Source organism: Crotalus tigris, unplaced genomic scaffold, assembly GCF_016545835.1.
Source record: "Crotalus tigris isolate CLP2741 ecotype Arizona unplaced genomic scaffold, ASM1654583v1 scf7180000017548.2638350, whole genome shotgun sequence".
Classification (NCBI taxonomy): domain Eukaryota; kingdom Metazoa; phylum Chordata; class Lepidosauria; order Squamata; family Viperidae; genus Crotalus; species Crotalus tigris.
Window position 1 is genome coordinate 1425214 of NW_024096466.1, and position 144179 is coordinate 1569392.

Here is a 144179-nt window from a genome sequence, read left to right on the forward strand (position 1 = left end):
GCTTCTAGTAACTATCTGATTACTAATTTAGATAACCTCTCTGCTTACATTAGCTAGAAAAGATCATGTGGATCAATGATGTGCACTTCTAATTAGTTATGCTGGAACTGGGAACCGTATTAAAAGGATAGCTGTATTCAAGCTTCGATTTAATAATTTATCTATTGTACATTATTGTTTTTGATCAAGTCAAGTCCCTGAAAGAAGAAAAAATAAGTTCTCTATCTCCCCTCCCCAGCCAAGAGATAGACCTACTGTATAATTTAACACATATGTAATAGTTTTCTGAAAGAGTGCTAGACCAACTTTAGTTCTGAAACTATAAAAGAACATTGGTTCTACCAATTGCTCATTGGTGGCTTTGTCCCAAATGTGTTCATTCCAGGTTTCATGCTACTTCTGGTAACCAAAGATTTTTCTATTGTTTTGATTTCTTTGGAGGTGGGGGAGTGTCATTTTCCCTATTTTATGGATTTTCTGGGAGCTGTTGGCCATAATCACTACTGCTAGCACTATTGTCTATGGCAGGGGTTCTCAACCTTGGCAACTTTAAGACTTGTGGACTTCAACTCCCAGAATTCAGGTTTGCTGGCTGAAGAATTCTGGGAGTTGAAGTCCACAAGTCTTAAAGTTGCCAAGGTTGAGAACCCCTGGTATGGACACTCTCAGTCATCCAAGTCATGATTATCCCAAAGATGCTTTTTCAAGAGGCAACTGGACTATCTTTGTTTTTCCTTGAAGACATTTTGCTTCTCATCCAAGAAGGTTCTTCAGTTCTGACTCAATGGTGGAGAATAGAAAGATTTATGTTTCTTGCAGTCATCTGATCATTACCCCTCTCTCTGAGAGTCACTGAGATTCCATGGAGGTTGATCTGTGCCCCCAGGGACACCTGAATTACCTGAGAGTAAAAATAAACCTCCATGTAGTCTCAAGAACTCTCAGAAAGATTGCTAACAACCAGGTGACTGCAAGGAAGATAAATCCTTCCATTCTTCACCATTGAGTCAGAACTGAAGAACCTTCTTGGATGAGAAGTGAAACATCTTCAAGAAAAAACAAAGAAAGTACAATTGTCCTTTGAAAAAGCAACTTTGAGATAGTATTCGATAGAGACAGATACTGCTGTGTCCTTATAGCAGATCTTTCTTGCTTCATGCTATACCTCTGGCTAAGGAATATGGAGTGAATGAAAGGTAAGGAGTTCTCTCAAAACAACAGCTCTGTCCTTCTTTAGCATGTGCCCATCCACTGCCAGGCAATTGGGCAGTTCTAAGATACAAGATTAATGCTTTTCCAGTAGAACACTAGAGGTGTGTTTAGTATTCTAGTGCTTTTTCAGAAGAATATTAGGTGTTTAGCAATAGCCCAGCTGACAAGTCTTGGTGTGTAGCATTTTTGTGAATTACACTTAAAAAGTCCATTCCTCCTACATTAGCTAATTCTACCATATCTCATGTTAAGAGTGATTGATGCTTGGTTGGGAAGAAACAAACAATTATTGCAAAAATGATCACTGTAGGAATATAGTATTTAAGGTGTTAGATGAGGAGACCCAGGTTCAAGTTATCCTAATGACTGAAAGCATACTGGGTTATTCTGTATATAATGTTTTTGTTTTATTTTTTCCCGATGCATTCCTAACTATGTGTCTTTGAAAGTATCTGTGTATTTTATATTTTTTGTCCCATAGGAATGCATGCCACCCTGCTTGCAAGTCATGTCCTTCTATTGTTGAAACTCTAGTATTTCTCCAATCCATCCAATCTTTTAACCAAGTTAAGCTCGATGCTTGGTAGTATATTTCCCACTCTGGTAACGCCCATACTGGGTTATTCTGAACTGGTTACCAGCTTTCTTGCCAATTATATCATAAAGCTCTTCTTAAGGAAAAATTGAGGACAGAGCACTACCTTGAACTCCTGGAAGACAGGTGGGATATAAATGTAATAAATTAATTAAAGCTGTAAGGACATATCATTTGCAACCTGTGTTACTGAGGGATGATAGACCTTGACTATTGGGGAAGTGTAGTTTATAATGCCGTGACTTCTTCCTGGCTTAAGAGCTCTTTGGGTTTAAGCAGCTGTTGAAGAATAAAAAGTAAGGACTTATCATGTTTGAGAATTTCCACTAAGTATCTTCAAAGGTTATAATACTGGTATGGTTATTACTCGAGAAAGGGAGAGAGATGGTAAGAAGCAATTGATAAATATATAGGAACTGGAAATCAGGTTAGTTTAGTCTTTTTACCTAGATTGGGAAATGGCATATTTATGTGCCAACCTGCAAGGCATATGCACTTACCTGATTTTTAAGGAGATGAAAGCTTTTTGAAAGGATCTAGATATTGGAATAGGCCAGAAGCTTGAGTGTGATGCTAACCATGATCCTCCCATTGCCCAACTACCTTTTGTTGGGGTCAACTTAGACAATTTAAAAATTAAGTGCACAAATATGTTTGTATCCTAACTAGGCGGCAACAATATTTTCTCCAAGGATTGCAAGAAGTCGTTCAAGCTCAGGAAAAAGGTGTTCTATTAGTGCTACATCTGTCTGTCTGTCTGTCTGTCTGTCTGTCTGTCTGTCTGTCTATCTATCTATCTCCATCTATATCTATCTATCATCTATCATATCTATCTATCCATCTATTTAACCATCCATCCATCCATCCATCCATCCATCCATCCATCCATCCATCCATCCATCCATCCATCCATCTATCTATCTATCTATCTATCTATCTATCTATCTATCTATCTATCTATCTATCTATCTATCTATCTATCTTCCAAACCACATTTTGCCCTTAAAAATTGGATCTCTATGACATATACATATTTATGCAGTCTCCAACTGTAGAAGGAAACTCCAGTGAGAAATGCTGTAAATAACAAGAATATATTTTATTTCACTTTTCTATTGAAAGTGCAAGGCACTATATACTGTGAGTTTCTTTGCACTTTTCTCCACAAATTTGAAGTTTGTTGTGGTGAACAATGACTGGCCTACAGTCGATCATCCAATGAATTTCATGATCCCAATCCAGCACTCCACTCTACTAATGAAATAAACTAGATAGTTTTAAATGGCAGCGACATTCCCATCCGTTTTATTGCAATTGCTTCTTAATTATATCCAACCAACATTAACATGATTTTTGTATCATGCGAGCAAATTTATCTCTCTGCTTGCAAAACAGCAAAAGTGGTGCCCTAATTGCCAACTCATTCTATTCAGGCTCTTGGTGTGATAGCTACTATCTCTTTTGGTAAAGAAACTCTTTTCTTGAATAAAGAGCAGTTATTGATCCCAAGGAAGCAATGTAGGGACAACCTACTAATATCCTTGGAGTTGGAATGAAATCTAATTCTACCAGCTATGGCACTATTAACCAAACCTTTTAAGTTCATTAGTCTGCCTTTTCAATTCCTTGCCAAATAGTAAATGTTCTGTAGACTTAATCAATGAAACAATAATCTTTCGACCAAGAATTTTAAAAATGATTGCATCCTTCATCTATTTCTTCCCCCTTGTGATAGTTTAGAATAATAGCCATGATGATTTTAGCCAACTGGGGGAATTTGTGCATCTTTTTTCAGCATTTCTCATTTATTGACAGAAGCTTGATAACAGCCACCATCACTGATGGAAAGAGGTTGTGTCAAGATAACTTATCCTAGGGGGCTATTAGTCTCTGATCTGAGATATGTTGTGAGGAAGGAGGGGAAAAATGAAAGCAGTCATAAGTGCTGGCAGTGGAACTATTTATCACCTACTGCTGTGTGTGGAATAAAAGGATTCACTTTGAAGACACTCTATAATCGGCTTCTCGCCAGCTTCATGCTGTCATCTACGTTTTTCCTCCCTTTTTCTTTTCTTTTCCTTTCAGAAGTCAATAAATTTAGGAAAGCCACATTTGGAGTGTAAATACCGTTATACTTCTAGTTTATATATTGCTCTTTTATGTACAGCTGCTTTGCTCATTTTTCAAGAACAAAATAATTCATTCAGTTAGGTGTTTAGAGGTACTTTTTCACATTGTTTTTCCCTTTCCTCCCCTCCCCAAACAATCCTTGAATTTTTATGCTATTGGAAAACTAAATCCTAAAGCCTCAATATTCTACAGAAACAAAACAGAAATGCTGAGTTTGTTATCCAGTAGTGATCCTAGAGATCTATTCATCTCTTTCGTATTTCTAAACTACCCATATCCCTCAAAGAGGGTCTCTGGACTGTATACAATATAATTGATAAATAAAACAAAGAATAAAAATTAACATTAAAATTAAATTTTGATTAAAAAATTAAAATTATACCTTAATGACATTGTAAATATGAAAAGGATAAAAATCCCAAGATGGTCATTTAAAGTTGGTTATTACGGGGGGGGACTCCCCTGAGGCTAGCCATTTGTGTGGTTGCCTGGTCCTCTGCGCTTTCCACACAAGGCTGCATAGCCAAGTTTTGACCCTTAGGCAGAAGGCCCAGAGACTTGGGGCCCTTTCTCACTTCTGGGACAGGATGATCCATAATATGGAGGCAGCAGCAGGGAAGGCTCTCTTCTTAAACCCTGCCAGATAAAATTATTTGACTAATAGGGTCTGCAGCATACCTTCCCTGTCTGAACTGAAGTGGGTTGATGTGATTGGGTGAAGCTGGTTCTGTAGATAACCTGGCCCTATATCATATAAAGCTTTGTATGTGATAACCAACACCTTCATTTGCAACTGGAAGCAAACTGGTACCCAATGTAAGGGTGTTATATGTGCCATTCTTCAGGCACCCGGTATGGCTCAGTCAAATTCTGCACTAGCTTGAGTTTCCAGATACTTTTTAAAGGTAGCCCCATGTAAAAAATGTTGTAATAATCCAATGGGAAGATGACCAAGGCATGAGTGACTGAGCGAAGAGCCTTCCTGTGCAGGAATATCATAATTGGTGTACAACCTGGAGTGAGCAGAAGCCATCCAGGCCACAGCTACCACTTGCTCTTTGAGAAGAAGGTCCCCAAATTACATATCAGGTCTGTCTTGCTACCTCATCCAAGACCAAAAATAATAAACTTCTGGGTACAAAGGGGCCTACACACAGTCATTCCATTTTACCAGGGTTCAGTTGAAATCTGTTGTTCAATTTCCAGGCATTGCAAAAGATGTCCACCGCATTGCTCACTTCACCCAGGATTGAGATACCCAGTGGTTTCATGAAGATGTTAAAAAGGAGAAGAGAGAACACTAAACCCTGTGCTATGAGCTGGATTTCTTGCTTCCTAATAACACCAAGGGGGACCAGCCTCACCAAAAGGAGGTGAAGTAGCACAAACTGTGATGCCAAACCTCAGTTCCCCAAGTTGGCGAAAAGGATACCATAGTTGATGGTATCAAAAGTGCTGAGAAGTCAAAGAGAGTAAAGACAGATGACCACCTGTATCCCACTTCTGCCAGAAATCATCCAAAGTCAATTCATGTAGTTCATGTATCTGGACCTGAAACTTGATTGAAATGAGTTCAGATTTTCTGCTAGGATTCTCCTGAGTTGCAACCCCATCACTTTCTTGACCACCTTTTCTAAAAAATATTGGATAAAAATTGTTCAACAGGGAGGGATCTGGCAATGGTTTCTTGAATAGGGGACACACCAGTTCCTCTTTAAAAGGAGTCAGAAAACCCCTTCTGAAAGGATGAATTCACCAACATATGTAGACCTACCACATGATAGCAGCCAGGAGGAGCATGGATCTAATAGCCAGCTGCTGGTGTTTGCATTTTTCAGGATCCTCTCCACTTCCTCAGGTCCAACAGAATTAAACTGTTCTAAAAGAAACTGGGTAAATCTGTTCCCTGGGCATCTCCATAGGACTTGCATCATGCTTGAAATCCAACTGTGAATGATTCAGAGCAATTTTATTCTTTAAACACCTCCAAAATTTCTCCATGTGGCTATGGAGATGGATATCAAGCTTCCCTAAGAGCAGTGGTTCTCAACCTGTGGGTCGGGACCCCATTTGGGGTCGAACGACCATTTCACAGGGGTCACCAAACGCTACTCCCTTTTATTCTATTGGCTCTCTTGAATACAGTCTAATTCTATTGGCTTTCAAAAGCCAATAGGAATTGTCCAGGCTGTCTCTGCCCTGCTGAGCCTTCCAAAAGTCCCATTCTGCAAACGGTGCTACAAGTTATCTGCAGCGAAGGCAAGCTGTCTGGAAGTTTCCACCCCTCCCTGCTGAGCAACTACTAAAAATGTAAGTAAAAGAGGGCTGGGGGTGGGAGGTGGGAGGCCGGTGGGCGCAGGGAGGGTTGCTGGCGCGCGTGGGGCTCAGCGGGTGCCTTACCTCCCTTGGGCTGGGCCAGCTGGTGGCCCACCTGGTGGTCGGCCTGCGCTGTCTCTGCCGCTTGCCAGCTATGCCTTGGCCGGCGCAGAGGGCGGCACCACGCATGCGTGGCACTCCCGGGCAGGGAAAGTCCTCGACTTACGACTGGTTGAGTAGTCCTCAACTTACGACTGGTCGGGTATCCTCGACTTACGACCGGTTGGGCGTCGCGGCATTAAAAAGGTTGATAACCACTGCCTAAGAGGGTCTGGTGGGACTTTAAACAGGGCTGCTGGGTGGTAATGAGGATGCAGTAAGAACAGAGAAGTACTGATATTTCATTACTCATATTGCCACGAGGTAAACCTTAAGAGCAGCTTTAGCTTGTGTTGAACCAAGTTTGTTCTTCATTTTCCCCCAGCAGCTCCCCAGGCATCTCTTTACCCTTTGCAGATCCCTCAACTCGTCCATGAACCACGAAGTGATCCTGCATAGGGCTCCAGCCAATTCCCAATTCCAGGCAGCAGCACTGAACTTTGTTCAGAAATTTCAGAAGTCAAATTTTGTACAAGAAAAATGATGCTTTGCCATTTTCCACCAAAACAGTTGTCCACCCTGTTTTATGTTTTGTATTACAGCTTGTGGCCAATATTTTAAAACTTACTAACTTATGAATATTAATTTTAACCTTGAAGAGGCTTCCTTGTTCCACCTAACCAAGAATCACAGAATAAAAATAAGAGTAGCAGCTCTACTTTTCATCCTTGGGTTTTTCTCTCTTCCTTTTCCTTATTCCAATTATCTCACCAGATGCCATACTATTCTCCCTATTTGCTCACTTTTATAATGTGAAAATTATATAAAAATATAAAAGCAATAGTGTAATTAGGACTTGATGAGAAATGACCTACCAAAACAGCACGCATACCAATGAATTAAAAATAATCCTTTAAGACAAGATCCTGTCCATCTTAGTAAAAATGAATGCTTATTTAAATAAGTTTATTGCACCACTCAGTTATAGTTCTGGTTTAAGGCTGTTTCAGAACAAGATTTCAAATACATGTCTAATTTGTTTCCTTTCCCCTTGTTCAGCTTGACACTTTATCTTAAATTAAAAAAATCCAATAATTGTCTTTTCAGTGACAGAGAATTGCACAGATGGACTTGAGGTCTAGAATTAGCTGGGTGCCAGGTAATTTAAGGATTCAACAAACCATAAATTTTGAGACTGAGAATGCTTGGAGGCATTTATCCCTTTGCTTTTGTTGGATGCAAGAATATATTGCATTAATTTAGGCAGGTTATTAAGTTCAAAATGCAGCTTTTTTCCCCATCCATTTCTGAGACCGTGCATCATTGGTAGTGCTTTGCCCTTCCTTTTTTTTCTTATTTTACCAACAGAGTTGCTTTTTTTGTTTTCATTTGATTTGCTGATAGACATAGTGCAATAGTATGAGATGGACACATGATAAACATCTATATATTAACAGCAACCTTGGCCAGCAAGTTCTGATTTTTAGAGGCCAAAATGAGAAAAATAAAGCTTTATCTTTAGTGCTTGCATTGTTTTGTGACAAAAAATGGCAGTGGAGTGAAGCTATGGGCTAGAATGTGCTATATACTAAGCATATAATATCTTTGTAACTAGTTTGTTTTCAATGCAATCTTCTCTGTCACAGAAAAATGAAAACATAGAAAACTAGTAAAAAGAAAATTCTTTAGGTGGTTGAGAGAGAGAACAGAAACAATAAGTACATTTGTAATAATTCCTGTATTCATTTATTAACAAATAAACTTATATTCAATTGGTTGAAAATTCTCATATTAAGATAATTAAATGCTGATTATCAGTTTGAGACTGAAAAGCAACATTTTTGAAAATGGGTTAGTGATGCTAATGGGTTAATGATGGTTAGTGAAGTTAATCTGGATTTTGCTTAGAGTGAGAACATTTTTCTTCTACCGCTTCAGACTCACTTAGAGAAAACAGAATTTATTTTTGAAACTCATTCTAGGGGGGTGAGTGTTATGGGCCATGTAGCATGCTTTTGCATGTATTTTAGCCTTAAAAGAGATAAGCAAAATGTGAGAAAATTCCATATTTCAACCTATATTATTTATGTTGTACATATTTTATTTGAAAATGTTTTTGTAGTTAATTGTTAATTATCTAATATCTGTAGATTTAATTATGTAATCATTTCTCCAAAAGTAAGCAGCTGTGAGTGATGGTGCTTTTAGAGGGGGAGGTGGTGTGATGGACTACAATGAAAACACAGGAAGGAGGGAGCACAGAAAGCAACACAGCCAAGAGCTGGATTAGAGACAGATGAAGAGATTTAGGATAGCCACTGCCTAGAATGTCTCAGGATGTATCCATTGGGTGCAAGTAGTTCAAATTTAGTTTGGCAAGATTCTGTCTGTGGGATATAAGCAAATAAAGAATTGAGGGGTCCTTGGTGCTTTTTGAGTTTGCTTGTTTTCTTGCATACATTTCATTATCCTAACTAGGTAACATCAACGGTGCTAGTAAGGAGTGCTGTTTGCTGTCAGTTTATATACTGGTGTCTTGCCTGTCTGGGTGGGTGGGGGCGGTCTTAGGGATTCTTCGGTTGGGCTGTTTACTAATGGCTCTGTGTCAGTTTCTTGATTGGGGTATTGCTCACTTGATTGTTGGTCTGAAGGTGACCTTGGAGTTAATCTATGCTGATCAGGGTGCTGATTACTGTGGGGAGGTGCTGGACTCTTTTTCTGTTTTGGGCTGGTTGATTGTCTCTTTTGCATAGTCTATAGATGTTGTTAATGTTTATGTGTCTATTGATGGCTGATTTGTCAGACTGCCAAGCTTCTAGAAATTCCCTGGCATTTTTTGATTTGGCCTGGTCTAGGATTTTCCCAATTGAAACTATGGTTAAATCTATCTATATGTTGTGAAATTAAAGAATTTTCATCATATCTTCTGACTGCTAGTTGGTGTTCATGGATGCGTTCTGCCAGTCTTCTGCCTGTTGTCCTACATAGTGGTTGTTGCAGTTCTTACACTGTATGTTGTGGATGACTCCTATTTTTTCTTCTGTGGTTGCTGGGTCTTTTGGTCTGCTTAGGATGTTTTGAAGGGCTTTCGTTGGCCTGTGTGCTATGCTGAATCCATGTTGCTGTTGTAGTCTGTTGGTGTTTTCTGAGATATTCTTGATGTATGTCAGTGTAATTCTTTTTTAGAGTTTGTGTTGGTTGTGCTGTATTGGGTTGAGTGGTCAGGGACTTTTTGATGAAGTTGTGTGAGTATCCATTTTGTATATATGTTCCATAAATAAAGAATTGTACTTTAGTTGCTTAATTCTATGTTGTTCTTTGGGTGGGTGAATGAAACTTTGTGTGCTCTCCTGCCGCTTCGGCGGCCTAGTTCCTAAGGTCTGTGGCCTGGATTTTGGGGATCCCTGCTCTCCCCCATCCAATACCCGTGGAGAAAATACAACTGTATTTTCTTGCACCACCTCTAACAATATAGTCAGATCAACTATACCACTAAAATAAATTTGAAAGGAATTCTCAACCTCCCTAGAAATGAAGATATCTCCATGGTAAAAGATATCCTATTCTCTATTACTTGCATCTTTCCCACATTTCTTAATTATCGAGTGATTGGTGGCAGGGAGTGGGAAGGAGGGTATGGGCCCCAGAGATATGGGAAGCAGGGCCAAGACCTAATGGGGCAGAAAAGCTGTGGGGAACCTGAAAGGGCAGAATAGGGGGAGAGATGGGTGGAGGGCACCAAATCATCTCTGTGATAGGTCATAAGAGTGAATTCACTGAATTTTGTTCACATGATCACAGGGGTGTTGCAGCAGCTGTAACTTTGAAACTGGGTCATAAGTAGCTTTTGGGATGGGTGTTGTAACTTTAGTCCTTAAGTGATAGGTTGTAAGCTGAGCACTACTTGTATTTTATCTGATAGACCAATTCCCTGTAGTTAGATGCAGCCTGAATAGTTGAATTAAGTATTGCAATAGCTCTGTTGTTAACTTGAAAGGACACAGACACTACATTTGGCCCAGTTTCTTAAATTGAGCAACTGACTGTTCTCAAGGAGATATTATTCAGATTCCAAAGGACTAATGGAATGAGTGGGTGAATATAAATTGCTGATACAATTGCTGCTTAATCCTTTTAATACTTTTCAGTTTCATTAATTTGAATATCCTGATCTTATCAGGACACTGTATATTTCTTCTTCTTGAAAACTGTGAGACAATAAGGCAAGCATCAAGCATTATTTTTATATATGGGGCTCCATTAGCTGTTCAGCTTAATATCAACAATCAATATGGTGTAATTGTCAACAAAACAAGTTATTCCTTCTCTTTCCCTGAACTTCCTATCTTAATTACCAAACTTTTTCCCCCTTTTTCTTTTTTGCCTTCACACTCTGCTTGCTCATTACTCATTCTCAGTTATGATACAGATTTCCCTTAGACTTTAATTACTTCTTGCACTTTAAAAAAAAATGAATTGATTTTCTTATTAACCCTCCTGACATCTAATTAAGGTCACAGAGTAGGGCAATAATGACTCTTAGATGGTGGATGGGACTGGGGAATCTCACTGTCTTTTGTACTGAGGGACAGACTTACTATAGTTTTCACATTCATGCATCAATGAAAAGACAAATCATGATTAACTTTTAGTCTTGGTTCTTATAATATGCCTCCATTGAGCTCTATTAAGGCTCAGGAATTTGAGTGCAAATAAGTAGTGAGAGTTTTTGATTCAAATTATCGTATGTCTTTTCCCCACATATGATATTTTCATTAGATATTGTTTTTAGGATTAGACAACTCACAGACTGATGTAAGCTTTGACTCAATTTTCTCTGTGGCCTCGCAAATTCTTTGAAATCACAGTCCTAAATGTTGGCAACATACTAGTGCCAAATACAGGCCCATCATTGCCTGATGATTTGGTGAAGACATTAAAATGATTTGAAAGGCTTAATGAACTGATAGAAATAAAAGGAGGTGATTGTCTAGGAACAGTATGTGACTCTTTGGGAAATACAGGTAATCTTCCGCTTATAACTACAATTGAGTCCCACATTTCCATTGCTAAGCAACACAATGTGTAAGTGAATTTTGCCATATTTCATGACCTTTCTTGCCACCGTTGTTAAGTGAATCACTGCAGTTGTTAAGTTAGTAGCACAGTTATTTAGGGAATCTGGCTTCCCAACTGACCTTGCTTATCAGAATGCCACAAAAGGGGATCACATGACTCTAGTTCACATGCTGTAATGATTGTAAGTATAAAAAAATGGTCATATGTCTGGTCACTAAACAAATGGTTGTAAGTCAAGGACTACCTGTATGGCACATCTAAGTATGTCAGTGCTTCGAGCCATTTAGAGGTCTCTTCTGATTTGTCACTTATTCATCATTTATCATTCATCCATCCATCAGATTTCCAGGCTACTCAATATCAGAATGACTTAATTAAAAACAGATAGAAAACAACAATATAAAAGAAGAGAATAGTAGTTGTCTAAAGGAAGCAAATCACAGCATTCACCCTCTTAGTTAAAGGAGCCTGACCATTTGATAATCCAAGACTTGGAGAAAGAGACAGATTTTTAAAACTGATTGAAAAATATATAGTGTGGGGTCTGTATCCTAGAGCAGGCATGTCAAACGTGCAATGTCATGTGACATCACGCGACGTATCATGACTTTTTCCCCATTGCCAACAATGGGGTGGGCACGGTTTTGGCGTGATACATCTGGCCTGCGGGCTGACAGTTTGACATTCCTGTCCTAGAGGAATGTTGTTTCAGAGGATAGATGTAGCAACAGAGAAGGCTAGTTCTAACATTGTTCTGTTCTGAAGGGTTTTATTTCTCTATTGACAAAGCATTTAACAAATAAAAGGACCAGCCTGCTCTTAGGCAGTTACTTCTCAAGATAGATAGTGATTGATACAGAGGAGATGCATGGCTTTACTCATTCAGCTGGAGCAAAAAATTATTTTCAGACAGCATGCACTTCAAATCCTTGCATTAAACAGTTGCTTTCCAGTGAGTTGAAGGACCTTGTTCTATTAACTGTATTGAAATATGATTCAGCAGTCAATCCAGTTGGCTTCAGTACATGGAACTAGAAGTGGATTAGCCTTATTTTTGGCTCTTCCAAAAATAATATCCTGGTCATAAACTTGGAAATTAATAAACTTAACTTTTGTGAAATTGATTAACTATAGTAATTAGTTCAATATTTTCAAGTTGCAATTTCAGACCATGGAATCTTTTTAGAAAATGGATCTCTTTCAATTCAGCAATTCAAATCAGTTTGGAAAATCAAGAATAATATTACTCAAATCCAATAATTTAATGTCATCAGAATTGAATGAAAATGTGCTATTAGTGTGTAGAAAGATATGAATTCTCTGAGTTTGGAGATACTAAATTCAATGAATCCATTCACTTTCCTGTTTCAATTTAGACAATCAATTTGGAAATTTGACTGAACTATCTTTGTATTGAGTCTCTGAATTGAATCCATATTTACCGGAGAGTTAATACTATTTTCCATTTTGGATCCTAATCAATATTTGGTATCTTGCCATATGGGGGTTTATGAAGGAAGACTTAGTGTATATCATATGTGGACTTAGTAACAGGATGACCCATTGCTTTTGTGCATCTGGAAGGATGACCAGGTTTCCTAATCTTGTTTCAATATTCTTTGTTGTTAATTCTCCTTGTTAAAAAACAATACAATACAAAGCTTCCTCATTTTTTTATTGTTCTATCGCTGTTCATTCACTGATCTGATTCTAAAGGATTGATATACTGATCAATCATCTTCCTTCTAAAACATTTGTAGGGAAGTAAAATTTCAGAAATGTGCTCAAAACATTTTATCAACCTAAGGGGGAAATATCTAACATCTGGGCTCTAGTGGTCGAAAAGAGCCCTATAGGGAAGCAAGAAAAAAAAGGAACAAATGTTAATTTTATTTATGAAAATTTATAAAACTGCCCAATTCATTCTCAGTGATTCCAGGAGTCTTACAAGGATAACATCCAAATATAAAAACAGTACAAAAAAAACAATAACTTCTCTGTCCTCCTGGCAACAACAATAAACTAAGTCACTTGATGGATTCCAGATCATTCTGGAATTCCCAGGCCTTCATAAACCCCCTCATGACAAGCTACCAAATATTGATTAGGATTCCCAGGCCTGTTGGCAAACTATGTCTTCAGGGCCTTGCAAAATGGATGATATTCCACAGAAGGGAGCCACCACAGAGAAGGACCTTTTTCTTGATCTTGCCAAATAGACTTCCTTAGACGAGGGAACGCACAGCTTTCCCTCCCTGCTCTGTTGACTCCGATGTTAATGATTTAAAAACAATGAAGCCAAAGACTCAGAAATAAAAACTAGCTTAAGACTCAGAAATAAAAACTAGTTAAGATAAAGCTTAGGCTCTGATTGATGGGAATCCAAATTTTATTTAGAGATATTAGATATGCCCAATAAAATTCTAAACCTGATTCTAGGAAATTTGAATTAAACATCTTCTAAGTATCTAAAATCTTTGAAGTTTAAAATCCACTTGAAGATCTTCAACTGAAACTAAACTTCAGCATAGAAGCTTCACTGCTCAAATCTAAATCTAAATCAATCATTCCTTAGGCAATGTAGACATAACATTCAAACATGTCATTTCTTTTCACTTCATCTTTGTATTTAACATTCCCTGAGCTTATAGTAGATCATTTTCATATAGTTGGAGGGGAAAATATTCCAAAATTCTTGATTGTGTGTTGCAGTAATATCAATGTGTCACATATTAGCAATCTGCTAATTTTTATGAGGCCAACTGTACTTATGCAACAACCTTACTAATTCAAAGGTAGAGTTTAAGGTAGTTCAAAGATAAATGCACATTATTAATTGGCTGTCAAGTCAAGAAGATATGATTTTTCTTAATTTCAATATTATTTCAACATTACAACATTACTTCAATATTAAGTCTCGTGCAATTGGATGGGCAGTTTGTTGGTAGTAGTTCCATCAATTCCAACTAGCTGTAAGTCTTTTGTCAAAATCTACATTTGACTGTATGTTGTATTAACACTGATGTGTGTGTGTGTGTGTGTGTGTGTGTGTGTCTGTTTGTGTGTGTATTATTCTATTAGGGCAGAGCACAATATTAAGGTAAAACTACTATAGCAAGGCATGAATTTGTACAGCAGAGTATTTTTGTTTAGCACATAAAAGATGTACTATATATAGTTTTCTTATTTAATTTGTTTTTTTATTATTCTGAAGGAATGAAGGAGGATCAAATTGCAAAAGCATGAATAGATCATGAAGAAATGAAAGAATGAGAAAACAGGATTTGGAGAGTATTCAAAAAATATTGAAAAAGAAAAAAGCAAATAAAAATGCATCACTTTGTCGGCATGATGGAGTTAAGGATGGGTTGCAAGAAAGAAAGATAGAGAGAGACAGAAAAATGTTATTGATATAAATTATATTTAGCCATATTTCCTTTTCTTATATCCTGCCTTTAAATTTTTTGGGTAGGTTGTTACTTATTGTTTCTTTTCTGTACTTTTTATTCTAATTATCCTAAAGACAAATTGACTCATGAACATATATGCATGTATATGTTATATTTCTGTGCTCACAATTTGTATATGCAGTACTTATGTATTAAAGACAGGTTTATCCTCACTAATTAGCTCCATTGGTAAGATATTCTTGCTTCCAATATTTTATTAAAATATGTCTCCAAATTCAGGAAAAGATCATAAGATTTAGGAAGTGAGCCATTCCTCAAGTAAGTCATCCCAACTCCACAGGTTGAAATCAAATCAAAATATCTCTCAGAGTAGTCCAAGGTTTGTATTTGAAGTTATGTGAGTCCTCTGCTAATGAATGAGGATTGCAGGTCTTGCATGTAGGTGTTCAATGAAAGTATTTATCCTAAATAATGCTTCTCCTCCTCTTCTTCCTCAACACACAAACATTTTTTGCAAATAAGATTTTTAAGAGAGTGATAGGTACCTTTTGATTAAGAAGAGAAAGATCATTTCAGGATGTTTATCATCATCTTTTTTCAAGTGTGACATCTTCGCTGATTACACACATTATGGTTAATTTGCAGCTGATAATCATCCCTAGTTTCTTAATAAACTTCTCATTAAGTGACTGGAGCTGTCACTTTGCCTCCATGTTACTGTTCCCAAGTATAATCTGTGACCATTATGCAAAAGAAAGGGCTGCTGGACGTCACAGGTGTCATATGCAATCATGTACAAAAGCTTCAGAAGGCGCTTGTTAAATAAATGCCCTTCACAATTAATTAGGGCAAAATGGACAAGTATAATTAGCCATCATATTGCCACTTTGCTATTTGGTTTGCTTTCAGTTTCACAAATGTGCATGTATGAATGTGTACACGTAACCATCATACTTTTTTAAATGACATGTGTAAACTAGTGCAATATGTAAGCAACTAGTAGAGTTTTTCCAACAGGTCTCACCAGTCTGGAAACAAAATGACCCGCAACAGAAATTACTTTAAAGAAATTATTTCAGAAAACATTCCAATCAGTCAAGTGCAATGATTCTTCCCCGGCCTCCATGATAAGTCCAAAATTTTATCTTGCCTTGTACCAATCTGTTTCAAGCAATCTGTAACTTCTTTGATTTATGTACTGCAACTCAGTCCTTTTTCTTTTAATAATGTTTTTAAAGCTTATATTGTATAGATTGCATTTCCTGCGTTGGATGAGGAGAGCACATCTCTGTCCTTCTGTCCTGACCACTTTTTACAGAGGCACCACTGAAAGCATTTTAACAAACTGCATCACTGTCTGGTTTGGTGGCAGCAGTGCCTCAGATAGAAGGTCCATACAGAGATTGGTAAGGACAGCTGAAAAGGTCATACAGTAGGAAGCTTGCTTCCTGGTATTCAGGATGCTGCTTTGTCCTTAGAGCTCAAAGCATTGTTACAGACCCTATACACCCACTTTATGGTCTGTTTCTGTTGCTCCCCTCTGGGAGGAGGTTTCAAAATATTTCTAGCAATTCTGTAATAACTTTGTTCCCTATGCCCCTGTTTCCCAAACTTGACAATTTTAAGGCATGTGGACTTCAACTCCCAGAATTCCACAGCCAGCGTTGCTGGCTGTCGAATTCTGGGAGTTGAAGTCCTCATGCCTTAAAATTGTCAAGTTTGGGAAACACTGCCCTATGCCATCCGTCTAGTAAACTCGCAAGATTTGTTTTTCTCGCTATGCACATGTATACATAATCCAAACTCTGTTTTATATCACACAATCTCTGTGTCATATAATGTATGTGGGTATGTGCATAATTTTGTATTTATTTATTTTTGTCATGTATATGTAGTGTATATTAGAGGTGGCAACCCATTGAAAACTGTATGCAATGAAACTTAATTTTAATGTATGCCGATTAGTATACATTCAAATTGACAATAAAGTTATTATTCTATTCTATTCTATTCTATTCTATTCTATTCTATTCTATTCTAAAACTAATACAAACTATAAAAAGTACACAGAAAAAAAAGATTTTTAGAAAGAGAGGAAAAAAGAAATAACTTTCCCCTTCATCCCAGCTAGTGGAAATAACTTTAGCAACTTATCATCTTTCAAAATACAACAAATAAAACCTTCATCCATATCTCACCACTTTCTCTATCAACAAATCTTTAAAATCTCATCATCCATCCTAACATCAAAAGTCCATTGTTTACCAGAAATAATAATGCATGTATTATAAATTTAATCTAATAAATCTACTTGCACTTTTTCCTTTTTTTATCTCATTTTCTATCATTTAACAAATTCCCCAAATCTAATCATTCAAATGGGTCAGTAAGAATGAGAAACATCATGTGCCATCATGTGGCAGTTCCAGCAGTCTCAGTGGCTATTATTAAGCGAATCATTTGCAATCATTAAATGAGATATCATGTGACTGTGACTTGTAACTGCCTGCCTCTGAATTGTCTTTGTGTCAAGCTATGAAGACTGCTTGTGTTAGAAGTGCTTCTAGCTTGCCTACATCTGTGATGGGGGAGGGGAAGATTTGGAATACATCGGTGTATTCAATCCAGATGGGAACCCAGGTCACCAGAGAGATGTTATGGTGGACACAATTGTTCTTCTCATAACAACTGCCTGAGGATTAATTGGATAGTGTGAATTGACCTATCAGAAAGCAGAGTGAAAGTTTTACTCTTTTAATTATTTTTTTTTCTGCCATATTGCCAGAGCTGGTTTTCCATTCTTTAGTGCCGGTATGCTATATCCAATAAAGTTTTGCATTAGAGATCAGAATGGGTCTGGTGTGCTTATTTCATTGGAATCCTTAGCTAGAACATTGACACTTTGCTTGTCAGAAGACAGCTGGGAAAATCACAAATGGTGACTACTAGACTGCAGATGCTGTGACCATCATAAATGCATGATGGTTGCCAAGCATCCAAATTGCAGATATCTTCAAAGTTACAACGGCACAGAACAAAAGTGACTTATGAACATTTTTCACACTTAATGACCATTGCAGCATCTGCATGGGCACATGATTTATGTTTGGATATTTGACAACTGATTCACATTTATGACAGTTGCAATGTCCCTGGGTCATGTGCAGTGGTGGGATTCAGCCAATTTGCACCACTTTGGCAGAACCGGTAGCTAATTTTTTGTTGCCCAGGCCCAGAATGGACTTCTGGAAGTGGCATCCACACAGAGAACTGGTTGTTCAGATATTTGAATACCATCACTGATCATGTGATCACCTTTTGCAACCTTCTGACAACAAGCAAGTCAGAAGGTTACTAGAGTGGTACTAATTTAACAACTGAAGTGATTCATTTAACAAATGTGACAAGTCATAAAATGGGGGCAAAACTCACTTAACAAATTTTTCACTTAACAATATAAATTTTGGTTGTAAATTGATGACTACCTGTACAAGCACATGAATGCAGGAATACTGCAACACTTGTAAGTGCAAAGACCGGCTGTAACAATCACTAAACAAAAAGTCGCTAACAAGCACTATGTACTGTATATTGAATTTCGACAGACAGAACCAATCTGCTTCAGAGGCATTTGGGGAAGAGGAAAAAGCTCAAGATAATGGGCATGACTGCACAATCAAAGTTTTGCTCCTTTATACACGAATGCAGCTTGACATACATACAAAGGGGCAAAGCTTTGATTGTATAGCAGTGTACAATCACAGTTTGTACATTTTGTCCTTTTGTGTCCCCCATCTCCCCAAGCCTGATTGTTGTGTGTCTAAATCTCCACTAAATACTTGGAAGAGTTCTCTTGAAGCCAAAACTCTAAAATTACTTTGCCAGCTGTTTGCAGGAGATATAAAAGCCAATATTTGAGGTTTAGTAACTTTTAATCCTACTTTTTCCTGGAATTTATGCAGACCTAAATATCTTGGAAATTTGTTTTAATATGTTCACTTAAATTAAACTTAGATTCATAGTATCTAACCTAAATTTCTTATCCCTTCTACATTTTGCTTTTTCAGAGATAAAATTTCTCAGCATCTCCTGTGATCCTCTGTGGTACTTTATTGAACAATTTATTTATTTTTTTCAAAAAATGAAAGGAAAGCAATTAAGGCTGGAAATGAACTATAGGAGATACTCTCCTACTCTATCTGGAAACTTTATGTGACATGAATTTGTTTATGTGCATGTGCCTGTATTTTTGTGACTGTGTTTCAGAGGTGTGAGCATATCAGATGGCAGATTTATAGCTCATATCTCCATATCAGTTGGAAATAAGGAAATATTTATATGGTTTCCATTCAAACCATCATATCCATCATTCCAAAGAGGGATTAGATGACCACCTCTCTGAGGCCTGTATCTATCGAGCAGTACCTGATCAGCTGCAAGAATGGTACCAGACAACAGTAAGGCTAGACATTTAGCTCACCCTCTATCTAGGTCATATCTAATTCACATTTCCAAAACTAGTATTGAATTACATTTGGGCTATTCAAAATTATTTTAATTTTGCTTTGCATATTTCTTTCTTTTTGTTTGTTTGTTTGTTTAAGAGTTTCAGAAAAGCACATATAGACTGCTGTCAGGTTTACCAGCATATTTCAATCATATATATATTAAGGCTGCTTAGTTGTTCAATTTTACCTGGGATTAAAGACCATTTGGACCCAATGGGATTTGGTGTTGAATAAATGTGTTTCCAGTGGTATGGAAAATGGATATTTGAGTAAAAGAAGCATCCCTTGCTAGCAGAGTTGACTTGCAATTTCAGGAATCCTTGGGGAAGCATAGCTATCAGCACAGCATAGGTAGAAGCTGTCATTTCAATTCATCATGAAGCCAGAAACAACACTCTGTTGGGAATGTTCAGGTGAATAAAAATGGAGAATCCAAGCTAAGTGGCTGGATGATGAAGAAAACACAGACTATGCAATAAAGTCACAGTTGCTATCCAGAAATGATTGTATCCATTTGCCCTAACTTACAAATTATAAATTACCACAAAAGTACTTTGGTAGAAAACAGAGATGCTGGTATTCCAGGATATTCATGAATATTTGTCAAGAGCACCTAGGCTTTTAGTTACTGTAGGATAGGAAGTACCTACTAGTCAGGTTGGTTGCCTTTTGAAACACATTTCAAGAGTAAATTTAACAAGAAATGGGGAAACCTTTTCTGCAATTATTATATACTACTGTATATTAGATTATAATACAGTAGTTATATAATAATTGCAGAAAAAGTTTCCTGCATTTTCTTGTTAAATTTATTCTTGAAATGTCTTTCAATGGACATCCAGAGATATGGACATGCACTTCCTGCATTTTGCTGTATAGAAATTAATCCAGAGGCATGCAACCTCCTTGGCTTTCCACAGCCCTATTTTGTGTAAGACTTAAAATTTTCTAACTAGCACTTGTAGGATCTCTGCATTTTGTCAGGAGGATTAAATGTGTATCATGATGTTGTGATGCAAGTTTATGGACTTGCATGTGACCTTGCAACACCCATATAAAAGGAGCAGAGTGCATTGAAAGGAATGGTTCCAACTTATTGGTTCCACCTCATTGACCCCTTTTCAGGTGTCCTTGTTTGCAAACAAAAAATCTTCAGACTATCTTAAAAATTTACCGTGTATAATGCAATGAAAGCATTCATGGACTACCATCTTCTTCATGGAAGCATCTGCTGCAACCATCAGTTGAATATACTGAGTAGAAGGCAGGGAAGAAGCAATTCATTTTTATTTTTGTGGGTTTATATGTTGCTCCAATCAATCAGAACTCTTACCATTGCTAACATAATTTGATAACCTTTATGTTCTATAGAATATTTTTCAATTTTCAATGAATCAAGCCATTAAGACCCCTCCCTCCTTCCCTCTCTCCCTCCCTCCAAGGCAAAAATGGCTTTTCAAAAATCCTGTTCAAAATTGTGAAGAGAGAGAAATGGAGTAGGTATTTGCTTTGCGTCCCTTCAGAGGAAAAAGGAGAAAGGAGAAAGTTTTTCAGAAGATAGGATACATATAAAAAAAAATCACATTACCGCAGACAAGACAACCCTTTATCTTTCTCATCCCTTGATCTTTTTGCCTTTTGTGAATGAAATGAAATGCAGAAATATTTATTTGCTCTTCATAAATGGAAACAGAGTATGTATGTGTGTATGTGTGTGTATGTAAGAATGTGTGTGATGTGTGTGTGTCTGTACGTGTGTGTATGCATGAATAAGTATGCATCTCTGTTTCTCTACCTTTCTTGGCAGAAGATTGGAGCTGAAGAACAATGAATATCTTCATTGTTTGGGGCTGAGGTACACAACCTACATTTATACATTCCCTCAGTGCCCCCCCCAAGAGTCAAGCACTATCCTCAAAACATGTATGATTTCTCAATAAAATTGAACCTCTTGCCAGTCCAGAATCTCTAGGTGTATCTAAGAGTACCTATGAAGCTTTTAATGAATTGTGACTACTCTAAAATTATAGCTGCATTCTATATTCATTGTCTTTTGAAGTGCAATTATTACACCCAAGGAAATATTACTTCTTGCTTTGAAACAAGCTGAAACAATGCTCCTGCTGGGCTTTATAATTTCTTAGATTGTTAGTAATTCAAAAAGCAAGTTATTTTTTTGAGAAACCAATTGTTTTTAATTAAGGAACAATGGCAAAGATTCAATTGCCTTGCGCGTTTTGCAAACATGTTTTCACCATATTAATTTTTATTATTTTCTGATTATTATTCCTTGTGTTCCATGCCATCATGAACTTGCTGTTATATTTAAGCATCGCTGATTGGAGGCAGAAAGTTTTTTTCTGTCACTTATTCTGCATATTGTATAATTATTCACTTCTTTTCATTTGTGCTTCTCCTATTTGTTTTAAACATCATTACTTGCTTCATTGGTTTTCCAGTTTAACAAATGCCATGATAAATATTTCTATCAATCGCCTTTTTTAAAAAAACAAATTAACTAAAGTTCTACCACTGCAGTTTAATATAATGTCAGAGAACGGAAAACATGTAGAAACAATTTAGAAACTTCATGTATCTAATTAATAGGTACTTTTAAAAGGAATGCTACTGCACTTGATAGAACCAGCCTTTTGTAAGTCATTGAAGACCTGAGTATGCTCCAGGACCTGGGGGCAGGTTAGATGGTCTTTGGGAAAATTTTGGAAAACCATTTTTCAACATATGGAATCAGTGATTATTGTAGAATTCTACTCTTATGAAGTAAGATAAAACCAGTATTGATGCTTTTGAATTATCATTGGAGCCAACTCTTAAGAATATTATGTAATTCCTAGAAACTGTTACACAATTATAATCCCATATATGTGGGACTCAGTTAACAACACGGTTCTGTCCCTTTCTGGAAATCTAACAGAATTGGAGTCATCTGGATCTCAGAAGAATACCATTCACTAAGGATACTATTCCCTTGGGGCAGACATTGTGACAAATAAGAGAGCTTCCTAGGTTTCACTAAAAAACATTGTTTCACAACAGGGTCTTGGAGCATGCCAACCTAACAGATCTAGTGAGACGGCAGAGGCTGCATTTCTAGGAAACCACTAACACTCCTTAGCTTGCTGTAGCCACAATTTAAATGCAATGCAAAATGTTGCCATTGCCACCTAATTAAAATCCAACTGTTAAATGATTAGAATTACAGTGTGATAACTCTGACCTTCTGCTTTCCTTTCTCCTAAAGGAAATACATGACTAGGAAAGACAGTGTTGCTCCACATATTGGCTGAATTTTTTCTTCTTCCCCCTCCCTCTCTCAACTTCCTATTGCATATTTTAATGCAATCAGAAGAGTTCACATCTGCACAGCAATCAAATTATGAAGTCAACATAATTCAATGAAATTCTGAAGAGCCAAATAATCACATGCAGGTTAATATTAATTGTAGTGTTTTTTTTCTGCACCTGGATTTATTCTTCTCATCCTTTAGAAAAACCCAGCAATGAAAGGATCAGTTTGCCCAATTAAGTGGTGTATTAATGATCTAACTTTTTCCTCCCCCACATTTTTACCTTCCCACCTATGCTTTCTGTTTTGTTTTCTAAAGTTTTTTCAACCCTCAAAAAAACCAACCCAATCCCCCTCAGAAAAAATATTATCTAAAATATGTACTGCTCACAATGGTCACATTTATTTACCCTTAGTACAGTCCCACAACAAAGTAAGATACCACAGTCTTGTATATCTGTCCTCAGAGCTCCACTATATCTGTTGACGGTTATCCAATTGCAATTTTATATCTTTATTTTACTCTCAAACCCACCATAGATATTGAAAGCATCTAACCTTCTGATAAAAAGATGTCACCCATTGTTGAATCACAATTTTTGTCAGAGTAAAAATTTGTTTTTCCTTTGTTCCTTATTCCCCATTCTTAAATCTTCTTTTTAAAGTTGGAGGAGTTTATTCTTTTGGGGAGAAAGTAGAAGAGAGGTTGCCCAGTGAGAATGAAAACAATTCAATAGCTGTCCTGCCCATGCAGATGAATGGTTGACTTTCCACGTGGAACAAGCAGATATTTACTCAATGAATATATCAAGAAAGATTGCTTTATTTCACAGGTATCCTCAATCAATAACTCATGGTTATAGCAGAGGTTTGTCCAAGAATGCAATGGTAATCTGAATCCATTTCACAGGTAAAAGGTTAATGGATTTCTCCATCCTTCGTAGAAGTCACATACTTTGGCATGGAGCTTCCAGCCATGCAGCTGGAACCCATGCAGAGAGATGATACAAAAGCACAAAGGCATGTAACAGGATGTCCTGCAATAACGTTTAACTCCTCCCACTGACTAGATAAACTATAGGATTAACTGACTGCTAAAACTGCATTAGCCATAAGCCATCTCTTAAGGAAACAGCATTTAACCCTTTAAATGCTAAACATTCTAACATACAGTTCTTAAGCTAACTGGCTGGTCTAGCACAATAGCTATGTTGACTTCCTTTACTATCATCTCTTCCTGGTTTGTTTCTATAGTCTGAGATGCTTCTGGTAAGGCTTTGATTTCTGGATATACCTTTGTAATTCTTCCAATTCTGCTTCTGAGAATTTTTTATTTTGTATAAAAATTAACATCGATCTTAGAATATAGAACATAAAGGAACTTGGAAGGGACCTTGGTGGTCATCTAGTCCAACCTCCTGCTCGAGCAGGAGACCCTATATCATTTCAGGCAAGTGACTGTCCAATCTCTTCTTAAAAGCCTCCAGTGTTGGAGCATCCCCAACTTCTGAAGAAAAAGTAGTTCCACTGGTTAATTGTTCTCGCCATTAGGAAATTTCTCTTTAGTTTTAGGTTGCTTCTCCCCTTGAATAGTTTCCATTGTTTCTTATCTTGCCCTCAGATGCTTGGGAGAAAATATTGACCCTCTCTTCTTTGTGATAGCCTCTCAAATATTGGATCAGCGGTAGCCTCAGTTCTGTTATGTCTGCTTTTGGATGTTTTTCATTCCAGAACTAGTGCATTCTCTTCAGATATCATCTTCTTTCTAGATTTGATTTATAATAACAGATCTTTCTTTGTATATTTACAACAGGAAACAACTTTTCTTTCAGTAGTCGTGCAACTTTGGCTCTAGCTGCTGAGTCAACAGTCCTGAGTTCCTCAGTCCTAGTAGCCTATTTGTAATTAGGTGGCCAGGAACTCCCTCACCTATCATGACTCTTCTGACTTGGGTGATGGACAATCATGTATGGGTTTCTGTAAATTACATCTCACCATATTGTTTATGAGTACAGCTTCAGAACACACAATTCTAACAACGACATCAAGGTAGTGCCTTCTTTTCTTACATTTGTGTAGTTCTTGAACTAGGAAAATGAATGACACAAACATATTTAAAAAGTGCATGTATGTGTTGAATCCATTTCTATCAGCAACACCCTCTTAAATTACTTGACCAACTTGCTTGAAATCAGATTAATTACAGTTCTATGGTGATGCATTATGTATTTTTATTCCATATGAAAAGTTAGTGTGTTACCAACTTTCTGCTTTAGTTCCTAATCATTTTGCTCTTGGTTAGACAACCTGGTGTCTCATATATTCTTATAGAAGAGAGGGGTATAAACATCAGTGAAGGAGGGAAGGAAAGAGGGACTTTTTTCCTATTCTTTCCTTCCCTTGATAACATATATAATATAAAAATTCAATATTGGAGATTTGATGCACTTCAACCTCTTGAATTACTTCAAGGACAGCCAGATTTGTTGCTAGGAAAGAAAAAGTGTGTTCTTTGCAACATAGCTTGGTTCTGGCTTCTAGCCTTCTGAATAATAGGAAAAAGGCAATAATCCAACCTTTTGTATAGCTTGTTTTATAAAGTTGAATTGTATCTTCCTGAACTTGTACACCTGACTTAGACATACACTGAATCAATTCAGTGTTTTAGCCTGTTTTGTTGACTATCCCTGGCATCAGTTCTCCAAGTTCTGCAATAATAATTTTCTAAGCATCCAAATATCATTCTATAGTCAGAGTTAGAGAGTTCATAGGCATTGCTTGGACCAGTTAATCCTTCAGTAACAAAGGAAAAAGGAAGCTGATTTGGGATCTAATAAAAATACTCCCTATGCATGTTTATTTTCTTATTATCTTTAATTTCTTGAATCAAATGTATACAATTAGTGAAACTGGTTTTATTAGGAACATGTTTATTGACAATTATTGAAACAAGCAAATACACACACACATAAGTGTATCTATGTTTATCTATGAACATATACATATACTTACCTTAATAATTATTATCTAACTTCAGCACAATTATAAACCAAACTGGCATTGGGTAATCCCAAAAGCTTCATAAAGAATCTGTAAAAGAACCTTTTAAAGTTCATGAATTCAGACTTCAGACATCATTTGTGGGGGATTTAATTTCAGAGTCCTTTCTTTAAATATATATATATATATATATATATATATATATATATATATATATATATATATATATGTAGGTCTTTGGTTGTTCGGTTTTCTCCCGCGTAAAATTGGAAGTGTCTTGGCGACGTTTCGACGAAGTCCCATTCGTCATCTTCAGGCTGGTGTTTTCAGCTTCATGCTTCGAGCAGCAATGTGTGGTCTTAGCTGTTTCTTCCTTTTAACTGCCAGTGGGGGTATGAACTGATTGGGTGGGAGCTTGGCTGTGTTCTGATTGGGTGGAGGTGTATTCTGAATGGTTAGGGGCTTGGCTGTGCTCTGATTGGCTGGGGGAGTGTTCTGTTTGGTTGTACTCAGGTTAGTCTGAGTTGCAGAGGGGTTTGAGATTTTGGGCTGCCGTGCTATATTTTGGCTTCGCGTTCGTGGTCGTGATTCCTCTTCATGGAGGGTGTCAGTTTGCTTCATGTATGGATTGGAGGGGTTTAAAGTGGCTAATGATGCAGCTGTGGTCTGGCTTCTGGTTTGTGGTCATGCCTCGTCATCGGTGTGGCTTTGGGGTTGTTTTTTGCGTGGTGTCTGGTGGTGACATCCTGTGTGTTTTTTGTGAGTGTGGGTCTGGTATCATTTTTTGTGTTAGGGAGTCGTTTGTCAATAAAGGGCGGGTTTCCAAATGGCTGGTAGGCGGGAGGTATCATCTCGCTTGTTCATGCTGTGTGGGCGTTTTTCTATCTCAATGGCTTCTCTGATTATTCTGTTATTAAAATGTTCACTTTTGGCAATGGTTCTGGTATTTTTAAAGTCAATTTCATGTCCTGTGGCTTTAAGGTGTTGGACCAGGGAAGATGTTGGTTCCTCTTTTTTGACTGAGTTCTTATGTTCTTCAATGCGTGCACTTATTCTTCTGTTGGTTTGTCCGATGTATGTGGTGGGACAAGTGGTGCATGGGATTTCGTATACTCCTTGATTTTCTAATTCAATTTTATCTTTGGGGTTTCTAAGGATGGTGGATATTTTTCTGTTTGTGCAGAATGCTGTTTTGATGTTGTGTTTATGGAGGATCTTACTGATTCTGTCTGTGGTGCCTTTTATGTATGGGAGGAGGGATTTGCCGTTTTCTTGTTCTTTGTCTTGGATTTTAGTGGAACAGACAGCACTACGTAACCTGAAAGAAGACACCAGCACAATAATCCTACCAGCAGACAAGGGCAACGCCACGGTGGTTATGAACACATCTGACTACCAAACCAAATTAACCAACCTACTCCAAGACTCCACATACAAACCCCTAAATACAGATCCCACCACCTACCTGGAAAAAACCACCAGATCCAAAATAAAAGCCTCCCCCATTAGCGAAGAGATCCAGCAAAGAATCATTCCCAGAGAAAAATCATCCAGATGCCCCAAACTCTATGGTCTCCCCAAGATACACAAAGAAGGAACCCCACTCAGACCTATAGTCAGCTCCATAGGCTCACCTCTGCAAAACCTAGCCAAATTTCTCGCCAAACAATTACAGCCCTATGCAGAATCCATCACCTCACACGTAAAAAAACTCATTCCAGTTTATAGAGATCATAAAGAAACAAAACTTACAGCCCAGCGACCTACTAGTGAGCTTCGATGTCATATCCCTCTTCACCCAAGTGCCTATCAAAGAAGCCTTGACAGCTATTCAAAACAAATATAACCCCCCCAAACACATCTTAGATCTGACCAACCACTGCCTATCCAACACATACTTCATCTATAATGGACAAAAATACAAACAAACAGAAGGAGCACCCATGGGATCACCCCTCTCACCTGTCATTGCCAACCTCTACATGGAACACTTTGAAACCCAAGCTCTAGAAAAATCGGATCACAAACCCAAACTCTGGCTCAGATACGTAGACGACACCTTCATAATCTGGCCACATGGGAAAGAAAAACTGGACAACTTCCTCACACACCTCAACAGCCTACACCCCAAAATACAGTTCACCATGGAAACAGAAGCTAACAACCAACTTCCCTTCCTGGATGTCTTAGTCTACAAGAAATCCAATGGCTCCCTAGGACACACCATCTACCAGAAGAAAACACACACAAACCGCTATCTGCACGCTCTCTCACACCACCACCCAGCACAGATCAACTCTGTAGCCAAGACACTCATCTCCAGAACAAAACGCTTAGCTGACGAACAACACCTAAAACCCGAACTACACACTCTCACCAATGTACTAACATCCAATGGATTCCATAGAAATAAGATTACAAACCTAATCCAAAAAGAAACCCCCACTAAAATCCAAGACAAAGAACAAGAAAACGGCAAAGCCCTCCTCCCATACATAAAAGGCACCACAGACAGAATCAGTAAGATCCTCCATAAACACAACATCAAAACAGCATTCTGCACAAACAGAAAAATATCCACCATCCTTAGAAACCCCAAAGATAAAATTGAATTAGAAAATCAAGGAGTATACGAAATCCCATGCACCACTTGTCCCACCACATACATCGGACAAACCAACAGAAGAATAAGTGCACGCATTGAAGAACATAAGAACTCAGTCAAAAAAGAGGAACCAACATCTTCCCTGGTCCAACACCTTAAAGCCACAGGACATGAAATTGACTTTAAAAATACCAGAACCATTGCCAAAAGTGAACATTTTAATAACAGAATAATCAGAGAAGCCATCGAGATAGAAAAACGCCCACACAGCATGAACAAGCGAGATGATACCTCCCGCCTACCAGCCATTTGGAAACCCGCCCTTATTGACAAACGACTCCCTAACACAAAAAATGATACCAGACCCACACTCACAAAAACCACACAGGATGTCACCACCACACATCCACGCAAAAAACAAACCCAAAGCCACACCGATGACGAGGCACGACCACAAACCAGAAGCCAGACCACAGCTGCATCATTAGCCACTTTAAACCCCTCCAATCCATACATGAAGCAAACTGACACCCTCCATGAAGAGAAGCACGACCACGAACGCGAAGCCAAAAAATAGCAAGGCAGCCCAAAATCTCAAACCCCTCTGCAACTCAGACTAACCTGAGTACAACCAAACAGAACACTCCCCCAGCCAATCAGAGCACAGCCAAGCCCCTAACCATTCAGAACACACCTCCACCCAATCAGAACACAGCCAAGCTCCCACCCAATCAGTTCATACCCCCACTGGCAGTTAAAAGGAAGAAACAGCTAAGACCACACATTGCTGCTCGAAAGCACGAAGCTGAAAACACCAGCCTGAAGATGACGAATGGGACTTCGTCGAAACGTCGCCAAGACACTTCCAATTTTACGCGGGAGAAAACCCGAACAACCAAAGACCTACATACAAATACCCGCGAAAACCTCAGAAAACATATATATATGTAGGTCTTTGGTTGTTCGGGTTTTCTCCCGCGTAAAATTGGAAGTGTCTTGGTGACGTTTCGACGAAGTCCCATTCGTCATCTTCAGGCTGGTGCTTTCAGCTTCGTGCTTCGAGGATCAATGTGTGGTCTTAGCTGTTTCTTCCTTTTAACTGCCAGTGGGGTATGAATTGATTGGGTGGGAGCTTGGCTGTGTTCTGATTGGGTGGAGGTGTGTTCTGATTGGTTAGCCATTTGGAAACCTGCCCTGATTGACAAACGACTCCCTAACACAAAAAATGATACCAGACCCACACTCACAAAAACCACACAGGAGGTCACCACCACACATCCACGCAAAAAACAAACCCAAAGCCACACCGATGACGAGGCACGACCACAAACCAGAAGCCAGACCACAGCTGCATCATTAGCCACTTTAAACCCCTCCAATCCATACATGAAGCAAACTGACACCCTCCATGAAGAGGAAGCACGACCACGAACGCGAAGCCAAAAAATAGCAAGGCAGCCCAAAATCTCAAACCCCTCTGCAACTCAGACTAACCTGAGCACAACCAAACAGAACACTCCCCCAGCCAATCAGAGCACAGCCAAGCCCCTAACCATTCAGAACACACCTCCACCCAATCAGAACACAGCCAAGCTCCCACCCAATCAGTTCATACCCCCACTGGCAGTTAAAAGGAAGAAACAGCTAAGACCACACATTGCTGCTCAAAGCACGAAGCTGAAAACACCAGCCTGAAGATGACGAATGGGACTTCGTCGAAACGTCGCCAAGACACTTCCAATTTTACGCGGGAGAAAACCCGAACAACCAAAGACCTACATACAAATACCCGCGAAAACCTCAGAAAACATATATATATGTAGGTCTTTGGTTGTTCGGGTTTTCTCCCGCGAAAATTGGAAGTGTCTTGGTGACGTTTCGACGAAGTCCCATTCGTCATCTTCAGGCTGGTGCTTTCAGCTTCGTGCTTCGAGGATCAATGTGTGGTCTTAGCTGTTTCTTCCTTTTAACTGCCAGTGGGGTATGAACTGATTGGGTGGGAGCTTGGCTGTGTTCTGATTGGGTGGAGGTGTGTTCTGATTGGTTAGCCATTTGGAAACCTGCCCTGATTGACAAACGACTCCCTAACACAAAAAATGATACCAGACCCACACTCACAAAAACCACACAGGAGGTCACCACCACACATCCACGCAAAAAACAAACCCAAAGCCACACCGATGACGAGGCACGACCACAAACCAGAAGCCAGACCACAGCTGCATCATTAGCCACTTTAAACCCCTCCAATCCATACATGAAGCAAACTGACACCCTCCATGAAGAGGAGGCACGACCACGAACGCGAAGCCAAAAAATAGCAAGGCAGCCCAAAATCTTAAACCCCTCTGCAACTCAGACTAACCTGAGCACAACCAAACAGAACACCCCCCCAGCCAATCAGAGCACAGCCAAGTCCCTAACCATTCAGAACACACCTCCACCCAATCAGAATACAGCCAAGCTGCCACCCAATCAGTTCATACCCCCACTGGCAGTTAAAAGGAATAATCCTTGCTTAACAATGATAAATGGGACCAGATATCACAGGATTGCAACATTTAGTGACTGCAATCCTGGCAGTCTCTGTTGCTGTCATTAAATGATGATTGTGGGTTGATAAGTGTGATCACAACTTGTGGCTTCCTGCCAGCTTACCATAAGTAAATTCAACTGGGAAACTGGCAGGATGTTACAGGTACCTGATAAGCAGGCTGGTGGTCAGGTGAGTACTACAGAATAAGATGGGGTTAGGATGTGTTCTATGGTAACTGTGTGTGGATTGTGGAGGGAATCCTGCTGTGATTTATGACAACATGTTGTCTGGAGAGGGACTATTGCAGTATTGCACGTGAATGCAGGTGGGAGAAGGCAAGGGGGTTCTGGGGTCTTATGTTTTGTTAACAAGCCCCCTTGAAAGAAAAAGTGACAAAAGAAATTTGCAGCATTCCCTGCTGGCTTGTGGGAAGCTAGCAGGGAAGGTCATGTGACTAAAACATTTTAAGTGTGAGCAGTCGCCAAAGAGTTGGATCACAATCATGGGCCCATGGGGGCACCGTGGCAGGCAGAACTTTGAGATGGTCTTAAGTACCTCTTGTTCAGTGCCCTTGCAATTTCAAACAGTTGTAAACAAGTGGTCATTAAACAATGACCCCCTGTAATAATTTAATAAAATGTAATTTTGCAACCATGGAGAAAAGTGAGTCAATATAGAGAGGAGCACTGAAGAAGAAGCATATTGGACAGTTACTTTCCCACAGTTAAAGGTATTGATGCAGGAATTCTAAAGTCTACAACTCAACTCAACCTAAGGAATGATGTCTATAGGTTATAATTTTTTTAAAAAGTCAAGATGGAACTACAATGCAAGAAGAAGTTGGACTCACACATTCTTATTTGGCCTTAATCAATCTTGTTTCAGTCCTGACAAACTGCAGGAAGCAAAAAGGGGATGTTTTTGTTTTACTAGACCACTAAGTAAGCACCTCTCTTTCACAAACACAAAGCTTGCCATCTGTGATCAGACAGCCTGGTTAACAAATTGGCCAATTAACCCATGAAGGGAAAAAAAATCTCCCTGTTAATTACTGGCACTATAGTAGTCCTCAATATCCTGCAGATGGGATGAAACGGTACCTCTAAAAGGGAGCAACAATTTCCCCTGGTCACATTAATCAGTACTTTATCCTAATTGGATTTTACTTGATTTTTATTTTATGTAGCCTTGATCTGCCACAGAGTCTCTGCATATTGCAGCAGATATGAAAGCCTGATCTACTGGCTCATAACGATGATAGAAACATAGAAGTACATGCATTCAGATTAAAGTAAGCATTTCTTTTGGTTAGCCCAGAGCATTGGAAGAGATAAAAGATAAACTACTGTTACCCCTCCCCTCTTTGCTTTATGATGATGAACTGAGAAGTAAGATTCCAATGTATTTATAGCACACATTCATCTCCTCTCCTTGACAAGTCTTAAAAAGGGAGTGTTTGACCTAAATACTTAAAACTAATGTATAATTTGTAAGGAAGAGGCAGTTTTATAGCAGTGGTCTAGATTGTGGCATGTTCAAACAGCATATTTTTCAAAAGCACAGCTTTGAAAAGGCTAACAGCCTTTTCATAAAATTACACACACCCTCTCCATGTAAATAACAAACTTTGCATTTGCTACAAAAAATACCAGGCTACCAATTACAAAATGCAACCAGTCAACCTATTTGCAAGTGTTTCATATCAGGTGGCCCAAACATTTTTGGGGTGCTCTTAATAAATACATGAATGCTAAATTGTATTGAGAGTACACCTATTGAGTGTTAAAAAGAATCTTGCCATGGCTCCTGTTGTGAGCGAATGTGGATCCATAGCTGAGTAAATGCTTGATTGAACAAAGTTCAATTAACATTCATTCTTCCCTGGAGGAACAAAACTAATGGGGTGAAGAAGGGTTGAATTTACTGAATAAAATGTACAAGGAGGCCAATAGGGTTCCCTCTCCCTTTCATTTTTAAAAAGCCAACTGCATCATTCCCCAGCCCTTTTTGATATGACGAGATGTTACATGGTCAATGGCCATTCCAGGGAATAATGTAAAAGAACCTTCTACTCTTCTAAGAGCTGGGCTTTTGAAAAAATAAGGGAGAAAAAAACCTCTTAGATGAAAAAGTAAAGAGTATCTATATCTATCTTGGTGTCTAATCTGGACAAATATTCTGTGCTCCAGATATCTAAATAAATATGATGGTTAAAAGAATTACCAGAGTGGACCATCAAATGTGCCTAATTCTTTCTGGTTTGCTGTGTCTTGGAACCTTATTTTCTAAGTGCTTGATCCAATCATTTTTCCAGACTGATTATAAGATCAGAGTGCAAAATATAACACTTCACTTGAACATCTTCTAAACTTCTGTCAAGCAGAATTCTGTGTCACACAAAGAAGTTAACATAGCATCTGATAATCAAACAGGGATGAAACAATACTCAAAGAACCTTCAAGAACCACATCCGAGCTAAGACTGGAACAGCAAATTAGTATACAGCTGTTCCCCAACTTACAACCCACAATTGAGCCCAACATTTCCATTGTTAAACTATGATTTAACATAGATTTTGTCCCATTTTACAACCTATCTTGCCACAGTTGTTAAATGAATCACTGCAGTTGTTAAGTTAGTAGCATGGTGTAAAGTGATCGCATGACCTTGGGACACTGCAATCATCAAAAATATGAGCCAGTTGTCAAGCGTCTAAATTTTGATCACATGACTACAGGGATATTGCGGTGACATAAGTGTGAAAAAAGGTCATAAGCCACTTTCTTTCAGTTCCATTGTAACTTTGAGCCTTCACTAAATGAATGATTGTTAAGTCAAGGACCACCTATATACAGTGATGGGATTCAAATACTTGAACAACCAGTTCTCTGCATGGACACCACTTCCAGAAGTCCATTCTGACCTGAGGAGGTCTCCCAGGCTCAGAATGACCACTGGAATTACATAGACACCACTCCCAGAAGTCAATTATGAGCTGGGAAGGTCTCCCAGGACCAGAATGGCCCACTGTTGGGGGGGGTGATCAAAAACATCCCAGTGAAACTGCTTCAGAAGTTCTTGGGTGCATCTAGTGGTGTAGGGGGGCATCATCACGAACCAACAACACACCGGATGTCAGCATGCCCCGAAGCTTGTTATTTATTTATTTATTTATTTATTTTCAAATATTTATATGCTGCCCAATCCCAAAGGACTCAGGGCGGCGTACAGAGTTAAAACAATCATAAAACAATAAAATAATACAGTCATACCGCGAGTCCGATCATATCCCGGCCCCGCCGGGGACATCAGCCCCAGGCCTGCCGGAACAGGAGAGTTTTAACGGCTTTCTTAAAGGCCGGCAGGGTGGAGTAGTTCGAACCTCGGGGGGAAGTTGATTCCACCAGGTCAGAGCCACCACAGAAAAGGCCCTTCCCCGAGGGCCCGCCAGCCGACATTGTCTGGCCGACGGGACCTGAAGGAGGCCCAATCTATGGGACCTCACCGGTCTCTGGGAGCTGTGCGGCAGAATGCGGTCCTGTAAGTAACCTGGCCCTATGCCATGAAGGGCTTTAAAGGTGATAACCAACACCTTGAATTGCGTCCGGAGACCCACAGGAAGCCAGTGCAGCTCGCGGAGGATAGGTGACACGTGGGCGTACCTTGGCGCGCCCACAATCGCTCTCGCGGCTGCGTTCTGAACCAACTGCAGCCTCCGAACGCCCTTCAAGGGTAGCCCCATGTAGAGCGCGTTACAGTAATCCAGTCTTGAGGTGACAAGGGCATGAGTGACTGTGAGTAAAGCCTCCCGGTCCAAATAAGGCCGCAACTGGTGCACTAGGCGAACCTGTGCAAAGGTCCCCCTGGCCACAGCCGATAGATGTTGTTCCAAATTTAGCTGTGAGTCCAGGAGGACACCCAAGTTGCGTGCCTGCACTGAGGGAGGTAAATTTGCCCCCCCCCAGGACTAATGATGGACCATCCAGTTGGCCTTTGGGAGGCAAGACCCAGAGCCACTCGGTCTTGTCAGGGTTGAGTCTAAGCCTGTTCACCCCCATCCAGACCCTCACATCTTCCAGGCACCGGCACATCATGTCGACTGCTTCACTGAAAGGACACGGGGTGGAGATATATAATTGGGTATCATCCGCGTACTGATGATACCTCACCCCGTGTCGCCGAATGATCTCACCCAGCGGTTTCATGTAGATGTTAAAAAGGAGGGGGGACAGGACTGAGCCCTGAGGCACCCCATGATCGAGGCGCCTAGGGGTCGATCTCTGTCCACCCGCCAACACCGACTGCGACCTGTCAGAGAGGTAGGAGGAGAACCACCGCAATATGGTGCCGCCCACCCCCACCTCTCCGAGACGACGTAGAAGGATACCATGGTCGATGGTATCGAAAGGTTATGGATGTCTCATCTGAGTTTTCATAACGTTTCACAGTAGACTTCTGAATTGATGGTCAAACCATGTTCCATGAACTTCACTAGCAGTGCTTCTTTGACATCTTCACATTTGGTGGGATTTTCTATGGCACCACTTCCGGTATGGTGTTGGTTCACAATAATGCTCACCCACACACCTCTAGACACACCCAAGAACTTTTGAAGAAGTTCTGTTGGGACGTTTTTGATCACCCTGCCCATAGGCCAGATTTGGCACTGAGCAACTACTACTAAGGAATTTCAAACCTTGTAAGATGTTATGGTTTGAAATTCCTTAGTAGTAGTTTCTTTTCCCAAAGAAAAAGAAATGTAAGAAAGCAAAATGGCTGTCTGAGGAAGCTTTGCAAATAGCTGAGGAAAGAAGGGAAGCAAAAGGCAAGGGAGAAAGAGAAAGATATACCCAATTGAATGCAGAATTCCAGAGAAGCTAGAAGAGATAAGAATGCCTTCTTAAATGAACAGTGCAAAGAAATAGAAAAAAACAACAGAATATGGAGGACCAGAGATCTCTTCAAGAAAATTGGAGATATGAAGGGAACGTTTCATGCAAAGATGGGCATGATAAAGGACCAAAATGGCAGAGACCTAAAAGAGGCAGAAGAGGTTAAGAAGAGATGGCAAAACTACACAGAAGAACTATACAAGAATGAGCTTAACATCCCAGATAACCACAATGAGATGGTCACTGACCTCGAACCAGACATCCTAGAATGTGAAGTGAAATGGGCCTTAGAAAATCTGAGCAACAACAAAGCTAGTGGAGGTGACAGTATTCCAGCTGAGCTATTCAAAATCTTAAAAGACGATGCAGTAAAAGTGCTACACTCAATTTGCCAGCAAATTTGGAAAACTCAACAGTGGCCACAGGATTAGAAAAGGTCAGTTTACATTCCAATTCCAAAGAAAGGCAATGCCAAAGAATGTTCAAACTATCGCACCATTGCACTCATTTCACATGCTAGTAAAGTTATGCTTAAAATCCTACAAGCTAGACTCCAGCAGTATGTGGATCGAGAACTACCAGAAGTACAGGCAGGATTTCGAAGAGGCAGAGGAACTAGAGATCAAATTGCCAACATACGCTGGATCATGGAGAAAGCTAGGGAGTTCCAGAAAAAATCTACTTCTGCTTCATTGACTATGCAAAAGCCTTTGATTGTGTGGATCACAACAAATTGTGGCAAGTTCTTAAAGAGATGGGAGTACCAGACCATCTCATTTGTCTCTTGAGAAACTTATATGCGGGTCAAGAAGCAACAGTGAGAACTGGACACGGAACCACTGATTGGTTCAAAATTGGAAAAGGAGTCCGGCAAGGCTGTATACTGTCGCCCTGCCTATTTAACTTATATGCAGAGCACATCATGAGAAAGGCAGGGCTAGATGAATCAAAAGTTGGAATTAAGATTGCCGGGAGAAATATGAACAACCTAAGATATGCAGATGATACCACTCTAATGGCAGAAAGTGAAGAGGAACTAAAGAGCCTCTTGATGCGGGTGAAGAAGGAGAGTGCAAAAGTTGGCTTGAAACTCAACATTAAGAAAACCAAAATCATGGCATCCGGCCCTCTCAATTCCTGGCAAATAGATGGGGAAGAAATGGAGGTAGTGACAGATTTTATTTTTCTGGGCTCCAAGATCACCTCAGATGGGGACTGCAGCCAAGAAATTAAAAGACGCTTGCTCCTGGGGAGGAAAGCTATGGCAAATCTAGACAGCATACTAAAAAGCAGAGACATCACCCTGCCAACAAAAGTGCGTATAGTCCAGGCCATGGTTTTCCCAGTTGCAATGTATGGCTGTGAAAGTTGGACCATAAGAAAGGCTGAGTGCAAAAGAATTGAGGCCTTTGAACTATGGTGCTGGAGAAGACTCCTGCGAGTCCCTTGGACTGCAAGGCGTTCAAACCAGTCAGTCCTAGAAGAGATCAACCCCGACTGCTCTTTAGAAGGCCAGATCCTGAAGTTGAAACTCAAATACTTTGGCCACCTAATGAGAAGGAAGGACTCACTGGAAAAGGGCCTAATGCTGGGAAAGTTTGAGAGCAATAGAAGAAGGGGACGACAAAGAATGAGATGGCTGGATGGAGTCACTGAAGCAGTAGGTGTGAACTTAAATGGACTCCAGAAGATGGTAGAGGACAGGAAGACCTGGAGGAACGTTGTCCATGGGGTCGCGATGGGTCGGACACGACTTCACAGTTAACAACAACAACAAGAACAAGATGTTATGCCAAGTGCCTCAGCTTGAATGGCGATTATGTCAAAAAGTAATGTAATGTTATAGTTTTCTAATGTGTATAATAAAAGTTCTGTATCTATGAGTGTCTGTCATTAATAACCAAACGGAGATTTATTTCTGAATTGCCCTCGTAAAAGAAGGACCTGATCAATTCAGAGAATAGTTACCAAAAGGGAATAAGATATCGTAACTGTATAATTCATACAATTAGCTAATTTTATCCAGAGTGAAGGTTTCTAATTGTTATTTATGCAATCAAACCTTAAGCTTAAACAGTAGAATTCATTCTTTAGTTATTATAGTAGGAAAATTAACAATTAAATAATAATTGCTCAACATTGGAAAATCTCAGATAGCCTAACAAATTATAAAGATCAGCAATGATAATTATCTAAGTTAAAAGAGACTACATGAATGAAAAAAATTGGCAAAGAAAAGGTATAAAGCAAGCATTCAATTGTCTTGTTAGAAAAGTTAACTCTGTAATTCTACTCAATCAGATGGGCTTTATATATATTGTTATGTCCCAGCCTACACGAGTATTGCTCAGCCACTTACTCACAAGGAAAACCCTTTTTCATTGAACAAGGAAGGATTTTGTAAGAAAAAAATCTTTTTATTTTAACACAGCTTTTATGCAATAAACTCCAACCAATCCTTTAGCTGTTGAAACGAACAAGATTCAGTCTCTGAGTTCTCAGCTGGAATGCTCAAGGTTCAAGTCACTCAAACACACAGAAATCCGACAACCTGGTTAAATATCCAAGAATCCTGAGGCAAGAAATCTAACAACAGAAGCACGAAGCCATACCATGAATGGTTGCCTTCAGCAACCAGCACCTCCCACACCTTTCCTCTTTATAGTCAGCCGGAGCGTGGCTTCTTAGTGACTCTTACTTTGCCTATGGAGCTGTCCCATTGCCCTCCATTGTCTTGCTCTCCTCTCCTCTCTACACATCTGTGCATCTAGGACTGGCCCCAGCTGTTCTTCCTTGTCGCTTAGTTCTGGCCTCCAAAAAGCTGTTTGAGTAGATGGGCCGGGCTCCTCATCTTCCTCCTCCTCATATCCTTCCTCAGACCCCAGTGTGAACCCAGGCATCTCCTCCTCTTCGTCCGATTCCTCAGATTTGGCTGCTGGATCTACTGGCAGGCAAGGAATCACAACATATATTACCTTTATTGTAACAGACAATATCAGATGTGAACAATCAGATCCAGATGAGAAGAGTTCAATTAGCTATTTTATTGCTCATACCTATACATATAAATCTTCTCAGACTGATAGTTTGAACTTGGGTAAAACTATGGAGCTGGTGAGTCATCAGATTTAGTTCTGTTGTGCCCACATAGGGATTCCAGACTAAGTCCACATTTGATTCCTCCACCTAACCTACCCAGTCTCTTTCTAACATGTACAATCATCAATACTAAAGATATATAGCAGAAGATGTAATTTTATGTGTTTCTAATTTTTAGTGGAATTTTTCTTTTTCTATGCATTACAGATTTATGTTATTCAGTTACATGATAATTAATTACAATTAATGATTAATTAATTACAATTCAGTACAAAGAAGATACATCTCTGTCCGCAGCATAGAGCAATCTTTAAACCTAGCAGCTGATCTCAAAAGCTAAGTTAAGTTGGACTTGCTTAGTGTTTGGATAATAGATACCAGGAAATTGAAGGACTTTTTACTAGACTAGGAAATTAAAAAAAAAATCCTTTAAGGAATAATTAGCTTTTTAAATCACATCTCTAATGATAAAATGTTTATTATTATCATCCCACGTGAAAAGCACATTTATATGTGTTTCATAAACACCAAGATGTTCATAACTATAGATGATTATGTAGTGGTTGGCTAAATTTTCATAGGATCATGAATGATAAACCAGTGAAAAAGGATTATATTTAGTGGAAGGAAAGAACTGAGGAATCATCTAATTTACCACTATGGATTGGAGTAAGAGAGCACCAAGAGCATTCTGTTCCTGAATAAAAACAAAACTCCCATTGGCTTTGCTCCCAGACTTTAAATATGCCAAATGATCATAATAGAGCTGATTAATTCAGACAATTTTCTCTGTAAGACAACTATGGAGATTCTCAGTCATCTGGGTTAGGTCAACAACCACTTCAGAAACATATGGCACAACATAGGGGAACAAACCATCAGGACAAGAGTCAGCAGTCCATCTGCATTTAAAAGATAAAGGCCACTCTTTCAAAGACAGCAAAGTCTCTTTGGACAGAGAGGAGTGATGGTTTGAAAGAGGGGTCAAAGATGTCAAAACTAAACAGCCCTCTCTCAACTGAAGGAGAGGGATATGACATCATCTATCTTCAGTCTACAATACAATCCTTTCAACAGTTCCTAGAAGGCTACACACCCATTTGCACCACTCATGTGACCCTGATGACAGAGATAAACCTCCAGGTGGCCTCAATGACTCTCTAAAAATACAAATGACCAGCTGCCTGCAAGAAGTATAAATCCTTCCATTCCCCACCATCTAATTAGAGCTGAAGAAGCTTCTTGAATGAGAAGTGAAACATCTTCAAAGAGAAAAAAGAAAGTCCAGTTGCCTCATGAAAAAGTACCTTTGGGATTCTTTGTAAGACCACTATAGGTCTTTTTCTTAGAGCAATTCGTCAGCTTCCTGTCTTCCTTTCCCCAAGATCACTTTAAAAGACTTTTCTATCAGTCATTTTTCAGTCGTTTTTCCCAACAACCCTACATACAACTGGAATGTATAATGAAAGGCTCACAAAAGACTGTTTGTTGGAAGTGGTGATCAGCTGAAACATAAGACATGTGCCGTAGGCTAGACAAATCAGCCTGCAGCAGTACAGGATTAATGCTGCTTTGAAAAGTCTCATCATTATTGCTAAAGCATCCTCGTTATGAGAGCAGAAACTTCAAAATGCAGCTGAACCAAGGCACAGAGGAATCTTTGGAGAGAAAAGAACAAAATGCTTATGCTTCAGAGTTGACGGTGTTTTCTACTTTATCATTGGTGGTGTGTGCATGGGAGCCAGATGTTTTACTGAGAATCCCTCCAAGTGCTGCTTGAATATTCCAGCCTTAACAGCTGTCTCTCTCCTTACATATTATGTCTGCTTTAATGTTCCTCTTTATATAAAGAGACACAGATAGTGTCTCTTTATATATAAAGATAGTTATTATCTTAAATTAGACTCTTAGATTAGACAGATTAGACTTATTATATAAAGAGACATATATTTAAATGAGTGATGCATATAAATAGGTCAAAATATAACTAGAGCAAGCAAGTTCTGCCCTATCTTTTCAGTTCCTATGGATTGGATATGCAGCCCTAACCTGCTGTATTTATTTTATGAACCTTAAAGCACAATAACAAGCCATTTTGGTATAGTGGCAAACATACTGGACTAAGAACCAAGAGATTCTAATCTGGGTTTAGGCAAATGGATGAGTCATGCCCTTATCTTAGGAAGAAGGCAACAGCAAACAACTTCCCCCACAATATTGCCAAGACTTCCCTATGTATTTGGTAGAAGGCAAAACCTACCATGGAATAGGCTTAAACTCGCGAAGGGGACAGAATAATAATAATAATAATAATAGCTTAATTCACAGTTGAAAACAAAGTTGGGTAGGTTTGATGGATCAAGCTAAAGCCATCTGAAAAATATAATATGATACTTATCAGATTTAAGAGTTAAGAGCCATTGTTTCCTTTCCAGGGAAATGAATGCTTTTTCATCCAGATTCCTCTTGTGGCTTAGATATCTTTTGTCTGACTATTGACTAGTCCAGGGGTAGGCAACCTTGGCTCTTTTATGACTCGTGGACTTCAACTCCAAGAATTCCTGAGCCAGCTGTGCTGAGGGAAAGGGACAGGTTTCTAAGCTGAGCCATGCTGGCTCAGGAATTCTGGGAGTTGAAGTCCACGAGTCATAAAAGAGCCAAGGTTGCCTACCCCTAGACTAGGCTGTATCTCTTCTCCTGCCGAGGGAGGGAGGGAGGAAGGAAGGAAGGAAGGAAGGAAGGAAGGAAGGAAGGAAGGAAGGAAGGAAGGAAGGTAGGTATGTATGTCAGGGAACCATGCAAAGCCTAAAGCAAGGACTGCTTCCAATGAAATAGCATAGCAGACCTGAAAAGACCAGAAGCAATGTTTTAGGTTGGGAGTTAAATGTCAGGAACATTCCAGGCTTATTTACGAGTTAGCTCCCCATATTCCAAGAATGGATCTGAAGGTTATTTAGATTAAAATAAAAATAATAAAATAATTTAATAAAATTGATATATAATGATAATAGATAATTAAATAGATAACTAAAAAGACAAAATTGCTTCTGATCTTTTAAATAAAATTATAAATACAAGTATACATTAACCCCTTTCTTTAAAAGTACAACATTTCTCTTTTCTTTTTATAATTAAGAGAATTATAGATTGTAAGTTCATATGAGAGATTTCCATCAGCAATTCAGGTAGATATTGTCTTTTCTCTAATCAAAGAAATCAATTTAGCTATATTATCAGGTTCCATTAGCCATTATTTTCACCAACCATTCCTTCATTGTAGGTTCAGCAAGGCCAAATCTTTCCATTTTTATGTATTTCAAGTCCTCAAGTTTCAACAGGTGTTTTCTTTGTAATATACAGTTTATTTGGTTTTTTTTCTTTTTAAAAAGCTCTAAAATGTCCAGTATTAAGTCAAGTGTGATGTAAACCTTGAAAATAGAGTACTGGGCTGCTCATTTTGAAGAGACAAAGTACATATGGATTTGAATGTAAGAGCATGCACCAAGCCCTCCTCTTTTCAAATCATTTATTAAGACATAAACAACCAGCATCTCCATAAAATATAATAAAACAACAGAAGCAAAGCTGCCTTTGATCATGCTAGCTTTGCAACTATGCCTGCAAAACCATGCAAACAGGTGTCTGTTGTGGTTATTTATTTATTTGTTTGTTTTTGTAGTTAGAATAAACTAGAGATAAGGTATTTTTTTTAATCTCCAGGAACATATATCCCCAGAATAATGCTAAAAAGTGTAGTTCAAAAGTGAGTTCTGGAAAATAAAATTGAAGCCTATCAGCTCATTATTGTCTCAGAAAGAAACAAAATGGCAAAATGAAAAAAAAAATAGAGGAGGTGGTGAACAGGAATATCCTGAGGTGTGTTAAAAAAATGGCAGCCACATGTACACAATCAAAGATCTACCTGTTTTTAACGTGTGTTGCAGATGCAATATGCACCACAAAAAGGCACTTGTTTTCAATCTCATAATGATAGCCACCCTCTTCACTTTTTGCACCCATTCACAGATGCCCCAGTAGTAAAGAAGATAAAAGATTAAAAGGTTTCAACCCTTCTCCTAAATATTTTTTTTTCTTTTAATAAAGAATACATTGATTCATCCTTAAGTCACTTTATATTTGACCATGAATAAAGGTCAGCATTCTCAGTATATGAATTAACATTGTGTGCACTGAAGAATTAATTTTATTTCCATGGAAAGAAAGGAAGACACGGTTAAAAATTAGTTAAACTCTGGAAGGGAAGCTAAAATTAGTCTACAGTGCCATGGGTAACACTGGGCCAATGAGGATATTTCATTTCTGATAGAAATATTAAATTAGATGAGCTGGAAGACTCCATAAACATATTGTTAGGCCTGTGTGCTATGAGAAAGATAATGGTAGTAATAACAAATAGAATGGAGAATCACATTTTAATTAGTCATAAGAACTGCTCACTGCAGAAAAGCCTGACAAGGCACAAGTTAACATTGTAATGAAGCTGGTTATGAGTATAAGATAGGAGGTCTTCCTTCCGGCAATATAAATGCATTGCTTAATAAGATTTTTTTTTAAATTATTCAGAATAACCATTTCACTAAAACACCATAACAAGAAGGCAGCCAAATGAGAAAGATGAAAGGCATAATTCCGTCAGCATTTCTCCAGTTTGTCCTCATTTGTTTATTTATTAAGCCCTTTGTCCTGTGTCAAACTGAACACCAGACATCTCTGGAGCAGAGGTGAATTGTCCTTAATGTATTATTGCTGGATGCAATTTGAGATAGCCAACTGTACAGTTTTAGAGCAAAAATGTGTGTATAGAAAAGATGGAATGTATTCCTAAAATAGGAAGCCTTTTAAATTCTCAGAATTGCTTGCAATAGGAAAGAAAGAAAGAAAGAGAGAGAGAGAGAGAGAGAGAGAGAGAGAGAAAGAAAGAAAGAAAGAAAGAAAGAAAGAAAGAAAGAAAGAAAGAAAGAAAGAAAGAAAGAAAGAAAGAACTGCTTGCTGTTTGTAAATAAATGTTTACTAAACCACAGCTGGTTATACTACCCTAACAGAATTTAACCTCATATTGAGTACCTGTTATAAACTAACTATTGTGGATAGCAGTGCCTATAAATCTTTGTCTGATATAGGAAAGGTTAAACAAACTTGGACCTTGATATTCCTTGGATGAGAAACCACCAGAAAATCCTAGGGATGTAACTAGTCTGAGACATTTATTTATTTGATTTTTTTTAAAAAAAATTGTATAGCTGCCCATCTCAGCAAGTGATTCTGGATGGTGTACAAAATAAAAACATGCAATAATAGAAAAATTAAAAAGCCAAAAGTAAATCATACACCATAACCACTAAAGTAACCAAGAAATGGGTCTTTAAACCCACCTGGGCATAGACTTATGAAAATCTAGACATGTTTATCCTGATCTCAGGAGGGGAATGTTCAAAAAACATGCACTATGGTAGAAAAGGCATATTTTCTAGGCCTATTTTGAAGTAGCCCCCCTTTTTTGCATCTCTGTTATTGTTCTGAGTTCTCTGGAACAAGTCAGCATTGCTGGGGGCAGTCTGAATGCTAAAAATGGTGACCTTGCAGAGGGACAGAGGCATCCTCTCTATCACCACTTTTGGCTATATCTGGTGGGGGGGAGAAGAAAAGGAGGGATCTGCTATCATCTGCTAGCCAATCTTACTGGGACAACATCATTACAGGAAGATTTGGAGGATCCACCAGCAGGACAAGAGCAAAATTACAATATCATGTATTATTTATTACATTTATTTGTTTGTTTCTGCAGATAGAATCCAGTTCATATTTGAAAAGGGTAAAAATGGAAGTAGTATAGTATTCTGGATTAGCATTAGGACTACAGTGTCTGCAGATAGCTTCTTCCTTTGGAAACATGAAAAAATGTTTCTGTTGTACTTGGGAAGGCCTTTAATGAAAATCAGACAAAACAGAGGATAGGACAGGACAGGACAGGATAACAGAGTTGGAAGGGACTTTGGAGGTTTTCTAGTCCAACCCCCTAGTTAGGCAGGAAACTTTATACCATTTCAGACAAATGGCTATCCAGTCTCTTCTTAAAAACTTCCAGTGTTGGAGCATTCACAGCTTCTGGAGGCAAATTATAATAATAACGATGATAAAGTTGGAAGGGACCTTGGAGGTCATCGAGTCCAACCCCCTGATCAGGCAGGAAACCCTACAACATTTTGGACTAAAGTCTTAAAAACTTCCAGTGTTGGAGCATTCACCACTTCTGGAGGCAGGTGGTTCCACTGGTTAATTGCTCTAACTGTCAGGAAGTTTCTTCTTAGTTCTAGGTTGCTTCTCTCCTTGCTTAGTTTCCATCCATTGCTTCTTGTCCTGCCTTCAGGTGCCTTGGAAAATAGCTTGACTCCCTCTTCTCTGTGGCAGCCCCTAGATATTGGAACACTGCTATCATGTCACCCCTCGTCCTTCTATTTGTTAAATTAGACATACCCAATTCCAGCAACTGTTCCTCATATGTTTTAGCCTCCAGTCCCCTAATCATCTTTGTTGTTCTTCTCTGTACTCTTTCTAGAGTCTCAACATCTTTTTTACATTGTGCTGACCAAAACTGGATGCAGTAAAATCCTCCTTAGTTCTAGGTTGCTTCTCTCCTTGGTTAGTTTCCATCCATTGCTTCTTGTCCTGCCCTCAGGTGCTTAGGGGAATAGCTTGACTCCCTCTTTTTTGTGGCAACCCCTGAGATATTGGGAAAATGCTATCATGTCACTCTAGTCCTTCTATTCATTGAACTAGATATATCCAATTCCAGCAATTGTTCCTGTTTTAGCCTACAATCCCCTAATCATCTTTGTTGCTCTTCTTTGCACTCTTTCTAGAGCAGGGGTGTCAAACTGCCGGCCCATGAGCCAGATGCATCATGGTGAAACCACAACCACCCCATTGCCAGTCATGATACGTCACAACATGTCATGAGACATTGCGAGTTTGACACCCTGTTCTAGAGTCTCAACATCTTTTGTACATCATGGTGACCAATATTCCAAGTGTGGCCTTACCAAGGCATTGTAAAATGGTATGAACACTTCATGTGATCTTGATTCTATCCCTCTGTTAATGCAGCCTAGCACTGTGTTGGAATGAAATATGGGCACACTATTGGCTCATATTTAAGTAATTGTCCACTAGGATTCCGAGATCCCTCTCACAGTTGCTACTATTGAGCAAGGTACCACTTATACCAGTGAGGGTGAACCTATGGTACGCGTGCCAGAGGCGGTATTCAGAGCCCTCTCTGTGGGCACACTTGCCACTGCCACCAGCTCGCACAGTCCATTAGTTCGCCACTGGCACTCGGAGTGGCAGCCCCATCCAGCACAAAGGAGGTGAAGCAGCTGGCTAGCAAGATCGAGTAGAGGTGGTAGAGCATGCCCCCATGTGCTCACTGGCCTCTGTGTGCAGGGGCTGATAGTGTCAGGCAGCAGCCACCCCTGCCTCACCTTGCCCCGCAGCAATGGCACCCCCGCGCTACCCTCTGCTTCACCCTACATGATGAGCCTCCTGCCCACTGCCCCACCCCCCAGAGACCCCCTGTATCTCCCCCAATCCTGCCCAGCCCCCACAGGCATCCCCATCACAAGCAACATCAAGGTGGCCACGCCCACCCCACTCAGTCTGCCATCACCACTGCAGGCACACACACCCCAGTGGGCCACACCTCCTGCTCACCCTGAAAGCACCACAATGCTGATGCGGCCCTGGCACTTTGTGATAAATAATTGGGTTTTGGGTTGCGGTTTGGGCACTCGGTCTCTAAAAGGTTCACCATCACTGATCTATACTATACCTGTGCACTTGGTTTTTCTTGCCTAAATGAAGAACCTTGTTTTTTTCACCATTGAATTTCATTTTGTTAGATGGATGGATGGATGGATGGATGGATGGATGGATGGATGGATGGATGGATGGATGGATAGACAGATGGATGGACAGATGGATGGACAGATGGACCGATGGACAGATAGACATACATGCCACAAATATTCTGTCTGATTAATCAGAATAGAGTTGGAAGGGATCTTGGAAGTCTTCTAGACCAATCCCCTGCTCAAGCAGTAGACCCTAAATCATTTCAGACAAGTGGCTGTCCAGTCTCTTCTTAAAAACCTCCATTGAGGAAGCACCTGCAATTTCCAAAAGCAAGCTGTTCCACTGGTTAATTGTCCTCACTGTTAGGAAGTTTCTCCTGAATTCCAGGTTGCTTCTCTCCTTGATTAGTTTTCATCCATTGTTTCTTGTCTTGCCCTCTGGTGCTTTTGAAAATAAGTTGACCCCTTCTTCTTTGTGACAGTCCCTCAAATACTGGAATACCGCTATCATGAGATTATTAACTAAACATTTTAAGAAGAATGGAGTTTTCTCTTAAATTACCAAACCTCAGTAATCATCAAGTAAGAGCTAAGGACTTTTATGACTAATAAGGATGTTGGTATTGTTGTTGTTCTTGTTATTATTATGGTATTTTTTTCCCTTCATACATGTCAGGCTCAAGCAACCAGATCCACATATGTAGAATTCAAGCTACATTGTATTCTATCTGTTATACAGGAATCGCACTGCTTGCCTTCCCTTGGGAACGAACAAGGTGTGATGGAGCTTGGGGGGGGGGGCTTGTCAGTCCAGGATCTCTTGCAGCTGCATCACAATTCAAGGCTAATTCCTATTTGAGCACTCCTTCCTGCCTGAACTTTTCCTACTATCCATTACTCAAGTAGCTGTCAAATGAACTGTAATGATAAGCTACTCCATTCCTATAAAATAGTTTTTACATATACACTTCTTTCCCCCTCTTTCTTAATAAAAATACAGGAATGGGGCGGTAGAAGACTCTTTCATATATATATTAGGAGGCTGAGCACAAAATCAATAGAACTCATCCCTCTCCAATATATATGCAGAGATCTTTTCTACAAGTAACCTACCTTTGTGTCCACAGTTCCATTCCAATAGGATTCAAGAACATAGTGAGACCTTGAACACCAATCAGCATGATCTGACCATTGCCAGCATGCATTGTTTACATATAACTGACAGAAGAGTGCTAAATATAAGGCAGTACTCTTTAAACTCAGAAGGGGATCCCTAGGACACCATTATAATATGAGGAGCATATAGCACTTTATAAATAATTCAGAAAAGATATATCTGAGGGTGTGAGATGCAAGCATAAAATTGTCAGTAACTCTTTAAACCAGCTGCCGTGGCTCTTTTGATATTACCTTCAATTTCTTCTGTGCAATAGAAATATTAATTTTGAGAATTTAATACTCCATCATTATATAGCACAAAGATGATTAGGGGACTGGAGGCTAAAACATATGAAGAACAGTTACAGGAACTGGGCATGGCTAGTTTAATGAAGAGATGGATGGGGGGGGGCATAATAGCAGCGTTCCAATATTTGAGGGGCTGCCACAGAGAGGAGGGGGTCAACCTATTTTCCAAAGCACCTGAAGGCCAGACAAGGCATAATGGATGGAAGCTGATCAAGGAGAGATTCAACCTGTATAAAATGTTTTATAGATGGCACTTACCCCCTGCTAGACTAGCAAAAATGTTTAAAAATATGTCTAGCAATTGTTGGAAATGTAGGCAAAAACCAGGCCGATATTATCATCTCTGGTGGATGTGCCCTAAAGCAAAAAAAAAAAAAAAAATCTGGACAAAAATTCATACTTTGTCAGAAAAAAATATTAAGAAAACATGTAGATTTTAAGCTGGAACTATTTCTATTAGGTATTAACAGCAGCAAGAACTGTTTTTGCACAGCACTGGAAAATGAAAAAACATCATCTGAATTAAGAAAATACTGGAATGTGCAAAAATGGATAAACTAACATTAAAAATAAAAAAAGAAGATACGTAATATTTTCAAATATGGGATGTATTTTACCAATAGCTGGAAAAACAGTAGAGATTAGGATTTTAATATATATTATTAAACTATGGCCCAGACAACACGTTGTTTATTAATCATACACACACACACACACACACACACACACACACATACACACACACATATATGTGTGTGTTTTCTGAGGTTTCTGTGGGTGTTTGTATGTAAGTCTTTGGTTATTCGGGTTTTCTCCCACGTAAAATTGGAAGTGTCTTGGTGACGTTTCGACGAAGTTCCATTCGTCATCTTCAGGCTGGTATTTTCAGCTTCGTGCTTCAAGGAGCTAAAAAAGCACGAGCACCAGGAAAATTACAAAACTATAAAAGTTTTAATTTGATAAAACACCAAGCTTTCGCTGCCAACATCGTCAGGGTACATTCTAATCGATGGGGGAGCTCATTTATAGGTGAGACGCTGTTTGCGCCAGACTCTTAGATCTCGTCATGGGTCCTAGCCAACCAATCAGTGTTTTGGTCGTAGTCTCCATGTCACTAACTGCTTTTTTCTTACTTTTCTTGCTTGTGTCTGTGTTACTACCCATTCCTCCCTCCTCGTATGTCCGTAGACCGGGGGGATTCTTCACCTTCGTACGTTCCGCATCCCTAAACTGTTTTCTCTTCTCGCCCTCCTCCCTGGGGTACTCCATCTCAGTGAACTTTCTCCCACCTTCCCCCCCTCCATGTCCGTCATTCACATGAACCATGTATGTGTGTATAAAAGGAGAGATTAAACCTAGAAATAAGGAGAAATTTTCTGACAATGAAAACAATCAACCAGTGGAACAGTCTACCTTCAGGTGTTGTGGGAGCTTCATCACTGGAAACTTTCAGGAAGAGACTGGATTACCATCTGTCAGAAATGGTGTAGGGTCTCCTGCTTGGGCAGGGATTGGAATAGATGACCTATAAGGTCCCTTCCAACTCTGTTATTCTAATTCTAATTATTTAGGACAGTGGTGGCAAACCTATGGCATGGGTGCCAAAGGCGGCACTCGGAGCCCTCTCTGTGGGCACGTGTGCCATTGCCCCAGCCTTGCCTCCCCCCTCCTCATCAGCACCTCCCTGGAGGAGAGTCACCCCTTAGCGTGGCCTATGAGAGTAGCGCAGCCAAGGACATGGCAGCCAGGCAGCATAGACAAGACTCTGCCCTCATGCCCCATCATGCACAGTTGATGCTGTGGGGCATGGGCAGAGGGAATGGCTGCCATAGTGCTGCTGGGCTGCCTGTGTGATCTGTGGTGGGCCCTGGAGCTGGTGAGTGGCCCTGTGGGCAGGCGAGGTGGGGGTGGGGCAGGAGCAGGGCAGGGGATGGAGCAGGGGCAGGGCCAGTTTTTGGGCACTCGGTCTCTAAAAGGTTCACCATCACTGATTTAGGACAACTGAAGGGAATAATTTCAAAAATGTATAGGTTATTACTGCAGTTAGAATTAGGAGATCCACCATACAGATAAAGGGAAAGTTGGAATACGGATTTTGGTAATCCCATACAGGAGACAAATTAGCAGCAGTATAGAAAACCAATAGATTCACTTCTGCCTCCATGCAAAATATGTTGTGAAAAAATTATATATTGATGGTATTTGACTCCTGTTAAACTGGCACACCTATATAAAAATTATTCTTCCAAACACTGCAGAAGTAATCCCCCCCCCCAAAAAAATCATTCCTTTATTTGTGGTAGTCAGGTGATAGAGATATACCCTTTTAGCAGAAAGATTTAGCGAGATAAGCATCATCACTAATGAAAGAATTGAATGCTCTCTGGAGTTAAGCTTATTGGACTTATTTACAGGATCAAAACATAACTTTAAAAATAATGTTTATTTAATTATAGCAGCCAAACAACACTGAAAACCTTTAGATAATATAACTGTGTTAGGGATTGGTAAAGCCTCTTCAATTGCCACAATAGCCAAAAAAAATAAAATAAAAATCACAAATAAAATAATGAGATTTCAGAAGCGGGACCCACAATTTTATTAAACTTGGATGGATTTTATGATTTATTTTAACAGCAATAGATTCAAATGTGGTATGCTCCTTATGTATGATAATTGTTCATATGTATGGTGATCAACTTTTTATTTACATTGTAATAGATTCTTTTTGTATTTTTTTCCTATTATATATCTTGGAATTATGTTAATGCAGCTACCTGAGATTGTAAAAGAAAAGTAAACAAACTACTCCTAAATAAATAAGGAAAAAAAACTTAAAAAAGAGTAAATATAAGAGGAAAAAAATCCGATGGCAATTCTATGAAAAAACATAGCTGCTTTACAGGGTTAAAAACAGAGGCTTTGTTCATGTCCTTAATGTGACAGAACATCCTTTACAAATTATTTCTGAAGCATTGTATAGCCTCAGTAACCATTATTTTACCTCACAAGAGGCAACAATATAATAAGACAATATAAAAACACTGCTTTCAGGAAGGAATGTGACAAAAGGATGTGGAATCAAACATAAATGATGAGTGTGCATCCATTTTTCTTTTTTCCTTGGTTCTCCTGAATGTAAATAATAGACTTCTTTGTCACACAAAATTAAGCTGTTTTCAAAATGTACATTTGGGGCTTTGTTAAATTATTTATTTAATCATTACTGATCTCAGATGAATTAGTAAACTGTGTGCTTTAGAACAGTTCTCCGTTATTCATCTCTGATTTTAATCTTGGAGAAGCCAAGTTACATGCTACTAAGGAAAGGAACAACCTGAATAAAATAGGCAATTTTTTATTTTTTTTTTTGCAAAATGTCCCACCACAGAAATTTCAGGTGTGTTCAAATTAATTCAATAGCCAGGGTTTGGCAAGTAGCTATGTATGGCATTAATGTATGAAATGAAGCAAAATCAATCTCTTACAGCAGAGGTCCCCAACCTTAGCAACTTTAAGACCTGTGGACTTCAAACTCCCAGAATTCCCCAGCCAACCATGCTGACTGAGGAATTATGGAAGTTGAAGTCCACAGGTCTTAAAGTTGCCAAGATTGGGGACCCCGGTCTTACAGGACTGGTCCTGTAGTCATACCTGATTACAGGTATGCATTTATAAAAAAATACATATATAGGTCTCTCATGATACAGGACCAAAACAAAAACAAAAACCTTGATAAGCTAAAACTGGTGAATTCATTTCTACATTTTCTCTTGCTCCTCCACAATTCACCTATTCCTCAAAAGGGCTCAGCAATTTCATGGAAAATCAGTTGAAGGAGTTGCACCTGCAGTTTGACCATGAGATCTGGCTTTAAAATCAGACAGATGTTCTTGTCTAGTCCTAGAGCAACTTATCTATTGAATGAGCCCTGTGGCACAGTGGTTAGAATTCAGTACTGCAGGTTAACTCACTGCTCATTGCCAGCAGTTTGATTCTGACCAGCTCAAGGTTGAGTCAGCTTTCCATCTTTCCGAGGTTGATAAACTGAGGACCCAGATTGTTGGGGAGGCAATATGCTGACTGTGTAAACTGCTTGTAGAGTGCTGTAAAGCACTATGAGGTGGTGTATAAGTCTAAGTACAATTGATATAATACTATTGCTATTCAATACTGTGGGGTTATGCAGATCCCAAGTATAGTATCTGTTGTACTGGCCATTACCTTGAAAATATTAGTCTTGACTCATTTGGCTGCACACCATCTGTCTCTCTTTTGGCAACGCACTCTCTGTCTCCTAGAGCAGACTGCCCTCAATGAAATAGAAGAAGATAATTAGCACTAAATGTTGTATACAGTGATTCCCCAATTATGTTCTTTTGGTAAAGTATTCAGAAGTAATAATAATAATAATGATGATGATGATGATGATGATAAAGTTGGAAGGGACCTTGGAGGTCATCTAGTCCAACTCCCTGCTCAAGCAGGAAACCCTATACAATTTCTGACAAATGGCTGTCTAGTTTCTTCTTAAAAACTTCCAGTGTTGGAGCATTCACCGCTTCTGGAGGCAGGTGGTTCCACTGGTTAATTGCTCTAACTGTCAGGAAGTTTCTTCTTAGTTCTAGGTTGCTTCTCTCCTTGATTAGTTTCCATCCATTGCTTCTTGTCCTGCTGTCAGGCACTTTGGAAAATAGCTTGACTCCCTCTTCTTTGTGGCAGCCCCTGAGATATTGGAACACTGCTATCATGTCCCCCCTCGTCCTTCTCTTTGTTAAACTAGACATACCCAATTCCAGCAACCGTTCCTTATATGTTTTAGCCTCCAGTCCCATAATCATCTTTGTTGCTCTTCTCTGTACTCTTTCTAGAGTCTCAACATCTTTTTTACATCGTGGTGACCAAAACTGGGTGCAGTATTCCAAGTGTGGCCTTACCAGGGCATTGAAGAGTGGTATTAATACTTCACGTGATCTATCCCTCTGTTAATGCAGCCTAGCACTGTGTTGGCTTTTTTGGCAGCTGCAGCACACTGCTAGCTCATATTTAAGTGATTGTCCAGTAGGACTCCGAGATCCCTCTCACAGTTACTATTATTGAGCAAGGTACCCCCTATACTATACTTGTACATTTGGTTTTTCTTGCCTAAATGTAGAACCTTGCTTTTTTCACCATTGAATTTCATTTTGTTAGATAATGCCCAGTGTTCAAGTCTGTCCAGATCCTCCTGTATCCTAAGCCTGTTTTCTGGAGTGTTGGCTATTCCTGCCAGCTTGGTATTTAAGGATTTCCCAGGTATTGAGGTCAGGCTGATAGGTCTGTAATTTCCTGGGTCCTTTTTTTTCTTTTTTGAAGATGGGAACTACATCAGCTCTTTTTCAGTCCTCTGGTAGTTCCCCAGTGTTTCAGGATCTTTGAAAAATATAGTTTAGTGGTTCTGAGATCACATCTGCCAGTTCCTTGAGAACCTTGGGGTGTAATCCATCTGGTCCTGGTGATTTGACCTCGTCTAGGCTGGACAGGTGTTCACTTACCATTTTCTTGTCTATCTTAACTTGTATTTCTATTTTGTTTTTTATGGTACTATTTTTGATAGATTGGTCTGTTTTTTTTTCCCTTTGTGTAAAGACAGATGCAAAAAACAAGTTAAATAGTTCTGCTTTTTCCCTGTTGCTTGTCACCTTCTTGCCACTTTCACCCACTAATGGACCAATCATTTCGTTCACTTTTATCAATGAATCATTGCTTTTCACATATTTGTGTATTTTACTGTATTTTACTACAAAAACCAGCATTTTAAGCAGATCAAATCAAATCTTTATTATGGTTATAGATCAGCATGTAGACCACAATAAACAGATGCAAATCCACATGTACTGAGATACTTCTAAAGTCATATATTTGTGACTTTAAAAATAAAAAATAAAAAGCAACTGAGAAATGGCTGTTATTCCACTGGAGTTTTAACTGAAATGAATGGGATCCACTTCTGAATTAATGTATTAAGGATCCAGAAGCAATTAATAATTAATCAGTACAGAAATCTTGATCTGAAGGACAACATAAAGTGTGAAATGTATGTGTGAAGCACCTTAAAGTAAATATCTTAAACTAAACGCATGTTTTCTTAGGATTGAATGCCAGTTATAGAAAGTGGAAGATAAATTCAGAAAAAGACACAGCTGATTTCAGATGTTTCCAACAGGTGTTACATCATACTCCAAATCACATCTTGCCCTTGGAATATGAATCTCTAGCCCTAATAATTATTATAGATACAATATACTATATAAATTGATTTTTCACTTCCCCAAAGCAGATTATAGGGAGACTTGAACAGAAGTGCAGCAATCCAACCAGATTAAAAAACAAAATCTATGTTATTTTATTTCAATACAGTCAAAGGTTTAGAAAAAAGTTCATTACTTATGGGATGTGCAGTATATATGTGTATCTGCATAAATACAATAGATAGACTAATTAGAGTTATTTACAAAAACATGTTTGCTAGAGATGAAACTCAATTTCAAATTAATAAAATAAATGAAGATAGCAAGATTTCTACATGAATACTGGAATTCATATGAACGTAAGGAGGTTCTGTGTCTGCCCCCATTGCATTTATTATTCAAAACACATTTTTTTCCATGTAATTTACTTCACAACGAATTACCACTATAAAACTACCATTGATCTTTGGATCATTGTTGTGAGATTTTAAGGTCATGCAAAATAATTTTGTACCTCTTTTGAGACAGAGTACAAATAATTTCACAGATGATAACTAGCCCCTAGTAATATTATAAGTTTCCCAGCTCAGATATATATCCACATTAGATATCCTAAAAAAATAGAAACTTAGTTCACTTTTACAGATTTCACTGGTTATCGTGAGCTCCTCAATCATCACAAGAAACAAGCTGTTGGAAAGCCTGACCCTTACTACATGTTGCTGATAATCTTAAACACAACTTTAAAGTTAATGAACAGCTTGTCACTGTCACTACTCATCTTACTCATCACCAAATGAAGTCAAGAGTTAAGGTCAAGGCCAAAGCACATGGCCTGTTCTCATCTTCTCCCTTCCTCTCCTCATCATCTTTCACACATAATGAAAGAACTCTTCCTAAGGAGTTTTTTTCAGCTTTGGAAGTTGGAGGGTGAAAGTGATGGAAAGATGCATAAGTGAAAAGTAACACTACCATCTGCCACTTCCAGAAATAAAGAAAGATCGAAACCAATACTAGGATAAATTAAACACTCTGAGTTTAACTTAAGAACTTCTTTCTGAAAGAAAGAAAGTCTTCTGAGAAATGGCAATGTTGGAGTAACCCAGTGATCCATGCCCCCTCTTATGCTAGTGAAGGTTTACAGATTGATTAATGCTTTGACCGAATTCACCACAAATCATTTGACATAAGGTGATCCCAAGTTCTATTCCTAAAAACACCTACATCTTAAAAAGATTTTGTCAAAAAAATCTCTTCTTCATAAAAAGACTTCCAGAGATCATCATTCTTCATTAGAAAAGCAATACAACATATAATGAATATGTTCCCATGATTGCTTTAACAGGTAACCTTACCGGTCTACAATGATATCTTAAATTTGGGAAATGGAAGGGCTACAAACACCTAATATTCTCAAAATAAATTTACATTGTGACTCCATATTTCAAACATCTCTGTAGTTGTGATTGTGCATTCAGAAGGGAGACAGGATATTTCAAATACAGTGGAAAAGTAAGATAACCCATGTTCACTGTGAAAATCCACAAGGATTCAGAGGCAAAATTCTAACCTAATCCCATTGTTTGATAGAAGTTACCCATCCTAGGGCTTTTTAGACATTTTGCAATGCAAATCCCACATATCACAGTCTCCTTAAATAAACAAGAAATGTAGATATTCCTGCAATTTTAAAAGAGTATATAATTGAGGACTTTGGCTATTGATTTAGTACTGCCAAATGAGTATTTTAACGCTCATGAATATTTTGTGGGGTCCGCCTTCCTTCCTTCCTTCCTTCCTTCCTTCCTTCCTTCCTTCCTTCCTTCCTTCCTTCCTTCCTTCCTTCTTTCCTTCCTTCCTTCCTTCCTTCCTTCCTTCCTTTCTTCCTTCCTTCTTCCCTCCCTCTCTCCTCTCTCCTCCCTCTTCCTTCCTTCCTTCCTTCCTTCCTTCCTTCCTTCCTTCCTTCCTTCCTTCCTTCCTTCCTTCCTTTCTTTCTTTCTTTCTTTCTTTCTTTCTTTCTTTCTTTCTTTCTTTCTTTCTTTCTTTCGCCTTGATATCTGAAGTGGAAGCAGATAAAAAACCATGACATTGATATTCATCTAGATCACTTCCAGAACAAGGTCAAGGCTGAGATTCATGCAAGTTTCAGCTTTCCTGGTTTCGCCCTGTTCCTTTTTTCTGAAGCTCTTGTTTGAACTTTGTGACTTGGTTAATCTGCCATATGAGAAATCGTGTACCACTTTTGGGTAGCTGTTGACAGCTAAAGTCTATTAAAGGCAATTCCACCATTTCCTGTGAAATGAGTCAGTTATGTTAGCTATTATTGCTTTCTTGGAGATAGATTAGTATCCCTGTCTTTGCCTCAAGTCCTTTGTTCAGAATTCACCAGATAGAATCTGATACCTAACATCTGGTCAGCATGAGGAGAATACTAAGTACCCTAAAGCACCCCTTGTACTTTAGAGTACTTCATAAATGACAAGTAGGATACCCAAGCCTTTGCCATCTGTGCCCAAAAGCCAAAGATAAATGAATCCCAAGTGATCTAAACCTAACAAAAGTAGTAAGTTGATAAAAGTTCCCAACAAAATCGATCAAGAGACAACTCCAAAATTCTTACTCAACTCCCAGTAATGACAATAGACGGCTGTTTATTATCACCAGTGGAGGGTGGGAAGAAAAACCTTACCCAGAGAAACCAGAACCCTGGACTGCTTATATAAATTATGAATAAAGATAATTATAAATAATGAATACCTGGGATCCTAGTGTTGTATGTGCATCTTAAGTCTCTTTGCTTTTAAGAATTATGTTGTGGTTCCGGTTAATGAAACATTCCAAAGAACTTCCAGGCATTTATTTTCCTAAAAGTCTTTTATTGTTACAAAATGTCGGCACATGCATAATGGAGGGATGCTAGGATCTAAGTTCTCTTCCTCTGAGCAGTTAAATTATCAGCATGTTCCCTCCCTAAATTAGCCATCATATCTCACATTATCCAATTAGTGTGAAGGTCAAATGTTTTCTTCCTCTTTCTTTCCTGGGCTTTACCCCCCAACCCCCCTTCTGCTCTGTATTAACCCCATAATTACCAGACAATTCCTCCATATTGTCAAAAGCAAGAATATACAATATTTGCAGCATTGACAAATTCACTACTGTTGAACCAGATAACACAATTTCTCATCACAATAAGATGGGAAATGTATGAAAACAATAGGTTTAATTTTGAAACAAACATAAAATAAAGAAAATCACTCACTCCTTCAGGAATTTCATTCCTTCTATACTTTCATTTATTATTTTACTTACTTAAAGTAAATAAATTATTTATATTCTGCCTTTATTATTTTTTACAAACAAATCAAGGCTGTAAACACACGAAATATTCCTTCTTCCTCCTATTTTCTTCACAACAACAACAACCCTGTGGATTGGAGTGAGAGAGAGTGACAGGCCCAAAGTCACCCAGCTGACTTCCATGGCTAAGGCAGGACTAGAACTCACAGTCTCCCACTTTCTAGCCTGGTGCCTTAAGCACCAGAACATATAAAGTGATCTTGTCCATTTTGCAACTCTAGGTTACCCCGAACAGGGTAACCTTAGACGACCAAAATATTGTAAATTCCTACTCTAAAAGGAATAACTATTGGGCTCCTACTTCATAAGCACACCCCTATATTCAAGCAGAAGAAGTTCTCTCTGAAAGTATGGATTGATGTTCTCCTCTAAGCTCATGCCTAAATCTATTTTTTGACATATGGAAAAAAAAATCTAGATAAGTGTCTATGGAAAACATGCTGGGAAAAAAGAGCTAGATAAGTGTCTATGGAAAACATGCTACCATGTTTAAATTAGGTTGTATTTCTGGTGAACTAGATGTCCTTGGAAGAACATGGACAATATTTCAGTCATATCGATGGCCAAACAGTAAATTCTGATCAGCACAGTCTATCCAGAAAAAGGAAAGATCATGAGATCACTCACTTGCACTCCAGGCAGCTGCTTCTTATGAGAAGACTGCAGGAACTGAGGTTTTTGTGATCAGTTTGTGAGTTGAGCAATTCAAAGTTGAGGGATTTCAATCAAACTCACAGCTATAATACAGTCTAATACAGTTTGCATGACCTCATTTCATTTGTATGCAATTACATGTAATTATATATAATTAATGTACAACTAAAGGGAGATTTTCTGAACAGCGAGATAAAAATTCCACTTGGTGAATTATTATTCTTTCTGGATTACAAAGAATGTTTCTAGTCGATAGACTTAAAATAATTTTACAAGAATTTATTTATGAGGATCATTTTGGGTTTTTACCTAAAAGACAGTTAAAAAACAATGTTAAAAATTGGACAATGTTGGGATATGTGGAACTACATAGTAAAAAACAAGAAGCTTGCCTTCTCTTGATGCAGAGACAATGTTTAACAATTTGAGCTGAACTTTCTTGTTCAAGATTTTGGAGGAAATAAATTATAGAAGGAACTTTATATAAAAGGTCAAGATTGATTGACACTTCACAGAAACCACAAATAATTTTTAATAGAGATCTAAGAAAACTGTGAGATACAGAAAGGAACAAGACAGGGATGCTTACTGTTTCCTCTCTTGTTCATTTAGGTTCTGAAAATACTGAATGGAGTTATAAGATGAGAGGCATATGAAAATGAAGATTAAAAAATAAGCACATAAATTAAAGGCTTTGGCACATAACGTTCTTAGTTTAAGAAGATCATTGATGCTTGGTGGATATGTAAAAAAAGATAGAACATTCTGGATTCAAATACATATACTCATTCCAAGGACTTTAAAGATCAATATACAATTGAGACAAGAGTTTCTTATTTGGGACTGATGAATAAACAGATGGGAAAATTCCATGGAAATTTATTTTTGTACATGATAACTTCAGCAAAATTGTACATGCAAAGATGAAAAAATTCAGCACTACCCACAATGGAGGAATGGTTGGTGAAGATGATGGGAAATTTTTTGAGATGGCTAAATTCACTTCTTTGATCAGAGGAAATATAATATTTATGTTTATGGCTTACTGGAAATCCCTTATGTACCTTTTTGCAAAATAGAAAAACAATATTTATGATTTTGTTCATTAGACAGGCTAGATTATAAAAATAAAAAATAAATATTTAACTTTACAGAAAGAGAAGGAAGTTTAGAGAAATAATTTCTTGCACTTTTAGCTTTCTCTTTGATTTCTTCCTCTTTTTCTTACTTTGTATTCGGCATAGTGTTTGTCTGTCTATCTATCCATCCATTATCTATTATCTCTCTCATCTATCTATCTATCTATCTATCTATCTATCTATCTATCTATCTTAGTTTGTAGAAAAATGCAGTAACCCTTTTCCAAATAAAATGTTGATCTTACTGATTATGTTAGCCCCAAATGAATTTAATTAAGAAACTGTTAGGCCCTCTGTAGTGTCTTCATGGACTTCTTATTTGCTAGATTTTTGAACACAAAGAACCTTTCTTTTTCTTTAGAAATATCAACCATTTGAGATGGCATATATGAAAGAAAGAGCTGTAGAAATGTGAAGAGGAATATATAGATTACAAATATAATTGCACTCTTCTGCCATTATTTCTGCCATATACAGAGAGAAGCAATTTGTTTTAAAAAATCAGAGCCATTATAAAAAGAGAATATCCAATGAATAGTAGATATAATTCCTGTCAATATGACATTGAAATTATGTCTGTGAGTTGACTGAACATTACAATTATGGTAGTTTTAAGAGGCATGGAAATCAAGAAGATAGGAAAACAGCAAGAAAAGCTTTGAAAGGGCAAAATTGCATCAATTTGACAATTGTACTTAGGTTGTAGGAGATCATTCAAAGACTCTAGAGTTTAGACCATTATAAGGTATAATCTATCTGATCATGAGCCTTAGTCCCTCAGGTAAACCTTGGTGAATGGATTTATATGGGAGTTCTAGCATGCCATTAAATTATTTTAGACTAAGAATTAAGGTATAGCAAGCACCTATAAAATTACTATATAACTCCCAGCAGCCACAATACTAAAGCCAATAATTAGAGATGTTAAAAGTACAGTACAGAGGAAGAAGACAATATTTGAACCTTTTAGTTTTGTAGAGGCCATAGATCATGCAAGAACGCTATGGCATCAGCTAAGATGTATCTCTACATACGGTTTCATCTCAGTTTGGGAGAGAGAGTTAAAATTTAGATGTAAACAGCCTCCATGAGACATACTACAAGTCATAATTTCCTCTTAAGATTGCCTAAATCAGCGGTTCTCAATCTGTGGGTCATGACCCCCTTGGGGGTCGAATGACCCTTTCACAGGGGTCGCCTAAGACCATTGGAAAAGACATATTTCCGATGGTCTTAGGAACCAAGACACCGCTCTGCATCCATCTCCGCATGGCCTCCTCTGCCATTTGCAGAGAGAGAGAGAGAGAGAGAGAAAGAGAGGCACTTTCGCTTCCCTTCTCTCTCTCTCAGGTGGACTTACCTCCTGCAGGGCTCCTGATTGGCCCTGCGCCCGGGTGCCTCAACCCCTGGGAGAAGCGCGGCCAGGGCCTCATGGCCTTGGAGCCGCCTGGAGAAGCCCTGGGATCCCTGCTGGGAGTGGCCTGCTGGAGGCTCCGCTGAGCGGGCCAGCCCTCTCACAAGCTGTGGCCTAAAGGAGACCAGTGCCTGCGATCCCCAGCCAGCCCGACCATTGGCCCACTGGCCGGGAAGGCGCACTGGAGTCCAGGCTACCGGGAAGGAAGAAGGAGATGCAGAAATGGTAGGAGAGGAGAGCCTCCTCTTTGGGCCCAGCACTGGCGGCAGCTTCCTTGCCCGCCTCTTCCTCCTCCCCTTCTTCCTCCTGCTGCCCCCAGGCGGCTAAGGTGGGTGCTGGGAAAAGAGGGATGCCTGGGGGGAGCAGCCGGGCTGGCGGAGGGGCTGGCAGGGGCTGCACAGCACTAGCCTCCACCGCGGCTCCATCGATGGCTGGAGGGCAAGGCTGGGCAGTGTGAAGTCCTGGCTGCAGTGGCTATTTCCTTGTCCTCCTCCTCTCCTTCCTCCTGCTACCCCCCAGGTGGCTCGGGTGGGTGCTGTCCCCACCATGGCTCCATTGATGGGCAGAGGGTGAGGCTGGGAAGCGTGGAGTCCCAGGGGGGGCAGCGGCCAGACCGGGGGCAGTGGGGATCCCCAACAATGCAGCCGTGCCACCGCTGCCACCACTGGAGCCGCTGCCTCCCGTCCTGCTCCCCCTCCCTGCCCGTTTGGCTAAGGATGTGGTGGAGGCCGGGCCAGGGGTGGCAGGGACCCCCGGCAATGCTGCCGTAAGAGAGAGAGAGAAAGAGAGAGGGGAGAGAGAAACAGAGGAAAAGAGTGGGGAAAGAGAGAGAGAAAGAGAGGAAAGAGAAAGAGGGAGGAAACAGAAAGAGAGAGAGAAAGAGAGAGGAAAGAAAAAGAGGATAGAGCGAAAGAGGAAAGAGAAAGAAATGGGGAGAGGAAAGAAAAAGGAAAGAAGGAAAGAGAGAGAGAAGAGAGAAAGAGAAGAGAGAGGAAAGAGGAAAGAGAAAGAAGAAAGAGAAAGAGAGGAAAGAGGGAGAGAGAGAAGAGAGGGAAGAGAGAAAGAGAGAGGAAAGAGAAAGAGAAAAAGGAAAGAGAGAGAGGAAAGAGGAAAGAGAAAGAGAGAGAAAAGAGAAACAGGAAAAGAGAGGAAAGAGAAAGGGAGGAAAGAAAGAAAGGAAAGAGAGAAAAGAGAGGAAAGAGAGAAAGAGAAAGGGAGGAAACAAAGAGAAAGAGAGAGGAAAGAGAGAAATGGGGAGAGGAAAGAGAAAAAGAGGGAAAAAGAGGAAAGAGGGAGAGAGAGAAGAGAGAGAGGAAAGAGAAAGAGGAAAGAGAAAGAGAAAGAAGGAGAAGAATGGTGCTTCTCCAACCAGGCTGGGTGGAGCCAGTGGAGCGGCCTTCCTGCCCCCCCCCAGCCAGCTGGATGGTGGGTTGGGGGTCACCACAACATGAGGAATTGTATTAAAGGATCGCGGCATTAGGAAGGTTGAGAACCACTGGCTTAAATGAATGAAAGTGCTTGCTTCAGATTTTAACTATAGAAGCCATCATATTTCTTTGTCCTGGAGAGGGACAAATGCATATCTGGAATATCTTTAACTAATACATAACTGTAAAATGTATCTGTAAATACAACATACTATATCTGGAAGGATATAGGTTTCCTATCCATTCTTTATAGTGAGATATCTAAATTTCAATCTAGTATAGTATCTATCTATCTATTTATTTATCTATCTATCTACAGGAATATTCTTAGCCAATCTCCTGTGGAATATGCAAATAAAAGCAGATTTTGAGTGAGTGTATTATTATTACTACAGTTCAAGAAACTGGAACTGATCCATAAACAAATGACATCAATAGACCTTAAAACATTCCAGTTTTCATTTCATTTAAAAAAATGACAAAAACTTTATCTTTTTGGAATATATCTTTGCTATAAAATGCCATAGTCCAGCTAATATAATGGCATGTGTACAACTAAAGCTGACAATACACTTCAAATAATCTGTATCTGACAAAAGTAGATTATACAATAGCCTTGATTGTCCAAAGCCAAGATGCGTAGTGAATGTCAGTATATATGGGCTTATCTATGAAAGATTCCAACTAAATCTAACTACATCGTTGAGAAAACCTTTACCAGTAAAAATATTTAGAATTTGGTGGGAGAAATAAACTAAAATAAGGACTGTAACAGGATTGATGATAAGGCAATCCAAATGAATGGAAAGAAAAGAAATGTATTACTATGATGATTATTTTTTAGGAATATTGGAGAAAAATATATACTAAATTGTCATTTATTAAAACAATAAGAATTGTATTAATGCAATGTTTGCAAAAAAAGGATGTTTCAGGGTAAGAGGAAAGTAAACAAAATTAATATATGGAATACAGACTATAGAAATTAATTGTTAAAGACTGTTTTACAAACGTAACCCAGACATCACACTGTTTACCAACTATTGAATGACTTATGCTTGTGCAAAAAATTAATAAAAAATATAATTAAAAAAAAGAAAGATTACAACTTGTATTATAAGAAATAAGTGGTAGCAAATTAAATAAAAGAAAAATAGATACATTGTGTGGTTATGAAACTAAGAGAAAGAAAAACTAAGAGACTTGAATGAAGGAGGTCTGATCGTGTAAAGTAGATGAATAAAGGCAAGGAAGTCAAGATTTACATTTAATGATGAATAGGGGGACTAAAATATACATCAGAATATATGAATTAGTGCCATCTAAATTCTTGTAGGTGATTTGAAAGTAGGAATTTGTAGGTTGGTGATAGCTGCATGTTACATTTTTAGTAAATGGTAGATATGGTTTTGGAAGAACATAAGGAAGATTCTCGAATGAAATCTATGAGGGAAAATTATTATATTTTTACTAGATTATATGGATGCCCGTGTGGAAGCAACAAAGATAGAACAGAAAAAATGGGGGGGGGCACTTAGATACCCAGCAATGGTGACATGGTGAGTATCTACATAAGAAAAAGTCAGTTTGTTTCAAATGTAGAATTTCAAATGTTCATTTTAGTCCTAGGTATATTATGTATGTTTGGCAAAAGAATGAAAAAAAATCTAAAAACATGAGTAATTTGATTGCTGATATGAAAGTTTGAGATAATGTATAAGGAATATAAGGATGATGATAGGTTCTGAATATGGGGCTGTGTTAAGAATAGACTGTGGGAAATAGTAGAAATGGAAGAAAATTGAAAAAAGAACTAGACTAGTACGATGACTGCAGGAAGAGAGATGACAAGTTTGTATAAAAAAGTTTTACAAGATACTGTAATCCCTTTCCCTCCCTCTCCCCAGATGAAAAATAGACACAAGGAAAGGAGGTGTGGAAGCTGTTTGAAACAGTGAAAAAAAATATGTTACAGACTGTGGAATTACATAAAATATGAGCATGAAAAGAATGTTTGTTGGAACATTGAAGCAACAAAGACCTCTGAATGGCAGAAAAAAGTGCTGATTCTTGATGGTTTTGACAGGTGAGGTGCTCGTGCCCACCTATGCTACAAAACATCTTTTAAGCTTTATATCCATAGAGCAACACATCCTCAATATAAGGGAAAAGTGAGTGTGTTGAGAGGAAGGGGAAAACTGACAACATCATTGTAAGATGCTGTAGGTAAGCTCTTGAAAAAAAAGTGAGTTCAAACAACAAAAGTGAACACATGAATTAATGCATGTAGGTGATAGAAGCAAGACTGGTTTGTGAGGACTAGCAAGTATGGAGCATCATAATGAATAATGTTCAAACTAGTTTTAGCTATTGCATTTTTCTTACTGTGTGCCTTTAATTCTTTTGACTCTCTATTTTCTACTCCTTTTTTCCCATTCTGTAAAATATTACTTATTGCAAAAGAAAAGGCATAGTGGTTATGTTTCCATGCATACAGTATCTATCATTTCCCACTGTCCCTCCTTTTAATTCTTCAAATCTTTTTTCAGGCATTTATGCAGGGACATTTATTCAAGAAGAGCCTCTGGCCATAATTTGTAGAATGTTGTCGCATATTTTAATACAGGTTGACCTCTGTTGATGCCCCTGGAAAATGTGATAGGGAAGGTCTGGAAGAAGAAAAAGAAGCAAGGAAGCCTCCTAATTCTGAGAGATGGCACTTGCTGAGAGGTAAAAGCAATATATATTCAAACCAAAGATATTTTGGAATTTACAATGCTATAAACTGTGGTGAAGTTTATTAGAATAACTGCACAGCTGCTTGCAATCTTATTTCTTTTCATTATGGAAAGTGGAATTCGGAACAGAAAGAACCACCTGGAAAATTATGTATGAAAGATATCCATCCACAGCATTATATCACCTGAAATGTTATGCTTTGGATGGTTTCTGAAAAAACAACAACAACAACAACAATAATCAGCTCCTCAATCCTGTAAAAATAAATTGGAAAAAGAAAAGGAAAGATAATATGAGAAAGAAGCATAGCTTCCTTATACATCATGGCCTATGAAGAAATAATGTTCCAGGTTCAAGTCCTGGTTTATTCAGCTAAAAAAATATATATTCCCAGTAGATTCAGCTGAATCCATTTTCAGAATGTGATTTTGGCATTAAAAAAAACTGCCTTGAGTTTCTGCAGAGATCATCTTTTGTGAAAGAAGAAATGAGATGTGTGACACTATTGATTTTCCTACACTTTTCTGCAGCTTTCATACTGTCAATCATACTATTTTCTTGAAGAGATCATATGATTGTATGAGAAAGCTACCCTTTAATTATGACTTTACTTCTATTGTATGGCTGTTTCCATACAAACAGAAATGATGCTAGGATAAAACTTAACTTCTCAGCAATGATGTTAGTGTTCCATTGTGCTGCCTTTTTTTTTTAACACATACTGTTTGTATATGACTGTTAGGAGAGGTTAACCAAGTTTTGGTCTAATTTGTCATCAGCCTGCAGACAATATTCAACTTTAGCTAATACTCTCTCTCTTAGGTTTTATCTAATTCAGTATAACCAATTATCTGCCAGGATTCAAGGCAACAAGATCCTTGACATATTGAATCATAGACTGTATTAGTTGTAGTCTGATAAACCTCAGATGTAAACAGAGGTTAATATGATAAAAAAGTCATGTTATTATATTGTACATTTTATATATATTGAAAAAAAACCTGATTAATTTTGTGATAATGTCAGAAATAAGCATCTGAAGGAAAGGATTGATATTTACATCACTTCTTCACTCAGTTGAGAAGATCTCTGCAATAAGTTGAACATCATATTATTTAATGTTGCCATCTTATATCTTCCTGCTTTTGACACACTTGCTTTTTCCTGAAAAGACTGCTGCACATTGATAGATCTAGCTTGCATTTATTTTATTTCATTATTTTACTTTATTTTATTTTTTAATTTAATGTTATGTTATTTTATTTGTATCCTATCATGATATTACTGATACAAATAAATCAAGGCAGCAAACATACCCAACACATCCTTCTCTATCTATTTTTCCACAACAACTTTGTGGCATTGGTTGAGCTGAGCTGAGAGAGAGTAACTGGCACAATCTTCCACCTATTTTACCCAGAACAAGCCCAGGTGATATGGGTTATGCTGAAAGAAAATGACTGGTGCAGCTGGCTTTCATAGTTAAGATGGTAATTGAACTCACAATCTTCTAACTTGAAGCCTGGTCCCTTAATCAATAGATGAAACTGGCTTTTATTAAGTCTAATCCTTGCATGGACTATTTTTAATTGGTCATCAACTTTTTGGCAACAACAACAATAATAATAAAGTTGGAAGGGATCTTGGAGGTCATCTAGTCCAACCCCCTGCTCAGGCAGGATACCCTATACCATTTCAGACAAATGGTCTCTTCTTAAAAACTTCCAGTGTTGGAGCATTCACCGCTTCTGAAGGCAGGTTGTTCCACTGGTTAATTGTTCTAACTGTCAGGAAGTTTCTCCTTAGTTCTAGGTTGCTTCTTTTCTTGATGATCCTTCTCATCCATTGCTTCTTGTCCTGCCTTCAGGCGCTTTGGAGAATAGCTTGACTCCCTCTTCTTTGTGGCAGCCCCTGAGATATTGGAACACCACTATCATGTCCCCGCTCATCCTTCTCTTCATTAAACTAGACATACCCAATTCCAGCAACCGTTCTTGATATGTTTTAGCCTCCAGTCCCCTAATCATCTTTGTTGCTCTTCTCTTTACTGTTTCTAGAGTTTCAACATCTTTTTTACATCATAGTGACCAGAACTGGATGCAGTATTCCAAGTGTGGCCTTACCAAGGTCTTGTAAAGTGGTATTAACACTTCACGTAATCTTGATTCTATCCCTCTGTTAATGCAGCCTAGCATGGTGTTGGCTTTTTTGACAGCTGCAGCACACTGCTGGCTCATATTTAAGTGATTGTCCACTAGGACTATGAGGTCCCTCTCACAGGGATAATCTCTATAAAATCAGAAATGGAACAGCTACAACCAGTGCTTTTTTTGTCATAGAATGCACAGAACGGCATTCCGGCATTTTTTTTTTTAAGGGAAGAACCGGCTCCTTCTAAGCTGCCAGCGCGAGTAAAGCTCTGGCTCGGTGAAAGGAAGCTACCCAGGAAAATCGGGGGCATCGAAAGTTGACCCGGAAACACTTCCACAGCCCTGAAAGCAGACCCTCTTCTCTGCCTTGGTTCATGGGGCTCTGTCCTCACCCCCGTGTTGGCTACCAGGGACCAGGACTGACTCCTGGAGCAAATCTTTTTGAGGGTCCAGGCGCGCTCCTAAAGCAGCAGTGCCACCCTGCCTTGATTACTCTGGCTCCAGAGGAAGCCTATGTCATCAGAGACGGAGGAGGATGAGGTGGTAGAAGACATGCTGGCTCCGAACAAGTGCCCTCTCAAAAGCTGTGGCAATGGCATCTGTCAGCTGATGCTGGTCACGTGATCTGCACCTTGGAAACTCCCTAAAGTGGTTTCCCCCCCTCCGTAAAGGGCTTTCGACTGAAGCTGGAACTGTGCGTGAAATCTGGCATTTTTTTTTTTTTTTACAAAAAATGCACTGGCTATAACCTTTCATCTATATTAAGTAGATGTTGCAATGAATGTTAACTTTGGATAAGTTTTATCTAGAGTAGCTCCCAGCAACACAATACAGAACAATATAAAAGGGGGGGGAAATGACATTGCCATAGGTGTATACTACAGACCACCCAACCAAACAGAGGAAATAGATGAACTTTTTGCTAGTCAGCTAACTAAGGTATGTAGGAAGTACATCACAATAGTAATGGGGGACTTTAACTACCCTGACATCAACTGGGAGACAAACTCCACACCAAGTGGAAGATCAAACAGGTTCCTGGCAAACCTAGCAGACAACTTTGTCTCCCAAAAAGTAGAGAAGGGAACTAGGGGATTAGCCATTTTGGATCTAATTCTCACTAACAGAGATGAAATGATAGAAGGTTTTGAAGCCATAGGAACCCTGGGAGGAAGTGATCATGCAATATTAGAATTCAACATTATAGAAGCACAAGCAATAGAACACAGTCAAACTAGAGTCTTGGACTTCAAGAGAGCTAATTTCAATAAACTTAGAGAGGGTTTGGGAAGGATTCCATGGATGAGAATCCTCAAGGGGAAAACAACTCAAGAAGCTTGGAAAATTTTGAAAAATGAGATAATAAAAGCACAGTCTAGCACAATACCAACAAAGAGGAAAAACAACAGCTCTCAAAAGAAACCAGCATGGCTGCATAAAGAACTCTCTGACAAATTGAAAGATAAAAAGGACAAGTATAGAAAGTGGAAAGAGGGGAACATAACTAAGTCAGAATATCAGCAAATAGCCCGAGCCTGCAAATATGAAGTGAAGAAAGCCAAGGCTCAAAATGAACTAAGGCTTGCGACCAAAGTCAAAAATAACAAAAAAAGCTTCTTTCAACATGTAAAAAACAAGAAAAAAGTGAAGGAAATGATTGGTCCATTAGTGGATGGAAGTGGCAAGAAGGTGACAAGCAACAGGGAGAAAGCAGAACTATTTAACTCATTTTTTGCATCTGTCTTTACACAAAGGGAAAAAACAGACCAACCTATCAAAAATAGTGCCATAAAAAACAAAATAGAAACACAAGTTAAAATAGGCAAGAAAATGGTAAGTGAGCACCTGTCCAGCCTAGATGAGTTCAAATCGCCAGGACCAGATGGATTACAGCCCAGAGTTCTCAAGGAACTAGGAGATGTGATATCGGAGCCACTGAACTATATTTTTCAAAGATCCTGGAACACAGGGGAACTACCAGAGGACTGGAAAAGAGCTGATGTAGTTCCCATCCTCAAAAAAGAAAAAAATGGATCCAGGAAATTACAGACCTATCAGCCTGACCTCAATACCTGGGAAGATCCTGGAAAAGATAATCAAACAATGAATACCTAGAGCAGTGATTCTCAACCTTTCTAATGCCGTGACCCCATAATACAGTTCCCCATGTTGTGGTGACCCCCAAGTGGGTGTGGCTACCAATAAGAGGGAGTAGGACAGCTAGGGAAAAGGGAAAAAAATGGCGGAAAGCATGGTTTGGTGACCCCCGTGAAATGGTCATTCGACCCCAAATGGGGTCCCGACCCACAGGTTGAGAACCACTGACCTAGAGGCAAACAAAGTCATTACTAAAAGCCAACATGGGTTTGTCAAAAATAGATCATGCCAGACAAATCTTATTGCATTCTTTGACCAAGTGACAAAATTAGTGGATCAGAGGAATGCTGTGCACATAATTTACTTGGACTTCAGTAAGGCATTTGATAAAGTAGATCACAACCTACTACTTGATAAGATAGAAAAATCATCACCAGATGGATCCGTAGCTGGCTGACTGGCCGTACTCAGCAAGTGGTCCTCAATGGAACTGCATCTATATGGAGGGAAGTGTGTAGTGGGGTGCCCCAGGGCTCTGTTCTGGGCCTAGTACTCTTCAATATCTTCATCAACGATTTGGATGAAGGGATAGATGGGGAACTCATCAAATTTGCAGATGACACCAAGCTGGCAAGAATAGCCAACAGGCTTAATAACCAACAGAAGACAGGCTTAAGATACTGAAGGATCTGGACAGACTTGAACACTGGGCACTAACTAACAAAATGAAATTCAATGGTGAAAAAAGCAAGGTTCTACATTTAGGCAAGAAAAACCAAATGCACAAGTACAGCATAGGTGGCACCATGCTCAATAGTAGTAACCGTGAGAGGGACCTCGGAGTCCTAGTAGATAATCACCTAAATATGAGTCAGCAGTGTGCTGCAGCTGCCAAAAAGGCCAACACAGTGCTAGGCTGCATTAACAGAGGGATAGACTCAAGATCACGTGAAATATTAATACCACTTTACAATGCCTTGGTAAGGCCATACTTGGAATACTGCATCCAGTTTTGGTCACCACAATGTAAAAAAGATGTTGAGACTCTAGAAAGAGTACAGAGAAGAGCAACACAGATGATTAGGGGACTGGAGGCTAAAACATATAAGGAACGGTTGCTAGAATTGGGTATGTCTAGTTTAACGAAGAGAAGGACAAGGGGGGACATGATAGCAGTATTCCAATATCTCAGGGACTGCCATAAAGAAGAGGGAATTAAGCTATTTCCCAAAGCACCTGAAGGCAGGACAAGAAGCAACGGGTGGAAACTAATCAAGGAGAGAAGCAACCTAGAACTAAGGAGAAACTTCCTGACAGTGAGAACAATTAATCAGTGGAACAGCTTGCCTCCAGAAGCAGTAAATGCTCCAACACGGGAAGTTTTTAAGAAGAGACTGGACAGCCATTTGTCCGAAATGGTGTAGGGTTTCCTGCCTGAGCAGGGGGTTGGACTAGATGACCTCCAAGGTCCCTTCCAACTTTACTACTATTACTATTACTAACAATCTGAATTTATTTCAGTGGAATCCCTGTATGTCCAGATGGACACAATTGTGCACCAAAATAAAGTGGCTTGGTGATGAGAGAACCAAAGACACTTGTTTGTTGAATTGCTTGATTGAGTTTCCTCTCTAATCTAGGTATAGATTTCTATATAACATAAGTTCCTGAATGACTGCTGATGGTAGTACAGTTTCATTTTCTTGCACAGGAAAAAAAACCTTTCTAATCAAAATAACTTGAAAACATTTATTCAATTGTTCTGTTTTACTTAATAAATGTTTGGTAATGTAGTACCTTATAACTGCTTGGGTCAAAAAGGTAACTGTAGGTTAACTTTCGTGTTCTAAGAGCAAACAATAAATGTTTTAATTTTGATCTTCCTACCAAAAATGCCTTTAGGTTCCTCACCTTTAATTACTTCAACTCTGAAGCTTTGTGGGTAATATCAGCATTTTGATCTTATGCCATTCCAGCTCATAAATTCTGCCTAGCAATATTGGACAGTAAAGTTCATAGATATTGACTTATTGACATCCAAAAGCCACTTAACCCATGTACAGCATAAGAGTTACCTTTAGTTCTTTGCTACATGTATTATTATTATTCTGGGGGGAAGGTTAAAGTTACAATTGGTCTTGTGGCTTCTCATTCAACATCCAGGGAAAACCTATCCTGTTTTTGATGATAATGTTGGGTACAGTACGAGTCTGAATATTACTATCTTCTAAACAGTCCCTGATATGGCAGAATTATTGATAAAGCAATTTAAAGCAAACTTACCTCAAAGTAAACTGCACTGAAAATAGTGGAACTTATTTCACAATTCATATATCCAGGATGACAGGACACAACTATGTGGGTAATACAATAATAAAATGTGTTACTCATGATGCTTACTTCATATGTGACAAACACTGCCATCTGTTAATGCTTCTTTAGTTTAGGATGTAATCCAAGATGTTAATGAATTTTATCCCTTCTTTTTGTTTATACAATTCATACATGACCTTTTTGGAACTCTCTTACTTTCCCCTAACACTTGTTCTACCAGCTGTGTGTGCTGGTGTTGAGGATGGAATCCCCCCCCCCCTTTTCTTCTCTATTGCCAAATAACTAGTCTAGTCTAGTGCAAATTACTCTAGAAATGTCATTTATATAAGATTAACTGATATCTACTGTAGCCCAGTGGAAACTATAATTCCCAGATCTAAAAAGTCATAAAGAGCATCCAATCTGATTAGGTGATGCCATAGTGATTAAGGCATCAGGCTAGAAACCATGAATTTTAATCCACCTTAGGCAAAAAATCAGGTGGGGGCCTTGGTGTAGTCACTTTTTCTTAGATCAAGGTCACTCAGGAAAGAGGTAATGGCAAACCATTTCCAAAATCATTGCCAAGTAAACTTGTCCAGGCAATTCCAGAAGTCAATACTGACTTCAAGGCACAAAATATGTTTCTGCCTGTCTGCCTACCTATCATCTATTGTCTGTCTGCTTGCCTGCCTGGCTGCTTCTCACTCTACCAGTCAGGTCAGTTTTAAATGGGAATTAAATCATGAAGGATAAGACAATGACTGCTCGACTTGATAGCTATATATTATCTGAAATATTACAGAAAACAATCAGTTGCTAAAAGAGAGAAGCAGAAAAATGCTGTTGCTTATTATCTACTTGTGAGCTTCTCAAAGGTGTGTATAATTTAGCATTACTGGTATAAGATAAGAACAAACTGGAGGGCCTATTTGGTGTAGTGAAGGCGTAGGCTGGCTCAGGAATTCTGGGAATTGAAGTCTGCGAGTCATAAAAGAACCAAGGTTGCCTACTCCTGGTGTAGTGGTTAAGGTGCTGACTAGGAAACTAGGAAACTGTGAATTCTAGTCCAACCTTAATCACAAAAGCTGGTTGGGTGTCCATGGGCAAGTCACCCTCTCTTAACTTATCTCATAGGGTTGCTATTGGGAAATAGGAGGAGAAAGGGGTATTAGGCGTGTTAAGCATTTTGAATCATTTATAAATAATAAAAAACCCTAATAAATGAAATAACCATTTGTTGTGATCTAATAAAACAATTCTTACTTTAGAGGCCAGCAATGAAATATGAAGTCTAAATGGATAATGGAAAAGTTGCAAATCTGTTTTCTAGTGCAGTGAGGGGCAATTGGTCAGGCTTCTCCCAGGAGACTGGACTGGAACCAGTTCAATTATATTAAGTAAAGCTAACTATAGAAAAAAAATTAAAACCTAGAATTCCATTGAATGTCAAATGAAAGTTCTACTTACTGTATAAAATCTAATAAAGTGAAACTTTGGAGTTGGGAAGTAAGATTCCATTTGTTCCTTGTGTTGGAATATTTTGCCATATGAGAACTAACTTACACATAATCTAAATTTTGCTGAACTGCAATTTACAAGGGTTTCCATAGCTACATTGAATGGAATTTTGAAAAGTTATTATTTATCACATCTGGAATATCATATAGACCAACTCTCCTTGGACATTGCTGATGAAACCACCTTCCACTGAAGAAATTCAGAATTGCCTATATTTTGTGGAGAAAAATTTAAGTCCTCTAAGCCCAGACATTAATCAAACAAGAAGAAAAACTTAATCAATATTACAATACAATATTTTATTTATTAGTTTAATATAATAAAATATTATAACATTAATCTTAATATTTCCCTTTTTGATTGAATAGCCTTTTATCTTTCTCCAATCAATCTCAGTATTATGAAAAATATTCTTGTTTCTCCTGTCTAGGATATTAGAGCCAAGATGGAAATTGGGATAATAATAATTATTCCCCAAGATTTCATGTGTCCCTTAATGTCTTTCTTTATTTTAATGCATCCTAGAAAACCTCTCTCTCTCTCAAAAAAGAAAGAGCTGAAAGTCTGTGACGTGGTTTTGAGACACATCAAGTATAATGTAAACCGAAAACAAACTTTAGTAATCAAAGAAAAAAGAAATGTCTGCAACTCACACCCAAGAAATTCCCCTTTCTGCCTACATAAGAGATTTCTCAGTTTATATCATTTCACGCCCCACAGCAACATCAGCTGTCCATGAAGGCATGAACATGTTGCCTGCTCTTTATTTTTTAATACCTGAAGACTAAATATAATTTCTGGTATAAATACGGAAGCATACTCAACCTTATAAAAATCTGCAATTTTTTTTCTGCAAGAAATAAATCAGTTGGTGATATTAGAAAGTTTTTTTTGTGTTCAGGTAGGAGGAAGGTCCATTAAAAATCTTGAACATCTCACTTGAATCCACTACATTCCCATTGTTGCTCCTAACATCCTTTTATCTTGAAAGCTCTCAGCCGTTCTGGCAGAACATTGAGAAAGACTAATTTTGCTTCTAGTGAGTATAAGGCAGGCAACCATGACACCATTTTATCAATACTTGTAAATCAAGCGGTGGAATATTCAAAGAATTTTTAAAAGAAGGATAAAATTTACTCCACAACTGTTCTTGTTGGGTATTGTTTCGGATTGTGATGATAAAGAGATTATTTTAATGTTAAATTTAATTACTGCGGCTAGGTTGTTAATAGGGCAATATTGGAAGAAGGAATCTTTGCCTACTTTGCAAGAATGGTTTTTTAAAGTTTCTTAGTGGAAATGGCAAAAATTTCGGCTTTCTTGAAAGATCAATCGCAAGAGAAGTATCTTTTGGTGTGGAAAAGATGGATAAATTTTATACAATATAAGTATGATATAAGAAAATATTATCTAGCTTTTGAATAATTTATATTTAAAGTTTAAGATATTATCTAGAAGTGTAATTCTTTAATTTTTTATTTTTTTATTTTTTTATCTTCTCTTTTTTTTTTCCTCTTTTTGTTTTTTATATATAATGGAGTTAAAGTACTTTACAATTTGTTTATTGAGTGTAATTATATTTGCTTAAGGTTTATTTGGGCTTAAAACTTTTTTTCTTTTAAGTTCTAGTTAAGCCTGTATTCAGCTCTGGGAAGAATGGGGGAGGGTTTTGGGGTGGGTTGGGAGGGATTGGGGAAGGGGCTTTTATTGTAAAATTTTAAAAAAAATTAATAATAAAAAAAAATACTTGTAAATCAAGCAACAGTTATGAACAACTTTACAAATGGGATGCTTCCCTCCAAGAGGCTAATAGCGGGGCCTGTGGTTCTTGTTTTGAAGAAGTTTTGTTACATCATTATTGGCGTGAATCTGCCAATCAGTCAAAGATGGGAAATGTGAAGAACCTAGAAACAAAGAATATTCAGAATTATGATTTCCTGGTACTTTGAAATCTCCTGCCCACGTCATTATTTTTATATTTGTTTAATTGAATTGATTTAGATAAGTGTTAACATTACCATGTAATTGGGCCCTAACTATATGCACTCAGGTATTATAATGGTGCTTTGTAATTGTATGATTTACACAGGTGAAAGGGATTTTTGGCTTTTTCATGTCCACCAAGCATGATGAAATATCTCCTCATGATATTTGTATTTACAACATGAATTTGAAGTGCCTTTATACCTTCTGGACAATTTCTATGGTGATATATACTGAGAGTACCTTATTTTATAAAAAAAATTATTTTGCACTACAACATGGTATAAATTTCAATGCTTTCAACCACACTGTTCCATCTGTTTATTATAACAAAACTTTATAATTCATTCTTTCATTTGTTCTTCTGTCTGAAACTTCAGTAGAATTTATACATTTTAACAACTGCATCTTCAGCATTTGTACATAATTCCATTTCAAACTCAGCCTTACAATCTTCAAAAAAGAATTGTCTACTAGAATTTTTTCTAATAACTGTAAATAAGAACATCATTGGCAATTATGTCCTCCTCTGTTCTTCTCTTGATTTTATTTTGTATTCCCTTTAGCAAAATTTTAGTATCTCACCATGAGACCTGTTGGCTTAGTGGTTAGAATGCAGTATTGCAGGCTAACTCTGCCCATAGTCAGGAGTTCGATCAAATTTGACAGAGCCTTCCATCATTCCGAGATCAGTAAAATGAGGACCTAGATGGTTGGGGGCAATAGGTTGATACTTGTAAATCACTTAGAGAGGGCTGTAAAGCACTACAAAGTGGTATATAAGTCGAAGTGCTAGTGCTAAGTGCTATAAGTTAGCCATTTGTGTTTACCTATTATTTCCTGTCTTACTAAGAGTCACAAAGGTTTGTATCTTTTCCATATTCTCAATGAAGCATGTCTAGCATAATGATTTTTAAAATCCATTTTAAACTTTGATGTATCATAGTTATCCATCCAAATTTCAGGTAATGTCCTTCTAACTCCAAAAGCCTTCTATTTCTCAGTAGCCTCCACTCTTTCCTCTAAACGAAACAGCAAGCTGCAAAATACAAGTTCGAATCAGGTAAACTGAATCCCCCTCTTTCCTTTGCATCTTATACCATCTTATATTTAATTCACCCATGCCACACAAATTTAGATGGATCTTTCTGCCATTGTTTAAATGGTGCATCACTTGTCAAAACAGGCATTGTCTGAAATAAAACATCATTCTAGACAAGACATTCATTTGTATCACAGAAATTCTCCCCAGCAATGACAATTGTAGTTTCTCCCATCTTAACATGTCATTTTTTAACTTCATTCATTGCCTTAACATTGTTATTTTGAAATATTTGTCACAGTGATAGCAGGTGTTTTACCTTCTTCTCTATCTTAAAACCCATTTTATTAAACAATTCCATTTGATCTTCTATTTTCATGTTTTTGTTAACTTCTTTGTCTTGTATTTGTTGATCTTAAAACCTGCTAATGAATCAATTTTTTTAAATTTGCTTGTTAATGTTTCAGTTCCCTTTAAAGATTTATTTTTCTTATAATAACTCTCAATACCTTTTTGTTGTGTCCTCCGTTCGCTTGTGAATGATGAAGAGACATGGTTGCAATAATCAATGCTTTATTCTCCTACTCCAACTCCAAGCAAAACACAAAAGACACACAGGCGTTTTTATAGGGCTTGAACCCCGGCCAGCGTAAACCAATAAGAGTTCTTCTTTCTTCGCGCCTTTTGCATGCGCACAAGGCTGGCGCCCCTCTGTCTGGTCCCAGGCAGCTTTTAGAATGCCCGGGACCATTTGCAACAATTCTGGGCCTGCTGAGTTTCCTCATCAGGCCCAGGACACAACACTTTTTAATCTGCTTCAAATAAGGTGCAAGCATGGCACCTAAACTCATACATCAGTCTCACAGTAATGTTCTCATAGCCAATCATCATATTCCCAACATCTAGAGCAATCTTTAACAAGCCTGAGTAAATTAACCAAAACTGAGTAAAAATGGATATTGACAAGCAAACCCATTATTGATGTCACAAAGCAAATGACTGACCTTAGGTCAAGCAGAGAGTGCAAAATGTTATCTGAAGGAAAGGAAGACTCTTTGGAGATTATCTACTTAACAATTCATGATGAATATCCTGTGGTAGCTGGGGAGACCGTGATGCAATTATTGCTATTTCCAAGGACCTACACATATGACATAAGATTTTCCACTCTTGTCTTCATAAGAGATGCAAAATGAAACTGAACCCCCCCAAAAATCTTGGGATTAAGGTTAGGTAAAGGTTTGTTAAGATTTCTCTAGAGATCTGAAAATGTAAGGCCTCCCTGTTCACATAGTGGAAATTAGGGAGCATAATAGTGGTGGCTTTTGAAGATATGATAGATAGATAGATAGATAGATAGATAGATAGATAGATAGATAGATAGACAGACAGATAGATAGATATGCCAAAGTAAATATCAAAGACTGACTTTTCATTCTCCTTCCTTCCTTCCTCCTCCTACTTCCTTTTTTCCTTCCTTCCTTCCTTCCTTCCTTCCTTCCTTCCTTCCTTCCTTCCTCCCTTCCTCCCTCCCTCTCTCCCTCCCTTCTCAAATATCAATTCTTCCTAAGTGTCTATTATTTAGACCAGGGGTCTTCAAATGTGGCCCTTTTATGACTTGTGGACTTCAACTCCCAGAATTTCTCAGTCCACAAGTCATAAAAGGGCCACGTTTGAAGACCCCTGATTTAGACACTGATCTTGCAAAAAAAAAAAAAAGGCATTGGTTGTACAATCCTTTGTATCCTTATATAAAAAGATGGTAAATATTAGAACCAAGAAGGAGATCACTTTATTCTTAGAGCATCTTCATAACCTACTTTAGCACTTTTTTAATGGTAGAATTCTAGACTGGAACTTGGAGTTCAACTTCAAGTCTTCAGTTGAAGCTACTGGATGATATTAGACTAAGAATTTTTTTTTCAACCATTTCAACCTTTTTCAAGCTTATTTACTTAACAGCATTGTTACTGAGGTCAAAATAAGAGATGATCTGCTTAGAAGACGCTCCTTACAGCTTTTAGAGGAAGGACAAAATAAAACTGCACTAAACAAGTTATCAAGGAAAAATGACATAAAAGTTACTTTCTGAAGCTTCAGACAAAGGGCTATTATATTATGATAATAATCTGCTATATTTCCAAATTCAGGAAATAAAGCACAGTCTATATTATTGAAAACTGATAAAATAAACTATATTGGGTGACCATTAAAAGGCTCCTTTTAGTAACACCTACTTTTATTCAGCAAAGATTTTGTTTACACAGCACATAAAACATAAAGCAAGTACAGGTAGTCCTTGACTTATAACCACAATTGAGCCCCAAAGGTTGAGCCCAAAAAGCCCATCTTACAACTTTTCTTGCCACAGTTGTTAAGTGAATCACTGCAGTTTTAAATTAGTAACATAGTTGGCTTCCCCATTGACTTTGCTTGTTAGAAGGCTGCAAAAGGTGATCAGATGACACACTGCAACTGTCCTAAAATATAAGTCAGCCTCCAAGCATCTCAATTTTGATCATGTGACCATGGGGATACTGCAACAGTCATAAGTGTGAAAAGGGTCATAAGTCACTTTTTTCAATGCCATGATAAATTTGAACAGTCATTAAATGAACTGTTGTAAATCTGAATTCTGATCTCTGCTGCTTTTTCCTTGATCTTTGTGATGTAAGTTATTAGAATAGCAAAGACCTTCAGTGGTCTTCCAAAACCAGCTGATACAGGGAAAGAGCATCATTAATTTTCACATGATAGCCATGTTCCAATATCTCAGGGGTGCCCTAAAGAAGAGGGAGTCAAGCTATTCTCCAAAGCACTTGAAGGCAGGACAAGAAGCAACCGATGTAAGCTAATCAAAGAGAGAAGCAACCTAGAACCAAGGATAAATTTCCTGACAGAACAAATAATCAGTGGAATAACTTTCCTCCAGAAGTTATGAGTGCTTCAACACTGGAAGTTTTTAAGAAGTGATTGTACAGCCATTTGTCTGAAATGGTTAAAGGTTGGGGATTGGACTAGAAGAACTTCAAGGTCCCCTCCAACACTGTTGGAACTAATAAAGCCGATGAAACTTATGGGATGAGAAATGAAATGTATTCTTCAAAGAAAAAATATAGTCCAGTTGCCTTTTGAAGATACACCTTTGGGACTACCATGATCTGGATGGCTGAGAAGACATCCAACTCTGTTATTTTGTTATTCTTCATGAATCCAGAAGGATTTTTTTTCCTTTAACAAACCTTTGAAACAATGAGGATTGATTGACTAAGTGCAATAAAGTTGGTGTTAATCCTTCACAGCCACATAGATAGATTTTCTCTCTGATCATTTGTCTCCTTAACTTGGTCCTTTAGGTGTTCCAATGGTGCACCACCGTATATGAACGCATCCGCCTTGTTGCTGATCCTCCTGTACTTCCCTTTTTTCCCATATTTCCCAAAGCTTTCTCTAGAGAGCTAGGTTTTCCCATAATGTGTCTGAACTAGGATAATTTGAGCACAAGGTGATTTGAATGAGAACTCTGCATTACCACACAGCCTACCAGAGACAGCACTGACCCTCAACCAACCCGACAACCCCCCCCACCAACTGTTCAATGATCCTGACCTGTTCTAACCTTCCCATCACAAGACCCAACACAAGTCTCTCGCTGATGACTCACACCTGACCCATCACAAGACCTTCACTTGACACATCCACACCTGAAGTCCTGATAAATGAAAAACTGACACTGACATCCCCCATTGAAGATGCTACCTAGTCTGGTAACAAAACATTCCAATACCAACCCACAAACATGGAGAACAAACCTTCACCCTCAGCTCTGCATTAATTCAATATTAATAAAAATAGGAACTGGAAACAGACTTAATAAATAGGTTATTCATACAAACTACTGGATCTAGTCTCTAGAACATATTCTTTATAGTCCAAGTGCATAAGATAAGGATAGCATATTTTTTTAAAAAAATCTGTCACATTAGCAACTTTTAAGAGGCTTATTATATTATTTAATTACATAATCTTACCTCCATTCTCTTTTCTTCAGATGACTTTTTAATTCATACTTTCAACATTTACAATTTTCTGTTCCTATATGCAGCTGATGTTTCTTGGATTTTCATATGTTCCACAGGAAATCTTCAACAAAAAATAGCCTTGAGAGCTTCCCAGAAGTGTAAATAGTTTTATTTATTCATCAAGCATGCATAAATGTAAGATATACCCAGAAATTACTTATTTCAGATTTTTTTTTACAAAGATGAAAGCAGAAATTTATTTTTTTGTTTAAATAGCAAGGTAGTAAGCCTTGTCAAATTTGGATCTTAACATGTTCAGGTTATAAATAAATCCGAAGAGATACCTAGAATGTTTCAATATTAATTGCCTGTATTTATTTTCAACAAGGCAAAGATCTATACTTTAGTTTAGAGGGCTTTATTTAAGCAACACTATAATCACATTTTTGCAAGTTATTAAAAAGAGAAAAGTGAGTTTCTTTACACAAAAACTAGGATTTTCAATGTTTGGACTATGGGATATAATGCTCAAAATTCCCTGTTTTGAGTTAACATGGGATGTCATGTGATGACAGTGATGTTGGGTGACTTTTACGTTGGATAACCTTGATACTGCATGACCTAAGGGGAGGAAAAATCATTACCCACATGTACTCACGTGTCTTGTTGTGTCAGCTTATGTCACAGTTTTTATCAAGTGCATTCTGACATTTTTACAAGAACTTTGGCATCAGTACCTTAAATCACCAGGTCTGTGTGAGGCAGCTTTGATTTGTCTTGAGCATTTTGTGCTGCAGAAGAAATACATTTTTTTTTTCTTGCCAAGATTTCAAATCTCATCACTTCAACTGGCACTTGCAGTAACCAGAAGAGGCTTATTCCAGATGCCAATCAAAGTATTTAGAGCAGATAAAGTGAAGCAACACAGCTGTCCCACTTTGCTCATGGAAGTGAGGGAGCCGCTTGCTTTATGAAGAAAGCTGAAGGACATGCTTTGCTTAAGCTTTACTGAAACTTCAGAGATATGCATAGTCCTACTACTTATGTTAAAATATTGTAATTGTTACGGCTTCATTTATGGTAAGTGAAATTTACAAGCTCCAGAAAGAAAGTATTTTTTCCTACTGTTCCGGTGGTAGAAGAACAAGGCAGGATTTGTAACTACTCCTCAAATATCTAAAAATCTGTCACAAAGGGGAAAGATTTGCCCTTTGCTGCCTCAGAGAACATCATAAAATGTAATGTTGCAAAGAACATTGAAAAGCATTTATAGATGCAGGAATCCATTGCTTCTGAATCCCTACAGCCATTCAACTTCTGTTAAAAAAGAGAAACCACAAGTAAGGAAGAATCCATTACTTGAGAAGGCAGACTTTCATTGTTGAAGACTCTTATTATTAGGATTTTTTTTCCCCTGATGAGCACCCAAAATCTACTTTCTTGTAGTTTAAACCAGTTGTTTCTCATCCTGCCTTCTGGTAACACAATAGAACTTATTCTTCTCCTTCAAACTCCCTGCAGTATCTCTTCTCCACTGCAAATATATCTAATGCCTCTAAACAGCTTCACAAGTCTTTCTTTCCAGGCATTTTTCACTTTGGTTACTGTCTCTGGACATGCTCTGGGTTGTCTGTATTCCTAAGAGGTGGAACCCAGTAGTGAATGTTCCAGATACAGTTTGACCAATCCTGAATAAAAAGGAGCAGTGATTTCCCTAATGGTAATATCCAGTTTTTTTTCAAAATATAAGATGTTAAGCTTTGAAAGAAAAGGATTTAAGCACAGATTGGACAGTGTTGAGCCAATGTCTCCAACATTGGCAGCTTTAAGAATATAGGCTAGATCCTCCTAAGTCTAAACAGGAGATCCCACAGAAAATAAGGGGACCAAGATCCTGTGGGATTTCCAGATTCAGACAGGCAGGCAGGCCTGGCCAATCAACCAGACATCAAGGTGGTAGACAAAGACAGAAGTCAGGAGTTGCGATAGATGTATCGATGCTGAGTGACAACAATCTCTGGAAAAAGGAGTATGAGAAACTGGAGAAGTACCAGAGCCTGAAGAAGGAACAATATACAAAATAAAGGCCAAAGTGATCCTAAGGGTACTAAGAGCACTCAGGGTTATGACTCCTAGGCAGAGAGAATGACTCCAACAGATCCTAGGAGCAACATCAGAGCTTTCTGTCCAGAAGAGTCCAGTGCTAGGAACAACTACTCAGAACCTTCAAAATCCTAGGATTTGGGGATTTAGAGGGCCCACGACTAAAGAAGACACAGACTCTCCATAAGAGTGACAGAGGATCACAGAGATATAAAAATTAACCTCATTTGGCAATTGTTCTCTCTTATCCATTCTACTCTACTCCCAAACTATTACCTACTATGTTTTCCTGATAACATCTTTTATGCTTTGAGAAGTTAAGCTCCTGACTCCTATGCCAATTGATTAATTTCTGCATGTATTCAAATGGATACAATTCTTTATTTTTCTTCCCTGAAATACTAGTGGTGAAATATGATGTGAAAATAAACAAAAGGAGACTTCATATTAACTTCTGAAATACCTCTGGCTACCAGCTATTAGAGTATCAATGATCTCCCGAGAAGCAGAGTCTCCTGAGAAATCACAAGTCTTTTGGAATAGTAGACTAAATTTCTTTCTAGGAGCTATTTGTGAACAGATAGCAAAAGAAGCCAGGTTGGGTGCATTACGGAACAAAAGTTCAAGTGAGACATAAAGAAAACCATGCAGATATGATTCGCCATAAGATTCAGAAGATACAGGCTAAAGTTAAAAGAAGTGTGAAAATAACATTATAGCCATGTTTTTTTCTAAAGAATAGTCTGGGAGAAATGCTTTGCCAGAAGGAGCCAAATGAGTTTTATGAGCTGCTATGTGTCTTTAGTATATGGAGCTGAGCAGGATAATTCTGACTTGGTCTGCTCAAAAACCAACCAACCAATGAAGTTATTTGTGAAGTTATGAAGTTATTCCTAACCTCATATTGTTAGGATTGCTTTAAATGTAAGAACATTTAAATATCATGTGAATAGGTCAGGTTATAATATACAGCAAATTACCCTGGCATACAGGTAGTCCTCGGCTTACAACAGTTGACTTAGTGACCATTTGAAGTAAAAGAGTACTGAAGAAAGTTGTTCTGTCCCAGCCTACATGAGTCTTTTTTAAGCTCACAAGGAGAAACCCCTCTTCCAACAAGCAGGCTGCAACCACAGGAAAAAAACAATCCCCTTTTATTATTCACAGACCTAAGTCAATGTCCAAGGCAAACAAACACAGTCAACAGAAATTCAATCCTCAACACGAATGGCTGCCTTCGGCAATCAGCACCTCCTACACCTTCCCTTTTATTATTCAGCCAAGGCGTGGCTTCCTAATGCCTTCTCCTTTGCCTTTAGAGCTGCCCCATTGCATTACTCTATCCTCTTTTCTTGCTGGCATTTTTGTGTATCCTGGATATCTCCCAGCTGTAATTCATCACTGTCCAACTCAGACTTCCAGCACAGCTGTGTCTCAGCCTGAGCGCGAGTAGAGGGGCCAGGCTCCTCGTCAGACTGTAAGTCTTGGAGCTCCTCAGAGCCTTCCTCCGACTCTGATGTTACTCAAGGCCCCTACTCCTCATCTGATTCCTCAGACTCAGCTGCCAGGTCCACACAACAAAATCACAACAAAAGTGACATGACTATTTTTCACACTTATGATCTTTATGTAGCATCCCTATGGTCATGTGATCAAAATTCAGACACTTGGCAACTGGCCAGTGGTGGGTTTCAGCCAGTTCACACCATTTTGGCAGAACCAGCAGCTAATTTTTGTTGCCCAGGTTCAGAATGGACTTCCGGAAGTGGCATCCACACAGAGAACCAGTTGTTCACATATTTGAATCCCACCTCTGCAACTGGTTCATATTTATGATGGTTGCAGTGTCCCGGGGTCATGTGATCACCTTTTGCGACTGACAAGCAAAATCAATGGGAAGCCAGATTCACTTAACAACCATGTTACTAATTTAACAACTGCAGTGATTCACTTAACAACTGTGGCAAGAAAGTTCATAAAATAAGATTAAAAAATCACTTAACAGGTGTCTCACTTGGCAACAGAAATTGGGGACTCAACTGCGGTCATAAGTTGATGACTACCTTTAACAATTCAAATCCTTCTCAAAAAGTAGAGATAATATTGAACAACTATTTGTCTGATATAGTGTAGGGTTTCTTGCTTGATCAGGGAGTTGGACTAGAAGACCTTCAAGGTCCCTTCTAACTTTGTTATTCCATTCTGTTCTGTTCAAATAGCTAATGTTTCCTAATCTGTACACTGCTGTATGATGCCTTCATGAGAAATCAGCATCTGGCAGATCCAGAGTGAATTTCTCCCCCCCCCTTTTTTTGGGGGGGGATTGTAGTCTAGGCTGGCAGAACCATCATGTGGCTCTCACATGCTCAATTGCAATTTCTATTCTCCCACATCCTTGCTCCATTTAGGTGCTACTACCGTGAACTGGAATTCAACCTCTGAAGGACAAAATGTTGCCCTCCTCACATCTAGACAAATGCACTAAGGTAGCCTATAAATATTAGCATCTAATTAATAAAATTGTTGAAACAAAGGACATAATGATTTTATCATCTGGGTAGAGCTACAGAGAACCCTACTCAGAAATCTGATAGCATCTTTTCAGAGTAACACCTTTGATTAAAAGCCATAAACTGACATGAAAGCATATGCCTTTTAATCAAATGTGTTATGCTGAAAAGATCATACTAGATGCTGAGTTTTGGCTATCATACAGCTCTCATCCTAAAGATATGCCTATTGTATGCAAGATATGGCAAGGTTTTTTTCATGGTTTTCTAATTTCTTTCCATTTGTATCTACTTGAAAAGTTATAATAATATATCAGTCCAATTTAAATAATTATTCCCATCCTGGTGCCCCCAAATAAGTTGGATGTCAACTCCCAGGAACTGATCCTGGGAGTTCAAATTCTCTATTCCTAAAGATTTTGAAAATTAGAAATATTTATTAAGTATAATAACTGATTCCCAAATAGATAAAGATTCAGGAAGACATTATGTAAATGACCAGCTTCAAATTCCTCTTTATCAGTGAAGAGACCAGCTATTTTTCTAATTCATAGGATGGCAGTATTAAAGCAAATAATGAAGGTTTTTTTTAAAAAAATGTTCTTTACGTCTGTACTGGTCTTAAAAGAGAAATAGTTCAATAATTACTAGGATTCTCATCACTCCATTTCTTCTCAATAAATCTTGCTAAAGAGATTTTGTGAGAATTGTGCTTCAAAAAAATTAGTTTTAGGCAGATGCCAAAACAATTTTTCATTGGGTATGTTATTGTAAAATTAAATCCTTTAGCTAATAAACAATATTACTTTCCTCTCTGTCCAGTTATTCTTTGAACCATTTTAAAATCCTTAAAATTTTCAGCACTAATCAATGAGAAATTTTATTATGGGTGAAGAGATTTCAGCAGATTGAATTTTTAAAAAGCATTTTGCTCATGTGTACAAACATGTTAGTTGGTAAGCTAAGATCTCATCCTGCCCATAACACATGCCAGATGACATTTAGAGAAATCCAATAATCCATCTGGAGTTTGATGTTAGAAGGTAGAGATGTACTCACCAATGAACAGAAGGAAAATATGTTTCAGCTAAGAAATTGGTTAAGGGATTGGGGGAGAAAAAGCACGTTAGAAATGACATTTTCATGAGCTCGAATTGATGTGATGAGTTTGGGTCAGAGGAAATGTGTCTCGCTGTATGTTTTTAGCATGAAGCTGACATTTCTCTGATGCTGCTGCAAATTTAAAGTGACAACCTCTTATTTTTCATAGGAAAGGCTGTGAGAGTTCCCAGGTAAGCAGTGGCCTCAGCTGGTGAATAGCAAATAGAAAGGCTTGCATCCTGCTAATGTTCTGAATTAGTGAACATGGTGGGCTGATTAGTTGGAAAACTGCTGATGACCTTTAGAAGCAGTGATGATTTCATGATTATTACTAATCCCCCCAATAATCAGATGCTTTTTCATTATTGAGGGCATTATCAGCAAGTTCTAAACAGTGGTAATAATAATAATAATAATAATAATAATAATAATAATAATAATAATAATAATAATAATAATAATAATAATAATGCGGTGTTACTGCTATATGATCCAGCATTGTTATTTCTTCACTGAGCATAGTAAGCAGGATATTGTTCAATGAATATTTAGTAATTTCTGTTATGGGCCCATATTGTTAATTGCTAGTATTCCAGATAAAGGGAAGAAATTTTTGCTTAAGTTTTCTAAAATTCTTAGGTGGCCTCATACAACTTTTTTTGCCAGTTTCTTTCATTGCAACAACAACAAAAAAATGCTCCTTGAAAGGAACTGTGGCAAACCTAGACAGCATATTAAAAAGCAGAGATATCACCTTGCCAGAAAAAAATTCATACAGTCAGAGCTATGATTTTCCCAGTAGTAATGAATGGCTGTGAGGGCTGGACCATGAGGGAGGCTGAGAGGTGAAGAATTTGTGCTTTTGAATTGTGGTCTTGTGGAAGACTCTTGACGCTCCCTTTGGCTGCAAGGAGATCAAATCAGCCAATCTCAAAGGAAATCAATCCTTTGGAAGGACAGATAGTGAAGCTGAAGCTCAAATACATTGGCTGCCAAATGAAAAGAGAAGACTCATTGGAAAAGACCCTGATGCTGGGAATGATTGAAGGTCAAAGGAGAAGGGGACGGCAGAGGATGAGATGGTTAGATAGTGCCATCAATGCAAACAAACATGACTTTGGGCAAACTCCAGGAGACAATGGAGGACAGAGGACCTAGCATGCTATAGTCCATGGGGCCACAAAGAGTCAGACATGACTTATCAATTTCTTGCAACTGTTATTTTTTTTTTCAGCACTATGCTATTGGCCTTTCAGAAATGCCTGAAGACCCAGCTCTGCCATGTTTCTTTGACTTCTTAGAGCAGCATGCAGCCATGAGCTGGATAGCCCCATAGAAACCCTTCCTTGGCCTCTTAATTAACTGTTAAGGTTGAATTTTTAATTTATCTTTGCCTTATACAAATTTTATGTCCAGTTTTTTTGTTTGTTTTAACGTTTTACTTGTACATTACCCAGAGTTCCTCTATAAGGGAGAGGATTCTAAATTTGATAAATAAATAAAGACAGGTGATATTCCACAGTTTTGAAAAAGAAACCAGAAAGCAGTTTCTTGCTTTGAGAAACTTGATATCTACTAGTTTGATTGCAGTGAGTTTTCTGATATTTCCCAGATCAATAATTCGGTTACACTGAAGCACTTCACCTGTAAGCTAAGACAGCATTCCTTGACTTCAGCAGGCCTCAAAAGATATTCAATTTGTCACTGAATCAGTGAAGCAGAAAGATAGAGAAAAAACTACCTGTGTGCTGATTTTAACCTGTGTGGTTTGTTTCTTTCATATGGTTAAAAAAAAAAAAAAATTGTAGCTCAGAAAATGGAATTTCACAAAAACAATTTCACAAAACAATCTATATGAGGCATTTATTTTATAGATACATTAAGCAGTTTGACAAAGAGGGTGAGCTGATTTATTTTTAGTTCCACTGAAGGGCAGATCTAAGGAGCAGATATTGTAGGGATTCTATTTTGGCTAAATACTAAGTTTTTTAAAAAATAAATAAATAAATACAGCTAAGTAATAGTATTTATGGCCATCTGCTATCCAAGATCACAATAGCCATCTGGAAAGTAATCTGATTAGTCCTGCCAGAGGTTGGGTTTTTTTGTTTTTATTTTGGTCTTCTGTGGCTTTTTTGCAGAAAATAGTAACAGTGCAACAGCTGACATTTTCTGCTACTATTGTATCTGTTTTCCTGGAAATATTTCATTTTTAAAGCATTTCTCTTGGTTACAAACATCCCTGAGAGGACACACAGCTCCCATGGGGATGCAGGCTGTTCTGAGTTTCTTTTTCATGCCTCTTAAAGGCCTCTTTGATCATGATTGCTGAAAAAAACAAAGACAGATTGTAACCATTTGAGGAGGGAAACAAATGCAAACTGTTATGTCTGCCCTAAAATGGGTATATTGCAATTTTAAAAAAACTGAGACATCTTTCAAGATTTTGTTTGTAGACAAGCTGTGATCCAAGTCACTTTATATCTCATAACCTCTAAAGTTGGGGAGTGCGAATTTTGACCTCTAAAAGGTTATCCACCCATGACGTAGGACAGGGGTAAGCAACTTGGCATTTTTATGACTCATGGACTTCAACTCCCAGAATTCCTGAGCCAACCAGGTGGGAGTTGACGTCCACAAGTCATAAAAGAGCCAAGGTTGCCTACCCCTGACTTAGGTTATATGAGCAGTACCAGAAAGAAAAACTAGGAACTAAATATGTAAAATGGTGATGAGTAGAAAGATCTCTGTATTTGTTTGAACAAAGTCAGGAGCTTTCAAACAATGGCTAACTTCAGAACTTGTGAGGAAATCAATGGGGTAGATTAAAATTAAAATAATGATAGGATTTTTTTTAAAAAAAATGGGATGATTTATTTAGATTGATGATGAAGTTACATTAAGAAGATATTTCAATATTCCCTTTGGAGATGTGATTCAAAGGCAAACATTTGAATCACACCTCCTTTCTGAACTGAATGGATAAAGCCAAATTGAAAAGTCAAATTCAGTGTCTCCAATTTAGATAATTTGAATGATTTCACATGTCAAATATGAGCTGCTTCTCCTCCTTCATATTCAGAAGTTGAAACTGAATTACCTCAGCACTGAACAGTAAAAAAGGAGGGAATTGAACCGACTGCCAAATTAAATCAGAGTGTAAACCTCAACTGAATCACCTATTCAAAAGGAATTCTGCCTAATTAACTCAGGTCTAGATGCTAGTAGTTGTATGGAACCATGAAGGATGCTGTTGGACTCCCACAAGTCAAAAATAGTCATCATTTTGGATTGTCCATGGAGATTCTCAGTCATCCAGGTCATGGTTGTCCCAAAGGTGCTGTTTCAAAAAGCAACTGACTTTGTTTTTCCTTGAAGATATTTCACTTCTTCATCCAAGAAGCTTCTTTAGATGAGAAGTGAAACATCTTCAAGGAAAAACAAAGTCCAGTTGCCTTTTGAAATCCACCTTTGGGATGTTATTTTGGATTGCTTTTTCATAGTGGATTGCAAGGAGGCTGATTGGTAGAGTTCCCCTTCATGAGATTCTTGACATGTTTGCATGATATCTCAGCAAATGAATCATATCGCTAGAGCTTCAGCATAAATATCTGCAAGACATAACTATCCCACATGAGCTAGGATAGTGATATTCAGGTTCCTGGCCCACAAGCAAGCCAGCCTATGTAGAAGGCTTAACTCATATTCATGCTCAGTCTCCAAGTGTCAGCAGGAGTCAATATCATTTGAAGTCTCTGAGCACATATGTTGACCCTTCCAGAAATGGGAATGTAAATGTTGATATGTTCCCAAACCAAAAGTGTTCTCTCCTTCTTTAGCTCTTCTGTTATAGCCCCAATGTAATCAAAATTACATTTCTAACTTTCCACATCCTAACAGGGAAGGAATTAAATAAATGCAGAGTAATGCTGTAGTACTGAATTTCTGTACTGGGCAGGTTAGAATAATAGTAGTAGTAGTAGTAGTAGTAGTAGTAGTAGTAGTAATAGTAATAGTAGTAATAGTAAAGTTGGAAGGGACCTTGGAGGTCATCTAGTCCAACCCCCTGCTCAGGCAGGAAACCCTACACCATTTCGGACAAATGGCTGTCCAGTCTCTTCTTTAAAACTTCTAGTGTTGGAGCATTTACTGCTTCTGGAGGCAGGTTGTTCTACTAGGACTCCGAGGTCTCTCTCACAGTTACTACTATTGAGCATAGTGCCACCTATGCTGTATGTGTGCATTTGGTTTTTCTTGCCTAAATGTAGAACCTTGCTTTTTTCACCATTGAATTTCATTTTGTTAGTTAGTGCCCAGTGTTCAAGTCTGTCCAGATCCTTCTGTATCTTAAGCCTGTCTTCTAGTTGACCTCTGAGATGTCCACTGAGATGTCCACTGAGATGTCCACTGCCTCTAATGTAATTCTAAATTAACTTAGTTAACGTAAGTGTTATGTCCCGAGCCTTGCAAACGGCTCGGGCGTTTGCAGGCAGTCCCGGGCAGGTGCAAAGCTGCCCGGGACCAGACAGGCTGTCGCCAGCGCCGTGCGCATGCGCGGCTGCTGGCGCGGGAAAAGTAACCCATTTACCCGGGAGTTGCCTATATAAGAGGCTGCGAGGCGTTTGGGCGAGGCTGAAGCCATCTTCCTGTAAGCTGAACGCTGAATAAAAGAAACTGAGAACTCCAGCTGCTTCTCGTGTCTATTTTCCCGCCACGGACTCAACACTGGCGACGAGGATGGGATGCCTTGCACTACCTGGAAAGGAAAAAGTGTAAGCTTACCCAAGGAGTCCTGAGCGGCGGAAGAGGAACGGTGTTGACTCAGCAGCGGCCCGCCAATCCAGTGCGCATTCGGGGGTAGGCTGGCTGATAGACCCGTCTCCTGAAGATCCGAAGATGGCGAAAATCGGAAGGCTTTCGGAATTCGACGTCTCACATCCAGAGCGGTGGGAGTCCTACGTATCCAGAATGGAGAACTACTTAAAGGCAAACCAAGTGACGGAAGATAGCTTGAAGGCTGCCACCCTGCTTTGCGTTTGCGGCCAAGACGCCTTCGAAATCGCAGAAAACCTTGCAGCACCTGTCCCAGTAGAGTCTGGAAGCTACGCAGACCTGAAGAAGCTGCTGAAGGAGCACTTCCACCCCAAGGTGTCCGTTATCTCATGGCGCCACACCTTCGAACAGAGGGATCAATGGTCCGGTGAGTCAGCCAAGGACTACATCGCCGCGTTACGGAAGGCCGCCAAGCCCTGCGAGTTCAAGGACCTCGAGGAACGACTGAGGGACCGATTCGTGTGCGGGTTAAGGCATCGAGAGTTACAACAGAGACTTTTCGCTAAGGAAGAATTATCCTTCCAAGATGCCTTAAGGGAAGTCACCGCAGAAGAAGAAGCAGGCGGCGCCGTCAAGAACATGCGGCCGATCAGAAGCAGTGCAGAGGGTGCGTCCGTACACCAGGAAGACGTCCAACGAAACTCCGAGGAGGATCCGGATGAGGAAGTCGACCGTCTACACCCCGTGAAGGAAGGAAACCAGAAGGGAAGCTCTTCGGCTCCGCTCAAGTGCATCGGCTGTGGAGGTCACCACAGGAGAACCGACTGCAACTTCCGCTCCGCTACCTGCCGGGCATGCGGCAAACTAGGGCACATTGCAGCTGTGTGTCTGGGCCGACGAAAGGCACAACCCCAAGAAGAACGCCTGAAGGGTACCAGACTCCCCAGCCCGAATAGGGTAGGTTTTTGCGCTTCGCGAAGAAGCATCTGTAGGACAGGCACACACAAGCCCATGAAGAAAAAGCTGTCACTCAACGTGAAGCTACAAGGGGTTCCATTATCTATGGAACTAGACACAGGGTCTGCCCTTTCAATCATTTCACTGCATACATTTAGGAAGATTTGTTCCAGTAGTGGGACTAAGGCCAAGTTAAGGCCTTCTGATATTGTATTAACAGATTTTCAGAACTCAAGAGTGTGTGTTAAGGGGGAGGCCACCCTTAACGTGCAATACAAGAGTTTTGAAGGTCCACTAGACTTATTAGTAGTAGGGGGTGAACGAACGAGTCTCATAGGACTCGATTGGTTTGAGGCCCTGGGGATACACGTCACAGGACTCAACAGCTTACAAACACTCGACCTACAGGAAGTCTGCAAAGAATTTGCAGATGTTTTCAGCCCCCAGCTGGGCACATTCAAAGGACCACCTGTGTCCTTAAAGCTAGACCCCACTGTCACTCCCATTAGGATTAAAGCAAGAAGGGTCCCTTTTGCTTTAAAAAGTAAGATTGACACTGAATTAGACAAACTAATCCAACAGGGAATCCTAGAACCTGTTGATTCCAGCCCGTGGGAGACCCCCATTGTCACGCCTCTAAAGGCAAATGGGGACATTCGCATTTGTGCTGATTACAAATGCACACTCAATAAGGCATTGCAGCAACATGCCTATCCTGTTCCTGTGGTCAGTCACATCCTGGCCTCTCTCAAGGGGGGGCGTGTTTTTGCAAAGCTTGACCTAGCTCAAGCATATCAACAGCTGCCTGTTGATGATGATGCTGCTATAGCTCAGACCATTGTGACCCACAGGGGAGCCTTTAAGGTAAAAAGGCTACAGTTTGGAGTGAATGTCGCTCCTGGGATTTTCCAAAGCGTAATGGAAAACACACTACGAGGTATACCAGGGGTCTGCCCCTACTTTGACGATGTCTTGATTGCAGGAGACTCCACACACATTCTAGCTGAAAGGCTTAGGGCTGTCCTGTTAAGATTCAGGAAATCAGGCCTCAAGCTCAGAAAAGACAAATGCAAGATTGGGGTGCCTTCTACTGAATTTCTGGGATTCAAAATTGATGCTGCTGGGATTCATCCTGCTGAATCCAAACTAACTGCTATTTTAGAAGCACCCAGGCCAAAGTCTAAGGCCGAACTTCAGGCCTTCTTAGGCCTCCTGAATTTCTACAATTCTTTTCTTCCACATAAAGCTAGTGTAGCTGAGCCTCTTCACAGGCTACTAGACAAACAAGCTGTGTGGCTGTGGTCACAAGCACATGAGGCTTGCTTTAAAGGCCCTTGCTCACTTCTAACAGTGTTCTTGCACATTTCAACGAGTCTCTTCCTGTTTGCATCGCTTGTGATGCGTCCCCCTACGGGGTTGGAGCTGTCCTGAGTCACCTCAGGTCTGATGGAACTCAGGTTCCTATTGCATACTACTCCAGAACACTGTCTTCTGCCGAGCGCAACTACGCTCAGATAGACAGGGAGGCTCTGGCTGTTGTTGCTGGAATTAAAAAATTCCACGATTTTCTATATGGCAGGCATTTCACGGTCTTCACTGACCATAAGCCTCTGCTGGGACTGTTTACCACACGTAAGCAGACTCCCCACATCATTTCCCCTAGAATGCTTAGGTGGTCTATTTTTTTGTCTGCATATGATTTTTCATTACTCCACAAGCCTGGGAAAGAAATGGGCCATGCTGATGGCCTCAGTAGGTTGCCTCTGCCAGTAGTAGAAGCTGACCCCGCGCCAGCTGTCAACATTCTATCAATCCAAGCCTTGCCCGAGCTCCCTCTTAGTGCCAGGGATGTTACCGCTGAAACAGGTACAGATCACACACTTTCACGTGTCCGCTCCTGGGTCCTGTCCGGGTGGCCTGAGCACTGCCCTAGTCCTGAGTTTCAGAGTTTCTGGTCCAAAAGGAACGAACTGTCCCTTTCTCAGGGTTGTCTGCTTTGGGGAAACAGAGTTGTCATTCCCACCTCAATGAGGACTAGGGTCTTAGAATCCCTCCACGAGGGTCATCCTGGCATTGTTCGTATGAAGGCTCTTGCACGAAGCCACTTGTGGTGGCCTGGTTTAGATAAAGGTATTGAGGCTAAGGTACACGCATGCCACCTGTGCCAACGATCTCGCCCAGAGATGCCCCAAGCTCCTGTGCATAGATGGGAGGAAACACAGTCCCCATGGTCTAGGGTGCACATTGACTACGCTGGGCCCTTTCAGGGCCAGTTCTTCTTGGTCCTTGTTGACAGCCATTCAAAATGGCTTGAGGTTGTGCCTGTCTCATCCACCACCACTGCAAAGACTATTCAGGTACTGAGGGGGATTTTTGCTGCACACGGGCTGCCAGATGTCATTGTGTCCGACAACGGCCCTCAATTCACCTCCTCCGAATTCCAAGCTTTCTTACAGGCAAACCTGATTCGTCATGCCACGTCTGCGCCTTTTCACCCGTCCACCAACGGTATGGCTGAACGCATGGTGCGCATCGCAAAGGACGCCTTGAAGAGACTCACCTACGGGGACTGGCATCACAGGTTGGCTGACTTTCTCCTTTCTTATCGCACCACACCGTCCACTTCTACAGGGAGAAGTCCAGCTGAACTTCGTTGGGGGCGCCAACTTACTACTAGACTTGACCGGTTGCATCCGGACAGACTGCCTTCATCTACCTCACATCCTAGGGCACCTAGACAACTACTTGTGGGTGCCCCGGTTTGGGCTCGCAATTACGGGCCTGGTCATACATGGGTCCCCGCTTCTGTGTCCAGGATCACAGGCCCTCTCTCCTACGAGGTTGCCCTGGACAACGGTCGTGTCCTGCGTCGGCACATCGACCAACTTCGCCCTAGGCGAGACTTTTCTGCTGAGACTCCTGGGTCTTTTCCAGGGGGGAGGGGGACCCTTTGGAGCAAAGGGAAGGGCAAGAGCTACTGCCCATCTCCACTGAGGGAGCCACAAACGGCCCATCCCAGGGTTCCGCAATTGCTCCGAAAAGGAAGTCATGGAGCTTACCCACACAACAGGCACTCACGCCTACTCCAGCCAGGGAGTCACCCCGGGGGCATACTCACTTTCCACACACATCACACAGCACTCCAGCAACGGAGGATACCCGGGGGCATCCCAACAAATCATTCCCTGCAAGAGAGCTGGCACACAATTCCCAAGGTTGGCCTGACCTTACCCCAAATCCTACAGGGGGTCAAACATACACAGAGCTAGTCGAGGAGCCAAGTCCCGACTACAACACCCCTAGCACAAATCAGGGAACACCTGAGTTTTGGGAAAGTACAGAAACCCACACGAGCCCGAGCACAGAATGGGGTTCAGGGAATGGACAGCCTCCTGACAGGTCTTGGACTGACCTAGGAGGTTCTACAGAGACGCCCAGCAGTGGCTATCACTTCAAGGGGCCTGAGGGTCTACAGCTAGGTAGGACAACCAGGTCACAAAGCAACAGAAGCCCTGGCCTGACGAGCCCGGTGGGCAAGCAAGCAGGCCAGGCATCGGGGCACAGTCCTTGGAAGACACCAGGGCACAATAGAGAGAACAGGCTCACGCCTCCCTCCAGTCAGGGAACTTATGCCAGTAACCCAGAGCTAAGAAGGTCACAGAGAGCAAAGAAATCTCCTAAGTACCTAGAAGATTACATAACATTGCTGGCAAGGCAAAAGCCAGTAAACAGTGGGAGCACTGGGGAGCAAATTGTCGTATAAAATAAATGTTGTATGTTGGTAGTAGTTTTAGCCCGGGGGAAAGGGGTGTTATGTCCCGAGCCTTGCAAACGGCTCGGGCGTTTGCAGGCAGTCCCGGGCAGGTGCAAAGCTGCCCGGGACCAGACAGGCTGTCGCCAGCGCCGTGCGCATGCGCGGGTGCTGGCGCGGGAAAAGTAACCCATTTACCCGGGAGTTGCCTATATAAGAGGCTGCGAGGCGTTTGGGCGAGGCTGAAGCCATCTTCCTGTAAGCTGAACGCTGAATAAAAGAAACTGAGAACTCCAGCTGCTTCTCGTGTCTATTTTCCCGCCACGGACTCAACAGTAAGTTAAATAGATCAAAATGCTTTTGTTGAGAAGTCTTGTGACTTTCCAGTTCAATCACATGCAGATGTTTCATGTTGATTTAAGGGTTGTCTACAGAAGGATTTTTCCAGATTGTCATGTTCTCCCAGAGCAGGATGTTAAGTGGTGCAGCTGGCAACCTCCAGCTCAACTGGGTATAAGAGAGAAAATTTTGGAATGTTTGGAGTTTTTTGGGTTGGGGAGTGGGAGGGGGGAGTAGCCTTGTAGAAAACCTTATTACTCCCTTCTTCCTCCTGCCTGAACTTGGAGCTTTCTTGTAGATTTCATGCAGTGGTGGGATTTAGCCAGTTTGTACCACTTCGGCAGAACCAATAGCTATTATTTTGTTGCCCAGGCCCAGAATGGACTTCCGGAAGCGGCATCCACACAGAGAACCGGTTGTTCACATATTTGAATCCCACCACTGATTTCATGGCAACATGATCAACTGACTAGATCTGAGTCAGTGGAACAATCTGCCTCCAGAAGTTGTGGGTGTTCCAGTATGGAGGTTCGTAAGAGATTGGACAACCATTTGTCTGAAATGGCATCAGATTTCCTGCCTGAGTAGAGGGTTGAAGTAGGAGACCTCCAAGGTCCCTTCTAATTCTGTTATTCTGTTAATTTAGCTGCCTTTTGTAGTTCCAGCATGGCAAAGTGTGGCCTTTAATTTGAAAAAAGTTCCCCTAACTTGTCTGAAGTATTTGAGCATTAACTAGTGAGGAAGGCCCATGGTAACTAAGGGCCTCTTCTGCCCTTTCCCCAATGGAAGAAATGATGAATAATCCTTTCATCTGTACATGTCTTTGTGCTGCAGCAGATCTGTGGTTCAGCTCTATCAAGCTGGAATCTTTGGGTCAAACCTATTGCCTTTGTCTTCCCTCGGAATATGTAGGTGGACAATTTGAGTCAGATATTTGCCATAAACATGATAAACATTTTTCTTTAAAAAAAGAAGTTGACCTCTCCCCTCCTACTCACTCCAATAAATTAGCTGGTTGTCAAAGAAAAAAAAGTTTCTTAACAGAATATTAAAGTTTGAGTCAACAGCATCATTTCAAAATGTGTTATCAAATGAATCATACTTTTAAAAAAAATCAAAAGAAAAAAACAGCAAATAGTGCTGTTTTTAAACATAGGGCTAACCAGCATGCTAACCAGCATACATAGCTATGAAAACCAGCTGGGTGACTTTCTCTTTCTCATCCCAACTTACAGAATTGTTTTGGTAGGGAAAATGGGAGGAGGAAGATATTCTGGATATGTGGTGCACCTAGGGCCTAGGAATATCGCAAAATCATAACCACAAAGTTGGAGAAGATCAATGGCCCAGGTATTAGATCAGCATCAGGAAAATCCATGCTGAAGTTCACTTTCAGCCATAGATACTCCATTGGGTGACTTAGAGCTAGTTACTTTCTCAGCCTTACTACCTCTCAAGAAGGTTGTTCTAGGAGAAAGTTGGAGGACAGACTGCACAATGCACTCTGCCTGGAGGCCCAAGAGGAAAGATGGGAAAGAAATAGACAGTCACTTGTCTGAGATGGTACAAGCTCTCCTGCTTGAGCAGGGGGCTGGACTAGAAGACCTCCAAGGTCCCTTCCAGCTCCTATTCTATTCTATTCTATTCTATTCTATTCTATTCTATTCTATTCTATTCTATTCATATGATTAGCTAACCATATAATTAAATGACTAAGGCAGGGGTCTCAAACTGCTGGCCCATGGACTGGATGCATCATGCCGAAACTGCACCCACCGCATTGCCGGCAATGGAGAAAAAGTTGTGATATGTCACGACACATCACATGACACTATGAATTTGATACCCCTAGACTAAAGTCTTCAGGGAATCTATCATCTATAGATGTGCAGATTGTTGGTGATCTGCTTCCCTTTGCATCCCTAAGATGCTTTATGAAACTTCGTGAAGGCAATTTTTCTACTTCAGCAAATAGTTGAGATACCCCCCTCCCTGCAACAGTCAGCCAATTGTCCAAATTGAAAAAAGTTTATTTGGTGAAAACCACAGCCCATCTTATTGACAGAAACAGCTGATTAGAAGCAAAAAGCCATTATGTAGGAAGAAATTACTCAGATCATTGGAAGTTCTATACAGCTCTGCTTCTAGCAATACAGGAATATAGGATCACCTTTTTACCCATACTGGTATTTCCCAAAAAACTAGGATGAAGGGTGTGAGATAAATAATTCCACTAACACAGAGATATTTCTAACAGTACTTGTATTGTTCCATCACTATTAAACTTTGAAAATGGTCTAAAAATATGCCTCTGGAGCAACATGACTTGGTGGAATGTGGAGAAGATATGAACAGCAGACACATTGTTAATATTTAAATAAGGAATCAAATTAATTTTTATTAAATACTTTAAGTGGTTTGCAATCAGACCACCTTAATATTATAAAGTGCCTCTAGGCTTTACATCTTCGATTTTCTAGCATTAAATTATGATGATGCAATCCACTCAGTTGTGTCCAGTTCTGACTGACTCTATGGGCTGGCTCTCTCCTTATTTTCTGGTTTTGTAGATTTCTTTTGTTTTATGTTCTGGCTGATATCAGCTTTGATGGTCTGTCGCCACAGTGGTTTTTGGCAGCCTCATTTCTTTTTACCACTGGCCATTGTGAGTATAATTGTCTTAAATACATATTCATAAATGTTACTTAAAGAGATGGAAATTTTCCTAGGCCTAGATTTTTAATTTCCCTCAGATCCACTCCAACTTTCTAGCCTCCATTCGCCTGTTCCTCAAGAACAGAGCCTGATTATCTGAGAGACCATCTATCCACCCACTCCTATAGTTTCTGTGGTCCCATCAATTAAACAATGTCATTGATGGGACTCAGGTTCTCCTCTATCAAGACCCCTGGCCTTTGGAACACTATTCTCTCTGAGATTTCTATGGTTCCCTTGGCTCTACTCTTCAAAACTAGTTCTATTTTCAGACTCTGGATTAGAGTGGCTGAGAGAATCCTTGTGTGAGTTTATAAATTTTCCTAAATGTTGGGGGTTTTTTTATGGACTTTTGAGTACATTTGATACTTTTATTGCATATTTTGTAAACCAGCTACAGCAGTGGTTCTCAACCTTTTTAATGCCACGACCCCCCAACCGGTCGTAAGTTGAGGACTACTCAACCGGTCATAAGTCGAAGACTATTCAACTGGTGCAGCACCGTTTGCAGAATGGGACTTTTGGTGGGCTCAGCAGGGCAGAGACAGCCTGGACAATTCCTATTGGCTTTTGAAAGCCAATAGAGTTAGACTCTATTCAAGAAAGTCTATTCTATTGGCTTTCAAAAGCCAATAGAATAAAAGGGAGTAGCACAGCTAAGGAAAAGGGGGAAAAATGGCCGCCTGCATTGTTTGGCGACCCCCCTGAAATGGTCGTTCAACCCCAAATAGGGTCCCGACCCACAGGTTGAGAACCGCTGAGCTACAGTGATAAATAAATAGGGAGGCAATGCCTTAAATAACCAAGCTTTGATTGACAGTTCAAAAACCCAACCATCATAAAGAGGCACACAATCCTATGACCTTACATGTAGTCCTCATTTAAGAATGGTAATTGGGACAGGAATTTCCACTGTTAATCAATGCAGTCATAAAGCATGATGCCACATGACTGTGCCACTAGCAGTTCCAGCAGACCAATGGTTATTGTCATTAAACAAGAATAGCCTGGGTCATTAAACAAGATCCACATGTGATCAGGACTTCTGACTTCATGCCAGCTTCCCCACTGACTTTGCTTCTGGAAAGCTAGCAGGGAAGGTCACAAACTGCTCCCGTTACTGTGGGATACTGTGATGGTTGAAAATTTGGGCTGATTGCCGAGCACCCAGATCGTCATCAAATGACCATGGGGATTCTGCAACAGCCAGAAGTTTGAGGGCCTCTTTTAAATACCTCTTGTTCAGTGCTGTTGCAACCTTAAAAAGTCCATGAATGAGTGATCATTAAACAAAGACCCATATTCATCAAATTCTTTCTTTTAAACTTCTTTTGGATCCCCCAAACTCACCAGAATAAATGTTAATCCCTACAAAGTGGGATACAAAATGAGATAAAGTTTGCAGGTTCTGCCTGTGTACTCTTTCTGCCTTTCTTCCATTCACTTATCTACTCCACTTAGTGTGTGAGGATTATTTCCAGGTTTCCATATCTGTTGTCTACCAGCTTTTATTATTACTAAGTCATATATGTAAAATAATGTGTAAAGAAGCCGTTTACTATGTGTGCACTGTTGTGTATTTGTCTGAGGTTGAAATTTTCTGGTTAGTTGATTCATGGCTCAAAGGGACAATTCTTTTTTAACTTTGCTGCAAATATGGCTAATAGACCTTTAGAAATTAACACAAAGCTTTAAAAAGGATGGTTAAAAATCCTTACAGTAATACACACAAGCTATCGGTAACTCACCTCTCAAACAGAACATTATTTTCATTGCAAAGTGTAACACAAGCTTACTATTTAATATGAGGTCCATAAACATTCTTTTAAAAATGTTAAGCAGGTATGAATATTTTTAAAAACTCAAGCATATCTGAAAATGAATTGTGTTTTTTTAGAATAAAACACAGTTCTCAAAGAAAGAAAAATAATCTTTTTATTATAGAAATCACGAGAGCTGATTATAAATTAAATGAAATAATTTTGGATATAAAAATATTTTTATTCTAACATATATTGCAGAATAAAGTAATCTTTAAAACAATTACTTTCAACAAGTAAAGGACTTAAGTTCTAAGTTAAGAACACTCAGTATTTTTTTTAAAAAAAATAAACTGTAAATCAGAACCATATTCATGAAGTTGTCAAAGTGGTAGAATTGATATATCTTATAAAAACATCAATAAATATTTCTAGCAAATTCACCAAGTGGCTTCCTTGGTTAAGTATGATTATTATTTTATTTAGCTAAAAGAAACAGAAGTTTTCCTTAAAAATGGTATTTGAGAATCTGGAGCTTCATTTGTTTGTATGCCTGTGAAAAGAGAATACTTTGAGCTACAGTAAGTTTATGCAAGTAACTGGTTTAGTTTCATGGTGGCTAGAAAGATTTCTACTGATTTGTCAAAAAATTCTGAAATAAAGATGAATGAAAAATTTATTTAATTTAATTTCACATAGGAACTTACCCAGTTCACACCTTGGAAAACTAAAGTATACCTGAATCAAAATACATTTATATTTCACAATTCACACTTTTCAGAATAATGCAGCATGCTACACAATTCAAAAACTAATATGCATACATTAAAAGGAGTTATATAGCAACATATTTATTAGAAAAATTAGCACATTAGCAAAAAGGAAAAACAATGCATTAATTTATAGGAAATATTCATTTACAAAAAAAATCACATTTTATTTATTTATTAGTATCCCACCTTTATTATTTTTACAAATAACTCAAAGCAGCAAACATATCCAACATTTCTTCTTCCTTCTATTTTCCCATCAACAACAACCCTGTTAGGTGGGTTGAACTCTGAGTGACTGGCCCAAGATCACCCAGCAATCTTTCATGCTTAAAGTGGGATTAGAACTTATTGTCTCCTGGTTTCAGGCTCGGTGCCTTAACCATGAGATCAAGTGGATCTCATATTAAAGAGCATTTGTATGTATAACAAATATTAAAATGAGGTGTATAGAAATTTGCATTTTATTTGAGAAAGGCAACTTCAAATAGTGTATATTCTAGACTAGGGGTCCTCAATTTTGGCATCTTTAAGACTTGTGGACTTCAACTCCCAGCAAAGCTGGCTGAGGAATTCTGGGAGTTCAAGTTCTGGACAGACTTGAACACTGGGCACTAACTAACAAAATGAAATTCAATGGTGAAAAAAGCAAGGTTCTACATTTAGGCAAGAAAAACCAAATGCACAAGTACAGTATAGGTGGCACCATGCTCAATAGTAGTAACTGTGAGAGGGACCTAGTAGAGTCCTAGTAGACAATCACCTAAATATGAGCCAGCAGTGTGCAGCAGCTGCCAAAAAGGCCAACACAGTGCTAGACTGCATTAACAGAGGGATAGAATCAAGATCACGTGAAGTATTAATACCACTCTTCAATGCCTTGGTAAGGCCACACTTGGAATACTGCATCCAGTTTTGGTCATCACAATGTAAAAAAGATGTTGAGACTCTAGAAAGAGTACAGAGAAGAGCAACAAAGATGATTAGGGGACTGGAGGCTAAAACATATAAGGAACGGTTGCTAGAATTGGGTATGTCTAGTTTAACGAAGAGAAGGACAAGGGGGGACATGATAGCAGTATTCCAATATCTCAGGGGCTGCCATAAAGAAGAGGGAATTAAGCTATTTTCCAAAGCACCTGAAGGCAGGACAAGAAGCAACGGGTGGAAACTAATCAAGGAGAGAAGCAACCTAGAACTAAGGAGAAACTTCCTGACAGTGAGAACAATTAATCAGTGGAACAGCCTGCCTCCAGAAGCAGTAAATCTCCAACACTGGAAGTTTTTAAGAAGAGACTGGACAGCCATTTGTCCGAAATGGTGTAGGGTTTCCTGCCCAAGCAGGGGGTTGGACTAGATGACCTCCAAGGTCCCTTCCAACTTTACTACTATTACTATTACTAAGTCCAAAAGTCTTAAAGTTGCCAAGGTTGAGGACCCCTAGGTCCAAAACCAAGGCTTGGAAACTTTAAGATGTATAGACTTCAATTCCAGTAGTCCCCTGACACAGGAGAGGAGGAGTTGAACTCTACCCATCTTAACGTTGCCAAGGATTAGTAACATTTGTCTAGAGCAGTGGTTCTCAATTGTGGGTCGGGATCCCATTTGGGGTCAAACAACCATTTCACGGGGGTCGCCAAACAATGCAGTCCGTCATTTTTTCCCCCTTTTCCTTAGTTGTGCTACTCTCTTTTATTCTATTGGCTTTTGAAAGCCAATAGAATAGACTCTCTTGAGTAGAGTCTAATTCTATTGGCTTTCAAAAGCCAATAGGAATTGTCCAGGCTGTCTCTGCCTTGCTGAGCCCGCCAAAAGTCCCATTCTGCAAACGGTGCTGCACCAGTTGAGTAGTCTTTGACTTATGACCGGTTGAGTAGTCCTCGACTTACAACCAGTTTATTTATTTATTTATTTATGAGACTTATATACCGCTTTAAGTGCAAGCACTCTCTAAGCGGTGTACACCAGTAAGCAATGTATATATATATTTACATTGCCCCCAACAATCTGGGTTCTCATTTTACCTACCTCGGAAGGATGGAAGGCTGAGTCAACCTTGAGCCGGTGAGATTTGAACCGCTGACCTGCTGAACACAGTCAGCTAAAGTGGCCTGCAGTACTGCACTCTAACTGCTGCGCCACCTCGGCTCTTGGGGGTTGCGGCATTAAAAAGGTTGAGAACCACTGGTCTAGATAATACATATCTATAGTGGACATAGCTCTCCTTTATCAACATCACTTTCAGTTAGCTTTTCTAAAAAATAAGTTTGAATTTCTAAATTGGTCCTTAAAAGGCTAAACAAAGTCAGACCTACATGGGAGACATCTTGGAAATACCAAGACTGTAGACTGGGTTGGGGAATAGGCATGGCAAACCCATTCTATATTATTGTCAAGATGGATGCATACATGATGTTACCTGGAGTTGAACTCCACTTGAAATATTATATCTTTTATCCTTTCCTTCCCTGCCTGGAGGTAATGAGTAGACCTCTCCCTGACTCAAACATATCTGTAAAAAGCTAATTCTTTGGATTTTCTATAAAAACTTATTGCAAAAAAAAAAAAATAGTAGAATAGTTATAGGGAAAGCAAAACTCGAATGCTTATCTTAGTTGCTAAAACAACAGCATCTTTATTTGTATATAAAGATATGCAAGGCTTGCTGCAGTTTACTTAACTTAGCAGGCATTTTATTTGCTACTTTCAAAAGGTTCAGTTAACAGCAAGAAACTAGGGAAAACAACACAAATAAGAATTTTTAAAAATCCTGAAGGCTTTCTTCGGACTATATTAACCTGAACATTTCTCAACCCACAACAGATGTTTCAAAGCCTCAAATGCTATTTACAAATTACAGAAGACATTAGGGAGTCATTTTCCTAAAGAAATCTCAAGCCCCATCTGCAGTGGAAACCAATAACTCTCTCTCTCCCCCCCCCACAGGCCTCTTGGGACTCCACAGCTTTGATTGGGAAGCGTAATGTGTGTCCACCTTTACAAGAAATTGATGAGAGTGCTGTTGTCACCCTTAAGTGACTATCAGCTGGTGCCAGCAGATCAAAAATTGAGAGGGACACAGGGAAGTAATCCTTTCAAATTGCTGCAATATTTACTGGAAGAAGAGGCTTTCAGGAGAAATCAGGCATGTAATCCAGTAAGGCTTTGCCCATTCCTACTCTGAGCACACAGGAGGAGCTATTGAAATATGGTAATCGTGGCTCTGCTGAAACTCAGGAACGGAATAGAAATGCTCAGAACGGTTGACAGAGCCGAAATGAGCAAAACGCAGGTTAGCTCTTTTTCCTTCCTCACCTCTGAGGATTTTCCAGTGGGGGGTAGACTCAACTGAGCTATGGAGTTATCTATTCCCCCAGTCACACAATAGTTGTGGTTATTTGTACAGCTCCAACATGTATAATGTATACAGCACCGAGCCTGTCTTACCTTCTGGAAGAACCAAATGTGTAAAGAAAGTCATGGTGTGTGTGTGTGCGTGTGTGTGTGTGTGTGTGTCTATGTGGCATTTTTTAGCCCACCTGCGATGACACTTAGCTGCTTGTTCATTTACCTCAGTGTTTCCCAAACTTGACAATTTTAAGGCATGTGGACTTCAACTCCCAGAATTCCACAGCCAGCGTTGCTGGCTGTGGAATTCTGGGAGTTGAAGTCCTCATGCCTTAAAATTGTCAAGTTTGGGAAACACTGATTTACCTCAACCCTATTCATATAGTCAAGGAAGATCTAAATTTGAGACAGAGTATAATGATGATGGTGTTATCCAGTCAGTCATATCTGACTCTTGGCGACTCTATGGGCCAGGTCTCTCCACATCTTCAGATTTTGTTCTCTGGCTGGTGTCATCTTTGATGGTATCCAGTCACTGTGTTCTTTTGATAGCCTAGTTTCCTTTAACGCTAACTTGTCCAAGCATGACTGCTTTCTCCAGTGAATTCTCCCACATGACATGGCCAAAATAAGTGATAGGTAGTTGTGATTTCGCTTTTCAGTGACCTTTCTGGTGTTATGCCCTGCAGTACCTGCTTGTTAGTCACCTTTACTGTCCAAGGTGGGAGAGAGTAGAGATTTGCTAAATCCAAACAAGTTTTCCCCATAATTGAAATTTTGAGTATGCGGGGTTCTGTCCACACAATGTGTGCTTGACTGTCCTTATTTGGGGGTTTCCTCCCAGAGTTAATGCCAGAGCATAGCTAGATGTAGGAAATAGGAGTAAAGGTATGATGAACATTTGTGACTCTTCTATCTCCGTGAAGTTGTAAAAGAACATTTCTCCCAAGACTTGTTCAGTAATGGAACTCAGACATACCCTTAGCTATATGAGAAGATTCCTGTGCATAGGCTTCTGGCAATAAATAAGCTAAATTGAACCTTCACATATGGATCTGATCTCTTGCAGCTGACACTCTTTCATTAAAAAACAAATTGTTTATTAACTGTAGTGAAGACCGCTGAACCAAACCTGAAAATGTGGTGATGCAACCATCTTACATGGATTTACTCAACTTAAGATATATACGATTGGTACAGAATTAGCAGCATAGTGACCTACGGGTGAAGATGCTCTCCTCCCACTCGAAAGGTTGAGACTTCAATCTTAGACAGTTTCTCTATCAGGCCACAAAGAGAAAATATCTGCTGCAAACTCTGTGTAGGTATCAGGAAGGGCATCTGGTCAGTAAATACTCAGATCCATTCAGTCACCCCGACCCCACCCCAAAGCAAGGGATTACAGAGTTGTAAAGAGAAAAAAAGAAAATTAGTTCAGAATAATTAGTAACCGATTATGATAGCATATTTGATTGAACAGCGTATCATAGGTTTATGAGGCAGACCCATCATGTACTGGGACAAACTGCCTTGAAGTTAACCAAGGCCACAGTTTTTCACAGACTTAGTAATAGTAATAGTAGTAAAGTTGGAAGGGACCTTGGAGGTCATCTAGTCCAACCCGCTGCTCAGGCAGGAAACCCTACACCATTTCGGACAAATGGCTGTCCAGTCTCTTCTTAAAAACTTCCAGTGTTGGAGCATTTACTGCTTCTGGAGGCAGGCTGTTCCACTGATTAATTGTTCTCACTGTCAGGAAGTTTCTCCTTAGTTCTAGGTTGCTTCTCTCCTTGATTAGTTTCCACCCGTTGCTTCTTGTCCTGCCTTCAGGTGCTTTGGGAAATAGCTTAATTCCCTCTTCCTTATGGCAGCACCTGAGATATTGGAATACTGCTATCATTTCCCCCCTTGTCCTTCTCTTCGTTAAACTAGACATACTCAATTCTAGCAACCGTTCCTTATATGTTTTAGCCTCCAGTCCCCTAATCATCTGTGTTGCTCTTCTCTGTACTCTTTCTAGAGTCTCAACATCTTTTTTACATCGTGGTGACCAAAACTGGATGCAGTATTCCAAGTGTGGCCTTACCAAGGCATTGAAGAGTGGTATTAATACTTCACGTGATCTTGATTCTATCCCTCTGTTAATGCAGCCTAGCACTGTGTTGGCCTTTTTGGCAGCTGCAGCACACTGCTGGCTCATATTTAGGTGATTGTCTACTAGGACTCCGAGGTCCCTCTCACAGTTACTACTATTGAGCATGGTGCCACCTATGCTGTACTTGTGCATTTGGTTTTTCTTGCCTAAATGTAGAACCTTGCTTTTTTCACCATTGAATTTCATTTTGTTAGTTAGTGCCCAGTGTTCAAGTCTGTCCAGATCCTCCTGTATCTTAAGCCTGTCTTCTGGAGTGTTGGCTATTCCTGCCAGTTTGGTGTCGTCTGCAAATTTGATGAGTTCTCCATCTATCCCTTCATCCACATCATTGATGAAGATGTTGAAGAGTACTGGGCCCAGAACAGAGCCCTGGGGCACCCGCTTTTGATTGGTTACTGTGACCATTCCCTAGTAATATTCTTGTCTCTTTATTGTCTTAATCTACATTGCTATGTTGCTAGTTTCAAATGTTTCTATAGCTAAACTGTCCTTATATTTTTCATTGGAAAGAAAATAGGGAGTGGGGCTAGTTTTTTGTTTGTCTGTTTGTTTTTGGCTAAACTAATGCCATATTTTTCTACTACACAATTAACATTCTTTAAGGAAATGGTATGCAAAAGAAACATCATCTGGTTGATAGAAAAATTGAACAAGCCATACCTGTCTATTTATTACTCCCCCCCCCCCAAAAAAATTTGCTTCTTGAAAATACCATCTGCAACTTTCTCATCAATAATTTTTAAAACACTGCAGGAACAGAGCTATAGAGAAGAATTTTTTTCTTCTTTTCCTTTCTCCAGAATGATTCTCTTTCTAGAATTCACTACCAGCCAGACTATATTTGTTTGAATCTCAGTGTATTGTTGGGTATAGTCTTCCCTTTAATAGTGTGGAATAAAATGGGATTAAATGTGATGAGAACACATTATAATGATCTAAATTGGGATTTGGAAGAAAAAAAAACACTACCCACAGTATAGCTGTCTTTTGGAGAATTCAGAAAAGTCCTCATGCAATTATACTACTGGATGTTGTAAGTAAGACACATGGGGGGATGTTCTTGGATTAAAACTCTAAGAGGAGGGACAGATAAAGTAACACTTTTGTTTCAAAAAGTGATGTAGTAAACATAAATACCAGTTTTCAACACCAGAGGGCAAAGTGAATGAACAGTTTTCCATAGTTAATTGATTTAGGAAGTATTCTGGTGTTTTTAAGATATTTAAGAGGAAGCGAGAAAGGAGATTTGTTTGACATATAATGAGTAATAGCCATTGAAGACTTTGCAGTAACTAAGTTTCCAAACATGACACAAATCCCTTTCCTTTAGCAAGTGGAGATAATGATTTGTTGTGATTTTTGTTCTCTGTCATTGACTGTCTGTTTAAGTTTGAACGCTTAAATGGTGGTCGTGGATTCCGTGCTAAAAACTATAGCTGATACCTTCATAGTGTAGACATTTTCTCTTTCTTGCTTCTGAAAATATGTGTCAGAGATTGTGGAAACATTGAAGGAATCATCTGCAGCGAAATTGAATCTGAAATTCAACAAAAACAGCCATTTTGCTTAGGATCCAAAGTCAAGTAGTACAATTTTGTTTCCGTTTTGGCCACAGACCTTTTTGATTTAATATAAAATTGTGTTCAATCAATGCAGAAAGAGATGTGAGGGCTCAGTGGCTTAAAGATGGTCTTTGCTCCAGGGGTTCAAATCCTAGCACTGTGTGGTGGAGTGAGTTCCTGTCACTTGTGCTCCTAGCAGTTTGAAAGCATGCTAAATGCAAGTAGATAAAAAGGTACCACTTCAGTGGGACAATAATGGTGTTTCGTAGGGTAGTATGAATCCAGCCAGCGCCAGACTTTTCCCCAGTGCTATGCCTGAGCAGGATGCAACATTGCTGGAAGGAGAAGCTTGAACCCTTATGAATGTGTAGCCAGTCTGCCCCGTATGATGCGTTCCAGGTAATGCGCAATTATGAACTGAACTAACAAGAAATTGTTGGCAGCCAAACAACTACTTTATACTAATATTGTAATTTCCTGGGTAATGTAACCTCACCATGCACCAAATAAATGAATGCAGTAATATGATTATACCTAATTTATTTCTTTATTCTTTAAGAAACTTATATAGCTGTCTAACTTACTCATAAATGACTCCGGGCATTTAAAAATCATCCACAAAAAATTGTAACATCCACCCCACCTAATGGCAGCAACAAAGGAATCAAATCAACCACTTGATTGACTCCATCTTCATTTGTGCTCCTCAGGCACACTGACAAAATCCCATTTTAGAGCCTTTCAGAAAAGCAAAAGGATGGGGGCTAATCATACCTGGGGGGGATTATGGTCTAAGACCATCATGACACTTTGGGCAGCTGCTGGACACGCATTCTGATACAGTTTAATTCCCTCCTTTATTTCCTATTTACACATTTGTACATTTCCAGTCTTCTTCTATTCAGAAGTAGCTCTGTTAATCTAAGCATTACTCATAAACTTATCTTGGCTCAGATCAGTAGGAGTGCTAACAATATTTGTAGTGATGACAGATGTCATTCTTTTAACTGCCAATCTTATTTTTTTTTTAACATGGCTGTGGGGGTTTCTATTGGTGTTAAGTTTATTTTCTTTAAAAGCTACAATTATTTAATTATGTTACACTGACATTTATCATGTTATTTGAAATTTTGATTTTGACAAAGCATTAAGTTGCATGAACAGTTGTTCCCGTATAACAAATCATTAATGAGTAATATAAGGCCTAGCTGAAATCCACAGCTATATTATGTGATCCTTATTCAATGAGTAAAGTTGAATTTATTTAATAATAAATTAAGCATCAATGAAAAAAAAATCTTTTCCCAAAAGTTAATTATATTTTCTGACCACTCTTGTCTGCCCAGAAGGCTCATCTCTGGAACAATTATTGATTGGGCCTTTGTAATCTCAAGGAATTAATTGTCCCCCATGCTGTGTAGCCACTGTGTGAATCGGGGACAGAGGCTTATGGTTTTAAGGAGTTGTAAAAGCTGCTGTAGTTTTGGAGGTAAAATCTGAAGTATTCCACTGACCTAATACATTTTTAACTGTAACATTGATGTTGACTCTTTAATTATTGTCTTGCTGTTGTAACATTTGATTATTTTTGCAGTGTCAACCATCAGCCTAATCCAGGGGTCCGCAACCTGGGCAACTTTAAGACCTGTGGACTTCAACTCCCAGAATTCCCCAGCCAGCGTGGCTGGCTGGGGAATTCTGGGAGTTGAAGTCCACAGGTCTTAAAGTTGCCAAGGTTATGGATCCCTGGCCTAATCTTTATTGGGTGCAATCCTTGAAACACAGCTAACGCGGCTGATGTTTCTCTCCATACTTCCACTTTTTAAGAATAGACTTCTTAGATAAGTGAATTGTTGTATTTCCTCAACAGATTGTAATCCAACATCAACCACGTCAGACTTTGAGCATTTTCAACCTACATGACTTTTGTTATTATTTCTCCTCAGTCTGACTTTACCATTCTCTATTTTCAAAATAGTAATCGTGTCCTATAAATATTTCTTGGTTTCTGCTAGAAAGTATGCAGTTTCACCCATAGACTCCAAATCTTTACATCTGAAGTGGTCCTTCATACCTAATTTGACCTACGTACAGTTTTTTCTCATAATGAAGTTCATTATTAGCAGAAATAAAAATAGAGAGATGATGCTTCTTTGCTGATCTACAGTACTCGTGGTGGGGAAAAAATCAGTTATGACATTATAAATCAGGAGCCTTCAAACTTTTATGACTTGTGGACTTCAACACCCAGAATTCCTCAGCCAGCATGCCTGGCTAAGGAATTCTGGGAGTTGAAGTCCACAAGTCATAAAAGGGCCAAGTTTGAAGGCTCCTGTTATAAATCATCACACAACAAGTGGAGTTCAAACTGAGAACCTGAAATATGTTGAGGAAAGTTTGGGGGACATGTGTTCTTACAATATTCCATAGTTCAGGGGTCCCTAACCCCCTGGCCAAGGCACATTCAGAACCAGCCCACACAAGTGATGGGCAAGAGCGAATGCACAGGTCCATTTGAACAAGCAGCGATGCTCATGCTCACATGCAAAGTTCCTTGTATGTGAGTGGAAGGTGCACACTCACACATGAAGCTCCATTTGTGAGCATTTGTTGGTGCATGTGCTTATGCATGAAAATGCATTTGCATGAGTGTGCACAGATATGGAATAGGTGGTGCCTGACCTCAAAAGTGGTAACTCAAGAGGGATCTAGGAGTCCTAGTGGACAACCACTTAAATATGAGCCAGCAGTGTGCTGCAGCTGCCAAAAAAGTCAATGTAATCCTAGTGTGCATCAAGAGAGGGATAGTCTCAGGATGATTCAAAGTGTTAGTAGCGTTTTATACTTTCTTGGTAAGACTCCCACTTGGAAAACTGTGTTCAGTTTTGGTCACCATGATACAAAAACGATGTTGCGGTTCTAGAAAGAATGCAGAGAAAAACAACAAAAAGTATTAGAGGACTACAGACTGAAATATATGAGGAACAGTTACAGGAACTGAATAGATCTAATCTAACAAAGTGAAGTACTAAGATAACATGACAGCAGTTTTCCAATATTTGAGGGGCTGTCATAAAGAAGGAGTCAACCTATTGTCCAAAGGCAGGACAGAAATAACAGATGGAAGCTTAACAAGGAGAGAAGCAACCTAGAACTAAGGAGAAATTTCCTAATAGTGAGAACAATTAATCAATGGAACAACTTCCCTCCAGAAATTGTGGATGCTCCATCACTGGAGGTTTTTAAGAAGAGATTTGACAGCCAATTATCTGAAATGTTATGCAGTTTCCTGCTTGAGCAAGCGGTTGGATTAGAAGGCCTTCCAAGGTCCCTTCTGACTCTGTTATTCTGTTCTCTTCTATTTTTAAAGAAAACTGAATGAAGGGTTCAAAAGATTATATAATAGGGTAGAGAGGCAAATAGCACAAAATGTATCATCAACTCAGTGCATAGATTTACTGCACTACCAACAAGGCAGTGACATGTTAGAGGATACAATATATTATCTGTGCTATGTTTCTTGTGTTTAGCGTCCTACCCCATCTTACTTGCATTTGTTTTAATATGAAAAAAGAGGAAAAAAGCTCCTATGATATGAAAAACTGGTACTCTAGAACAGTGGTTCTCAACCTTTTTAATGCCGCGACCCCCAATCGGTCATAAGTCAAGGACTACTCAACCAGTCGTAAATCGAGGACTACTCAACTGGTGCAGCACCGTTTGCAGAATGGGACTTTTGGCGGGGTCAGCAGGGCAGAGACAGCCTGGACAATTCTTATTGGCTTTTGAAAGCCAATAGAACTAGACTCTATTCAAGAGAGTCTATTTTATTGGCTTTCAAAAGCCAATAGAATAAAAGGGAGTGGCATAGCTAAGGAAAAGGGGAAAAAATGGTGGACTGCATTGTTTGGCGACCCCCGTGAAATGGTTGTTCGACCCCAAATGGGGTCCCGACCCACAGGTTGAGAACCACTGCTCTAGAATCATTTGTATCTTCAATAAAGCCTCTGTATCTTTCACGTCTGCCACAAGAACTGTTAGATGTTAGAAGAGAGTGATTTCAATGCACTGCTTACTTAATTTGGAAGCTGAACCTCTGTCCTGGAAAAAAAAACAAGAAAAGTAAATTGGGTCATAGTGGAGAGCCTTCTGGGTGGAGGACAGCTAGAAGGAATCCTAAGTTGCAACCTCAAAAGATTGCTTTCTAAAAAGGCTGACACTTTTGACTGACCTTGCTCATTGCCTTGCATTTATGTTGGAAGCACCAAGGCACCTCTGAATTGAAAGGATTGGCCAGTGATATCCCTGTTGCCTGGTGGACACCCTGTTTGGAGCTCCTTTCATGTCCTCATTAATGTGCCCTATTTATGTACTTGCGATTGCACGCTTTCAAACTGCTAGGTTGAGCTGGAGTGAATGACAGGAGCTCACCCTATCTCACAGCAACACTTGGGTCTCAAACATGGGCTTGCTGATCATCATCCTAACCACATGAGCTCCATCCTGCTCATTACAATGATGAATTGCACATTTATGTAGGGACCTTTCATAATGATCACTAAAACCTTTCATATTGCACACAAATGTGAGTCCTATCAGTGATAAAATTACCTAGCCTAGGAATAGACAGTGGGGAGGGGGGTCCTCATCTCTAGAGCTTGAAATCTTCTTTGAGCAATGTAAATTTATTTGCTCATTTCTGCTACATACAATTCTCATCTGATAATGTTTAGTTAAAAAGAAATGTTTCCTTCTGGTGAAATTGAAGCAAACTGGAAGAGAAAATGAGTTTGCAAAAGAGAGAAGAAGAAGAAGAAGAAGAAGAAGAAGAAGAAGAAGAAGAAGAAGAAGAAGAAGAAGAAGAAGAAGAAGAAGAAGAAGAAGAAGAAGAAGAAGAAGAAGAAGAAGAAGAAGAAGAAGAAGAAGAAGAAGAAGAAGAAGAAGAAGAAGAAGAAGAAGAAGAAGAAGAAGAAGAAGAAGAAGAAGAAGAAATCATTTGCCCTTAATTTGTAGTAAAAGCTTATGCAAAGTTCATGGTGAACTCCATTTGAGTGCCTGCTGCAAATAATTTTGATTTAAGCAAGCAGGCAAAGGGAAAACCACCAATGCAAAATGCAAAATTGAACTAAGCACTTTTTTTCTTGCTCATTACATTGTGTCTTGCATGCATCATTAATTCTTGGTGTATTATCTGAATGTTATTGTTCATATTCAGAAATAGACTATAGTGCTAAATCACAGTCTAAATAGAAGGGAAAAATAAGCTTGTTATCTAGATTCTTCATTCGCTGGAAGATTTACAAAAAAAAAAGGTGCATCTTGGATATAAGACATTACAGTGTGCTATCGATGAATGGGGCTCGATTTACTGCTAGTAATTATTTTAGACTTCCAATTAACTTTTCTATTCTGGCCATTATTCTGAACAGGGACCTAGATTTTCTCCTTGAGAAAGCTTGACATGGTAGGACTTTGCAAGTATATGAAGAGATATCACAAAGAAGAAAGTAAGACCTGTTCTGTCTAGTCTTAGAAAGAATAATGATCTTAAATTATTGAAATGCAGATTCTGATTGTTAGGGGAAAGGACAATGTCAATAGTAGTTCAACAGTAGATCCATTGTTAAACATAATTAAGAAGAAGTTAGGTAGGCATTTGTCTTAGAAATATTTTAATTTGCATTAATTTACAGCAAGCAGGGGGCTGTGGTGAATCTTAGCTCTAGAATGTTATGATTTTAATCATAATTTAATTTCTCACAACTTCTAATATAGGGCTCCTTCACACCATTGTGGGAAATTAAAAGGGCAGCTAGATCAGCCACTAGTCACTATTACTTCTATTGTAGTGTAGGTGCATTCAGTTGGCAGTTAAAAGGAAGAAACAGCTAAGACCACACATTGCTGCTCAAAGCACGAAGCTGAAAGCACCAGCCTGAAGATGACGAATGGGACTTCGTCGAAACGTCGCCAAGACACTTCCAATTTTACGCGGGAGAAAACCCGAACAACCAAAGACCTACATACAAAACCTCAGAAAACATATATATATCATAGACACTTTAATCCATGATGCTCTTTGACTAAAGGCTCATAAGAAGTTAAAAAAAGGGAAAAATGAATTGTACATTCTGTCATTTCAGTGCAATAGAAACCATTTAACAACACTGTTATTTAGAAGCATAGGGCGGTGCAACATTTATTATCTGTCAATTCCGAGATGGTATTACCTAGCCACATGCTCACTCCAACCCTTCAGGACAATCAAACATGGAAAGAGGAAACTTATACCATCTAGACATTAAATAAATCAATAAAGCACTGACATATATATATGCTTTATTAGCATCTTTTGCCAGTTATTCTTCTGAGATAAAAAGAAAAGTTGTGTATTAAGAAGGATGTGTTGGACTCGATTCCAGAGGCCTAGGTTCAAATGTTATAACAGTGTTGTAGAAATTTAAGTTTGACAGAGTAACAGAGCTGGAAAGGACCTTAGAGGTCTTCTAGCCCAACCCACTACACAAACAGGAGACCCTATACTATTTCAGACAAGTGACTATCCAGTCTCTTTTTAAAATCCTCCTGTGACAGAGCATCCACAACCTCTGAAGGCAAGCCAATCCACTGGTTAATTGTTCTCACTGTTAAGAAATTTCTCATTAGTTCTAAGTTGCTTCTTTCCTTGATTAGTTTCCATCCATTGTTTCTTGTCTTGACTTCTGGTGCTTTGGAAAACACATTGATCCCCCCTCTTCTTTGTGGCAGCCCCTCAAATATTGGAACACCGCTATCTTGTCTCCCCTAGTCTTTTATTCACTAGAGTAGACAAACCCAATTCTTGCAATCATTCTTCATATGTTTTAGCCTCCAGCCCTCTAATCATCTAATCATTTTCTGCAAAAAAATTGTATATCTTTTATTTTAGCCATCCAGAGATACAATGGAATGGTGTCGGAGGAGGAGGAGGAGGAGGAGGAGGAAGTGGTGGTGGTGGTGGTGGAGGAGGAGGAGGAGGAGGAGGAAGAAGAAGAAGAAGAAGAAGAAGAAGAAGAGGAAGAGGAAGAGGAGGAGGAGGAGGAGAAGAAGAAGAAGAAGAAGAAGAAGAGGAGGAGGAGGAGGAGGAAGTTAGGGTATGTAATGGCCTTACTCTGTTATTTTTTTTTCCTTTTCTTTTAAAAATAACCTTTTCTTTTTAAAAGTTCCTAATCTACTTTCTCTTTTTTCCTTTCTTTTCTAGCCCACAACCCTGGATTTTGACAGTAATCTCTTATCCAACTGTAAATTGGATTTCCCTCTACTTAGCTTCCTTAAATTATTCAAGTTCAGCTGGGTGCTGTTACTTACTATGACCTATCTATAAAGGGACACTGGAAATGAGAGGGGAAGAAGTTATTTTAAAATATACAGGGGGGAAGCACCTTTGAGACAATTATGACTGGATGACTGAGAATCTCCATAGATATTCACTTATATAGACAACTTGCACTAAATGCTTTCCAATGCCTAATTATATCTGTTGGGAAGAACGCATGATTGCTGAATTTTACTGTCATAGCAATAACCCTGCCTACTAGGGGAAGGAGAAATCCTTTCTATGATGAACAGCTTTCTTATAGGGGAAAGGAATTATTTAACTTACTGACAGAGGTTTTTGTTTCAAAAGTGCTCTCCTAATAGTCATCTGGAGAGAATACTGATTGGCTCATAGTGTTTTCTGCTTGTTTTCATTTCTGCTATTGGCAAGAATTTACACAGTTTCATAGTTGACCTCCAAGGGAGATTGGGGAAGTAACATTACATGTGTTGTCAAAACATACTCTAAACCACCATAGAAAGAGGCTAATTTGGGATGTTTAGCTATCAGCCTTCTCAATTCAAGTACCTTGTTTATCTTATCTCTGCAAACTCCTTCTATTTCTCATGTGTAAGATTCAGTGTTGTGGGATATATAACCAAATAAACTTGTTACTGGTTTCATACTCTAGGAATATCTATTGTTCTGGGTTCAGCTTCAGGACATGTAAAGATACAAAAGTAGGAGCTATCTGCAACTCATTAAAGCAGATGAGTCTGCATTCAATATGCAGTAATTGGAATACTGTTGTGGCTGATTTATAAAATTGGAGCTAAATGCTGCATTCTGTTCCCTACCCTTTCCAAGTATCTCTTCCAAATAAAAAATGAAGTATTACTTAGGCATAGTTTGAAACTTTGCACGGTATAAAATGAAATTATTTAAAGAATGCCCAGCTATTCAGTGGGATACCTATCTGTCCATAAAAACTCACTGTTTTTGAAAGCTTTATTCCTAAACAAACAGTAGAACAGTACTTGTGGTGCTTTATCAACACCCAACAAGACAATTGGACCGATCTGTTACCGTTTGCTTTGACCCTAATCCCAGATAAACCACCTTTGCTGGATAATCATTTTATTGAGAAGTCCTACTGCAGGAGGGTGCCTCATGAATCTTCTCAGCACTCATAACCTTAAGGAAACACCAGAACTTTCTAGATATCGCCTGAAAACCTCTCTTTTCACTGAGACCATCCTTACATAACTGTAGGCTGAATGGATTTTATTTCTGTTATGTATCCTTTCTCCTTTCCTTTGCTGTGTTTGTGTGTGTTTTCATTTATATATGTTCATCATAAATTCATGCAAGTTCCCAAGTGTCCAAATTTTGATCACATGACCAGAGGGATGCTGTAATAGTCGTAAGTGTGGAAAAAGAATCATAAACCTTTTTTTCTGGGTCATTGCAACTTTGAAAGGTCACTAAATTGGATAAATGGCCTAAATATTATTACATAGAATCCTTACTCTATTCTTATGAATCCATGTATTTTAAAATGTAGCCTATAATTTACATTTAATTTACATATAATTTTTTGAATTCCTCAAACCTTACAAAATTGACTACATACTTCTGTCGTACACATTTCATATATTAAGTGCTCCTTCTATATAATTTTATCCATTTTCTCTATGCCATATGCTAAATAAATAAATATATAAAAATGAGCATGATTTTAACTATTAAACAATAGTTTCCCAAATCTGGGCAACTGCTAGATGGACTTCAGCACCCAGAATTCCCAACAATTCAGACCAGATTAGATCCCAAATTCTTTCTACATTAAGAAAATCACCATAACCTGATATTTTCCTAGTTGAAAATACAAGTTCTAATGGGCATATAAGACGACAATGTCAAGTCATTCCTTTTCTCTAATCTTTCTCTCAGTAAGGCATATGGTCTAATCTGCCTTATGAAAACTTCCATTTATTTTCAAAATCATAGACCTTTATGACTAATTTCCTGTGCTAAACTATAATTACTTTAATTCTCCTTTGCTGAAGAGAATTTGAAAACAGGACTCCTTTAGAACAAAATTAACTTGTATAATGAGAGAGGAGATAAATCACATTAGCGTAATTAAAGTATATTAACATTTTTGTTGCATATGAATAAAAAAGTCAGACACAATGAAAGCAGGTTTCTCATAAAAAGACAATTTATGGAGATTTATGAAGATTTTAGGAACTTGCAAAATTTCATTATTTAACATCTCTATTAAGATCTTTACAAGCATGCATAATGAAAGGCCTAATAAAAAGCCTTAATAAATGGACTTGTATTTAAAGTCACATTGATTTCAAAGCAGGGAAAAGATCACAAGGTTAATTTAGAAGAAGCGGATAATCAGCAATTAATGACAAATATTTTGGAAAGTTCTGCCAAGTTTGCAAAAAACAAACAATCATAGGACACAATCATGTTGCTCTGGAGATAATCATACAATTACAGCGAAGTGTTTCAAATATTTTTTGAAAATTGTTTTGAGAAAAAATAGTGTTCTCAAATAATTTTTAATTGATTGCCTTTGTTTCTTCTATATAAATTATATATCATCACTTTAAAAGGGAGATACTTAAAATGCCAATGGAATATCCCAATTTATAATTAAGAAGTGTTTGCTTTTCTTTTTTAATTTAATTCAATTCATTTTCTTTGCGCAATAATACGATGCAGAAACTAACAAAAACATGGTAATGTTTTGTAATTATGAATATCAATTATGAATATTTGTCCCTATCAATTTGCTAAAGAAAAGCAAATTTACTTATTTTGATTTTTTTTCCTAAATGTTGTTTCCCCAACCCTTAAGTTTGGCTTCTGTCAATTGAACATCTGGTTGTATTTTTTAATGCAATCAGCAAAAATCCCTGTATGTTTTGATGGGTTTATTTTCTCAACGTGTACATTTTTCTGTGTGGTTTCCTTATCACATATGGTTACTTTCCAAGAAATATCCTCAAACATACTGTATCTGCTTATCTTTCTTATAACATACAAATTTTGGGGGCACATTTCTTACTTTGTCTTAATTCTTTATAAAGTAGCAAATTGCATCAGTCTATAGGTATTGTTGAAAAATTACACACTCCCACCCTCTCTCTGCATTCAGATCAAAGCAAGCACATATACCACTCACTTCAGCTAGCAAAAAATATTGCTTGATGCTTATTTATTAAAATTCAACTATAAAATAATTATTTGAAAATTGGAATGAAAGGCAAGCAAAAATAGGCACAGCAATATAGGAAGCAAGAGATAAATAGTGCAGATAAGTTAATATCTATAATTTACATTATCTACCTCTCTATATCTGTTTATTAAAAGTCACAGAACATTTCCAAACCAATGTAAACAATGCTATGGGAAATCAGCATAAGCAGTCCCAAAGGGGCTTCCCTTTTAAGCAGACAGTAGTGGAATGAAGGAAAGTAGACCATGAAGTGATCCTTCCTCATTCCATACTCTTAAAAAATAATTGATGGAGAGGGATGGATATCAGGACACATGCTGATTCTTGCATTGGTGATAATGATGCCTAGTTGGGTAGTGGAATATCTACAATCAAACAATCAAACACAGAGAGCACCAAGGAATCCACAATTCAACCTGAGCTACAGATATAGGCTGTAGTAAATTTGCAACCACAAATGAGCCCAAAATTTAGGTTGCTAAGTGAGAAATTTGTTAAATGAGTTTTGTTCCATTTTACAACTTTTCTTGCCCTAGTTGTTAATTAAATTACTGAGTTAGTAATATGGTTGTTAAGTGACTATGGCTTCCCCATTGATTTGCTTGTCAGAAGTTCACAAAAGGTAATCACATGACCCTGGGACACTGCAACCATCATCAATGTGAGTCAGTTGTCAAGGATCCAAATGTAAATCATGTGATCATCGGAATGCTACAATGGTCATAAGGATGAAAAATGTTCATAAGTCACTTTTTCAGGACCATTGTAACTTACAATAGTTACTAAGAGAACTGTTGTAAGTCAAGACTATGTTTAGTTTCTTCTGCTGGAGTTTCTTACTGTAACTGTTGTAGATGGAATACCTTTCTAATAACAGAAAACAGCAGGTTCCCTGTCTCCAAACCATTTAAACATACACTGAGTTTCACATACATATTGCATGTCCATTTTATTTCCCCAAGGCTGCTTTGTTGTGAAAAGAGAGTGAGCTTGCTAATGGCTTCCTCTACCTTTTGTGGGGAAGACTTTTTGACAGATGGATGTGGCTCAGAGAGCTGCTAATAAAAGAAACGGTGCTATACCTTTAGGTTACCATTTCAGAACTTGAGTGGTATTAATTAAAGGCACCAAACACTCTGTTATTTTTGTTTTTCTGGTCTATAAACTTCTTGAGGTCTCCTAGTTAATGACTTGGATTAAATTATTTTGAAAAAGAGAAGCCTGTCCTTGAACAACTTCACCAAAGACTGAGAGAATACTTTCCAGGAAAGAATGGATTCATTTGCACTTGGTGATGTCTGACTTGATCCCACATCCATTCTTAGGATGTAATACTGTGCACCGATATTCTGTATCTTGAGCCTAAGAGTGCAAAACTAACTTTGCTTTCATTATGGGAAGGATCTGCCATGGTTCTGAAGAGGATCTGTATTTACAAAAGAGATTTTGGCAGTTCTTTTTCCCACAGAAGAGGCTATGAAATTAGGAAAAGAGCAAAAAACAATGTCATAGTTACAGATAGTCCTCTAGTTACAATTGTAATTAAATCCAGAAATATGGTTATAACTCATGGTGATTGTTAAATGGGTCACCATGTGATTACAACTGATTTTATGACTTTTCCTGCAGCAGTTATTAAGTGAATACCATGGTTGTTAAGCGAACCCATTTTTCCCCGGTGACTATTCTTTCGCTGGAAACTGGAAGTAAATGCCAGAAACTGGCAAAAACTCCCAAAAACTCCCACAGGATGCTGCAATTAACCATAAATGTAAGGTGTTTGCCAAGCACCCAAAATGCAATCATGTTGACCATGAAGGGAGAAGGTGATTCAAAATGGTCTTGCATGTCAGACCCCTATTTCTTCAAGGTAGCTATTTGGTTTCTGTCTAATCGACATGGAGTTAATAGAAAAGGAGTTCCATGGGTATACAAAATAACCAAAACAAGGACAAAAGAATTGCATTCATTCAATGCAATTCTGAGAATAGAAAGTTTGATACTGATCCCATGCTGTAGAAGTATGCCTATATGAAACTTAACAAAGGTGATATTTATTGATAGGATTGGATGCCATATGATAGCAGAATAAAAGAGATGGATGGGGCTTTGGAGATCTTCTAATCCAACCCCCTGCTCAAGCAGGAAATCCTATACTTCTTCTTGTTGTTGTTAATTGTGAAGTCGTGTCCGATCCATCGCGACCCCATGGACAACATTCCTCCAGGTCTTCCTGTCCTCTACCATCTATCCTATACTATACAATACTATACTATACTATACAATACTATACAATACTATACTATTTCAGACAAATGGTTCTCCAATCTCTTTCAGTGCTGGAGCTTCTGGGGCCAAATTGTTCCATTGATTACAGTAATTGTTCTCATTCTCAGGAAATTTCTCCTTAGTTCTCCTTAATTTTGATAAATCCATCCAGAAGAAGCTTCTCAACGGCTACTCATTAGGATTGCTGTGTTATAAGGCAACATGCCTAACCCTAACCCTAACCCTTTGTCTTGGAGATCAAGTTGCCTTAAGGCCATAAAATTAGAATAGTAAGACTGGAAGCAGCAGGCTTTGTCCAGCTTGACAGATTCACTATCTTATGTTCTTAGGACTTAATTTTCAAGAAGAACATTTTAACCTGTTCTTCAACTGTCCTTTCAGGGACAAAAACCAGTGTCCTGAAGGTAGGGCCATCTAAGGAGAAGTCAAAAAAGTCAGGATGGTGCTGATAGCAGCATGAGTGCTCTATGCACGAAAACGGAAAGATGCTTAATTTTCACAATGGATGATTTGCTGCAAAGATGATGGAGTTAGCAGACATGGTAAATTGACTGCTTTGATTAAGGAAAAGAATGTGATTAATTTTGTTCTTGCTTGGAAACCACTTTTGGACTTTGTGCTTGAAGTGGGAAAAAAAATGAAACTTTAATTCTGGGTTTTGCTGTAGCCAGCAATCAAAGTGCCAAACTTTGTTTACATCCATTGTCTTGCAGCTGACAAAATGATGAACTATTTAGAGCATGATTTGGATCCCTGTACTCCAAATTATGCTAATAAATACTGAAAATTCTCTATTTTATAACATAACTACTTCTCTATGGTATTTAGTGGCAGTTGGGACTTTATTTTCACTCCTGAGTAGGGTTCTTATAACATCTGTAAAGGCATAAGGACACCAGGTTGTTTACATAAAAAGAGAGAATCTTAACTACCACCGTTGTGAATAGTCCTGTAGCCTTGTGTGTTTGAAACATATTAATCCCCCATATGTTTTCTTGATTTTCATTCTTTGGAACAAATTTGAACAACATTTTTGTATGTGAACCATGAAAGAATGATAGGCAAAGCTTTATTTGGAATCTCATTTGGTTGAGGTATGTCACATTTCAAAATTAGAGTAATTTATCTTTCCTTTAATCCATCTGGGACAAAGTTCATCATTTTGTCAGGGGGTATCTTCCAATCATGATTCTACAGAGCTGCTCTGCTTTATTATTTTGGGTGTCTTTGGGGTCTTTTTTTTTTTTGGAAAACCAAAGCTATGACAGGTCCCAGTATTTAACAAACCCTTGTTAGCTTGGCACAAGGGTGCCCTCTAGTGATGACCATCTTACTATTTTCTTGCTGCCTAGTGGAGTGATTTTTAAAGGATACAAAATGGCTGCCGTCTTTTGCTAGAACTTTTTGGTTCTAAATTGATGCTTTGTCCTTTTTCTAAAAAAAAAAAATGTTCCAAAAAAACAAACACAAGCAGTACAATTAGAAACACATTTGACTGTGGCATTTATTTTACTTTTTAAAAAAAATTCTACACCACCCAACAATTGAAAATTCTGGCTAGTTTTCAATAAAAACAGATGTAAAGAGATTGTACTGGCCTCTTATTTGTCTCAAATTGATCTGTAGCTACTAAGCTGAGGGAAAATCCTTATGCACAGAAGAGGATTACAGTACAAATTGAAAGCATCCTTTATGTGTATATAACTAATTATAGATTTTGAGAACTGTTATTAGTAAGAGCAAATAGTAAAAATTAATATATTACAAGGTTGAGTTCAGGAATTTAACAGAAATGGGTCAAGTGAAAATTTTAGCTTCCAAGGGGTTAGCTTTTGGCTTGCCAAGATTGTTCGGCAGCAGAGAATCTAATTTCTAATATAACAAAGAGAATAAATATTTTAGCCAGCTGGAAAGAAAGGGATTTATTTAGACCTTGTGAATGACACTGTTTGGGATGGTTAATCTGGGAAAGGACATTACTTAATTAAAAGAAATATCTATACTTTGCCTTTTAATGATTTGTAATACTAAAAAAGTATTCAACACAAGTATTATCCACTGAATAAAGCCTTAAAATCAAGTGGCTTTTGTATTTGTTTGCACATCTGATATACTTGATTTTTTTTTTTAATTTGTGGAATAAACTAAGCCATTTAAGGCAGCAGGGGTGAAATCTATCCACTCACCCTGATCCAAAACTGATAAAATGTCTCAGAGAAGAGGAATGTTGTAATCTGAAATAATGGGCTGCAAATCTCCATTCTGAGCTGAAAGAGCTTTGCAGAAACACAATAAATTCACCTGAGGGAGCACCCAAGGTTATCATGACCTCAGTCTGGGTATGATCATTTTAACCTTTTGTCATGAACATTTTATATTCCTATATCTTTTCTTTGTTACTTTGCTACTTTTGCACTATTGCAGCCTCTAGGTAGAAAAGCCCCTTCTTATTTCCTTTTGTTTTATTCATCATCACCTTAGTTTTAAAAAGGACAAGGCTAACTCTATATTTTCCTCCTAAATTTCTTTTCTTGCTTTTCCCATTATTCCCATGCATCTTCAGCACTATAGACCTTTTCCCAATGTTAAATTAGCCTTTACCTGTCCTCAAGCATGACTTGGAGAACCAGATTTGGTGTTGTGGTTAAGAAAACAAGAGACTATGAATTTTAATCCTGACTGGATGACCTTGTGCCAATCTATTTCTCTCAGCCCTAGGAAGGAGGCAATGGCAACCTATTTCTGAAAACACTTGCTAAGAAAACTGAAGGAACTTTTCCAGGCAGTTTCCAAGGACTGGACATGATTGAACAGAAAAGGGGTATTGTGCAGGGGGGAAGGCTGCCTTGTATACAATTCTTCCTGTGCACATTCAGGACTTTGCTAAGTGCCTAGACCTCAGAAAGTACTGTGCTTCTCTGCATTTAGTACTCTTTTTAATCCATCTTAATAATTCAGCCTCTTGACCACTAAATCTCATCATTAGGAAGATCCTTTTCTCCTTGTTTCTAAGATCTCTATTCCTTTATTTCTAGTATCCTAATGCTTTCAAGCTTACTTAGGTACCAAAGATGTATAACAATGTGTAGCAGGGTGCTTTAAAGAGAGGGGTATAGCAAAGTAAAAAGGGAGGGATATCAGTGATATATTTCTCCAATTCCAGAATTTAAAATAAAGTGCCTTTCCCTTTTCTCATTTTCAGATTTCCTTAGCAGTTCCCCCATTGTTTGTATCATACCATTAATGTTTTTTTCCCAGTCTCCTGCTTCCACATTAAATAAAATAGAAAATATTTACATAGACTTATCATCTATAAATTGGTCTATTTTTTATAACCTTTTAAGCCACCACATCCATCACCAATTACCCCTCTCCAATTCCTCCTTCCTTCCTTCCTTCCTTCCTTCCTTCCTTCCTTCCTTCCTTCCTTCCTTCCTTCCTTCCTTCCTTCCTTCCTTCCTCCATCTCTCTTTTGTTTTACAGGTGACTGGTTAGTTGACTGATGGGAAAAATTTTTGAGAAAATAAAATGGATCCGCAAAATCCTTAAATCAAGGAATTTATTATCCTATTTAAATGTCTAGCTTAATAAATAATGAGGTTAGAAATATGCTTCCCGATGTATGGGACTTTCCCACCTACTGCATTAATGTGTGTAGGAGGAGGGAAAAAAATAACAATCAGGAACTCATCTCAGATACCCAGGTGATGAGTACGTCCTTGCAATCTTGTTTCTGCTTATCCTTGCAGACTCTTAAATTGCTCTGAAGTCACCAGCATTTTTGAAAGCAGGGCACACTGATTCCCTCATTATATTAGCAAATGGCAAGTTAAGCAAATTTCTGAACTCCTTTCAAACTCCAGAGCCTGCTCAGAAGTGATAAGCGGAGACAACATATTTGACTCTTCAGGCTTTTGTATTAAGATGGTCTTTGGCAAATGCATCTCTCTCTCTCTCCCCCCCCCTCTCTCTTTCTCTTTCTCTCTCTCTCTCTCCCCTCCACCCCCTCCCCATGTGGTGTGTATGTAAGAGAGTTCTGTCCTTCGCCCCACACACTTCTATTTGTAAGAAGAAAAGAGGAAGAGAAAATCTATAATTTTGATTCATCCTCCAAGTGTGTTTACTCTTTTCTTTTTCCATTTTCCATCCAGTCTGCTCAACAGACTTTTACAATGTGAACTACCATCTAAAAATCTCCTAACGTCAGATGTTCTTATCTAAGGGACCCCAGAGAAAATTTGAAAAGGGGGTTTTCAAATTCCAAAGGAATATGATTGCTGATTAGAAATAAAACCACTCATCAAAGCTCCAGAAGGGGGGGTGAGGAGAACATAAATCATATTTCCAAGCAAGCTCCACAGTGATATGGCTATCTGATTAGCCAGAATTTCTTGTTAAACCTATTTTTTAGATGAATAAATGTTATTTGCATATAGTTTACATATTAACCTTGACAAAAAAAGAAGCATTACCCACTCTCAATTTTAGTGGCTTCCATTCTAGCTGGGATTCCATGTTAATCATTTGCAAAGGGATGACACTGATATTGAATAAGGGAAAAAAATCACAGAATGAGTTGGTCTTTCTTCACATTTGGAACTTGGAGAGATGAGATTGGAAACCACAAGGCTGGAAAGAAGTATGGGAAGGATAGTCAAAATAATTAAAGCTGATAGAGAGGATTGTTGGCTTGAAAGAGGGGTAAAAGAGCCCATCTACATTAGAATTGAACAGCCCTTTCTCAACAAATGGGGAAGAATATAACACCACCTATCTTCTGTCTATAACACAGTCCTTTCAGCAGTTCCAAGAAGATTCCATAACCTTTGATTCAGATAACCCTGAGGACACTGATAAACCCCAAGTGGCCTCAACAACTCTCTCAGAGAGAATGATAATGACCAGATGACTGCAAAGATATATGATCCTTCCATCTCTTTACCACCACCACCATCCTATCAGAATCTTTCATTCCTCCACCATCCAGGCACACATGAAACTTCTTGGATGGGAAGCAAAATGTATTAGTTCTATTCTTCATTGAGAAAAAAACAGGTTGCCTTTTGAAAATCATCTTTGAGACAAATAGAACAGAATAGATAACTTTATTGTCACTTTAAATGTATACTAATCAGCATACATTAAAATGAAATTCTGTTGTATTCAGCTCTCAAAGGGTAACCACCTATAATGTATAATACATAAACATGATAAAAATTATGCATATACTCGCATACGCATACATATATGATACATAGAAACAACACAGTCTAGTTTGGATGTATACATATACATGGCGAGAAAAGGGAATCCTATGAATTTACAAGATGGCATAAAGAACAAAGCTGTTACAGAATCTACTAGTTCTTCTAGAAATACTTCAAAAGTTCCTCCCAGACGGGAGCAAAAGAAACAGACCTTGAAGTGGGTGTGTTGGGTCTCTAAACAATGCTCCGAGCTCTAAGCACATAGAGCTTGTGAGCAATACCTTGAATAACAGGAAAAGAGCTTCTTATAATCTTCTCTGTATGGACCTTCTATCTGAGGCACTGCTACCACCAGACCAAACAGTGATGCAGTTTGTTAAAATACTCTCAATAGTGATTCTGTAAAAAGTGGCCAGGACAGAAGGAGAAAGATGTGCTCTCCTCATCCAACGCAGGAAATGCAGATGCTGGTTTGCACGCTTCACTAAGGATGAGGTGTGGAGAGACCAATTCAGATTGTTAGTTTTCTGCTTAATGCTGTGGGGCACGTCTATAGCTGCAGACTTGATACTGAGTGGAATATGACTATGCTGGCCCTTTCTAACTATGACCTGGATGAGCAAGAATCTCCATAGGCAATCAAAGCCGAAGAATTCCATTGCAAGGAAAAGTTTCATTGTTTGGGTCTTTTCAGTTTAGGGATAAACAGAAGTGCTATTGATCATAGAGGCTATGATTAAATATTTATATTACGTGAGGTTTAGAAAAATGGGCCAAGAACTTAAGAAGGTGGCTGACTGTTAAAAAAGAAAGAAAAATATCCAGAAAACATACAGATTGTGCAAAGCTTCAATCACACTCTTATTTTGACTTTTTTGACCTCACCTTGCAGACATTACTATTAAAAGTATAGAAATTACAACAATATTTAACACTTTGATAGGGCCATTAGGAAATGCACGATGAGCAGGTATATCTTTAGCTGTTTTCTAAACACCCACTTTGCAAAACTGTGTCTAGATATCCTTTTTAGCCTCTACTATAAAATGCTTCCTATTGCAAGCTAGGATAAAGAAAAACCCAGTTATTGAATGCATAAGAGCCCTGGTTCAGACTCCTTAGCCATTGCAAGCAAAGGGTCCCTTGACCTCTGTTCCAAAAGATATTTCGACAGGTTTTATCTGCAAATAAAATGTCTCCCACAATATTAGCTCTGCGAGAAGATTGCTGACTCGACATGAAGTCTGATCAAACCCCAAAGCCAGAAATCTTAGCAGTTAGCTAAAGCAGAAACAATAGCAGCTCAAGTGAGAAAGGTGATACTCATGCCTACACCTGCCCAGCCATTAAATCTTCAGGGTGCCCTTCTGGGGGATGGAAATGCCAAAAGGCTGGTAAAACATAACTTGTAACTTAAGGTGTGCAATAAATTTAAAAAAGAAGGTTGGAACTGATCTGAAAGGTGAAGAGAACTTAAAAAAGAAAAGTCTTCCGAGGCCTATATGTTTCAAATTGTTGGGGAAAATTCTGCACGTTAAGCAAAACCACCTCAGGTTGCCATTAATATACTTTTCCTTTGATAAATTGTACATTTGGTCTTGGTTTGTGAACTTAGTAGAAAAGGTGAAAGACGATTTTAAACCTTCTTACAGTGAAGAATGGAAACTACTTTTAAAATTAGACATTTATATGGCCCCATTTGCGAGAAGCAACTGAGTGGAGGAAGGGACGCCACTTCCTGTAACTTATCAGGGAGAACTGACCCATTCAAAACAGGCCACTGCTTTGTAGTCTCCAGATATTTGCAGCCTGGTAATATTTTAATAGTTTTGCAGTAAATCAGCTTTGTTCTTGGTATCTTGAATTTCTATGGCTATCCAGCTCTCTCATGTAATTTTACAAATTCCTGCAACATGACATTTTGAATTTTTGTGTGCATGTGTGCATAGCTAAGAAAAAGAGTAAGGATATAATGTTCATGCAGCATTAAAATTACAATGGTCCATGATACAATTAATCATGAAGCTCAGTTGTACATGTAAGTAGTAGATCCCCAGTATGATTAGTAGGTTTTTGCTTGCATAGTGTTTCCACCTCAGAAGTATAGGTAATCTTCATAACAGAACCTGTACTAAAGTTGCTTTTTCACAAGGCAATTGGATTTTCGTTGTTTTTCCTTGAAGACAAGTCGCTTTTCATCAGTCTTCAAGGAAAAACAAAGAAAGTCCAGTTGCCTTTTAAAAAAGCACCTTTGCGACAACGATGACCTGGATGACTGAGAATCTCCCTAGACAAAATAGAACCTGCCCATTATGGTCATAGTCATAACAATTGTAAAATGGGCTAGCCATGTTTTTATTTTTTTAGCTGCAGTCGTAAAATAAACACCCTAGTCACTAAGCAAACACCACAGTTATTATCACTTATGGTGTGGTGTTGCAAAACCATCATAAAATGCAGTCATGTGACTGTGAGACACAGCAAAAGACACTTGTCCGTGTTGCTGAACATCTGATGTGTGGGCGAAGGCAACACTCAGAACTTCAGATCCAGTTCCTAAATCTCATTTTTAGGTATGTTGTAAGTTTAAATAGCCACTGAGCAACCATTTGTAAGTCCAGGATTACCTATACCTGCATTTGTATGAAAGAAAACTCTAACCCACTGATTTGTTTTACATTAATATATTTAATATTTACATAAAGAGATTTTTATAAAATCAAAACTAACTATCCTTGGGGGAAAGATGAACAAAGTTAGCCACCATTAAAAGACAGCTTTGTTTTCCACAAAGTTTTGTTCTTTGAAATTCAGGAAACTGAACTGAAAATGCAAGAGATTATAAACGTCAGAAAAACTGCAGAATAATCCCTTCCCAATTTGGCTGGCATTATTTCAAAAGCATATCTATGCCTAATTTATTTGTTTAAAAAGAAATATATCCTCCCTTTTCAAAAGCAAGTTTTCCCAGGGCAGTTTATTATAACATTATAATATAAAATGTAAATCAAAAATACATCTAAAATATTGGATAATACAGAGATAAACTCAAAAGCAATGAACTGGGGAAAAAATCTGTACGTAGCAAAATTGTTTAAGTATTCAAGCATTCCAGTTACTAAGGTTCAGTGGTTGATTTAATTTTAAAGGTCCCTCTCTCATGCTCCCCCTCCACGATCAGCTGTTCATGCTTTCAAAGCAAAGACTACAAAATGCCACCACCACCTGTTTCTTGGGTGTCAAGATTACATTCAGGTAGTAAAACCAAATGCAATAAATTGGATGGTCTTGGGAAGATCCACTGAGATTAGAGGGGATTTGAAAAGCAAAAAATGGAGGATGGAGAAATAATAATATGGCTACTTCAAATATGCAAGGCATCTGAAGCAGAGATATCAGTTAATAGGACTTTACCTCCAGAAAAGTAACGTCAAGCTAAATATGATTATTTTTCCTCCCTGAAATAACATGCAGAAAGAAGAACGTATTATCAAGACTATTGCTGAAGTTTTTGGAATTTAAAATAGTAATTATGCATATGCCAAGTGTGCTGAAATTAACCTTGCTGTCAGAATCAGGTCTATATGTGGTAGTTCCATTTGCCTTGTTGTTTTACTAATTGCCCTCTATTTACAACAACAATTAGAAGCAGATTTTCAGTTGCTAAACATGGTGGTGAGTGGTGCCCAGTTTTACAACCTTATTTGCAATGGATGTTAAACAAGTCATTGATGCCATTGTTAAGCAAATCCGGCTTCTCCCATTAACTTTGTTTGTTGGAAGTTGTCTAAGATGGTCACAAATGATGATTATATACCCCCCCCAGGATACTTCAACCACTGTAAACACATGCCAGCTACCCAAATTTTGACCATGTGACCCTAGTGATGCTGCAATGGTTGCAAGTACAGGGACCAATTGTGTCACTTTTGTCAGTACTATTGTGACTTTGAATGATCACTAAAGAAATAAGCTTATACTTATTATACTAAAAGATTATGTGCATCAATCTCTGAATGAAGTATTCCATCATTTGTTTTTGAAGAAGAGATGAATAGGAATCCATGCTGTTAAGATTTGACCAATCAATCAATATCAGAAAGAGATTTCATCATTGCCTTTACCAAATACCTTAAAAATTGGGGTAATGGTATATGAGAATGACCCTAGAACAGTGGTTCTCAACCTTTTTAATGCCGCGACCCCCAACTGGTCGTAGGTTGAGGACTACTCAACCGGTCGTAAGTCGAGGACTATTCAACTGGTGCAGCACCATTTGCAGAATGGGACTTTTGGTGGGCTCAGCAGGGCAGAGACAGCCTGGACAATTCCTATTGGCTTTTGAAAGCCAATAGAACTAGACTCTATTCAAGAGAGTTATTTTATTGGCTTTCAAAAGCCAATAGAATGAAAGGGAGTAGCACAGCTAAGGAAAAGGGGGAAAAAATGGCGGACTGTGTTGTTTGGCGACCCCCGTGAAATGGTCGTTTGACCCCAAATGGGGTCCTGACCCATAGGTTGAGAACCACTGCCCTAGAAGATAGCAGGAAGATCTGCAGTCTAGCAATAACAATAGCACTTGGGCTTACATACTGCTTCACAGTGCTTTATAGCCATCTCTAAGTGGTTTACAGAGTCAGCATATTGCCTCTCCAATAATCTGGGCCCTCATTTTACTGACCTTGGAAGGATGGAAGACTGAGTCAACTTTGAGCTGGTCAGGATTGAACTGCCAAAGAGCTGGTAGTCGGCAGAATTAGCCTGCAATACTGCATTCTAACCATTATTCCAGCTCAGCTCTTAGGCTCTAGGCAACATCTGTGATCATCCCAGTCTATTAAGTGACAGCTGACAGTTTGCAGGTGCAGGAGAAGCACAAAAGGGTTTCGGAAGAGACCTTCTGTCAGGCTGGAAACCATAAATGATACATGGTGATCTGAACAAGTTAAGTTCCTTATTATTTCACACCTATATATGAGATTTTGCAGACTGGGCACTTTACTATATGCATTTACATTATACTCTGTGAACTATTAGGGAGAGACTGTCTTCACCCTCTTTCTCTCACACTTAACATCTGGACTTAGTTGCCTCTTACTCCTATGAAATGCACCTCCTCCCTCCTGGAGATCCACTCCTCAAGACATCCCCTCACACCTTCCCTAGTTTTCTGGAGACTAAAAAGAGGAGCGGAGAGAAAAACTTTGTTTTGCAAGACTGAAGTCAGCCATCCAGGGCAGTCCAGATAAGAATAATAATCAGATGAACTAATTCTATTTTATTGTAAGTTTATACTATATCAGCTCTCCCCCTTCTCCTCCCCCCCACAAAAAAAAAAAACCAAGAATGACAAGTGGAGTTACTTCTGAGTAGTTTTATTGTTGTCAGACTGAAGCAACCATCTGCATAACTACAGATATACTCTGTCAACTGCTAAAGAGGGTCTCTCCTTGTCTGTTTTCTTATCATCAGACTTCCAAGTCCTGCTGTCTTTTGGGAGCCCCTCCCTCCCTCCTGTGAATCCAGACTACATGCCACCACACATTGACAGAACAGTTGGCCAAACTGAAAGCTTCTGATATGGGATCAAAGAGTGTCTCCTGAAGATCTTCTCTTTCATGAGATGAAAGAGGAGGGGGTTGATGGTGGGCATTCTCTGTGGGGACCCTTATCCATTGGAGTAGCCTACCTACTGAAGCTTCTCCTCTCAGGCCTTCTGGAAACTTGTAAAACCTGGCTCTTCTGCAAGACCTTTGGACAGACTCTGAATGGAGGTACCACCTCCAGGAATGGTTAAATCATTTGCATTAATTGCATGGTATCACTGATGCATTCCATAATTGGATTCTGGCACTACATGTCCTTGAAATTCAGGTGGTAAATTAATCCAGTAAATAAATTGCTTGTTTTCAGGTGAACACATATTATTTTTCAGTGGCTGAATTCACACAGCATGATAAGCCAAAGTAGGGTAGCTTGTCTCTGGGCACCCATGCTCTGTGCATCCAACCTCTGAATTTATATTTCATAAGTTTATGGATTATTATGTTGTATGATGCCAGCTGATGCTAATGATTTGAATAGGACATTAGGCAAAAAACACCAACCATTCCTGCTTAGGATGCTAGCAAGCAGAGGTGGTCCCCAACTTACAGCCACAACTGGGATCAAAATTTCTGTTGCTAAGCAAGGTAGTTGTTAAGTGAGTCGCATCTGATTTTGTGACCTCTGCCACAGTTGTTAAGGGAATCTCTGCAGTTAAGCCAATCTGGCTTCCTCCATTGGCTGCTTGTCAGAAACTGGTGGGAAGGTAACAAATGATGATCAATGACCCCAGAAACTGTAACAGTTGTAATTACATGCAGGCTGCCAAGCATCCGAACTTTGATCATGTGACTATGGGGGAATTTGTGATGGTACTAAGTGTGAGGACCAGTTGTAAATCACCTTTTTTTCAGTATCATTGCAGCTTCCAACAGTTCCCTAAACAAATGGTGGTGAGTCAAGGACCATCAGTATTATGGTTATTTATATTTACTGCATCCTTGTTAGCTATAGCTTTTTTTTTGTTCCTTTTTTATTTTTGCAAAAAGGCAGCAGTGGTGCAAGAATCATAGTGAAACTACTGGTTTTTGAGAGAAGAAATTGTAAAAGAAAATGGCCAGAGATTTTCACAAAAGGAAATTTTAACAAGCTCAGCTTGGGCTGATTGAGGCCTCATCCAAAACTGAGTGCACACACAGCCCCCTTTTGCAGACCATCCCTTTTGTGACGTCGTGCAATTTGCAAGGTGTTCTTTGAAGCAGTTAGCGCCATTTCCCGGCTTCATTAGCTCTTTGCCATCTGCTGCCTTGATGGCCCTGGGAGACAGAGTGACTCAATGCAGCTCTTGACATCGTCAAAGATTGACTTTTCCGTACCTTCCTTGACTCTCCGACTCTATTTCCACACTTCCATTTCTCGTCTGATGAATCTCTGCCTGCCTCACTTCATCAATTGCATTGCCCAATCAAAGATCCTGCCACCCTCAGCTTGTTCAGTTTCCCTGTATGCCAGTTTCTTGATTTTTGTAATCATATTCTCTCCATGATATTGAATGCCTCATTCATAATCCATGGCTGTTTCTGACTCTCTTTTTTTCTCTCTCTCTCCAGTCACCAGGCATCTTATTTTCAGGCATCAATTTCATAAGCACCTATTTAGTATCTGTCACGGATTTATTACAGTTTTTCAGCCGGACATACTCTGTACTTTAAAAAAAAAAAAAAAGCAGTGTCAGTGAAGGACAGAAGAGAGACACAAAAGCACATTGTATCATTTCAAATAGCCCAGTGTTTCCCAAACTTGACCATTTTAAGGCATGAGGACTTCAACTCCCAGAATTCCACAGCCAGCAACGCTGGCTATGGAATTCTGGGAGTTGAAGTCCACATGCCTTAAAATGGTCAAGATTGGGAAACACTGAAATAGCCCATGCGGTGTTAGGCCAGCATCTATTGACCAAAACAGAAAAGTGCCTTTATAGCAAATTTGTATAAACAAAGCAATTATGATGGAAAGATAGGGAGAGGTTGTCCAAAGGTCTTCATATTATTGACATAAACAATCTTTAAAATTAATATTATAAATAATGGAAAGGTTGCATAACCATATTCCACTAGTTGTGTGCTAGGGAAATCAGGACCATTTTTATGTCCAAAAGAGACTTCCTTCACTTCCATGAAATCCTAAGAAAAAAAACCACTATGAAGTAGTTTCTTTCTTACTGGAAATATGGGTGACCAAGAAACTTCCAGGAGATAGAAAGAGGGTCACAGAAAATATAAGCAATGGAGAAGCACCTTTCTTTTCTTTTAAAAGTATTTTTTTTTTTAAAGGACTCAGAGAAGTTTGAGAGAAGTTATCTGGCATTCTTAACATGAGACAGAAAAAAGTAGGCCTTTTTGACAAGAAAAAATAGTATTAGTCTCAGTGTCTTTTATAATTATTTTTCTTCCACTTTTCTTCCCATGTGTACACTTTTGTGCTTATACAGATGCATGCACCTCTGCATTTTGTTAGTGTGTAAACTAATTTGAAAAGTGTTTATCTAAGAAGGAATTACAAAGCAATGAATTGAACAGCGACTGGCTGCTCAGGGTTTTTCATGATGGCACAACAATGAAAGTCATATATCCTGCCAATGGAAAGCATAGCATGGCATGGCATGGAATGGAATAGCGTAAAATGAAGAGTTGGAAGGGACCTTGGAGGTCATCTAGTCCAACCCCCTGCTCAGGCAGGAAACTCTATACCCTTTCAGACAAATGGTTGTCCAGTCTCTTCTTAAAAACTTCCAGCATTGGAATATTCACAACTTCTGAAGGCAGATTGTCCCACTGATTAATTGTTCTAACTGTCAGGAAATTTCTCCTTAGTTCTAGGTTGCTTGACCCATTAAAAATTACGGTGTCTCATTGATAGTTCATACCAAATATAGAGCAGAACAGAATATCATCAGAATTGGAAGGGACATTGGAGGTCTTCTTGTCCAATGCTCTGCTCATGGGAGAGACCCTATATCATTTCAAATGGCTGTCCAGTTTCTTCTTAAAAGCCTCCAGTGATGGAGCAGCCACAACTTCTAAAGGCAAGCCCTTCCATTGGTTAATTGTTTTCACTATCAGGAAATTTCCCCTTCATGCTAGGTTGCTGATCTATTGCTTCTTGTCCTGCCTTCAGGTGCTTTGGAGCATAGCTTGACCCCCTCTTCTTTGTGGCAGCCCCTGAGATATTCGAACACTACTATCATGTCCCCCCTCATCCTTCTCTTCATTAAACTAGCCATACCCAATTCCAGCAACCGTTCCTTATATGTTTTAGCCTCCAGTCCCTTAATCATCTTTGTTGCTGTTCTCTGTACTCTTTCTAGAGTCTCAACATCTTTTTTACATCATGAATTATCTGGCACCAACTAATTGTGGACATTTAAAATTCTCTCCCCTTATTTGTTAAGGTTTTCCGAGATTTCTTATTTTTTTTATTTTGAGTTTGTCAAAAAAAGCAAAGGTCCTCCCATTTTTAGTCTCTGAGGATATCTCATAACTTGAAGCTTGCCAAGGACATAAGATGGACTTCACAAAAGATGGCCTTCTCTTAAGTGCCAAATGATTAGTGGTGGCCATTTGAAAAACATTAAAATTAGAAAGCAAACGTGTAGGAATACCCACTTATATTCCAGGTCCATACAATGTCCCCCATCATCTCTGATTTACAGTACTTTGGTGGCTTTTCCCAACAAATATTATTTGAGCATAGAAATAAGTGACACTCTACATTGAGCCTGGTAAATCTCAGTGCTCCAAACACTCAATTCACTATTTAGGACCTGACTTACTGAGCAGAATATTTACAAATGCATCAAAATCAGAGAAGTATCTTTATTAGAAACCAGAATGAAAATCTGTCCTACTGAAGAACACAGGAGTCAAATATGTTCCTATCTGTTCCAGGATTTTAATTCTAGATATTTTTTCCCTTACCTTTTACAGTCAATGGACATTTGATTCATCTAGCTGATGATATTTAGCAGGAAGGAAGGAACCCAAGCCAGAGGAATCCACTGGCTCCTCTCCTTAGCATGCCTCCCTGCTAGAAAACCAAGACATGATCACCAAATGGCAAGCTAACATGGAATCACTGTTCTCATGGTAAAGACACCAGGCTAGAAACTTTTAGTCCTATCTTAGGCATGAAAGCCAGCTGAGTGACTTTGAGACAATTGCCAGGAGACTGTGAGTTCAAGTCCCACTTGAGATATGAAAGCTGGCTGATTTATTCTGGGCAAATCACCAGGAAACTGAATTCTAATCCTGCCTTAGGCATGAAAGCCAGTTGGATCACTTTGGGCCAGTCATTCTCTCTCAGTCCAACCCAGCACATAGGGTTGTTGTTGTGGGTAAAAAATAAGAGGAGGAAGGAGAATTATGTATATTTGCTGTCTTGAGTTATTTGTAAAAATATTAAAGGTAAGATTTTTTTTTTTAAAAAGGCACATCATGGAGGATGGGCATCATATACATTTAATAAATAAATAAATAAATAAATTTATGGCAATATTGGAAGAAAGATTCTTTGCCCACTATGGAAGAATGGACTCTTAAGGTGTCTAATTTAGCAGAAATGGCGAAAATTTCTGCTTATTTGAAGGACTATTCTCAAGAAAGATATATTTCGGTTTGGAGAAGATGGATAGACTATATTCAAAATAAATATGGGAATAAAAACTTTCATTTACTTTTTGAATAATGAGTATTATTATTATTATTATCAATAGTTTATTATAGTGGAATTTTTATTATATCGTATTGTTTAAGAATTAGGATATTAATTTGTTTATGTATTATGCTTATTTAGAATTTGTTTATTTTATGTTAAAAGGGAGTTAAAGTGTATTATGGATTTGGTTTTTATATAGTTGGTTAATGTTATTTAGATTATGATTGTCATATTTGTAACCCTGTATTCAGCTCTGGGAAGTGTGGGAGGGGGAGGGGTGGGGGGTTGGGGTTGTTTTGTTGTAAACTTTTGTAAAACTTTCAATAAAATAAATAAATAAATAAATAAATTTATAATAGTGTTTTTCAGCAGCTCAAGGATGGAAGATGAGCACTTTCTCTGAACTTTTAATCTTCAAGAGCCATGGTGGTGCAATGGTTAGAGAGCAATATTTCAGGCTAATTCTGCTGATTACCAGGGGTTCGATCCTCACTGACTCAGGATTGACTCATCCTTCCATCCTTCCATCCTTCCAAAGTTAGTAAAATGAGGACTCAGATTGTTGGGGGGCAATACCCTGACTCTGTAAACCACTTAGAGAGGGCTAAAGCGGCATATAAGTCTAAGTACTATTGCTATTGCTATTTAATCTGCTTGAGATAGGGACCTGATCTGCTATTTACAAGGGATGGGGTGGGAAACAAAGCATACATGAATCTACACTCTTCATATTACTCAGAATTCTGTAGAAAAAGAGAGCATGAAAGAAGTAAAGAAGAAACAAGGGCAGAAAAATCTAGTTGGGATATTTTTCACATAGTTAGGTAGCAGTAAAGGAGTGGAAAGAATCTCCAGTTATAATATGACCACCCCATCCGCCCCATTTAAGAAGATTTTACATGCCTTTGTGAGACTCCATGCAAATGGCCCAACTCTACAGTCATAATTCTATCAGACTCCTGTCATGAGTTGTAATGGATAGAAAAACCTGAATTACCTAGCAGTATGGGGTTTAGGTCCAACACACTATTTCTTTGGGAAAGTAATTCATTTTACTAATCAGTTTTATACAGATACATTATTTTGCAAACGGATGGTTGCATTAATCTTTTTTTCTTTTCCTTTAAAAAAAAAAAAAGAAAAGAAAAATCAACTCTGGAGAAGGTTCCTATTGCTTCTCAGACAAGATTATTTTTCTGACAATTTCTCTCTTGGGCTGTCATTCCTGCCTTAAGCATGACTGATGATTTCATATATTCCCTGTTATCCAATACAGCCACAGGAAATTTCAATATAACTCACATGCAAGACACAATTGTCTATTGCACCCAAACCTAAGCGTATTCAAGCGCAATCTATACTTTCTGTAGAAAAGAATAATCTGTAATACATTCCTGCTTCGTTTCTCCTATCTCTGAATTTGACGTAGTGAAATCTGTATATTCAACTACCATTCAGAGGATAACACAATGATTTTTTTTTATATTTCTCATGTTTGTAACACTGAATTCTTAACATTTTTTTTTTAAACAAAATGCACAAAAAATGCAGTGGCACAATCACAGATTTTGAATGAGCAATGTATCAAGGATTCATAAAAATTGTTAAAGTAGGATGAGGTCACAGGGAAAATTTGGGCAGACTGAGGTTCAATCCTCTTGTAACCTTGAAGAGCTGCTGCCTATCGTTGTACTTAATAGCATACTTGATTTCATTTCTTTTACATGTAAACATTTAAGTTAATGTTAATGGTCCAATTTTGACCCATTAAAAATTACAATGGCTCATTAATAGTTCATACCAAATATAGAATAGAACAGAACATCATCAGAGTTGGAAGGGACCTTGGAGGTCTTCTTGTCCAATGCCCTGCTCACGGGAGAGACCCTACATCAGGGGTCTTCAAACTTGGCCCTTTTATGAGTTGTGGACTTCAACTCCCAGAATTCCTCAGCCAGGCATGCTGGCTGAGGAATTCTGGGAGTTGAAGTTCACAACCCATAAAAGGGCAAAGTTTAAAGACCCTTGCCCTACATCATTTCAGACAAATGCTGTTCAGTCTCTTATTAAAAGCTTCCAGTGATGGAGCACCCACAAATTCTGAAGGCAAGCCATTCCACTGGTTAATTGTCTTCACTATTAGGAAGTTTCCCCTTAGTTCTAGGTTGGTTCTCTCCTTCGTAGTCCTTCTCCTCATTAAACTATACGTACCCAATTCCCTCAAATGTTCTTCATATGTTTTAGCCTCCCCCTTAATCATGTTTTTTTCTCTTCTCTACATTCTTTCCAGAGTTTCAACATATAGATTCTAGTCCCAAATATGATCAAAAAATAAGTCATATGTTTTGAATCTTCTTTTGTTGGTGGAAAGTTAAATCTGCATGCTGGCTGTTGGCACAGAAGTATAGTTGCAATATTAGCACATATCTACCATATGTTCCTAATTGTCTTTTTTAAAGGCTTGCTTTCTTACTATAGGTTGAGAGCTAATGACTTGGCAGAAGCCTGCAGCTCTTGGAAGTGAGATTAATATAACCTTCTAAAATACACATGTTTGCCAAAATTAAATATATAAAAGCCTGAATTTTCCAGATGGTAGAGACATATATGCTTTGAGATGGGGATTCTTTGAACTTTGCAACTTCAAGTTTGCAACTTCAACTTTGCTTGGGTATATTAGTGAGATTTGAATGGAGTCTTTGTTTTTTATTATTACTACACATGTGCACATGCAGAGAGAGAGAGAGAGAGAGAGAGAGAGAGAGAGAGAGAGAGAGAGAGAGAGAGAGAGAGAGAGAGAGAGAGAATTGCTCCTCTTCAAAATCCATCTTTCACCTGAATGCAGATTGCTGCATTTGTTATCGTAAATACCCTGGCAGCAGTGTGTCATCTGAGAATTGGCAGCTCATCTGTTCTTCCTCTCTACCACTCCATACTGGATGGCAAAGGAAGATTGTTTCTGGTCTTCCAGAAAAAAAAAAAAAAAAGAATCCAGCTACATACATACACTCAACCTACCAGATTCCTTTGTGAAATGATATATGACTTTTCCTGCCAGTTCTTCACTCATGTATTACAGTAGGTAAGGACATTGTGATGCTTTGTGTGTGTTTATGTGTGTTTACATGGCAATATTCCTCCCCCTAGAAGAGATGATGAAAGTATATTTGGATATAATTGTGAATCATTTCTAAACATCTCCATACAGAAATCATTCATAAGATTATTAACACAAACCAACTCTTTCCTATAGGTTAGTGTATCTCAACCTGGCAGCTTAAAGATATCTGGACTTCAACTCCCAGAATTCCCCAGCTAGCATAGCTGAGGAATATAGGTGGGCACATGCAACATTCCCACCACAATTACTACCATCTCTAAGCCGAGCACCTCTTTTCACAAAGGTCCTTCTAAGATCATCTAGATGGCCCACTGTTTTAGTCTGAGGTTGGCATTAAACCTCTTTGTTCACTGTCTTCACTTTACAACTTAGAGCTTTTGTCATGAACACTGAATCAAAGGAAGTTGAAACTGTCCTAGTAATTTTAGGATCCTCTGGCTTTTTTTTGATGTTGAAATAGTACTACTACTAGTAGTAGTAATAAATAATAACAACAACAACAATAAAAAACTAAGTATCCCAACATGTTTCTAAAAAAATCAGGCAAACAGTGGTAGCATCAGAAAAGGTTCTGCAAAAGAGTGGGACTTATAGAAATAGCAAAATGGGTGGCAGCATCAGGGTAGACCCATATAGATTCAATTAATGTTTCTGTACCATCTTTTGAGGTAATGCTCATCAATTAACAACAGCAACACAAGCATGCATCTTAAAAATATAACCAGATGCAATGAGGTTTTCAGGGATTTAGAAAGGTGTTTTTCCTATTTCTTGTTTCCTAATTCTATTCTATTCTATTAAGTAGAAATGCCAAGGATAAACTTTTGGATTTACCGCATGCAAAGCATATCCTTTACCAGTGAACTATGATCTTCCCACATAGCGCTATATGAGATGACATTTAATTCCACATTTCATTGAAATGTAGTGGGTAATGTAAACTGCAAATCATATCTTTTGGCATACTGGAGGGGTCAGATAAAGCAAGTTCATTGAGGTCAAACAAAGCAATGATATTGGTTCAAGTTGTTGACTTCATCATACAAACCACCTGATTTCCCCAATGATTTAAATAGATTTCCCCCCATCTTTTATACTTTTAAACTTTTAAACTTTAAAATTTCTGCCACATGTGCAATTGAACACTTTAAGAAACAAATCTGGATTATAATAGCTATCACTTTTATTTGGATGCAAGATTTAAGCAATACAAATCTGCCCCACATCCTCACAAAAAGAAAGTGAAATGAGTCTCTACAAGACTCTTTTCAGTGGTGCTCCCATTTATGGAATTCTTGTATCAGAGACCCTTCTCTGGCATTCACATTAGCATAATTTCAATGCCAGGTGAAAAGCTTTTTATTTTTCTGAGCTTTTTAATCATATTTTGAGCACATTCTAATTGAATTGCTTAAGATTGTGATAACTATTCTGCTGCTGTTTGTATAAAGAGTTGTTATTTTTTAATTTTATTTTACTTGTATATGTTTTAAATGGTTGTTTGATGTATACATGTGTTTCAGAGAGCTTTGGATATGGTTTGGTTTTAAAATGCTAATAAATAAATGATGGAGCATTTTAGATTAATAGTTTCCTATTTCATCCACTTAATTTGTATTATCTTTTTAATTTTTTGTCACATTGTAAGCAGCCCAAAGTCACTGTAACAGTGAGATGGTCAGCATAAACATGTAAATCAATGGTTCTCAACCTGTGGGTCGGGACCCCATTTGGGGTCGAACGACCATTTCACGGGGGTTGCCAAACAAGGCTGTCCGCCATTTTTCCCCCTTTTCTTTGGCCACGCCCCTGGCACCTGGTGATGTATAAGTGGTTGGGGGTCACCACAACATGGGGAACTGTATTATGGGGTTGCAGCATTAGAAAGGTTGAGAACCACTGATGTAAATAAACAAACAAATAAATAAAAATAAAGTATACTTAACTGGAAAGCCACTATGATCTAGTGCAGTGGTTCTCAACCTGTGGGTCGGGACCCCATTTGGGGTCGAACGACCATTTCACGGGGGTCACCAAACAAGGCTGTCTGCCATTTTTTCCCTTTTCTTTGGCCATGCCCCTAGCACCCGGTGATGTATAAGTGGTTGGGGGTCACCACAACATGGGGAACTGTATTATGGGGTCGCGGCATTAGAAAGGTTGAGAACCACTGATCTAGTGGTTAAGACATCAGGCTAGAAACCAGGAAACTTTGAGTTCAAGTCCTTAACCATGATGGAAGACAGTTAGAAGATGACAGAGAATAATCCCTTTTCCACATCTAATACATGAAGGACATTCAAAACATGGCTTGTTTCTCAGATGTTGGGTCCAGAATGATTGGAGTTCCTGTTGAGAATATATAGAGAGCATATTTGGGTTTACAATTACCTGTTAACTGTTGTGTGAGAGCCACTTGTAGGCACCAGGCTACCACCTGAAAGACCATGAGTTCTAATCCAGTTTTAGGCCCAAAGCCAATTGGGTGACCTTAGACCAGTCACTTTGTCTCAGCCTAGGATGAAGGCAATGGAAAACCAGTTCCAAAAATCTTGCAGAGAAATAGCAATAGCACTTAAATTTATATACTCCCCCATAGTGCTTTATAGCACTCTCTGGGCAGTTTACAATGTCAGCATATTTTCCCCAACAATCTGCCGTCCTCATTCTACTGACCTCAGAAGGAATGACCTTAAGCCCCATCAGGACTGAACTCCAGAGCAGAATTTGTGTGCAATACTGCACTCCAATGGTGGGATTCAGCTGGTTTGTGCCAGTGTGGCAGAACCAGTAGATAAAATTTGCTGAGTTTGGAGAACCATCTTAATGCACATTGCTTCCGAAAGTGCAGTCTAGGCCTCGGAGGTCTGGAGGAGGCCTCCCAGGCCTAGAACAGCCTGCCAGAAGTACGTGGATGCCACTTCCGGAAGTCCATTCTAGGCCTTGGAGGCCCAGGCCTGCATCCAATAAAAGAACCAGTTGTTCAGGTATTTGAATCACTACATATATGTAGGGATGTGGGTCTATACATATGTTGTTCATAGTATGTTTAGGTGTGTTTCATATATGTGTTTCACTTTGAGAGTGGGCAACTAAATTTCATTTTTGATGTGTGCCGTTGTGCACAGTAAAAAAATGACAATAAAGGTTATCTTATCTTATCTAATCCCACCACTGCTACCCTCTAACCACTGTGCCACCAGGGCTGGTCAGAAAACTTCAGCAATTCATCAAGGCAGTTTCCAGGAGTCAATATTCACTCATTCAATCAATCAGAATATAGCTGGAAGGGACGCTGGAGGTCTTGGAGTCCAGCCCTGTTTTTTGTAATGTGGTGACTAAAACTGGATGCAATATTCCAGATGTGGCCTTACTAAAGCTTTATAAAGTTATAAGGCATAAGCAGACAAAAAGTTCTCATTTTAACTGAAATTTTTATGCAATTATTCATTTTGCTATTTGCTAACTCTACATTGCCCAGAGTTGAGTTGGCGGGGAGAAAGATATGTATAGTATTAAAATAAATAATAAACCAATGATCAAGGGAGGCACTGATCCTTCATTGACAGACTACATCTATTAAAAGCTGTTCCACCATCTGTCAAGGATGCTTGAATTCAGATGTGTACACCTGCAGAGGATCATGGCTTGAATGATAACTTCCAATTTTATGATGCTCTGAACCTAAACCACTCTTGTTAGAAAGTCATGTTTGTTCATCCTTAAGGCACCAAATATAACTTAGATTGTGAAATGGGACTTCCCAGCTAAGATACAATTTAACGTCTGAACTCTGAAGTAAGGAGTTATAATTAAATTGGGATTTCATTTACTCAAAAAAAAAGTCACATTGTTTGCCTATAATGGAGCCCAATACAAACGATGTAGAAAGAGAAAAAAAAGGGTTTGGGGAGGGAAAAGAAATATTGGCAGAAGTCCACAGACTGTTTTATATGAACTGCATATGGCCTCTCCTAGTAAATGAAATAATAAAGGTCCGTTGATTAAAAGAAATTGGCTTATAATGGCATCTCATTGATTGAAAAGCATTGCCAGTAATGGTTACTTCTAAAGCAGCATCTGTTATATATTAACCTTTCAGTTTTCACAATTATGGGATATGAATTTCTTGCTCAAAGTACTGGTCAGATGACCCATCCATGACATTTAATAAATTACGCTTCTTGCGCATAGATTCAGTTTCATAAAAACAGGGAGAAAACACATTAGAAATCAACACATTTTTCATGATGTCAAACAGTTGAATCCTTTATGTTAAAAAACAAGGGAGGGGTGGTCATCAGTTTCAATATACTTGCCTGGAAAAAAATTCCAGGGCAAAACTTAAAACTAGAAACTTATAATATTGCAATTAGCACTTTCAGTAGGGAAGGATGGTGATTAGGATTTTGAGATAATGATGGCTCTAATTTCATATTTACAGTATATCTACAGAAAATCTATTGTGATTTCTCTCCAAATTGATGTCCCTTGCAGATGTATTGAACATGTTGGTTACAATTTTGAGAGTTGTGTTTAACTTCTGGAGAATAGCAATAATAACAAAGGGAATGCTGTGAAGATGTGAATATTCCTATTCTATCCATTAAACCCACTTACAATTATTTATACTGTAATTGCATTCAAATTGGAGCCTTGCATTTAAAGAGTGCTTGGAGACATGAATT